Below are 135428 nucleotides of genomic sequence, written 5' to 3' on the forward strand. Positions count from 1 at the left end.
TTGGCGAGGGGCGTTCAAGTGGAATGCGCCAAACCAGACTCACTCGCCGGACACATTGTGCAAAAGAAGCGGTCAGCTTTACTGTCAGAGAATTTGAACAAGTTAGTTTGCCTCACCAACTGGCTAAAGACCGAGTAGCTAAGAGGGCCTTTAGAGGCATTAGATTGTATCATGGTGTGGTTAATGGTTGTGTGACAAAAAATATAAAAAATGTCAACCATCCTATGGCTAAGAAGCTCAAATAATTTCTGTTTAATTAAAAAAAAAAAAGTTTTATTCAACCACACAATGGCTAAGGAACCCGAATTCTGTTTAGGATGAAGATTATATGAATGCTCCATATGGAAAAGCAATGATAACTGCTGAAGAACTGCTGAGTTGCAGCACAAAAGAAAAGTTAAATGTCATAAATCTTGTTTTCACAAAAATATTCCGAAAAAATCGGTAATGTGATTAATCATGATTAATCCATAGAAACCTGTGATTAATTTGATTACAAATTTTAATCATTTCACAGCCCTAATTATTACCTATGATTCTTGTTTTTCCATCTCACGTGGGCTTTAGCAGGTTTTCATGACAAATTGTACAGTTCAGAATCTTTAAAACTAAAATTTAACCCCCTTATCAATTTTCAAGTCAAACGAGGAGAAATATAATCACATTGAGTTACTAGCTTAAATTTTCTCTTACAACCAAAAGCAAAACCTTGGAATGACAAAGAAATTCAGAGGATTCCCAAAGAAAAAACAATATTTGGTAATAGTGTCTTATAATTGTTACTTGACAATGTAAGCTGTATCTGAGATGTGATCAATGACCTTCAGACCTTGAGTCTCAACAAATAAACACAAACACAAATATATTAATATCGACTCGTTGTGATTCAAAGTGTTTTATTAGACACAAGCATTGTAGCTGTAAACAAATCTTTTCCAAATTTATAAAAAGTTAATTGGTCACAAATTACTGGCTCTTCAGCTGAATCATCTATTGTATATTTATGTACTTAATGTATTTATATATATATATATATATATATATATATATATATATATATATATTTCACTGTTGAAGAAATAGTTTCACATGTTGGGAACTCAAACAGAGGATTTTGATACCAACACTTTATCAACGTTCATCTGTGAGCTCAAAGATTTCACATTTATGTGAGTAAATAATCATTTTAAACTCGGGAGGTCTGAATCAAGCTTCACGTCTTTGTTCCATCGTTTATCCCAAAAAGTGTTTTCACGTTGCAAAAGAACTGAACCCTGACTCAGTTTGATCCGGACTGAGACCACAAAGGTCCGGGCCCGACGATGCAGGTGTCAAATCTCCCTCTGATGTGCTGGTGGGTGGAGTTTAGCTTCTTTGGACAGACCCAGGCCAACTGTCTTTGTGCTAAGCTAAGCTAACAAGCTGCTAGTTGTAGCTTCATACAGTATAAAGCAAGTTAGGAGAGGAATCAATCTTTTAATCCAACCTTGGTTAAGATCAGACAACAAGTGTTTCCCACATTGTAAAACTATTCCTTTAAACACTTCCCCCCCCGCCAGCAATCAAAGAACATCCTCCTTCATCTCTTGTCAGTCAGTCCCAGTCTGATCCCAGTCTGATCCCAGTCTCCAACCCACCACACGACCTGTACTTCTCAGCCAATCACAAGTGCTTCCCTCGTCCTTCGGATATGACGTGCTCGGGCGCAGCGCGGGTGTACCACTCCGACCAGCCGCCGTCGTACACCGACGCCTCCGGGTTCCCACACTCGTGGGCCGCAAGCGCCACGTGACACGCGGTCACCCCCGAGCCGCACAGGATGCAAAGAGGGCGAGCGAGGTCGATTCCCGCCCGGCCGAACACAGTCTGGAGCTGCTCCTTGGGCAGGAAGTGACCCGACGTGGACAGGAAGGAGTTGAAAGGCACGCAGATAGAGCCGGGGATGTGGCCGGGCTCCGTGTCTGTCAATCAACGAGAGAGAGAGAGAGAAGAGTTAGAGATTCTGAATCTGAAGTGTGTACTTATACCTTGTTTTAGGATTTATACCGTGATAATAATGTATTTGGTACCAAAACATATTGAGGTTTGATGCAAGGGCGTAATTGTGAGGATCATACTTTGGAAAAAGCCCACAGGGATATGAGCAGTAGATATATATACGCTCTGGAATTATTACTTTGATTTGACCAAACAACATGGCAGCAGTAGCCTCACAAGCACTGCATTGAAAACAGCTGCATTCAAAGTTCACTGCTGATACTGATTTGTGGAGTTTCACCTGCAGACAGGCACTGAACCAACACATCACTGCACTGGGTATTATTGTGTGTGTATCTATAGTGTGAGTGGCAGTACATTTACGTGTGTGTGTGTGTGCGAAGATGTAGATAAGGCACGTCCTGCTTATCACTGCACACAGACTGTCCTCATCTGTCTGTGTAGACAACCACTCATTCCCTGCTACTGTCCTCCAGTGAGCCTGGACCCGGTGTGCCAGTGTGTGTGTGTGTTATATGTAGTTCATGGGTCAGTGACTGTAGATCAGTAGATAAACTGTGTGGGTCCTGTTTGCTCACTGTGTATTTGTGTTGTTGAGTGATTCAGTGTTTGCCCTGAATAAACTCTGCAGGACGGCCACATACAAGGAAGTCATCGAGTAGAGGCTGTCAGAGGATTTCACTGTAGAAGCTTTGAGATGCTTAAAGGCAAAGTTGGCTATTTTTTCATTATGGAACTCGTAATTTGCTCTTATTAATCTTTTTAGAAGTAATACATATATTTCACCTCACTCTTTAGAGTTTCACTTCTGAAGCCAATCACTGTCATTGATTTCTCAGGTATACTGTTGTGCTGAATAAAGTTAATGATCGTCTAATAGGTCGTGAAGTCAAATGTTGATAACTTGAATCTGTGTGGTGGTGGCAAACGTCATTAAAAGTATTAGAGAAAAAAAATATTATTATATAAAGAAATCAAAATATTGTTTTTCCCTTTTCTGAATGAAAGCCTCCAGTGAGTTATAATAGATTATCATTTAATAACCAAGTGTTCTGAAAGAGAAGCTGCTGTTTGAATAGCGTCACTGGTCCAATGAGTGATTTGATTCTCTGGTGTGATTTATAGTTTATTATTAATATGTTGTTTATTCATCATTTAGGTCATTTTAAAGCCCAAATATCCAACAATCCCTACTTCTACCCAGTCAGTTGAGATAATGTGATTGTCTTTGTGTTATGGTGATATCCTATCCTATCTGCTCCTGTACAGTATCACTTCTACTTATCTGACCAATGAATGAACAGTGTCTTAATCAATTAACATGTGTAACTTGATCAGTGCAATCTATAGACCTGGATTCATTCAAGTCTGGTTCATATAACTTGGTGTAGGAAACTTTTGTGAGAGCATGTTTTTATATACTATCATCACACAAGGGACTCATTAGAGGGAGAATTAATTGTATGAATCAAATCGGGACAGGATCCAGAAATAGACCTGAATTGTCAAATGATCTTTATCCCCAATGAAATACCCTTAACATGCAGGGCCCCACACCAAGGGCCTCATCTGGGAAGAAATGAAGTTTAAGATTGACCGGGTGCAGTACCGCCATCTATTAACAATCTTAATATCACACTGTTATTGTGCCAGGGGCCTACTTTAAGTTTCTATTAGACCTCCTTGTGAAGAAATAAAGTTGTTGTGATATATTATTAAAATGTCAAATGAGCAAAGACAAGTCAGGAAACTTAAGTTATAAGATCAAAGGAGGTTTTCAGGATGCAGCTCCTGATCAAACAGGACTGAAGTTGTGTTATTTCTCACTATGATTTGTTTGATTACATATTGGTTTAATTAACTGGAGATGGTTCAGATTACACAGACTCCCTGGTGGACCACTCACTGTCTCTCGGTTCAGGGTCCAGTCCTCGGAACCGGCCCAGGGGCCTGGCATCTACCACCTGGAACTCCTTGGTGTCAAGGTTCTCCAGCATGTCCTCGTAGGTCTTGACCCAGGTCCGGGTCAGAGAGGCCTTGAACTCGCTGGGTTCCGGTCTCCGGTACTTGCCACTGACGGGTCGGCCGTCCAGCTCCCAGTTCCTGAGGCCCCCGTTGAGAAGCGACACCGCGCGGTGCCCGAACACCCGGAACATCCACCACACTCGGGGCGCAGAGAACGCACCGAACTCGCTGGCGTCGTACACCACGACGTGCGTGTCGTTCTCTATCCCCAGGTTCCCCACGTAGTCTGCGAAGAGCTTCTCTGGCGGCAGCATGTGGTCCAGAGGAGAGGTTCTGTCGCAGCACTGGTCGATGTCAAAGAAAGAAGCGCCCGCGATGTGCCTCCTCTCGAACTCGCTGCGGGCGCTGCGCCGCACTTTCGGCAAATACCAGGACGCGTCCAAGATGCGCACTTTCCCCTGAGCGCCCACAGCCTCCGCCAGCCACTTACTGGTGACCAGTGCCTGACGCGCCATGGCGATAGAGCAGAGGCAGACACTGACAGGTCTCCCAGTTTATACAGGTTCTACAGAGAACCCTGGGCCAAAGGTCAGAGAGAGAGAGAGAGAGGGAGGTGGGGAGAAGGAGAGAGAGAGAGAGAGAGAGAGAGAGCAACAAGTACACGCCCCTGCAGCAGCTGGAAGTGAGTGATGAGTCGTTACAGTAATGTGATTACTTGGTAACGATCACATTGATTGTGTATTATTATTGTTGTTGTTGTTGTTGTTGTTGTTGTTGTTGTTGTTCCTCTTCTTCTTCTTCTTCTTCTTCTTCTTCTTATTCGTCTTATTACTATTATTTATAGTAGTAGTAGTAGTAGTAATAGTAGTAGTAGTAGTAATAGTACCTAGTGTTGGGCTATAGTAATAAGGATTCAAAATTATTGAAGAGCAGCTATAATAACCAGGATTAGCACCTTGTACTTTGTGTTGAAAAGTGCTCTATAAATAATTTCATCATTCTTATTTATTTATTTGTATTAGTTGTAGTAGTAGAAGTATAGTAGAAGTATAGTAGAAGTAGTGTTGTTGTTATTAGGTAGGAACATACGGTTCGGCTGTTTCCTACCCGGCAGGTTTTGACCGGTGCACACAGAAGTGTCTCTGCGGATGTTGACGGACTCACGTGTCGCTGCTCGGCTGTCTCAAGTTGTCTCTTGTGTTGTGTTGACTCGTTGTGTTGACTCGGTTTCCTCAGGATGTCCGCGTCTCTGCTGCGGAGAGGACTGGAGCTGCTCAGCCACGATATCAAAGGTCAGCGCGGCCTGTTAGCTCGGTAGCTAATGAGGGCTAGCATCGTGTGGGAGTTTGCTCTCATTCATGATGCTGATGCTAATGTAGCTTCATCGGGTCAAACCTCTCTCTCGAATATCATTAACATTCATCCACAGGAACAATTAATCAAGTGTTTAATGCAGACGATGAAAAACAGAACTAAAAATCTAACATTTTGAAGTTTAAATGAGAAATTAATATCAAAACTTAATTTCAAGTGGTTCGAATCATTGGCCAGTGACCTCACGTCATAGAGAACAGAACAGAGAGCATTTATTGTCCTTGTTTTGTTCAAATACAACTATGTGTGATGCATATATTTAACGAAGGATTAAAGGACAGATTGCACTCAGTTTATCACAGTTAAAACATATATCTATAATGCTGTAGTCATCAGTACTTATTGCATTTTAGAGTCAAACGCAGTGTTTTTGCAGGACTATTTGACCTGGTTTCACTTCTCTGTCTCTCTCTCTCTGTCCTGTGCTCATTGCCAGACGTCAATAAAGGGAAGAAGAAGAAGAGGAAGCAGCAGCCGACCCCCAGCTCAGCCACCGTGATGGACCTGGTGAGCACCAAGCGGCAGGGAGTCACCAAGCAGGTCAAGCTGCTGCAGGGCCGCCAGGGCCACGGCAAGAGCAAAGCCACGGTCAAAAACAAGAGGATCAAGTCTGCCGTGGGTGCGTCTGCTCGTAGTCCTGCACCAGCACCAGCACCTTTTCAGTATCTTTTAATCACACTATTCATCGTTAATGTGCTTTAACAGTTGTTGCACCATCTTTCTAATTATGTTTGCCTCGTCCCCTCCATTGTTTGTTACAGAGGAGTTCAGGAAGAAGCAAGGGAAGAGCCACATGCAGGCAAACCTCAAGTACTTTTTGGGAACAGTCAGCAAAACCACAGATTCAGACACTTTGAAGGTAAGAGCGGCCTCGGTCCTGCTCCACTGGCATCAACACTCAGTCTAGATCACTATTATATATGTTGTGTAAAATGATATCATACATTAGGCACTTTACAGAGTAAGGTTGAGATGTTGCTATACCGTGGAGGGAAATCCTGCAGTCTCCACCTTTTAGCAAACACTTGTCCACCGATAACTTAACAGACAACTACAATTCTTTGCTTTTAAGTATAAATGTAAGAGAGACATTCTTCACTTTACTTCACAAATCTGTAAGGCTCATTTGGAACACGATTTTTCTATATTATTTGATGATGTTTCCTTTACGTTATATTTGCGTCTGCTTCTCTTCACTTGTCCAATCAAATGAGTTTGACAATTGTTCCTCTTCCCACTTAGATCCTGAATCACAACACAGGGAGACAGTCTAGAGATCACCCGGAGCGACCGGCCAAGAAGCCCAAGCCAGTCGAGTCGGTGTTCACGGAGAAGGAGTTCCAGCAGTTCCAGAAGGAATACTTTGGTGCGCCTGTCAAGCAGAAGAAATGAAACAAACACAGAGACACTGCAGCATGAGAAGAGACGTCTGGGCTGCATTTTGTGGATCAGAGTAGATTCCCTGGACCAGGCTATGATCTGGAAGTTGGATCGACTTCCCGTCTCATAAAGAAAGAAGGAAACCATGAGGAGAAAGGCTTTTATTCCCTGTTGGTGTTTGGACTTCACACACGGGGAACATTTGATTTACCAGCATTGAATATAATGTGCTCTAATTCATAACCCATGAAAAAAAGAAAGGTAATTGTGGCTTAATATTTTAATGTCAACCATTAACTTTAGTATAAATAAAAAGACAAACACATTTACGGTAGAAATTGAACGGGATTTAAGAAAATAAACTGTAAACATGATTACACATAATTTCTGCATTATTTATTCTATAGAATGCAGTTTTCATATCGGTGCATACTGGCCAATGGATGGTTTTGGACAGGCTCTAGTTATCGTTGTTGGTTAGTCAAAAGGATCTATTGTGACCATTTTTCAAGAGTTTATGCCTAATAAACATAATGATGAAATATCTCATAATGGGTCAAAATGAAAAAGTAGATTTCTGTAGAAAGAGACCGATACATTAGAAGTTCACAGAATTATTTCAACACCTTCTCCATAATTCAAGAGACAGATATTCTGATTATTCTCCATGTCTGTTGTTATGGTTTCCCCTCCAGTCCTGATTCATTTGATTCTGTCTGAACTGAAATCTAAAGTTTTCTCTTTCATTCAGGCTGTAGTCGAAATAAATTTACTTGCAACAAGGTTTTTCAAAAAGGGCGACTTTACAAGAGTTAAACCACGACTCACAAGACTCTTTCTAGAGAGCTCTTAATAATTTAATTGACTAATTTGAATATTTGCTTCTGTACTTGACGTCACAATGAGGATTAGATACTTTTTGCTGTTGCCATAAAGAAAAGTTGTGTAGGGCAGAACGAAAAAAGGAAACGATCGAATCTTTGTTTTTTTTGTCCAAATTCCAATTAATCTGACCCGTGTCACATTGTCTCATTGTACATCATAAGTAGAGATTTGAAGTCGTACATTCACACTTAATAGGCAGGACATTGAGTTGACTTTTGAGAACATTCTAAAGAGCAGTTGAGTCTAAGGATGTTCCTGCCACACGAGGAGCCAGCATCGAGGCCTCAGAGACGTATACTCACGTGCATCTAGACGCTACTTCACCCAAAGAAGAGATGAACAGGGTGAAGAATGACTGAGTCAAATTTGCAAATAAAATTCACCGACTGGCAGACGTGCTCGATGATGAACTGGGAGAGCTCATGCAAATCAAGGACTTGTTCAGTAAGTATATTGTCTGTTTGTTTTAAGACATTCTCTAAACTTCATAACCCACCTTTTTACAGTTTTATTCCTTGTAGTTAACTTTGATTCCAGAGTAAACCCTCTGAACTGAGCGCCTATTGTTTTCTTTATTAGCTCTTCATGATGCTCAGATATTCATAGAAGATGCTTGAGTGATTGCACCCATTAGAGGGCGTCCAAGCAGTGAGCTCTGTGAACTCCAGCAGGGTTCATTCGGTTTATCCAGCAGCTGCAGTGAATTCACAGGAGAGCTTTTTATTAGGTCTGAGCAAGAGGTGGACTGCTGCTGATGTGATGACACAACAACTAATATAGAAAAACAACTTATAGTGAAGGGACCAACGACAGGAAGCAAAAGGCCTGTCGACATATGCGATGGTAGAATGAACAGGCCTGAGCTTCACAGATCTCTGAGGAGAGAACCCATTGACCAACACCTTGGCCGTCAACCTCTGGGTCAGCATGCTAGTGGGAGGATTTTAGGACTAGTTAGGGAGGTGGGGTGGTTTGATGGTCTTACCTTGGCGGTCCCGGGCCTGTGTGGACCAAGAGAAGGAGTCCATGTTGTTGTAAAGTTCCTGTGTCCAAACCACCGTCATCCACTCCCCTGAAGAAAGGATTCTGAGCACACTCTCCAGTCGACTGCAGCCATCAACACTGAGAAGATAAAAATAGGAGAATTTGCATTTCTCTAAAGGTGGACGCCAGTGAACCATCGTCACACAGAGGGTCAGGATTGAGCTAATTTGTCACAGCCGGTGAAAGATCCATGAAAGAGACTCACGATGCGATGAGGCGAGTATCGGTGGGGGTGAGGGAATCGAACACCGACAGCCGGTCCCGGCACTGTGGCAGCAGTCTTACCATGCGGAGCTCCAGCTGGGAGCCAGGTTCCGCCTGGAGGTGCCACCGGCAGGAGGAACGCTGTGTGTCGGGGCCACTGAGAGCCACAAGGCCACCGGACAACACCTTCTGGTGGTAGGAACAGTCTTAGGGAAAGCATACGGATGATAATGATAAATCGTGTGCTTAAACTATGGATTTTAGCATAGCTGGCAACTATTAAACCTAAGATTCCGTGGGGGCCAGGAACAATCATTAGCTCGTGTAAGAGAATGAGCTAAAAGTCACTGAGTCATAGATGGTTCTGAAAACAAGGAATTAATTCAGCCCGAGAAAGAGGAAACTCAATTTCCCACAAACAAGGGTTAGGGTTAGGGTTAGAGGTAAAAGGAACTGATATAAATATGAACAAACCAACTAACTAACTAACAAACTCACTAAAGGGATCATATACTGGGGGATCAGCCCAATTTCACACTTATTGGCACTTCCTGTATTTAAATCCATTGTTTCCTGGGTCAAACCATTTTGCCAGATGAGCCCAGCATTGGACGTTAGGAGACCTCCCCAGAACTGGTGAAACAGAAAATGAGATTAATCTAAAACTCAATGATTAACAAAAGTTAACTACGCTACATGTAGAGAACAAAAGAAGCCCTGTGTTGTTGTGTGTCTGTGGTTAACTAAGAGAAATGAAAGTGTCGCAGCTTGCGGGTCACACTGTGGCTGCAGATGAGGCCGTCACAGGCTCTAACCCTTGTGGCTTGTCTCAGTTTCTCTTACTGAATACAATAGAAATCTAGCATTAGCTTACCTCCAAGGCCAAGAGCACAGCGTTGGCTAACCACGTATGACTATGAGTGTCCCAGCCAAGACGCTAACATCGCACGCTATCTTCTGTCATGTGCTCGTTTCTGGAAACGTAACTTAAACAAATACTGAGGTTTCAAAACTGAAATTACATCTCATTGTGACAACGTCCTTCAGAAAAAAGAAACATACTTTTAAAGGTCTCTAAAGTTCTGTAATCTTTAAGTTCAAGACAAAAGAAGCTGATGCCAAAGTGACGATTGTTCATATCTAACATGCACGTTCCCCCTCTCCTCCATTGCTCTCACCGCTGACCGACAGTGAAGGGAGGTGGAGGAGGTATCCATCGACGCTGACCTCCTGTCCCTCCTCCCCCGACCCTCCAGCCTCCCTCAGGCCCTTCACCAGGCTCGTAGCGACCTTCGTCTGCGTTAGCCACCCAACTTGGCTGCTTGGCGCCGACATCACTATCCAGACGTGAGCCACAACACTCCCATTTCTGAAACAAACAAAAATGAGTACAACCCCCACGATCATTAGCATTAATCGGAAAGTTCAAGGGTGTAGCACATGTGGACGGATACTAATTTATTTCCCGCTGGTGAGCCAGATGATCTGTTTTAAGTTTTGAAAACTTAATGATTGTGACTAGTGAGGGTGATGCCAATTCTGCTCAATGGGTTCTTCTCTGACCAATATTGCATCCTTCTTTTGTGGTATCTGTCCAGTAGTTTTTGCCAAATCCGTTAAACAAACAAACAAAAGCAGATAAAAACACGGTGAGCTATGTTAGGTCAAACCCGGCTGTTCTGGCTCTGGGGAGGAACATCCACTTTCAGCTAAGATGGTACCAGACTCGAGCCAGTCCCGTCACACTGGTTTCCCCTTTTTGCAGTTATTATTGATCTGTACATGAAAAAGTTTGATCCACGTACGCAAAGGCAAAGACACTGGTGTCGATGAAGTATCGAGAAAGACTTGAGCCTGTCATTATCTTTGCTACCTGAAAGAAGAAACAGAAAAACACCATCAACATCCCTAATCTGCAATCTTAACTAAATTACCAAAGTTAATCCAGTTTACATCAGCATCACATGAATCCACAGTCCCTACTCACCATGGTCTTTACTCCCACGGCCTCGTTCCAGAACGCAGGGCTGCTGGGAGAGGATAGATCAGCAGAGAAGTTCCTGTTGAGGATGGACATGTAGGCTGCGTACTGCTGCTGGACACGAGGCTCCTCAAACCAAACCCGGTACTCTGTTGGAGAGGAATGTGAGTAAATCATGGATTAAAACTAGATAAGTACTGAATAGAGAAGACAGGAAATAGGTACTCACCCAGGAGGTACCAGGCCAGCATGGCCCCTCCGACAATGAGGATGATGAGAAGGTTGAGGGCGGCGGCCAGGAGACACTTGAAGGATCGAGTCTTCCTGACGGGCGGAGCCACAGCTTGTTTGCCAGCTTCAACCTGTGGAGGAGAACAGATACAAATTACAATATAAAATCCGATCACAAGTGTTTTGTCTCACGCAGTTTCTGAGTGGGATAGTTTCCCAGTGGGTTATATTCAGGCACTGGGTTGGGAGGCTCTGCTGCTTTATCTCCCACATTGACATTTATGTTTATTGAGGATCCAGACTTGTATTTGTTGGAAAATAACTTTTTCATTGACTTTTCGTGAAATGTCACAGTTGCCCCATAAGATTACATTGTAGCTACTGGCTTTCCCCTTTAAAGCCCCCACCTGACAAACTATGAAAGACATTCGCAGAAGAACACGTGAGAAGGACGGGTCAGGTTCTCGTCCCTCTAGCTCAGTGGTTCTCAACCTTTTTTCAGTGACGTACCCCCGTTGAAAAAAAAAATTCTGCAGAGTACCACCTAACCAGCGCAAAGCATTTTTGGTTGAAAGAAAGATGTAATGTGATTTATTAATCCTTGTAACTAGACACATTCAAATGTCCAATGTTAAAACTCCATCAATGTCCATAACATTGCTCATTTGTAGTGGTCTCTCTTGAACTATTTGGAAATAAAAAGATATAAAAATAACTAAAGACTTTTATTATTATCTCTATATAAATAAAGATTTGTGCACATCAAAATAATTATCAACTTAAAGTGACCTCTTTTGGGATCATAATAAAGATATTTTCTCAAGTTGAACTCATGAACTTAATTATAGCTAAACACTTAGTTTTAAATAAAAGATTAGCTCAAAACATATTTTTTTAATATTTATCATCTTAAAATATCTTCTTTAAGGATCGAAAAGAATACTGACAGGTAGCTTGTTCCCGTTTGCTTATGGGAGGCTTTTCGCATCGTGTCTTGAGATGACCTTAATTCAGAAAGTTTCCTCTTAAAAAATTCAGGTGGCTTACCAACATGACTTTCATGTTTTGTCTGGAGATACCGCTGAAGATGTGGTGGCTTAATGCCACTGTTGGCTAATCTCTCCCCACAGAAAAAACAGTGTAAATAACAAGTGTAAACTAGGGCTACGTTGTAGCACTAACGGGCCCGAGCACAGGCAATTTCAAGTCTGTTGCGGTCGGGGAAGAGAGAGCGATCGATGACCAAGCGCACGTCTCTGCCTTGCGTGCGTTTTAAGCTCTGCAGCAAGAATAAACGCTTCACTTCCTGTAGCCAGCAGGTGGCGCTAGGATTTTAAGTCATGGTGTCCTTGTAGATGTCATCAGATCGCGACTCTTGTCTTACATGTCTAGTTTGGAGTTGATTGGACCAAATATGTCCAAGATACAGACGCTCGTGTTTTGATGGCATGTGATCAGACTTTGACTCCACGCCATGGTCAGAGTATGGTGTTTTCCTATTTTGTAGCAGGTAAAAATACCAGTTAAATGTCAACAGTTGTCTTTATTGTCGTTCTGTTATTTAATAAATGCAACAAACTATAGTTTTTATATATATTGTATAACTATATATATATATATGTATATATATAACTTTATAACCTGTGTTATCAAATATGTTGTGCGGCTCCAGACAGATTTAAATTGGGGGAAGAGGGGACGAAATGGCTTTTTCAATAGTTACATTTTGTGTCTTGATCAAACCATGGTGTTACACTGACCTCTGGTGCCTTAATATTGGCACTACAGGTGTAATTCAATATTAAGTCACTAGAGAGCAGTGTTGGACCATTAACTACAGACATGGTGTTTTCATTTTGTTTATCAAATTTATAAGCCTCACCACGGTCACACAGATTGATGAAAAGTTTAAATTTTGATAACTTTAGATCTTCATCTTGTTTTGTACACATGCATCAAATTTTTACGTTGATTTGATGAAGGCCCTACGAGAAGTGAGTCAAACTGTAAGACATAGAAAAACAAGACATTTGCTGTTGCCACCAGGGGACGCTGTGATTTTAAGTCACGATTTCTGTACCGATGTCTTCAGGTCGCGACTCTTGTCTTATGTGTATAGTTTGGACTCGATTGGACAAAATATGTCCAAGATACAGGAGCCTGTGTTTTGATGGCGTTTAATCAAACTTTGAGGCCACACCACGGTCAGACGGTTTTGCTAAAACTTAATCCTTCAATAACTTTAGATCTCCATTTTGTTGTGATGACGATCGTCTAAATTGTAAGTTGATTTGATGAAAGCTGTAGGAGGAGTACTTAAAAGAAAAAATATCGAATATGACCAAAATGGCCACTAAAGTCAAACTGGCGGGCTTCCTGTTGCGTTATTCATAATGCACTGATGGACTTTTTTGTGCATCTAGTCATGATACACAATAGTCTTTGTTTTTTTTGATGATCGGTGAATGCTAAATGAGGGGCTTTTCCGTAGGTGGCGCTATTGAGCGGTTTTGACACACCCGTTCCCAAATACTTCAGAATACGTAAACTTGCGCACATTTCTAATTTACTGTACACTTTAGAAACTTTTTAAGCACGTTAAAGCCCTCAAAAAGCCAATTCACTGAGCGAAGAAAAATAATAATAATAATAATCTTTTCATTCAATTTCAATAGGTCCTCTCACCGATTTCGGTGCTCGGGCCCTAATAAAAATCCTTACAGATTCAATAGGGCCTCTCACCATTCGGTGCTCGGGCCCTAATAACCCAATCTATGTTATTGTTAATATTGTTGAAGTGTCTTTCTGTTATTTTATTGTGAAATATTTGCTCGCTTTAAGGTCATACAATTTCATTTCCGTTTTTGTATTACATGCTTTTATTTTGAAAGGGTACCGGTAGAGACGCGGACTTCTTGTTATGAATCATTAACTTCACAACGGAAAACTTTTACGTTTTAGCGACCCTCCGAAGAGGCACAAGCTCTCACGGTGTTGTTTAGGGAAGGCTCTCTGCTCTGGTTTCGCCTTCTCTGGTACTTGTCCCTAGCCCGACGTTGTCATACTCACAATTCTAGTCAGAATGTGAGTCTGAGACCGCTCCATTGGGCTGTGATTATGGGGCGTGTTTCAACTGAACCAGAAAAAAAAATGCCTCTTGTCTCAATTGGATAGACCTACAACCAATCAGAGCAACGTAGTATGTGACGTATGTTAAGCGACGCATTGTGAGTTATTTACTAATAACGCCGGGTTCACACCGGACGCTTCAGCGCAGCACCAAGCCTTAAATAACAGTTGGCTCCCATCCACTCCAATGTTAAAACTTTGTGCCGGTCACAGCGGAGGCTGAAGCGCCGCGCTGCACCAAGGCTGCCTCGTGCCATGCAGCAATCGTTTCGACTTCGAGTCTATTTTTTGCGCTTGACGCGAGCGTATCGCGCCAGGAAACACACTGAAAAACGATTTTAAACGATATTGATGACATATTTTATATGATATAAATGATCAAATATGCATCCCATACTTTGAAGTCCCCTTCTGTTGTCCTGGAGTTTTAATTTGACCAATGACATTATGAAATGTCCCCCTCTGCCCATCCACTACAGCCACACAAGCAGTGATAAAGATAAAAAGAGAGAGAGGGGGGCTACGTATTCTCCACATAGGCTTGAGAGGAGAATACGTAATTTACCCTCGACACCCGACATTTACCGGAGCTAACAGCGGAGAAGTTCTTCAACATGGATGACATTAAATTAATAATTGAAGTGGAGAAGTGCAGTGAGTTGTATGATCCTCGGAACATACTGTATAAAGACAACACCAAGGAGGACAAATGTTGGGACGCTGTTGCTTAATGTTGGAGCAACAAGTAAGTGTATGCTTTTATACTACTGGATCAACGGGTGATATTATTAGCGCTGCCCGGCGGTTCAGCGTCGCTTCAGTGTCCGGTGTGACGGCCAAGCGCCGGCGTGATAGGGATTAGCGCGGTGCTTTGGCGTCGCCTCCACGTTCTGTGTTCCTCTTTCAAAATGAATGCGCTGTCGATGTCTTCTAAAACAGACTCAATGGCAACATCTACACATCTCAGCTCTCCAACGGCAGGCAAGTTTGTTGAAAACGAATTCAACCCGAGGGCACTGTGATGACGTGGTTGATAACGTTATCGTTGATCATCTGTCCATCATCGTATAAAGCCCGCCCTGACAATCTGATTGGTCCGGTCACTTTCGAACCGGGCATAATTTCTCCCCAACAGAGCGACTCCAGACCGAACTTCCCGACCTCAAATGTTGTGGGCGGGGCTAAGTTCGTCTGGCATCCAGGCTAACTTGTCCCTCCGTGTTTCAGCAGCATTGCTGCTGCACTTCAACTCGACTCCATTGTTGAAGTTTTCAAGGCGGCAGTGATGACAGGTGATGAAGTGTGCCAGGTTGGATCAAACCATCGGTATGGGGGAGACTTTTTAGGATAATGAAATTGAAAAGCCTATTGAATATAAAATTTTGTTCATGAACTTACACTTATATTTTATTGAATATTTGTTAAATAACAATTTTTCAAGGACTTTTGAATGGATGCTAATTTTAAATATATAAAAAAAAAATCTCAAGTACCCCCTGGAGTACCTTCAAGTACCCCCAGGGGTACGCGTACCCCCATTTGAGAACCACTGCTCTAGCTAACACGTCTTAGCTTAAACTCCCTCTACCTAGAACACTTTTTGGTTTGTGTTCATTATTTCATTCTGTCTGTTGTTCAGAGATTCCTGTCTGTCTATAATTAATATACAGCAAAATCAAGCACAGCCATCTTTCTAACACCAAGTTCGCCACACAGAAGTCTGAAAATGGCGACTGATAAAACTCCTACTGCAAATGTATTTCTGTTTTGAGCATCACTCACCCCATCCTTCACAGAAGCAGGTGTGATGTTGAACCCCATTACGTCACTCCACGTCCTTTGTTCCATGACAAACCATCTCACCGTCCATACGAGTCTCCAAGTTTAACAGCTGTTATTTAGCATCTCTGGAAAGTCACGTTAGCACAGACTTCTCTCCGACAGAGAACGAGGCCGATGTCTGTTAGTCAGCCCGAAAGTATTTTTCAAAAAGTCGTTATTTCCCTTGTCCCTGGATGATTAATATGAGGAATAAATCTCCATCGTATGAGTCAGGTAGGCAGCAGCTGCACTGATATCCTCAGCCTTCACCTGGCAACAGTCAACTCCCCTGCACAGGTAGGTCTGATGGGAATGAAGTTGTGTTCGCCCAGTAAGATACCCAACCCGTTACCCAGAGTTCATTTCACCTTCCATGTAAACAAGAAATCCCAACGGGGCCATGACGTGAGTCAGCTGCACCGAGAGAAAAACCCTCTGAGGCCGAGAGGCTCTGCAGGTCTTAAATTCTTAAAAAGCAGTGAATGCACTGACTTCATGGCCTTGATCCAGCCATATAATTAATTTGGTATGTTTTCTAGAGCTACCTAAAATTGTATATATAATGTGCAGCGCCCAACCTATGGATTTTACTCAGTCTGTGTGTGTGTGTGTCTTTAAATGTATTGGCAATGATTCCTAGGATGTTGTTTTCTGACCCCTATGGTAAATAAATCCAATTGAGGCTTGATGCTTTACTTTTTAATCATATCCTTTATTATAAATATATATATATAAAAATAAAACACAAATACAACCATTTTAAATAACATACACAGCTTTAATGCATATGAGGTAAATCAGTCACTGATATATATATATCCATGAAAGATATCGGCTGTTTAAATTATCATTCAGACTCTCATGATATCATAAAAACCCATTCACATAAAGTTATACTACAATAAAATAGACATTTTTCAGAAGCTTATACAAACACATTAAAAGAGTATCAAATAAACTGGAAATAAGCTTGTTTCATTTTTCAAAAAGAGCGTCATCCCTACATTGAAGGATATCGCTCACTTCATAAATCTATGATATTTTGTGAGAGGTGTTGCTTTCACACCTGCACTGAACTCTGGGTAATCTAATCTGAAATTAGCTGAAGAGCACAAACATCCGAATCAGTTGTTAGAAGAACACAGAGTAGAAAGTGTGACTGGAAAGTTTCCTGCTACGTTCTTCATCTGTGACAGTCAAACGTTTGATTTCTGCAATCGGCCGAACTATCGAGCACTTGCACGAGCTAAACGTCTCCAGCTGTCATCGAGTGCTTCACGTTTCATGTTGATGGATGAAAAGTTTTCAGTTTATTTTCAACACGGTTCCTGTTTCGCTGGCATGTATCCGTCACCGGAGGGTCTGAGACTTGGACTTGGACTCAAACCAGAGAACTGTTGTGGGAAAGAAATCCCTGAACGTGGCAGAGCACTTGAGGCGAGAGGTGGAGGAAACAGGAAGTGTGTGGATTCGCTGGACTTGTCTTCGTCTTCTAGGCTCTCATCGTGGCTCGCCCGCTCCTCGCCCCCGCTGCTAACCCCTGAATCCTGGCTGGGGAGCTCCGGGCTCTCCGGCTGCAGCCTCTGCACTTGCTCGTAGTCGGAACAAACCTGAATTGACCCTTTGCCAAAAGCGCTTCCACTGACTCCAAACAGTTTCTGAAAATCGACTGGTCCGATTCCTCCCTTATTCTCCTCCGGTGCTTTGTCATGACTCTTATTGGCATTGATGTTATCGGCCTCCAGACTCTCTTGACTGACCTCTTCACCACTGCACATCCCTGAGTCTAGTCTCTGGAGCCTCAAGCCTTCCACCTGGAGCTTCTCAACCTTCTCATAGTCAGAAACGACTGGCAGTGGCTCACTGCTGCTGTTGCCTTTGGAAAGCAGCAGCAGCATCTCCAGTTCTTTCATTCTTTCCTCCTCTCTAACCTGTTCTGCATTTTTGCCGTCACCCAGACTGTGAGGTGCATCACAGGCAGAGGGCAGGGGGAAAGGTGGAGGTGGACAGAGGTGGGAGTAACTGGGGTTCAGAAATATGGAGCTGGTCAACTGGCAGAGGCTCTCACTTCTCATCTTCGCCAGCAGGGCCACCTCTTTGCTGCAGAGTGTGGCAGCAGCCACGGAGGAGACCACCTCCACAGAGGAGATATCCTCCACTTTCCTGGAGGAGAGAAAGGACTCGTTTGCCAGGTGAGGGCTCAACCAGTTCTGGAAGAGAGAAGGTGGGAGGAGTCATCCAGGTGATTAACAATATGCATAACAAAAACAATTTAGAAGGTTATAAACATGCAAAAATCAACTGTAAAAGGAGAACTATAGGTGGCTCATGAGGTTTTCTATCTTCTTCCTGTTTTTCTTGATTCTGTAAATGCCACGTATGTTTTGTCTGATGATTATTTTTTTCTGTCTGGTTTCACATCCCACATAAGCACATCTGTTAGTTTGGTTCTCTGCCTTCTTTAATATGTGTTGAGATTTTTCCATCATTAAAACGATACTGTGGATTTGTCAGAAAGCGTTTGCTGGTGGTGACCAACCTGCAGAGAGCTGTGCAGCTGGTTCACACCTTTCACTGTTTAACATTTTTTACATTTTCCAGCAGGCGGTTATCAGCCAGTTATCTGTGGAAACCACCGAACGCTAACTGCCCCAACAGCCAATGACAGACAGAGCTATTACTGACTTGCTGAAGAGGTGACATTGGACTAACATGTGTATGGTAGTTGGACGCAACTCCCTATGAACACAACTCATTTCCTGCATTTGATAAATGGGTAAATAAGCTATTTTAATAACACGTTAGAGTCACGCTGGTTGTTCTGTTGCCCAAATATGTGAAAAGGAATACTTTAATGTTCCTTTTCACACCAGAATCTAGTGTTTCTTTATTTAGAATACACTGGAACAAACTAAATCAAGCGATGAGCACTAAGATTGAAAGAATTGAATATGCTCACCTGGAAATTGACATCTTTAAGGAAGGACTTTCCAGGGTCTGGACCTCTCATCTTCTCGTAAACCCTGAAGTACAGGATGACAAGGTAGCTGTCAGAAAACACAGAATTCAATGCACGTATAGGACATAAGTCTTCTCTGTGTGGTGGTGTCTGCTCACCAAGAGGCTTTTTCAGTCCTAAAGAGGATGACGGCCAGAATCGAGGCCAGCGCTGCACCCCCGATGATCACGGCCAATATGCCTCCAGTTAAACCTGACGAACACAGGGATTCTCATTAGCTCAGAGGTCGGCACACTGTGTGACAAAGCTGGGTTGTGTGCATACAAAAAGAGAATAAGCTTATTTGACATGTCGTATAAGAGAATCTACGGTTTTTCTTTATTCATGTAAAGTTCGTCCAGCTGGTTTCCTTCCCTGGAATTCTTGACATGAAACAAATCTCCAAATGCTAAATTTATCTCGGAAATTAGGTTGAATTAACCAATTTATTTTGGTTATACTTGACATTGAACATTTACTTGATATTAGTTGTGATGGTGGTCTTGTGATTCCCACAGGGGACACCCATGATGCAGTAGGGCTCCATTCACTCCACAGTGACATGGTTTTATCAGGCTTCACTCGAACACGTGCCTCGTGCTTCTCTCCGAGTGTGAGCAACTCATCGTCCAGCTGTGCCGTGCAGTTCAACCCACAGCTTTTGCTTTTTGTCTGCTTAGTCTGCACAGAGGGATCCTGGTGAAGAAGAAAAACAAACAGGGGGAAGTTCAACACGTCTGTCCGTCCACTGATGTTTGGGTTTTCTACAGATCATGTGTAAGTATTAGAGAGGCCCTGAGGGTCAAAAGTCCACAACAGTTCACACAACACAACACTTTAGAAAATAACATTTTGGAAAACACAAGAAAACATCCCAAAACATTATACAACATTTTAGGACAAGATTAAGATTAAGATGCATTTATTTGTCCCAAACACATGCACAGACATGCAGAGGCACACTCATGCAATTTTAGGGAAATTTAACCTCTGCTTTTTAACCCATCTGGTACAGGAAACACAGAGCAGTGAGCAGCCATGTGCGGCGCCTGGGGAACAGATGTTAGGGGAGTAAGGTGCCTTGCTCAGGGGCACTAGAGAGGGCTAGGGAGAATCCTCTTGGATTTTTGGACAGATCAATCCAGGTTCGTCTTTTTGTTGTTTCTCCGTGGAGTCGAACCAGAGATGAACCAGAGACCTTTTCTGCCCATAGTCCAAGTTTCTGCCACTAGTCTACCGCCTCTCCCTTTTAATTTTAATTTAATTTAATTTATTTTTTTTCATTTAATTTTGTAACATCGTTAAATGTGGTTTGGTTTTGACCTTCAGAGCCACTGTAATAAATCATCCAAGATCACTCTCAAGATCTCCAAAAACTTAGTTTTACCACACACACACACACACGCACACTGTATTAAAACAAGCACAATGTATACACACACTCCATGACTGATCCCATCTTTTCCACTGCAGCTGGCCAGTGTAAACTTGGATTCTTTTGTGCTTCTCCACTTCAGAGATCCAGGAAGCGGTGGTGCCGTTGATTCCCGGTTCACCTGGAGGATGCAGCTTGACTGCGGAATCACACAAATGATTTGTTGGTCACCATGGATCACAAGGTAAGGCACAGACACTCACTCATCACACTCACTGTGGCAGCTTGGCTTGAAGGAGATGGTCAAAATCTGCTTTGCAGGGGCACACTCCAGGTTTATGGACAGGATGTGAAAGGCCTGGAACTGAGAAACATTAAAAAAATTAATGTTAATACAATATGAAAAACATGTAAATGAATCTGAGCTGCTGGACAGTTTCTCTCCTGAATAAGAGCTTTGAAGGAGACACGTTCCGCTCTGATCGGGGTTTGTGTTATCACTTGAAACATGCTCCAATTTAGAAAACACATCACTTTCCCTGACTTTGTTCTGTGTCATAACAAACTTGACATGATTATGCAAATGTGAGGCATTGGCAGTATGGACTGGACTAGGGGGGGAGTCGGCTTTTAACTTGGCTGAACTTTGACACTCACAAAATCACCTCTCGAACACAGTAGAGGTGTTTAAATGTATAGATGCTGTGTCCCTGCACGTTAGACAGGTTTGAAGCAAATGAAAAATACAGGAACATTTGTCTCATATTTGAGTTGCACAGATATTTAACAGGATCTAGAATTTCAAACTTACCGTGTAGTTTGTTTTAAAGTCCAAGGTGCTCTTCCTCAGTGCCGGTCCGGACACATGAGCGGGCTCCAGGTTACAGGAAGCGTTGTATGCACCACTAATAAAAAAGAGAAAAAACTCTCAGGTCACTTCACTGCATGCTGTATTACTTGAGAACATATATGATATCTTTGTGGTTTCGGTCCTTACCTTGCATTATCAGTTAACCTTTTGGCGTGAAGTGTGCACAGAGCCTCCCTGTGCTCATACGCACTGTTCCACACACAAGTGATGGAATGGTTGTAGTCAGTGTGGCAGGTGAGATCTGTGGGGAAATAGTGAAATGCCAAATCTGTCATGTGAGATTTTTTACAGAAAGATATTTTCATAAAATCATTAAATCACTTACTTTGATCCGGCTGTTTGGGACAATCCTCCGTCCTGACGCTGAGGACTTGAAGCACAGCGAGAAGAACCAGCAGAGCTATTTTCTTATTTCTCTCCATTTGTTGTGTCATCAATCATGAGGGGTGTTTTTTCTGGGAGATCTAAAACCTCCGGGGATTGTTGTGTGGGATTGCTCCGGCCTGCAGCTCACTGGTTCCTCCTTCTCATTCTGTGCAGATGAAGCAGATGCAACCGAGGACGAGTGAGAGAGGGATTACATGTCATATTTTATACCTGTAACCTGCTGATAACGTTCTGAAATAACCCCCGACCACAAAGACGTCAAGATATAGATACCCGTGACGCCCACGGTAAGAAAGCAGAAATAGACATGTTTAACATCTGCCCTCAGTCTGGCTCCATGGCTGACAAACACCTGTTTGAATGTTCCACATTTCTTATGAATTATAAATATAATTCTATATTTAGTCAAACTTCAAGTTTCAGGATCAACACTTTGGATTTTTTTTTTATCTTTTAAGTTTGATTTAATTCATTTCCAGCCCCCCCCCCCCCCCCCCCCCCCCCCCCCCTATAGCTGGGATCCAGAGTCCTGTACAGCAGCACTTAGATCCCCTTTGATTTGTATTTTAAAAGTAGATTTCAGATTTTAGTATTGAAAAAGCTTCAGTAGTTAGTTTCACCCCTGTCACCACATCAAGCACCACTCGCTGAGAGGTGAGATGTTTGTTATTCTTCACACATGGAGGTTTACTCTTGTATTGTGAAAGATGTGAAAGTACAAAACTAATCCAAGCTCTACATCTGTAGTCCGTCGTTTGCACTAAAAGACTTTAACTGCCTCACCTGTCGATGACGCTGCTTCACGGTGCTGGCTTCATTCCACCTGACTCCCTGGAAGAGAACGTCAGGCAAGTGTCAAAGAGGATGTGGAAATAATGGTCACACTCGCTGCAGGTCACTTCTGAGAAACAATAATCACGATGACTCTATATGTGAATCTAGCTCTTTCGCCCCCCCCCCCCCCCAAACTCAGAGGTGAGTTTGTCGCACTGTGGTCACGTATGTTCCCATTTCAGAGCAGTTTCTTCTTTTACCCTCCATTAACCTGTGAGTAAAGGTGTATTTACATTTTGTGTCGTGCATATTTGTCTATTAATACTTTTTAAAGTCCTACATACAAACTAAAATGGTTATTCTTTGTTTTTAGGGTATTTAAAGGATAAGTTAGGGTTAGTATAGTCACAGTGCGTTCATAATAGTGTGTATGTCTGTGTGTGTGTGTGTGTGTGTGTGTGTGTGTGTGTGTGCGTGTGTGTCTGTGTGTAACATATTAGTAAGAATACATTTCTATAAAACCTAACTTTTTGTGCAAACAACATTTAAACATATTTTTGTGTTTTTCCGTTTTCATGCACAGGGGAAGCCACAGGTTTTCTCCCCTGTTATTGTGGGTTTAACAAAGGATGAAGGTCAACGTTTTTTTCTGAGAACCCAAATGTTTCATGATGCACTTCCTGCGTACTAGACTTACTATTCTTAAAACGACAGGTCTCAGATTACAGATTAATTTACCTTATCTTTGAGGGGATGTCACACACCATCAAGTGAACATTTCCATTAGCGTGTTTTATTGGAAACGAGCGAACGTGTCAGTTACCAGGAAGACAACCAAGTTCCCTTTTCAAGTTCTCAACTGAATAGATCCTCTGAAGAGCTCAATATATATATATATAATGATTTATAATACTCTTTATATATATATATATATATATATATATATATATATATATATATATCCACTTCCTCCCACTATCCAGACATGAAGCTGCAGTATCCTGGATATGAGCACAGCCAGCAGATCACTGGGGGGGTTTCAACTCTTTCTAATCTCAATTCAAGAAGTGCTGTGCTCGATAGACGACTTTTTTCAAAACCATAACAAGTTTCATTTACCTTTTTATCTTCTTCTGACATTTGGACTTCCCCCAACCTGCTCTCTACTCACTTTCTCTCTCTTTTCGCTCCATTTCATAGAGACAAGCAAGGAAATCGAACCACAAAAACTACACACGCACCAAAAAGCACACACACACACACACACACACACACACACACACAAACCACTTCCTCATCCTTTTCTCTTCCCAGTAAGCTAATGTTGTAACAAGAAAAAAAAACTCTCCTCATGCTTCACGTTCTCGATGAAACTGGTGCAAAGGTTTCTAAAGTCCCAGCCTCTAATGGACTGTATACATAAAGATGGACGACATGACAGCACCCCAAAACTGAAGCCAAATATCTGGATCACCCCCTGGTGGTTGGATGCAGTATAGGTCACAAGTCCCACCTCCTCAAAGTTGGTTGTCGGGACATGGACCAAACTAAAAAGTCAAAGTACATGTCAAGCTACTTTCTCATAGTTGCCTTCTGTCATTTTAGGTCTGTTCATTCAGAATGCCACAGTGACAGCTGAGATGCTAGTTTCAATATATAGATATAAACATGGATTCCTCCTGTTTCAGAAAATGAAGCCAAAATATTGCGGATACAGATTTCTATGAGACAAGAAAAAGAAGCCATTACATTTCCAGTCAGATCCAGTAAACTCTTCTTTTTGGGGGGGTTTCTTTGAAAATGCAAGATCTAGAGAAAAACATTTTCATTTGTGGATCTTATCACAGAAAGATTCAATGTTTTAAAGGTCACTATCGCTGACAGACAACCACACACACGCACACGCACACGTACACGTACACACACACACACACACACACAGTATATACACATTTCGATCCGTTCTAATCTTTCTTCATCACATAAACCAACCACACTCGATTCTATCGTCCTGTAAAAACTTCACAATCACTTCTGCTAAAGCCTCACTTCCTCCCACAGACTGGCTCAATTACAGTTCACTCATAGAAGAACCTACCCGTCCTGCGAGAACTCGGCCGGTTCTGTCAGACTAACACACACACAGCGGTCGAGAAGTCCTGTCCATGGCGGGTGTGCTGAAAAAGCTACGTTCTTCTCTGAGGATCTGAGCTGATATGAAATGACTTACAGGAAAAGAGTGGTTGAGTGTGGTTTCTGTGAACGAGGTGTGATGCCGCATCTGGGTGACACGTTATCCATGTTTCAATAGATGTGAATCAAGGACCTGGAAACCCCGTTCGACATGTGATACTTTCCAAGAGGCCGTGTCACAATCACATGTTTTTAGAAGTGACAGAAGTGTGTGTTCTCCTAATTTAGGTGCCGAGGAAATTCCCCTAAATGTAGAAAAACAAAACCCAAAACTGTCAACTCGAAAATCCCTTCGATCTGAAACTTAAAGGATTCCTATTGGAGTTATGATTTTGTCTGTGTTCGTTAACAAACTAATTTCCATCATATTTTCAGAAGTGCTGGGGCCGGATCCAAGGAAGAACCCTTTCAGTTGTGGGGCGGATTTTGGATCAAGGGGCTGGATCCAGGAATCTGTTTCACTTTCTTCAACATTGTGAGATGGTGAAAAGAACCTAAAACTCCCAACGAGGGATTTTCTCTTTAATCGCACAAGATGATTTGTTCCCACACAATCAACAAACTTTAACACACAATAACCTCGAGAAGACGAGTTTGTCCAACAAATAATTCCCGCTGATGACAAACCTGTGTTTTCATATAAGAGCAGAACAAATTTTATCATGTGACTCTTCAAGGTGAAAATAGAACATTCTGTGCATCAAGTTGACTGCGTGCATCTGAAGTCATTAGAGACGCACATGAATTCTTATTAGATTAAGTAATGCACACAAGATAACAAATAAAAGTAAGGGCACGTGTTGAACTAGATGAGTTCAGGCTGTAGCTGTAACATGAACTGTAGTGAAAAACTGTTCTAGTGCTCTGCTGCCCTCAAGTGGAGAATGTGTGAACTCATCATGAAAAGCGTTCTGTTGAGAATCAGACATTTATTCACATTGTAACAATAAAATAGAAAAATATATTAATACAGTGTTTAAGTACATGTCACAATTGTCCAATATTTGACTTTTAACTTTTTTGCTAGTACGACTATATCAGATTCCGTGTTTTATTTTTACAGATGATTTAAGAAGTAAGAATTTAGGACTTTTTGGACGAGGTTGCTCACAGGGACAGAACTCTGCCTTTAGACTCCATGTTCTTAGCAAGATAAGAGAAATCATTTCTTTGTCGGATCGACACACTCACCAGTAACGACCAGGATAAGACGGCGACTCCCTCTGACTGGAAGAGTCGAGATAAAGGACCAGGTCGCCTCTTCCTCGTGCTGCTTGTCCGGCTTCCATGAAAGGAAATGGAAGGTTGTAACCTTTACAAAAGGCCCTTAGCAAAGTTCTCCTATTAAAGAGGAACCGGATATTCTCACTTCTCCTAATTTCAACTGGTCTTAGTTGATGTTTTGTATCATGGTCAATGCCGGGGGAGATGTTTGAGTAGTTGTGTCACAGGACAATTACTTTTGGAGCTAAAAGTGTGTGGTGCGTATTTCTATTATTCTATTATTACCTATGATTCTTGTTTTTCCATCTCACGTGGGCTTTAGCAGGTTTTCATGACAAATTGTACAGTTCAGAATCTTTAAAACTAAAATTTAACCCCCTTTTCAATTTTGAAGTCAACCGAGGACAATTATAATCACAATGAGTTACCAGCTTTAATTTTCTCTTATAACCACAAGTGAAACCTTGGAATGACAAAGAAATTCAGAGAATTCCCAAAGAAAAAACAATATTTGGTAATAGTGTCTTATAATTGTTACTTGACAATCTATCTGTATGTTAGATGTGATGAATAACCTTCAAACCTTGAGTCTAAACAAATAAACACATACACAAATATATTAATATGGACTCGTTGTGATTCAAAGTGTTTTATTAGACACAAGCATTGTAGCTGTAAACAAATCTTTTCAAAATTTATAAAAAGTTCATTGGTCACAAATTACTGTCTCTTCAGCTGAATCATCTATTGTATATTTATGTACTTAATGTATTTATATATATATATATGTTTCACTGTTGAAGAAATTGTTTCACATGTTGGGAACTCAAACAGAGGATTTTGATACCAACACTTTATCAACGTTCATCTGTGAGCTCAAGGATTTCACATTTATGTGAGTAAATTATAATTTTAAACTCGGGAGGTCTGAATCAAGCTTCACGTCTTTGTTCCATCGTTTATCCCAAAAAGTGTTTTCACGCTGCAAAAGAACTGAACCCTGACTCAGTTTGATCCGGACTGAGACCACAAAGGTCCAGGCCCGACGATGCAGGTGTCAAATCTCCCTCTGATGTGCTGGTGGGTGGAGTTTAGCTTCTTTGGACAGACCCAGGCCAACTGTCTTTGTGCTAAGCTAAGCTAACAAGCTGCTAGTTGTAGCTTCATACAGTATAAAGCAAGTTAGGAGAGGAATCAATCTTTTAATCCAACCTTGGTTAAGATCAGACAACAAGTGTTTCCCACATTGTAAAACTATTCCTTTAAACACTTCCCCCCCCCGCCAGCAATCAAAGAACATCCTCCTTCATCTCTTGTCAGTCAGTCCCAGTCTGATCCCAGTCTCCAACCCACCACACGACCTGTACTTCTCAGCCAATCACAAGTGCTTCCCTCGTCCTTCGGATATGACGTGCTCGGGCGCAGCGCGGGTGTACCACTCCGACCAGCCGCCGTCGTACACCGACGCCTCCGGGTTCCCACACTCGTGGGCCGCAAGCGCCACGTGACACGCGGTCACGCCCGAGCCGCACAGGATGCAAAGAGGGCGAGCGAGGTCGATTCCCGCCCGGCCGAACACAGTCTGGAGCTGCTCCTTGGGCAGGAAGTGACCCGACGTGGACAGGAAGGAGTTGAAAGGCACGCAGATAGAGCCGGGGATGTGGCCGGGCTCCGTGTCTGTCAATCAACGAGAGAGAGAGAGAGAAGAGTTAGAGATTCTGAATCTGAAGTGTGTACTTATACCTTGTTTTAGGATTTATACCGTGATAATAATGTATTTGGTACCAAAACATATTGAGGTTTGATGCAAGGGCGTAATTGTGAGGATCATACTTTGGAAAAAGCCCACAGGGATATGAGCAGTAGATATATATACGCTCTGGAATTATTACTTTGATTTGACCAAACAACATGGCAGCAGTAGCCTCACAAGCACTGCATTGAAAACAGCTGCATTCAAAGTTCACTGCTGATACTGATTTGTGGAGTTTCACCTGCAGACAGGCACTGAACCAACACATCACTGCACTGGGTATTATTGTGTGTGTATCTATAGTGTGAGTGGCAGTACATTTACGTGTGTGTGTGTGTGCGAAGATGTAGATAAGGCACGTCCTGCTTATCACTGCACACAGACTGTCCTCATCTGTCTGTGTAGACAACCACTCATTCCCTGCTACTGTCCTCCAGTGAGCCTGGACCCGGTGTGCCAGTGTGTGTTATATGTAGTTCATGGGTCAGTGACTGTAGATCAGTAGATAAACTGTGTGGGTCCTGTTTGCTCACTGTGTATTTGTGTTGTTGAGTGATTCAGTGTTTGCCCTGAATAAACTCTGCAGGACGGCCACATACAAGGAAGTCATCGAGTAGAGGCTTCCAGAGGATTTCACTGTAGAAGCTTTGAGATGCTTAAAGGCAAAGTTGGCTATTTTTTCATTATGGAACTCGTAATTTGCTCTTATTAATCTTTTTAGAAGTAATACATATATTTCACCTCACTCTTTAGAGTTTTACTTCTGAAGCCAATCGCTGTCATTGATTTCTCAGGTATACTGTTGTGCTGAATAAAGTTAATGATCGTCTAATAGGTCGTGAAGTCAAATGTTGATAACTTGAATCTGAGTGGTGGTGGCAAACGTCGTTAAAAGTATTAGAGAAAAAAAAATATTATCATAGAAAGAAACGGCAGAGTTAAAATCAAAATATTGTTTTTCCCTTTTCAGAATGAAAGCCTCCAGTGAGTTATAATAGATTATCATTTAATAACCAAGTGTTCTGAAAGAGAAGCTGCTGTTTGAATAGCGTCACTGGTCCAATGAGTGATTTGATTCTCTGGTGTGATTTATAGTTTATTATTAATATGTTGTTTATTCATCATTTAGGTCATTTTAAAGCCCAAATATCCAACAATCCCTACTTCTACCCAGTAAATTGAGATAATGTGATTGTCTTTGTGTTATGGTGATATCCTGCTCCTGTACAGTATCACTTCTACTTATCTGACCAATGAATGAACAGTGTCTTAATCAGTCAACATGTGTAACTTGATCAGTGCAATCAATAGACCTGGATTCAATCAAGTCTGGTTCATATAACTTGTTGTAGAAAACTTTTGGGAGAGCATGTTGTTGTATACTGTCATCACACAAGGGACTCATTTGAGGGATAATTAATTGTATTAATCAAATCATGACAGGATCCAGAAATAGACCTGAATTGTCCAATGTTGTTTAAAAATGTCCATTGAGCAGAGACAAGTCAGGAAACTCGTTCTGATCTGATTCAGCTTTTGATGGTTTTACTTATAAGATCAAAGGATGTTTTCAGGATGCAGCTCCTGATCAAACAGGACTGAAGTTGTGTTATTTCTCACTGTGATTAGTTTGATTACATACTGGTTTAATTAACTGGAGATGGTTCAGGTTACACAGACTCCCTGGCGGACCACTCACTGTCTCTGGGCTCAGGGTCCAGTCCTCGGAACCGGCCCAGTGGCCTGGCATCTACCACCTGGAACTCCTTGGTGTCCAGGTTCTCCAGCATGTCCTCGTAGGTCTTGACCCAGGTCCGGTTCAGAGAGGCCTTGAACTCGCTGGGTTCCGGTCTCCGGTACTTGCCACTGACGGGTCGGCCGTCCAGCTCCCAGTTCCTGAGGCCCCCGTTGAGAAGCGACACCGCGCGGTGCCCGAACACCCGGAACATCCACCACACGCGGGGCGCAGAGAACGCGCCGAACTCGCTGGCGTCGTACACCACGACGTGCGTGTCGTTCTCTATCCCCAGGTTCCCCACGTAGTCTGCGAAGAGCTTCTCTGGCGGCAGCATGTGGTCCAGAGGAGAGGTTCTGTCGCAGCACTGGTCGATGTCAAAGAAAGAAGCGCCCGCGATGTGCCTCCTCTCGAACTCGCTGCGGGCGCTGCGCCGCAGCTTCGGCAAATACCAGGACGCGTCCAAGATGCGCACTTTCCCCTGAGCGCCCACAGCCTCCGCCAGCCACTTACTGGTGACCAGTGCCTGACGCGCCATGGCGATAGAGCAGAGGCAGACACTGACAGGTCTCCCAGTTTATACAGGTTCTACAGAGAACCCTGGGCCAAAGGTCAGAGAGAGAGAGGGAGGTGGGGAGAGGGAGAGAGAGAGAGAGAGAGAGAGAGAGAGAGGGAGAGCAACAAGTACACGCCCCTGCAGCAGCTGGAAGTGAGTGATGAGTCGTTACAGTAATGTGATTACTTGGTAACGATTCACTTAGGCGTAACGAAGGTGCAAATGTAACATTAATGAAATATTAGTGATAATAATAATAATGATAACTATAGTAGTAGAGGTAGTATAGTAATCACAATAAAATAACATTATAATGTGACTATAATGTTTAGAAGTATATTGACACTCACTATCAGCCTAATGTAAAGTTGTAATTGCGCTTGATTGTGTATTATTACTATTATTATTATTGTTGTTGTTGTTGTTCTTCTTCTTCTTCTTCTTCTTCTTCTTCTTCGTCTTCTTCGTCTTATTACTATTATTTATAGTAGTAGTAGTAGTAGTAATAGTAGTAGTAGTAATAGTACCTAGTGTTGGGCTATAGTAATAAGGATTCAAAAGTATTGAAGAGCAGCTATAATAACCAGGATTAGCACCTTGTACTTTGTGTTGAAAAGTGCTCTATAAATAATTTCATCTTTCTTATTTATTTAGTTGTATTAGTTGTAGTAGTAGAAGTATAGTAGAAGTAGTGTTGTTGTTATTAGGTAGGAACATACGGTTCGGCTGTTTCCTACCCGGCAGGTTTTGACCGGTGCACACCGAAGTGTCTCTGCGGATGTTGACGGACTCACGTGTCGCTGCTCGGCTGTCTCAAGTTGTCTCTTGTGTTGTGTTGACTCGTTGTGTTGACTCGGTTTCCTCAGGATGTCCGCGTCTCTGCTGCGGAGAGGACTGGAGCTGCTCAGCCACGATATCAAAGGTCAGCGCGGCCTGTTAGCTCGGTAGCTAATGAGGGCTAGCATCGTGTGGGAGTTTGCTCTCATTCATGATGCTGATGCTAATGTAGCTTCATCGGGTCAAACCTCTCTCTCGAATATCATTGACATTCATCCACAGGAACAATTAATCAAGTGTTTAATGCAGACGATGAAAAACAGAACTTAAAATCTAACATTTTGAAGTTTAAACGAGAAATGAATATCAAAACTTAATTTCAAGTGGTTCGAATCATTGGCCAGTGACCTCACGTCATAGAGAACAGAACAGAGAGCATTTATTGTCCTTGTTTTGTATAAATACAACGATGTGTGGTGCATAGATTTAAGAAAGGAATAAAGAACAGATTGCACACAGTTTATCACAGCTAAAACGTATATCTATAATGCTGTAGTCATCAGTACTTATTGCATTTTAGAGTCAAACGCAGTGTTTTTGCAGGACTATTTGACCTGGTTTCACTTCTCTGTCTCTCTCTCTCTGTGTCCTGTGCTCATTGCCAGACGTCAATAAAGGGAAGAAGAAGAAGAGGAAGCAGCAGCCGACCCCCAGCTCAGCCACCGTGATGGACCTGGTGAGCACCAAGCGGCAGGGAGTCACCAAGCAGGTCAAGCTGCTGCAGGGCCGCCAGGGCCACGGCAAGAGCAAAGCCACGGTCAAAAACAAGAGGATCAAGTCCGCAGTGGGTGCGTCTGCTCGTAGTCCTGCACCAGCACCAGCACCTTTTCAGTATCTTTAGTGTGTAGACGAGTTTCAGTTAAATCACAATATTCATAGTTAATGTGCTTTAACAGTTGTTGCACCATCTTTCTAATTATGTTTGCCTCGTCCCCTCCATTGTTTGTTACAGAGGAGTTCAGGAAGAAGCAAGGGAAGAGCCACATGCAGGCAAACCTCAAGTACTTTTTGGGAACAGTCAGCAAAACCACAGATTCAGACACTTTGAAGGTAAGAGCGGCCTCGGTCCTGCTCCACTGGCATCAACACTCAGTCTAGATCACTATTATATATGTTGTGTAAAATGATATCATACATTAGGCACTTTACAGAGTAAGGTTGAGATGTTGCTATACCGTGGAGGGAAATCCTGCAGTCTCCACCTTTTAGCAAACACTTGTCCACCGATAACTTAATAGACAACTACAATTCTTTGCTTTTAAGTATAAATGTAAGAGAGACATTCTTCACTTTACTTCACAAATCTGTAGGGCTTGTTTGGAACACGATTTTTCTATATTATTTGATGATGTTTCCTTTACGTTATATTTGCGTCTGCTTCTCTTCACTTGTCCAATCAAATGAGTTTGACAATTGTTCCTCTTCCCACTTAGATCCTGAATCACAACACAGGGAGACAGTCTAGAGATCACCCGGAGCGACCGGCCAAGAAGCCCAAGCCAGTCGAGTCGGTGTTCACGGAGAAGGAGTTCCAGCAGTTCCAGAAGGAATACTTTGGTGCGCCTGTCAAGCAGAAGAAATGAAACAAACACAGAGACACTGCAGCATGAGAAGAGACGTCTGGGCTGCATTTTGTGGATCAGAGTAGATTCCCTGGACCAGGCTATGATCTGGAAGTTGGATCGACTTCCCGTCTCATAAAGAAAGAAGGAAACCATGAGGAGAAAGGCTTTTATTCCCTGTTGGTGTTTGGACTTCACACACGGGGAACATTTGATTTACCAGCATTGAATATAATGTGCTCTAATTCATAACCCATGAAAAAAAGAAAGGTAATTGTGGCTTAATATTTTAATGTCAACCATTAACTTTAGTATAAATAAAAAGACAAACACATTTACGATAGAAATTGAACGGGATTTAAGAAAATAAACTGTAAACATGATTACACATAATTTCTGCATTATTTATTCTATAGAATGCAGTTTTCATATCGGTGCATACTGGCCAATGGATGGTTTTGGACAGGCTCTAGTTATCGTTGTTGGTTAGTCAAAAGGATCTATTGTGACCATTTTTCAAGAGTTTATGCCTAATAAACATAATGATGAAATATCTCATAATGGGTCATTCATCATCTCATTTCGTCACCTTTTGTTTTCACATGTCTAAAATGAAAAAGTAGATTTCTGTAGAAAGAGACCGATACATTAGAAGTTCACAGAATTATTTCAACACCTTCTCCATAATTCAAGAGACAGATATTCTGATTATTCTCCATGTCTGTTGTTATGGTTTCCCCTCCAGTCCTGATTCATTTGATTCTGTCTGAACTGAAATCTAAAGTTTTCTCTTTCATTCAGGCTGTAGTCGAAATAAATTTACTTGCAACAAGGTTTTTCAAAAAGGGCGACTTTACAAGAGTTAAACCACGACTCACAAGACTCTTTCTAGAGAGCTCTTAATAATTTAATTGACTAATTTGAATATTTGCTTCTGTACTTGACGTCACAATGAGGATTAGATACTTTTTGCTGTTGCCATAATGAAAAGTTGTGTAGGGCAGAACGAAAAAAGGAAATGATCAAATCTTTGTTTTTTTTGTCCAAATTCCAATTAATCTGACCCGTGTCACATTGTCTCATTGTACATCATAAGTAGAGATTTGAAGTCGGACATTCACACTTAATAGGCAGGACATTGAGTTGACTTTAGAGAACATTCTAAAGAGCAGTTGAGTCTAAGGATGTTCCTGCCACACGAGGAGCCAGCATCGAGGCCTCAGAGACGTATACTCACGTGCATCTAGACGCTACTTCACCCAAAGAAGAGATGAACAGGGTGAAGAATGACTGAGTCAAATTTGCAAATAAAATTCACCGACTGGCAGACGTGCTCGATGATGAACTGGGAGAGCTCATGCAAATCAAGGACTTGTTCAGTAAGTATATTGTCTGTTTGTTTTAATACATTCTCTAAACTTCATAACCCACCTTTTTACAGTTTTCTTCCTTGTAGTTAACTTTGATTCCAGAGTAAACCCTCTGAACTGAGCGCCTCTTGTTTTCTTTATTTGCTCTTCATGATGCTCAGATATTCATAAAAGAATCTTGAGTGATTGCACCCACTAGAGGGCGCCAAGCACTGAGCTCTGAACTCCAGCAGGGTTCATTCGGTTTATCCAGCAGCTGCAGTGAATTCAGAGGAGAGCTTTTTATTAGGTCTGAGCAAGAGGTGGACTGCTGCTGATGTGATGACACAACAACTAATATAGAAAAACAACTTATAGTGAAGGAACCAACCAAAGGAAGGAAAAAGCCCGTCGACATATGTGATGGTAGAATGAACAGATATGATTATATGTTCCTACTGAAGTTTGTTCATAAATAACTTCATACAATGGAGGAAGTTATTACAACAACATGTGATGTAATAAACCAACTTAAAAACACACAGGGGCCTAATGAAAGATGATGTGTCTGAAACTTCCTCTCTGTTTAAACAACGTCTTAAAAATTAGAATATTGAGAGTTTATAAAATGTAAGTTTAAGAGTTACATTCCAATGTTTGTACTCTATATTGAGACATATACACATACTAAATGTTATAATATATACATTTAATCTAGTATAATAGGGACTGAATGAAAGATGATGTGTCTAAACATATGATATTTTGATATTTAATAATTTCGTCTGTGATGTAAAAACCCATCACCAGCTTTGTGTTTACATTTTGTCCGTGACCTATATTCGACGTGTACAAAGAGGAACTATATTATCAAGTACGTTAGCCGCACGAGTCCAGCCAATCACAACCCAGCATCCTGCGGAGTGATCGCACCTTTGCGGAGGAACACTGTTAGCGGTGCGTCGCTCTATATAGTTCCGGGTGACCTCCTCCCCGCGCTGACAGTGTCCTGGTTGTCCACGCTGGTTGTTTATGTCCTGACCTGCACCTCCTCCTCGTCTCCTCCCCCGGTGCCTGACTCCTGTTCTCCCCGCTTTCTCACTCCTCTCCACGGACTCTCTCTCCCCTCGCTGCTATGGCTCATTGACGGCGTGCAGCGGCTACTTGTGCAGCGGCATCAACCCGGCAGTGCAGCGGCGAATTGCATTGGCCTTTTCTGGCAAAATGGCGTAAGTACTTTTTAACTGTTTTAAAGTCTTTAATCTCCCGGGAAGCGGGGGTGAAGTTGTCCAGTATGTGGAGACCCGCACGGACTCATGGGAGGGGGCGGTTTCCTGGGAGTTCCAGCGGGGGGACCGACAGCTGATCCGGGGGGGGAATGTGGATCTTTGTGTTGGTGTCTGGTTTCAGTGTCACCTGAGGATAGACCCGAGCCGCTCCTCCGCCTCCTCTTCTCTAAGTGTTTGATCTCCGCTGCTTCCGGTCACATTCAAACACGTCAACGCAAGATTATTTAAAATTCACGCAGGCTTCGGTAGCCAATTATCAGTTCACGCGTTTTTTCCCACGTTAAATTGTGTTTGGTGTGTTTGAGAACTCCTGACAACGTGGCGCGGCCAAAATGGCGCGCGCTGTGTTGTGAAAATGGCGGATGTCCTCACCCGGAGGGGGCGGGGCTTCTGACCGAAACATGCCCAAATTAGGCAATGTTGTGCCCCGGTGGCGGGCGGGGCGTTTCCTGTGAAGCGGAAAGGCTCAAATTAACCACTCCCCTTTCCAGAGACTTGTCAGCTGCCGTGACGTCAGCGGACACGTACGAGGAAGTGTCATTGTTTGCACGACGGTTGACGTCATGGGGGAGATTTTTAGTAGTAGCAGGAAGAACAGCCGTGGTTGACCCACATCCCCTCGTGCTGATTGTTATTAATCATTATATGTAATATTAAACTGCACCTTTACTTATTAAAACTTGTAAAATAAAGGCATCTGGTCTGTCACATGACAAAAACATTGAATAAAACTTTATAAAACAGCTGTTACGGTTACCATTTGGTTTAAAGTAAAGAAATGTACAAAAAGTATTTAGGCCCCTAGTCAGGAGAACACACATTTATAAAAGGAGTGTGTTCAGATTAAAAAAAACGGGGAAAGAGTTTTACTGGAAAGAAAAGACCCATCACAGTTTTTAGCCCAGAACTACGACTAGAGCCAAAAGATGTGAAATGCAAAAAAGGAGTGTAAATCCAGAAGGAGCCGTAATTGTCTGCGATAAAATAAAGACTAAAGCTGGTTTGTGCCCATTCAGCTCAAAGTGCCTCCACACACCTTTAACCTCTTAAATCCCACTGAGTGTTTTTCTTTTGTGTTCTCCTCCTAACGTCATGTGCATCTCTGTGTCCTCTACCCAGGTCTCTTTCGGAAACCACCCTCAGCTTTGCTGCCGTCGACAGCAGTACCGAACCACCGGACTCTCCTTTGTTTTTAATCACCCATTCACGTTTAACACTGACCAGCAGCAGCCATGACACTCTCGCAGTTGGCCTTGGAGGACGTGGGGGCCCTGTACTTAGGTTGGTGTCACGCACACGTGTTAAACCGACCTTTTTTAAATTAACTTTGGGGTAATGGATATTCTCTGAGGCGGGGTTTTGATGGTGAAGTTTAATAATTGCGTACTTTTTAGAGTCTGATACTTAACGAAGGATTTCCTTGTGCACAGAACCCTCGTTTCTGGCGGCTGACCACATGGGGCCTCTTCTGGACCAGGATGAAGAAGAAGCTCTTTCTCCCTCCTCTTCTCTAGAGGGGAAGGCTCCAGCCTCGCCCCCCCTCTCTTTCTCCTCCTACGCATCCTCCCTGTCTCCCTATCAGACATTGTCGTCCTCTCCACCCCCCTCCCCTCCTCCCTCCTCATTCCTGGGAACCAAGGCCGGAGTAGACTCCCTCCCCTGGCTGAGTGCCGGCGGCCTGCTCGACACCCACATCAGCGCAGACTGTGGCAAAGGTGAGAGTGACTCACTGATCATTGGTGATATTTGAAGGACGAGAGGTTCTGCTTATGAACTGCCTCCAGACCATAAGTACATATTAAAAACCTTCTTTGTTCGGTTTATAAGCAGCAGGTGGCATTAATTGAGTTACATTCCTTAAAGACCTGTTTGTGAGGCGTGTGTCTTGGTAAACACTGTTGTCATCTAGAAACATGAGACAGGTGTTGGTAGAAACTGATTTTAGCTTGAGGTCTCTGATTAAATGGAAATGTATCTTTGTCCACAGATGACTCCTTTGAAGGCATGGAATGGATGACCGAGAAAATCGACCTGAGTGATTTTGACCTGGATTCCCTCATTGGCGCCTGCTCACCTGATGATTCTCCCAGTTCTCCTGAGGATCTTCTGGCCTCTCTTGACTCCCAGATGGATCTGGAGCTCCAGTCCTTCGACTCAGCCGTCCCTACCTCTCCTGAGAGCCTGGTGCTTGGTCTGTCGTTGCCCGATATCCCTGCCCTCCCTCTGGAGCTCCCGTCTCCTGTGGAAGCTGAGGCTGAGAAGATAGAGGTGGCTCAGGTTGTTGTTTTGAAGTCTGAGCCTCCCTCTCCAGCTCCCTCGCCGCCTCCGGCCTCTCCAGCATTCACATTCGAGCTAAGTGAAGTTGACATGCTGGACGAAGTAGCCACAACTGTCACCGCCGCCATCTTCCAGGATCCTAGTGGAAGCATTGGGGCCACCAGCCCCATTGTGATCTCCCTCCCAATCCCTGGTCCCTTATTGTTGATTGTTGCCAACAAAGAAGAGCCGGCCCTCGTCTCTATCCCTGAGCCGTCCAACGACTGTGACGTTGACTCTGGAATCGACTCCCTTGCCGGCTCACCGCCTCGTCTCCCCTCTCCTTCTCCCACCCTCTCTTCTACAGCTGGTTCCTCCAGGACAAAGCCCTACACCAAACCAGAGCCTATCGCCGCCTCCTCCCCTTCGGCCAAGGCCGCCAAGGTCAAGTCAGTGTCCGGCGCTCCCAAGGTGGTTGAGAAGAAACTGAAGAAGATGGAGCAGAACAAGACGGCAGCCACTCGCTACCGGCAGAAGAAGCGGGTCGAGAATGACCTGTTGTCCAACGAGTGTGATGAGCTGGAGAAGAGGAACCAAGAGTTGGAGGAGAAGGCGGAATCCATAAGCCGTGAGATTCAGTATCTCAAGGATCTGATGGAGGAAGTTCGCAAGCGCCGCAACAAGAGCCTCTCGGCTGCTAAATGAGAGGCTGTGGTCCAGCCTCTCTGTGGCGGAGTCCTGTTTCTGCTCCAGTGCCCACGTGCTGTAACAAGCAGTATTGTACATCAATATATTATCTTAAGAGATTAAAGAAAAACGGCACTTGAGAGAGGAAGTATGAAACATGCGGCTGAATGAGACGTATAGAGCCTGTGGAAGTTGAGATGAGACTAGAGCAGGGGGCTGGGGGGGGTCGTCTGGTGAAGCATCTGTACATGCTCGTCTCTCAGTCCCCTGTTCGATCCCCACACGTACTCCTGTGCCACCACCCGGCGGAGTACGTGTCTGTCTTTGTAGACTTGATGCAAAGGCGTGAGTCCGAGCTCACAGTAGTGTTGTAGACTTGACAGATTCCTTCACACTCCTCACACCAGTTGCCAGACCTCCAAATTCTTACCTTCAATAAAATGACTCCATGTTACCCACTCCTTTTAAAACCCAGCCTCACCCTGTTTACTGACCTTCTTCTTAACAGCTTCAAGTCCAGAAAGGGGCCTCGAGCCAAACTCTTGATGTCAAACTATCGACGCGTTTCTTTTTTTTTTCTTTGTGTACATAGGTTTATCTTCCGCTCGCTGATCGTGGCTTTTGTTATTTAAAGCTGGATAAGACCTGATCATATCTCAAGTAGCTCAGTCTGTTATTGCAGGTGTTTGGTTTTGTAAAATGCTTTGCTTATTTTTTTTTTCTAATAAATATCTCCGTACACAAGTGACCTGTGTGATGTGCTTTTTCTATCTTCTCATGCCTCAAAAGGCGACTTTCTTAGACTGTTAATGTTTGTATCTAAATTCAGGAAGTGGATTTCATTTAGCTGCTTTTAAGTGTCTGAAAACAGTTTTGCTAAACTTCAACATGTAATTGTCGAGTGTTTTTCTTACTGGACTCAGAGGAAAAGACAAATGTAAACTAATCAGGTTTAATCAACACCACCAACAACATTCAATATGCAGCCTTAGGTGTTTAGTTAACAACTTTGTGAGCAGGCCTATAATTACAAATAAAGTTGAAATTTGGCCTGAATTTCTGATAGTTGACATTTAATATTTACCAGAGAAATTAGGCCTGAATTTATTAATGAAATGTTAATGAAGTCTTGTAGTGGTCACAGAGCTCAGCAGAGATACACCAGTATTCTACTTCTCCTAGTTGTAGGATTTACATGTGAGTCACAGAGCTCTCATCTCTAAACTCAGTTGGCTGAGTCATGGAAAATTAACACCCCTGATAAGCTGGTGGCAGGAGGAGGGTGTGAACACATGAGGATCAGTTTAAGAATAAAAACCTCTGATCTGCCAGAGTTCCATCTGTCGAGTTGTTTCGGTTCCTCCTGAACTGACATGAAACTCATTATCACACAAAAAAAGAGAGAAGGTCCTTGTTACTAAAACAGATTCTGAAGAACAATCAAGTTCATATACATATTCCTCGACAGACACTCCAACTTAATTCTCGAAATGCAGAATATTGATAAAATAACTTTAAACAACAGTTCAAAGTGCAAATGTCGTAACCATGTGTTTATGTGATAAAAGATAGAACTTCCTTGTACGTTTGATAGATAAGATCGACTTCTCTCTAGTTCTTGATTAGTTTTACTTTTATTTTTCATTTTCCCATCCCTGTGGACTTTTTATTTGCATAATGCAAAACTAAGTAGGGTTGAAAATACAGTTCCTCGTAGTTTGCATGTGCAAATAAATTCCTGAGGTTTAACCTGAAAGACAAGTTCAGACCAGTCGACTGAACCGTCCGTCTCTACCTGGAGCTTTCAGTCAGGAAGCGAGAGACCGGGGGGGGGGGGGTAACAGCTGGGCCAGTGTTTTACGGGAAGGTCCTTCCTTGTAATCGTGAAAACAGAAAACACTCACCAGGGTCTCACAGGGAGGGTTTCACAGCCGGGTGATAGAGGAGGGAGGGTGGAGCACAGATGTCTCAGTTTGAGTGTGTGTCTGTGTGAAGATATCTATGTGTGGGTTTATCTTCAGGAGTCAGGACATCTTGGGGAATCGTGGGCCGGTCCCTTAACTTTCTGACCCACTTCTCAAGCTCTGTTTCAGGGTTAAGAATTAGGTTTCGGTCGGGGTTAGACTTTAGTTGTGAAAGTTTACTTAAGGTTTGGGTAAGTTATGAATTGCTCCTGTTTAGGGTCAGAGGTCAGGTTCTGGTTGGGCTGTTAGTAATGAATGGACGTCTCTGTGGTGCCTGTGGAGGGTTAGGGTTAGATGCGTGAACGTGTGTGAGACATTTTGTATTTTTCAGAGCAGTTGCCTGTTTGGTCACTGCCTCAAAATACACACGACTTTAAACACATCCTTCGTTTAATAGCTTTAACACCAAAAACATAAAAATGAGGTTTGGTTCTAATTAAAGTTTTGCCTCTTGGGACTGAATGAAGTGGACGTAGTATCTGACAGGGACCCGAACGTGTGTGTGTGAGCTCAATGTGCTGACTGGTGTCGAGCAGCTGTGTAAATTTAGTCGTGGCAGTGAAGCCACACACACTCCCACACACACTTAACCACACACACACACACACACACACACCCACACTCCTCCCTGACAGATTCCCCAGTAGAAAGGCCTTGCCCTCCTGGGAACACTCAGATAAGAAGCCCCGACTGAGCCGTGGACCTGAAACAGAAGTGATAACTCAGGACTCTCTATTGTGACTTGGATATTTAGGTCACAGCTGAGTTACCTGGGAGCTCAGCACATGTAAATCCACATGATTAATCCAAGTGTCCACATGCTTCAGACTCCACTAGTTCTGCTGATTCCTGTTGCTTGTGGCTGTTAAAAGAAGAGTAGGGCGTGGACACATTTCTTTTGAATGAATGTTTATACTTAAGTATAAAGCAATTATTACAAATGGAAAATTATTTCATAACAAAGAAGGAATTCACGTGAAATGACCCAGTGCCCCAGTTTCCCAGTTAGCGAGCAACCAATAAATAATAAATAATATAAAGTAAATAATTTCATTCATGTGAATCATGTTGTTTTATATCATGTTTATCAGAAACTTGTCTGGAGAACAGAAACACTTCTCCATGTTTCAAAGCTCACAGAAACCATGTTGTTATTTCATTGAAATGACTCAGCAAGTCTCTGTGTGAGTCTATAGTGTGCGCGGCATACAAACACACAACTTATCTCATGTCTTTCTTTCTCTTTACTTTAAGTTTCTTTCCGGGGCTTCTCAGTATTCAGATTTTATTTCCTCCAGATGTGAACCGATCTGTTTTCCTTGTCCTGTGGGTTGTGATCCTCAGACATCAGTATTCAAACTGACTTTGTGATATGATCCGACCTAGAATGGCCCTCAGGACAAATTATGAAACCACATTTATATTCTATATAATATGTCCCGTCACGATTCCCACATAATTCTTTGAGAAATCAACAAATATGTTTGATCTCGCAACATTAAAGAAGAAATCCCTGATCAGGATCTGGAGGCCGATAGATTTACACCACTTGTTTTAAGTTGCTGTGCAAAATTTCAGGTTTTGTAAGAAGGGAAAATCCTTTAATTATTAGTCTGTGGAGATGCGTTTCTTTTATTGATGGAAAAAAAACAAACATTTCAGAACTTTCCTCTACTGTTTGTGGATCTCTCAAACTTCATATCATCTGTGGTCAGACCTGTAATTGCTGTATCGTGCTCCTTCTCTATGGATAATGACATCTGAAATATGATTACTGACTGCGGTGAGTGTGATGAGCAGTGTGTGGGTAGAGGGAGAACCGGCTTCTCATGTGGTTCATCCCCAAGTGAGACGAGTGACCTTAAGAATCCAGAGTGGGTTCATGTGCATGTGGAATCCGGTTTCTGCTGGAGACACTTTTTAAAGTTGAAACACTCGGTGGCTCCGGGCAGAGCAACGTTTATTCTTGTCTCGTCACGTTACTCTGTTGTCGCCTCACACAATTACACAAAGACAGTTGCAGGAACAGAACTTGTGTGTGTTTGTGTGCAGTCATGTGTCTCAGGTCATGAGGTATTTCACGAATGAGTTGCTCTGAACCGGGACACAACAGAATGCTTTGTAGGGAGGAAAGTTAAAAGAGGAAACGAATCCAGAGGGATACACAAAGAACTGAATTAACATCCCTGGCTCTCTCTGGGATGGTTGTGTGTTGTGTTACATTCATACAAAGATCATCAAAACTGATGAAGTCTTTGTCTTTTCTCTTATTGGTATAAATCATAGTTTGTTTATGAAGATGGACGACAGACTTTCCACTTTCTCTCACTTATCCAGAAATAAAAAAAAGAAAAAAAGAAGTGAAGACGTAATTTGGAGCCAGAGTCTGCAGAGTAGCGATCGGGGGGTGGAGCCGCGAAATCAAAGTCCTGAATTGTTCGACCAATCACGAGTCAGTCTCAGCTGTCAATCATCACGTTTTAACCCGTTTATGTCATTTGAAAAAAATATTAAAACCAAACATGGCCGACAATCATATAACTGGCTTAAAAGACACAGAAACTATTATTTTATGTGTATTTTGAGCTTTAAATTTGGCCCATGTCTCACCTGCTAACATGGAGAAGGCATGTTAGCGGGTGACCTTTACTGCAGCCAGCCAGCAGGGGGCAATCAAGCTCCTTTGGCTTCACTTTAGGGAAGTGTCCATCTTTGTATACAATGAATTAAATAGGCTCAGTATATTGAACATTGCTTTAAAGCATTTCATTATATGTATATGTACGCTAATTATGAAGCTAAAATGAACCAGTTAGCTTAACTAGCAAGAATGAAACATGGGGAACTAGCATAGCTCTGTCCAAAGGTAAGATTACCTGAATTTCCCCAAAATTTAAACTATATTCTTTCAAATACACATAACTTAGTTTCTCGAGCTCCACACAGAAAACGCCTTCTCCCCTCCCTGGAGCCTTGTTGCCCCGGAGAAGAAGAAGGCTGTAGTTTGTTGTGTGGACAAAAACAAACTTCATGAAGGTGCAGTCGCCTGCATCTGCTTTTAGCTGCGTCTACACCATTGGCTAAACCCAAATGAGCCAACAGCTGAGTGTCCAGCCTCAAGCTTTCCTCTCATTTCTTTACGCTCTTTGAAAACTGCACATTTGTTTTGTCTGTTTCCTGGAGCCGAGCCGGTTCAACTGGTCTGACGGGGGCCCAATCTGACTCGTACCCAGCCCCTGGAGTACTGGGAGTATTTGAGCGCAGGCGGCTGAGACAGTCCTCGGCTATATCTCACATTATGTCACAAGACTTAATGGCATCTGCCTCACAAAGGTGCTGAAACCTAGTAAGGCCATGAGGCTAAAGTTAGTCTACCGTAAGTCAGTGAGAGCCAAGCAATCTGACGCATTCAGATATTGTGAGCTCAGGCCGTTAGCATGTCTATTCCTGCCTGATATCAACTACGTGACAGGTGGATCTACTACTACCTACTCTATGACCAGTGCAAGGTGGTGTCTTATATGAATGGTGTAGGAGCCATGAATGTAGTTTAGGAATATTTTTCACTTTCAGACAACTTTGTCCCACCTATTCATGTGCATAAATAAGGATAAATACATTAACAGCCATGAGCAACAACAGATATCAGCAACTTAAAGCCTTTTGTAGCCTGAGAGCAGAAAGACTGTAGTAGAATGAAAGTAGTAACATTATTAGATTTGTTCTGGTCTGTTCTTAGTGGTGAATATGTTTTTTGTAAATGAAATGTATTAGTAGGATAAGAATTTGTTTCGTTGATGGCTGTGATTACTTTGTTCACAATGTGTGTACGTTTAAATCATCGTTTGGACTCATGTTCGATGAATCTCTAAAATCGAAAGTCAAAGTGTGGAACTCAGGCCTCAAGGACTTTTTCAGATTAATCCCTGTGAAAGGAAAGATCAGCCATAACAAACTGGACTGAGAACAAATGGTTAAAGCGTTTGTTGACTCAACCTTTCTATGAAACAGAAGCTCCGCTGATTCCAAGCTTGGTCTCCACTGTGTTTGCTTTTTTAAAGTTTACTTTTAGTGATAGCATTGACATCAACAAACATGGGTCAGTGAACAAAATCACACATTACATTAACATACGTGTACTTGAATGTTTTAATCTTCCTGCACATCCACACCTTGTTTTGAGGAAACACTTTCACAGTTTACAGTAAATATATTTGTACTTGCTGGTGAAGATATTTCAAAAAATGATCGCCCAAACCAGGTGAAGAGGAAAATGACCTCTGTCCTTGATGATAATTCTCAAGTGTATAATAATATAATATTATTATTTAACAGAAATAGATACAGTAAAAGAAAATCTAAGTAAAATCAACTAAAAGACAAATTTCGCCAATAAAATATCAAAGGTTATTTAAAGATGTTGCTCACTGAATACTGAATGAAACTCTAACATTAATATCAGAGTCACTTTGGTCATTAACCTCAAACAACCTGCACCAGAGACCTCACTGGTCCCTCAACCGGTTTTAAGATGATCAGAGTTTTGTTTCCTCTTTGGGAAACGTAGGTGAGAACAAAAGAAAAAGGACGGGACGGAGAAAATGTGTGTTGCTGTGTTTTATTGTGTGAAGACCTGAAAACAGGAAACCTTTATGACACAGTTCCTGCCATTTGTGACCATTAAAGCTTGACACGCCCATAAACTCCATGTGGTTTAAACATTTATGAGTCAACTTCAGAGAAAGGAAGAGCCCAGTTCCGTCTTTTACCTCTGGGTTAATAAAAATGACCTAGGAAGTTTGTTACATCACATCCTGTGTCAGTAAATGTTCTGATCACCTCACTTCTTCTTGTTCTTTGCCAGTAAATGGCAGCAAACATGTATTTGGAAATGTACTTTTCTTGCTTCTAACATCAGATTGAATGTACAGCAGCAAAACTAACAGATAAACTTTGCGGGTACATGAGGACTTCTTATAAAAATTGACATTTGTGATCCATTAAATGTTTTCTATATAAACCCCTTTGCTAAATAATTCCTTGATGTGTCTAAATACATATATATATTTCTTGCTTAAATTCCTCTCTGTGTTTTTACTGTTTCCTGTTTTGGCTCGTATATTTAAAAAAAACCAACAAATAAAGAGTTAATTATATCATAGAAAACTTTGTTGGATCCCACCTATGACATCTGAAGAAGGACATGTCTGTATATTTAGTGTCCTCTCCTGAGTTTCTCCGTGTGTCTGCCCCTCATGTCTGAGTGAATCATCTCCCTGAAGCTCAGCTGATGCTGCTGCTCTCAGATCAGAGGATCTCTGAGCAGCTGAGCTCATTACCCGGGTCACAGGCTGCAGATTAGCGCGACAGATTTACTGCCACAAAGTGGAGCGACACATTTTTTACCTCCACACCTCAACTGTCTCCTCACGTGAGACCTCATGCAAACCACAGAGTGTCTTTACTATTTCCTCCTGTTGTCATGTGTAGTAGATTATTTAACTCAGGAAGGAAACAGAATTCCAGTCAACATTAAATTTGTGTTACGACATAAGAGGGAAATATTCCTTCTCTATTTCTTTCCTGTCCTTCTCTATTTATTTTATTGTGAGGACCAAGATCTTTTGTGTGTTTGTGTGTGTGTGTGTGTGTGTGTGTATGTGTGTGTGTGTGTGTGTGTGTGTGTGTGTGTGTGTGTGTGTGTGTGTGTGTGTGTGCTAAGTCATTTCAAGGCATAGTAACTGGAAACAAGGGCGGGAGAAAGAGGAAGAGTGGGCTCACAAATGTGAAATTCTGCAGAAAGAGGAAGTGACAACACAAACCAAACGTAGTTCACACCTCTGCTGAAAACCTGATGAGTTGGTTTAGATGGAATTTGAGTGATAAGATTTTGCTGCACCTTTGTGTTGTAGCGGTTGTTGAACATGTTGTCTCCTGTAGTGAGTCACTGTCTTTTAATCTTCAGCTCAGGAGCTTCCTCTGGTGTCACTTCTTCAAACTGCAGCCAGACAGTTTCTGTGAGCATGTGACTGAAGTACTGTAAATAATAATATATAAAGTACAGTATATACAATAAATACAGAACTGGGATAAGTATGTTAAAAAAAGTGTAAATTGTTAAATGAATGCAGATTTAAACAATTTAATGCATAAATGAAAAAGTAACAATTTTCATCTGTTTTTAAACATATTTCCACATTTGTTTCTAAATTCTACTATTGAATTATACATTTCTAATATGAAAAGTTTATTTATTTCTACTATATTTATTAATAAATGTATGTATTTCTGTTTCTATGTAGTTTCATCCTCTGGGCCACTGTGCTACACTTCCGGTCCAGTAGATGGGGGTAAAGAGCTCTTTATAACAGTTTTACCAAACGCTAGAAGAAGAATCTGTAAAGAGGAAGTGTGAGTTTTAATGTTTCTGTTTTTAAACTTGTCTGTTTTCTATAAAGAGGAAGAGGAGAAGAAGAAATCAGTTTATTGTCACTTGGTAACTTGATGCTGTTTTCAAGCTTCATCCTCAGAAGGTCGGTTCAGTTCTTTTTTAATTAAAAACGTTAATTTAAGAATAAAACAACCCGGAACTCCACTGTATCTCACGAGCTCACGTGCCAGACTCCTTTGAAATAACAGCCAATTTAACACACAAGCTTCATTTTCACGTTTAAAAGAATTGAGTTTCACTTTTATTCTAACTTTGACTGAGTCCTGTCAGTCAATTCTGGAATACGGCTCACATGTCATTTATTTAGTTGCTATTTTGTATCTTCAAACAAGGATTTCAGCTTTGATCAGTGTCAGTGAGCTCAAGAAACCAGTGTCTAATATCTGCAATATTGAGTAGGAAACTTGAAACAAAAAAAGATTTGAAAACTACAAATACAACAAAACATATAGAACTGGAATACAGAAAATATCCATAAAATGTTATTGTTATGTAAATATAAACCCTCTGGTCTGCATGGAATTAAATCAATACAAATATTTGTTTTAAAAACTATGAAATAACGATAAAAGATAAACTGCAGCTTTAATTATATCAGACAATATCAGAACATTTTAGAAAATACAGCTATGTCACTACATAGCCTAATGAAAATAAAAATACATTGTTTTGTACTATTACTTTATTATCATCACTTCAATCTTCCACTATGATCTTCTCCCCTCGCTCCACAGAATGTCCTCCGCTCCCTCCCTTCATGTCCTCTGGGAGTCTGAGGGGCTGGTGGCCTACCTCCACCCACGGCCCTGGACCCCGGGCTCCGTTATCCTGGAGAGCCTGACTCCCGGCAGCCCTGGAGGAAGCATCTTCCACCTGCAGGAGCCGGAGTACCTGTCCTGGCTGCTGGGAGTGAGAGCCGTGTCCCAGCTGCTGTGTGAGAGGTTGGGGGTTCGTAGGTGTGCGCTGGTCAGCAGACCCCACAGAGACAGGCCTGCCCAGGTGAGAGCTGTACAGTGCAGCCAGAGACCTGTAGAAGGGTTATCATATTCTAAAGCTACTTTACTGCCAATATTGATTTGCCAGCACCAATGTGTTGAAAAGTTATACTTCTGCCATGATGGGAAAAAAAAAACTGGAATCCTTTAGTCCCTGAAACGTTCTAAAAGGGAACTAAAAGGTTCTTGCAGACCAGCGGTAATAAGGAAATTTAGCCTCTAAATGGCTACAACAAGCTGTTCCACTCCTGTCCACCGGGTGGTGATATTGCTGACCACTATACAACACATGACAACATCCTCCAGAACTTCAACCACAGTAGACATGAAGATTCAAATCCTGGAGCTGTGGATGTGACAGTTTGTTCCTGTTTTCATTTTTCATGTTATTTTAATTTCCACAGATTTGTGTCCTCCCCTTACATGGTCTGGATGACGAGTGGCGCCCTCACCTGGCCGGAGAGGAGGAGCACAACGCCCAGGACCCGGGCTACTGCACGTCTAAGACAGCCCCCAGGTGGACCGACTCCAGCCTTACTGAAATCCAAACCAAGATTCGAGCCAAACTCCCGTCTCCGGACGCCCCCCCCAATCTGACCTTCCTCGGGGCCGACCCGGCTCACCCCGGGCTGTTCTCGCGCATCGTGCGTGGGGAGGAGCAGCAGTGGCGCGTGTGGGAGGACGAGGGTCATGTGGCCTTCCTCACGCCTTTCCCCAACTCCCCTGGACTCACTGTGCTGGTCCCACGCCGACCTTTGACCTCTGATATATTCAGATTAGAAAAAACGGATTATGAAGGATTGGTGCTGGCGACTCAGAAGGTGTCCCGACTTCTGGAGGAGGGGCTGGGTGCCTCTGGGGTGGGGCTTATTTTCGAGGGTTTTGAGATTGACTATGCACATGCCAAGTTGATGCCACTGTTTTCCCCTCCATCATCAATGGCAGCAGGTGACCTCACTGAACCTAGAACGCCCCAGTTCTACCCCACATACCCTGGGTACGTGAGCTCAGAGGACGGACCTGAAGCCAGCCTGGAAGGTCTGAAGGAGATGCACAGCAAAATGACTCGGGATTAAAACGATTCCTACTCATGTACCCCCGTGAAACAGTCTGTTCAGTTGTTTTTGTGTTATTTTTATTAAAAAGAAACAAACAAAGGGTGAAAACTTAACCTTCTTGGTGGAGGCCAAGTCACAAAGTTAATTCTTAACTTCAAATCTTTTCAACAACGTGTGCAGCAAGTTTCTTATCAGAATAAATATGCTGTTTATCTGTGTTCTTTACCTATTAAAGTGTGTTGTGTATTTATGATGTGGACAATGAAAAAATGTGGCCGCTCATTACATTCATGCTAATTGGTCCCACAGTGTGTTTCCCATGATGAGGCTTATTAAAGGACTAATTGATTAATCAGTGCTCTGTGCACCAGCCACCGCTCCGGGCCGTCATTAACGTGGACTCAAGATGTGAACGAGTTAATGAGTCTCTCTTGGAATATCCACTTAAACCAGAGTCCTCATCTACTTTCATTATTCTCAATGATCTTTGAAAACCATTTTCTTAAACTTCTCCTAGGATGTTCTGGGAACCAGCTGCTGGTTTCAGGTGGAGACAACGTTAAACACCAGTCAAGAAAGAATCTTTAAATCGTATACGTTTACACGTTAATAACCACGTAAGTTTAAATAAGTGCATTTAAAGCTTTTAAGGCAGGGAGACACAATTTCACAGACAAAAGATTACAAACCATAAAAGGATTTATTTTCAAATGGTTATTTTACTGGAAACATTATTCTCACAGTTTCTACTTTATAGGAAACACATTTGGATTCTGCAAAATCTGCAAAGAGGTGAGGAAACGCAGCAAACAAATATGAGTTAGAGCTTTTTTTCAATCCATCTTTAACTAGTTTTACAATGTTTACTTTAACATATTTAATAGATTTACAACTTATGTGTTTAAATATATTCCACGACAATTTACTCCCACTGCAAATGATAAATTAATGATGTAATGTTCAAGAAACTGACAAGAAAGAGTCAGTTTGAACCAGATGTCGTAGAGACTGCGTTCTGGTTTTGTCCAGCTCAGTATTCATTTATTCGTGATTGGTGGTTTGACTCCTACACCCTGACCTCCTCGGGCTTTTCGGACAGACTCCGCCCGCAACACTTGATCTCCTTGAGCTCCATCTTGGTGATGTAGAGGAGAGGCTCCAGGCTGCAGCTCAGGTCCATGAGGGCGAACACGCTGGTGCTGACGTGGCAGCGGTACTGCACCAGCGTGTAGTACGCCACGAAGGGCATGAGCGCCACAGGAGGCAGGTAGTTGACCACGATGATGACCAGGATGTTCAGCACGGTCTTGAAGGCCCTCTTCTTCACCGGGTGCATCACCTCCTTGCCGGCCACGGAGCGCCGCAGCACCCAGATGATGGAGATGTTGCAGAAGACCATGACTGCGAAGGCGAAGAGGATGACTCCGCTGAAGATGCCGCTGGCCTTCACGACGTCCAGGAGGCTTTTGGCGACGCCGTACGCCAGCGTGAAGCCCCACACGGCCACGGAGACGCCGATGCGGATCTTGTTGTCCCGGACGCTGGTGAACAGCACCGGGTGGACCACAGCAATGTAGCGGTCGAGGCAGATACACACCTGGGGAGGCAGAGCAGTGAAGGAGTGGGACCTTACTGTTTGATCTATTTCTACCTATTTCAGATTCAGTGACTTTAATCTAAACGAGTGGAGAAGAATTTAAAATTAACACTGAACTACAGAAAGTGCACTAAAAATAAGAATAATCTATTTGAGGCATTTGTGGTATTTTTCAATCTGGGCAGAAAAAACTGTAATTCTGCTTTAATTTATTTGTAAATATCCATTCGTGATCTTCTTTACTTTTTCTTTTATTAAAATGTTGAATGGAAGGGAATCCCCGGAACAATAACGGTGTCAGTGACTCTTTCTTTAAATCCCACAGGGAGATAAACAGACGAAATTACTTAATTACTCATTAAATTATTAAGATTATTATTATTTATTTACGTTTAAGTTCCTGAAATACCTTGATGAGATTTCTATTTAACAAAAGAATAAATTAATCTCAAAAGATGAGATTCATATTCAATTCAGACACACTCATATGAGTTTTGAGTTTTATGAGCTCTATTAAATCTAAAATAGCAATAGAAATGGATGTTGTACAGAAATACAATATATACCCTTATGGCTTCTCTATAAACTCTGAAGTATTGGGAACAATTACTCACCAGAAAGAGCGGCGCTATATCTTTGACCCCGTAAGTGAATCTCAGATAGAACCAGAAGTTGCTGTCCCCCAGCAGCAGGCGGTTGATCATATCTAAGGGGGTCATCAGGCAGAAGAAGGCGTCCAGGATGGCCAGGTTTAAGATGAAGGTGTCCGAGGTGGAGGCGTCGCTCTTCTTCGAGTGGATCTGCCAGATGACCAGGATGTTACAGGGCGTCCCCACGAACAGGTTCAAAATCTTGACCATGAAGTAGAACACGTAGCCGTAAGGGGCCACTGAACACATGTGGTACTGGTACCATGGCGGAGGTCCACCGGGGGCGCCGGGGGTGGTGGAGAAGTTGCCGCTGGGACTCCAGGTGGAGTTGAACATTGTCGGCGGATGCAGGGAGAAGAGGCTGGAAGGAAAAGACAGAAGATGGAATACTAGTTCTGAACCGTGCTGTCAGAAAGGGGATTTCATCTTCTCACCTCAACAGGGTTTACGGGGTCCTGCAGTCTGACTGAGCAGCACCATGTGGGGACCTTCTGCATGTGGCCCCACATCGTCAGGACCAGTGGCTTTTAAAGGACCACCCACTGGGACTGAGGCCCCTTTCGGATCGGACCAGTCTGAGCGATAATGGGTATCAATATTGTGTCTGACCTGAACTGCGATTGGACAGTTGTGTTAAACAGAGCCGCTCAGATGTCTTCAGTGATTGGACAGTTCGGTTGGCATCGCTCCTGTGTAGAAGTAGAAGTTAAAGATGCCACATGGGTAAACGTTACTGATTTAATTGCCTCAGTTTTTGAGTAAATGAAAGAAGGTCTTTGCCTGCAGGACGTCAGTAATTGCTTTTGTGCAAAGACGTGTCTCTTGTGCACAAAGTCGTTTTCTGAGTTGCTGAGTTACAAAAATACATTTATCGTATATCTTCCCCAGAACACCTGCTGAAGTTACTTTTTCTTATTTATGCTTAATGCCAGGGTGTAAAAAGAGTAAGCTGATCCCAGGTCTGATCCTATGGAGGCTTTATCTGCAGCCGCCCTGCAGCCGAGAACTGATGCAACTGTTCAGTAAACAGCTGATGCAAGGTAAGACCGATTGAACATGAGAAATCGAATGCAAGGTGTTACTAACGGGCCCCGGCTGTGTTCAGGGTGGAGAGAGAAAAACCCTGAGGGGCAAAGTCAAGACAAACACCCGCGTTCATACAAGGTGTTGTCGGTTTGGCACTTTTCAGCCGACACATTTCACACACATCAGCATGTTCCCGGTCCTGTGGTCCCACTCGGACTGTTAGAGCGGTTGAGGAAAAGAAAATCTATGTATAAGTAACCTTGTTATGAGGAAATCTGCACTACAAACATCCGACAAGGGCATTTACCATAAAGACCCTCCAGTTGCATTATGGGAAACGCAGGATTCTGTGTTCTCAGAGCCTAACCATTACTTTAATTAAGTAAAACATACAATTACTGCATTTCAGACATTGACACAAATTATATAACAAAAGTCCAATAAAATCCCAAGTGCTTTTAATACAATAAAAAGATGAATAGAAATTGATATAGAGAGATTTCAGGTCATGTTATATTAGTAAAAAAAGGGAATATCCAGTTTTAAGAAGAATGTAGCAGGCAAATGAATTGAACCAAATCAATGACAAGATTCAATAGATTATTGTGGTTAAATCAGTGGTTCTGGATTTCTATCTCCCGGCTCTTTGGTGTTTGTTCATTTAAAACCAAAGCGACAGTCAGCGATGATGTAAAGATCACTTTGTTACAGGATGTGAGGATGCGCCTCATGTCCAGGGATTAGTTAAATTGGGTGGTGTCACAAAATGCAGATGATGCTGTCCTTATGCACCGGGTCTAAAAACACACACAACTTTGAATTTACATGGATCAATCCACATATAGACGAGTAGTTGAGGAAAAGTTTCAGGTGTTTGTCTGCGTCTGAACCGATCTCATCTCTGCCCGGTGACCAACGCCACGGTGTGTAACAGGTACAGTGATTGTAAATGTTGCTCTGAAGGAATGTGTTTTTATTGACTTGAACGTTAAATGTTTCTTTTGAGTTAAATGCACGGGTTCATGAAACTAAATCTTAAGATAAGAGAAAGAAAATCCTTCAAAAGGGAAATTTGCTGTGTTGCAGCTGCAAAGAGGAGAAATCTAAGAGAAATGGACTTCAATAAAAAGTAATTATACAATATGAATGTGGATCTGGATGATAACTATAATACAAAGGGCAGAACATCGATGCTGCTGCTTAAGTGACTTCTGCAAAAGAAATTCTGTCACTTTAATAATAGAAGAAAATAATTTAAGTATTTAAAAAATAGCCTCTTATTATTAATTTTCGTCTGGCTTTTTTTCTTTCAGTTGTTTTATTTTCTAAATAAATGCAAAAAATACATTAGTTACAATGATTGAGTCTAAAAGATAAAAGATGTGAACATGTGAATATTAAGTGCAGCTAAAATGTTTTAGAGGAAAGAAGCTTAGATCATCTTTCTGTTCAAAGGAAGTGGTTCTTTCACAAATGTTTATACGCCCTAAGCGATTGTTAGTAATAATCTGATATACTTCAGACTCACAGTAGTTTTTATTTCCCGTGGAAGATCCCACAGTTTCTTAGACTACGACTTAATGTCGTGATGATGCACCAGATGTTTAATGATCTCCACCTGCTGCCGAGTCGTGGGTTTGAACATGTTGAGTCTTAAACTCTGAAGATCTGGAAAAACTCCTGATCCGGAATATACGTCTGTTTCTGACATGACGATGTAAATTTACCTGATTTTACCGACAGGCTTCTGAAAGACGCGTCAGGGAAAACAACTGGAAAGGTTGGTGTTAAAGAAGTTGGACGCTAGACTGAATTCCCAGAATCCTCAGCTGCAGAGTCAGAGTCAACACAGACTGTGGTTCGACCGAACAGATCACACGCCACCGTGTCATTTGATCAAGAGAGCGGCCGAGCTTCTCTCCGAAAAACATCATGAATACTCAAAGATAAAAGAAAAACTCTGTAAAACTCAACCGCACAGAATAAACTCTGAGCTAAAGTAACTCATGATTTGAATGTGAGGCATCAAAGTGAATTTGCATCGAGTTAAACACCTGGTACAAGACAAATAATCTGATGTTATGTCTGGAGGTTATGTTTTCACCCGTCTGTTTGCTTGTTTAGATAATAACCACGAAACCTGGACGGATGGAGGTCGAGTGGATCAGGTAACATCACATAATCCAATATTTCTTCACTTTCTTGAACTTTGTGAGCAGTTTTCAACATTTTCCTCTTCTGGATCAAGTCTAAGCATTTATTTGTTGATACATGGAGCAGAACAAGGTTGTGTGGTTTTAATTTTGGTTTCTACATCGACAACATTCTATCTTTAGCAAATACGTTCCAACAAAAAACAAAACAAGGAGTGAAAAGAGGCTGAAAAGTTGAGTGTATTTGGCTTCACACCACGATCACATCTGCAGTCAACACAAGATGGCAGCTCCTGTATCCAAGACATTTTGCCTTCATTTTTGCAAACTCGACCTTAAAGGGGACATATTATGCCCATTTTACCACAAGTTGATATGGTTCCTTGGGGTCTTAATGAAATGTCTGTAACATATTTTGGTCAAAATGCCACAAGGATCATTTTAAACAGCACCTTTTTACCCTGTCTAAAACAGCCCTCCTCAGATTGAGCTGTTTTGAGTGCCCCGCCCCCCCTCACCCCCCCTCCCTCCTTCCCGAGATACAAGCACCCAGATTTTTAGCTATCCATTACCTCTATAGAAATATGGCTACTGGAGACGAAGATACAATCTTGCAACCATATCGTTTTGAAACAGAGTCAGGTGGGCCGAAGCCTGGCTGCGAGAGCCCCAGCTCCCCAGCACAGCCCCGCAGTGGGGGCAGTGGGAGCAGTGGGAGCAATGGGAGCTTGAGCTGGCGCAGCAGCAGCATCCTTCCACACTGTTGAGTCAACGTTTAGAGGTGTCCCGTTGGTCCCTTGTTTATGCGGCCACTTAAATGTCTGGCGGGTAGCAGCAGCGAGCTAACGCTAGCCAGGCTCCACCGGCCCGGTTAGCTCGCGAGCTTACGCAAGCTTGGGAGCCGGGCTCCCTTAGCCGGGGGAGCCCTTAGGGTGCTGGCTTGCGAGCCCGGCTCCCCGGCTAGCGTTAGCTCGCGAGCTAACCGGGCCATGTAGCGAGACTCCCTACATGGGCATGGTGTGACTATGACGTTTATTTTGGTCGTAATCCCATTCAACGTACTCTAGTGTATCGTTTCTGACATTTAGGAACCACAACAAATCGGAGTTGTTTTTTTCCAGAGTTTTTGGGACAGTAGACATGCCAGATACCCAAATTAACATGTAGAAGCACTACAAAAGTGGAATTTTCATAATATGTCCCCTTTAAAACAGGATCAGATGCTGTACGTTACCTGAACGTGGAGCATTTAGAACGAAACACCCGGTGATCACCTTCATCAAACGATAAAGTTCTGCCTGTTGTTTTATTTTACAGATATTCAACAGAGGAATTCAACTCAACCTCAAATATGACACACGTCTCCGGTAACGTAACCGTGAACATGAAGATCCTGTTCCTGGAGATCTTGTACTGCTACCTGCCCACGATCATCATCGTGCCTCCACTTGCAATTCCTGCCAACGCTCTGGTCATCAGCCTCCTGCTGTTCAAACCTGGCATCTGCTGCACCTCCGAGATCTTCACCCTCCAGCTGGCCATATTCGACTTGTTCTTCTGCTTTATAATCCTCTCTGAGTACATCCGGTTCTTGTGGCTTCCATCAGTGGAGTCGGCCAACTTCGTGGCTTGGAGTTTGAGTCAAGCCGGAGGGCCGCTCCTGCTCTGCCTCCTGAGTCTGGACAGCTACATCGCGGTCTGCCACCCGCTGGTCTTCCTCCGGCTCAAGGTTCCCAGGCTGAGGCTGTCTATGTGCTTCGTGGTGAACGTGGTCACAGCTCTCTCTTGCCTGCTGATGAAATACTCCAGACCCCTGCGGTGGAAGGTGATCATGGTGCTCCTGTGTTGTGTCATCGCGATCATCTCCACCTGCAGCGTGCTGATTCTCAGGTCCCTCCGCCAGACAGGGCCCGGCGGGAAGGAGCTCCACCCTATGAAGAGACGCGCGTTCAAGATAGTGCTCACCTCCTTTGTGCTGGTCATCGTCCACTACTCCCCCTCGTTCTGTGAATACCTGCTGAGGGCGTCACTTCCCAGTCTGCTGGGTCCCTACTCAGCCCTCACCAGTGTGACCTACACAGTTCTGTCTCTGAGCAGCGTGGCTCAGCCGCTGTATTATATGAAGCGAACCAAGAAGCTGCCGTGTCGCCGCGGCTCTGCTGCCGAGACGAAGACTGTCACCACGGCTTAGAGACGCTCGTGAACCACAGAGATATATTAAATATTTACTTTATTTCTTTGCAGCGTTTAGATCATATGCTACCTGCAAACGATGCGGTCTGACTGAGGTCATCAAGTTAGAGTTGTCTTACGTTATTTTGAGAGGTATAAAAAATATTTGGGTTCTTTATGAAAGTGTCGCAGGACAAATTAGAAAAACATTTTCCCGCCAGTTTCGAGATAAATAATGGAAGATGCAGCTTTGTCATGGAGCATTGTCATCAGCGTTTGTTTGTTTGTTAGTTAGTTGGCAGGATCAACTGCCTGAATTTGTGTAGATGGGTGGGGCTTTACTTTCCTTTTCATTTATAATTTTTACTAAAGAACTTGACATGTTTCTGATTGTTCGGCCTTGGTGGAGGTATGAGATCTTCTAGTTACTTTTGAGAATATTCAAAAGTTGAAATTAGTACAGTTAGTTTCTGCATGTGTGTGTAAATGCTTGTTTGCAAACCAGAAATTTGAAAATTTGTATCCTTGATCTTTAAATTTGTGCAACTGATGTTATATGTGTGATAAGGAGTCGATATAAAAAAGGAAGCTACTCAACATTGATTGTACGTCCACAACAACATTCATTATTTAGAAAATATGCAACAGTAATAGGCTACAACATTGTGTTTGTGTCGCTGTTTCTGTAATGAGCATGTGCAGGATTGGAAAATATAACTTTTAAAACAATTAATGCAATAACAAACTTTACATATGTTTCAATTTTTTTATTTAATAATTCATACAAACATCCCAGTTTGTCGTACAAATTGGATTTGTAGTCAAATAGAGAACAAGTCAGGCAGTAGCAATTTAAAGAGAGAAAACTATTGTTAGAAAAGTAAAAGAATCATTCCAGTGACTTTTTGGATTTCTATGAACATCAGATGTGTAAATATAAAAAAAGATGAAGGTAATTGACTCTGATAAACACTTTGTTCTCTGTGTTGTTCATATGGCTTTAAACACAAAGGTCCCACAGTTCTCATTCTGTGTTCGGGGACCAGACACAGCATCATGACTGAAGAGGCTGTTCAACAGCTGAAAACACATGAAAATACATGAAATCATGTGTTGAACAAAACACATTCAATATGATTTTCATCTCAACAGCCAACTAACTCAATTCAGTGTCAAATAAAAGTGTCTCTGAATCATAATTCATGGTTACACATAATCAAAACATCTAGAAACTGTTTGGAAATACAAACACCAGTTTAGACACGAAATGCAATGTATGATAATTATGAATTCATGTTACCAGCACATATTATATCAATGTTTTGTCCAGTAAAGTTTCATCCTCGCCGAAGTATTCTCAGTTGGCAGTTTATTATGAACACCTCGTACTCTACTGAGGGTCGTGATGTCTGTGTTCAGACAGTTTCTGAGGTGTGGAAAAGAGAGTACAGTGTTATTACACTGCATTAAAATAAGTGTACCTAATAAACTTCCAATTAAGTGTTTATAAAATACCATAACTAACACACAACTCCTGATACTGGGGTGTAGCTCTGCTTTGTCTTGATCCAAATCATCACTCTCTCTCTCTCGACTGTTTCTGTTTTTCTACATCGACTCATTTAAATTTGAATTATGGAAATCAGAGAGACAGAGAGATCCTGGATTTGACCTGGAATAACAACAACTGTCAAATACACCAAACAAAACATACATGAACATGAAATGGTTGTGATCCTGACATACGCGCTGCTAAGTGCAGTTTTGTCATTGTAGTCATTGAGCGAAGGAGATTTTCAACGTGTAAACTTTAACGATTATACACTCAAATAATAATCAAACTGAATTCTTGATCCGAACACATGAATTCAGATTTTAATATATTTAATTTTACAAATAAATAACACCTTTCTCTCCTGGCTGCGTCGCTCACTCGAAACTAAAAGTTTCACGTACAAGGAAGAAGAAACGCTGACGTCACAGAGTCAACGTGACTCCGCTCGAAGATGTTTAGAGGTTTTCAAGTATTCAAGTACCAGCAGTAAATCACTGAGCTGAAACTCACATGGAAAACAGAGAAGTTAAATGTTTTAGGCTGCATATTTGACCTTTCAAAGGAATATTAGATTAAATTTAACTTACAAGTAACATTCTGCGCTGCCTCGTGTTTACAGGACGTTTAGTCACAACATCAGCGACACTCAGCAGAACGTGAGGTCAAAAAGAATCAGACAACATGGGATTTACACACATGACTGATAACTATTGACCTTTGACCTGCACTGATTCATTATATAGGTGATAAACAAAAGCACATTAATCAACTCAAAAAGTGAGATTTAATACTTTCTTTACGTACACAACAGTGAAATGAATAACTTTGCATTTCTGACTGTTGGTCCAACATAATAAATAAATCTGAAGGTGTCACTGAGGGATGTGGGGAAATTTAAATTGTATTTCTACTATTTCTGACAGTTAATAGATTGAAGATCCATTCATTAATCAAAACAGAAAACAATTGTTATTATTTTGTTATTCAAGTCACTTCCTCATGAATGTGGGAGAAGCTCTGACTGAATAACTCTTCTGTTAACGTACCACTGAGGACTGTGTAACATCCAGCTGCTCCACTGCACTTTGTAAAGAAACGTGTTTTTCTCCGGTGCGATTGTGAAGCAGGAAATATCTGATAGCATCTAATAATTAATAACACATAAGAGTTAAAAACATTATTTTGTGGCACGTTCATAAGTCCGACAGCATAAGCTCCCGAAGGGTTTTAATAGGTAGATATTTGTTTTTTAGAAATAAAATCAACACGTCATTATGTACATCTGTGTGCGCTTCAACTTTTGCATACCCACTTGTGATATGATCCAACGTATGATCCACTTGTTTTAAGCTGCTCTGCAAAATGTCAGGTTTTGTAAGAAGGGAAAATCCTTTAATTATTAGTCTGTGGAGATGCGTTTCTTTTATTGGTGGAAAAAAAAAACATTTCAGAACTTTCCTCTACTGTTTGTGGATCTCTCAAACTTCATATCATCTGTGGTCAGACCTGTAATTGCTGTATCGTGCTCCTTCTGCATGGATAATGACATCTGACATATGATGACTGACTATGGTGAGAGGTATGAGCAGTGTGTTGGGAGAGGGAGAACCGGCTTCTCATGTGGTTCATCCCCATGTGAGACAAGTGACCTTAAGAATCCAGAGTGGGTTCATGTGCAAGTGGAATCCGGTTTCTGTTGGAGACACTTTTGAAAGATGAAACACTCGGTGGCTCCGGGCAGGGCAACGTTGATTCTTGTCTCGTCACGTTACTCTGTTTTCGCCTCACACAATTACACAAAGACAGTTGAGGGGACAGAATCGGTGTGTGTGTTTGTGTGCAGTCATGTGTCTCAGGTCATGAGGTATTTCACTACTGAGTTGTTCTGAACCGGGACACAACAGAATGCTTTGTAGGGAGGAGAGTTAAAAGAGGAAACGTCCGTCCTGAGGGAAGCCAGAGGGATACACATAGAACTGAATTAACATCCCTGGCTCTCTCTGGGATGGTTGTGTGTTGTGTTACATTCACACAAAAGTCATAAAACTGATGAAGTCTTTGTGTTTTCTCTTATTGGTATGAATCATAGTTTGTTTATGAAGATGGACGACAGACTTCCACTTTCTCCCACCATCCAGAAATGAAGCAAAACTATGATATGATATCTAAATCCTGAATTGTTCGACCAATTGCGAGTCAGTCTCAGCTGTCATTCATGATGTTTTACCCCATTTTTGTAGTATGAAAATTATATTAAAACCAACTTGGCGGACACACATCGAACGGCTTAAATGACTATCAGAGAAACTATTATTTTATGTTTTGGCTTTAAATTTGGCCCATGTCCCACCCGCTAACATGGAGAAGGCAGGGTTTTGCTCTGACCAAAGATAACATTACTTGTGACACCTCTAATGCACAAATGAGCATTTCCCCCAAAGTTTAAACTATATTCTTTCAAAATACACATAACTTTGTTTCTCGAGCCCCACATAGATCTCCCATTCCTGGAGCCTTGTTCCCCCGGAGAAGAAGAAGGCTGTAGTTTGTTGTGTGGACTAAAAAAAACCTCCATGAAGGTGCAGTTGCCTCCATTAGCTTTTAGCTGCATCTATACCATTGTGTGAACGAACCCAAATGAGCCAACAGCTGAGTGTCCAGCCTCAAGCTTTCCTCTCATTTCTTTACGCTCTTTGAAAAACTGCACATCTGTTTTGTCTGTTTCCTGGAGCCGAGCTGGTTCAACTGGTCTGACAGGGGCCCGATCTGACTCGTACCCAGCCCCTGGAGTACTGGGAGTGTTTGAGCGCCGAGACAGTCCTCAGCTATATCTCACATTATGTCACAAGACTTGATGGCATCTGCCTCACAAAGGTGCTGAAACCTAGTAAGGCCATGAGGCTAAAGTTAGTCTACTGTAAGTCAGTGAGAGCCAAGCAATCTGACACATTCAGATATTGTTAGCTCAGGCCGTTAGCAGGTCTATTCCTGCCTGATATCAACTACAACACATGTATACATGTATACCTGGATCTACTACTACCTACTCTACGACCAGTGCAAGGTTGTGTCTTATATGAATGGTGTAGGAGCCATGAATGTAGTCGAGGGATATTTCATTTTTCACCTTCAGACAACTTTGTCCCACCCATTCATATGAATAAATAAGGATAAATACATTAATATCCATGAACAACAACAGCAATCAATAACCTAAAGACTTCAGTAGCCTGAAAGCAGAATTACTGAAGTAGAATGAAAGTAGCAACATTATTAGATTTGTTATGGTCTGTTATTATTGGTTAATATCGTTTTCTTAAATTAAATGTATTATTGTGAAAACAGTGATTGGTAACGATTGGTCACGTGATTTTATTGTTGGATGATTTGTTTCGTTGATGGCTGTGATTACTTTGTTTACAATTTGTGTACGTTAAAATCATAATTTGGACTTATGTTCGTTGAATCTCTCAAATCGAAAGTCAAACCGTGGAATTCAGGCCTCAAGGACTTTTTCAGATGAATCCCTGTGAAAGGAAAGATCAGCCATAACAAACTGGACTGAGAACAAATGGTTAAAGCGTTTGTTGGCTCCGCTGATTCCAAGCTTGGTTTCCACTGCCTTTGCATTTTTAAAGTTTACTTTTAGTGATAGCATTGACATCAACAGATATGGGCTAGTGAACAAAATCACACATTACATTAACATACATGTACTTGAATGTTTTAAAGTTTTAATCTTCCTGCACATCCGGAAGCACCGCATAGCAGTGGTAAATTTCCACTGCTATGCGGATGACACCCAGTTATATTTGTCAATAAAACCTGAACAAAGTAATCAATTAACTAAACTTCGAGCATGTCTCAAGGACATAAAAACCTGGATGACCCGCAATTTTCTCTTATTAAACTCAGACAAAACAGAGGTTATAATACTTGGCCCCAAACACCTTAGAGACGCATTATCTAATGATATAGCTGCGCTAGACGACATTGCCCTTGCTTCCAATGAAACAGTCAGGAACTTAGGAGTGATCTTCGATTCTGATTTATCCTTTAATAGTCACTTAAAACAAATTTCTAGGACCGCTTTTTTCCACTTGCGTAATATTTCAAAAATTAGACATGTCCTTTCACAAAAAGATGCAGAAAAACTAGTCCACGCCTTTGTTACATCGAGACTGGACTATTGTAATTCATTATTATCAGGCTCCAGCAGTAAGTCGTTAAAGACTCTACAGCTTGTCCAAAATGCCGCAGCACGTGTCCTGACGAGAACAAAGAGAAGAGAGCACATTTCTCCAGTATTAGCATCGCTACACTGGCTTCCAGTTAAATCTAGAATAGAATTTAAAATTCTCCTCCTCACCTTCAAGGCCCTTAATAATATAGCGCCTTTTTACCTTAAAGAGCTGTTAGTACCTTATAAACCCGCTAGAGCACTCCGCTCCCAGAATTCAAGCCTACTTGTCGTCCCTAAATTCTCTAAAAGTAGAGTAGGAGCCAGAGCTTTTAGCCATCAAGCCCCTCGGCTGTGGAATAATCTACCACTTTCAGTTCGGGAGGCAGTCACCATCTTTTCGTTTAAAAGTAGGCTCAAAACCTTCCTTTTTGATAAAGCTTATAGTTAGAGCTAATTAGTGCGCCAGAACGTTACTTGTTCTATTTTAAGACACATGACACACGGAGCTTCTCTTTCCAGCTTCTCCTTCCTCTTCTCCATCCCTATCCCCCTTCCCCGGAATCCCTTTGCTTTATCACCCGCAGATCCAGGGCCTCTGTGGCCGCATCATGGATTGCGGTTTGTGGATCGTGCACCGGGGGTCGCGGTGTTGGATCCAGTGTGGCGGATTCTGAATCATGTGGGCTGATCATGGTGCTGGTGGCGGACCCTGTGTCGCGTTGGCATTGGGCACGGGCGGTGGATCAGGTTCGCGGTGGTGGCTCGTGATGGGTCCTGGTGGGCGGCGGTGGACGGTGACTGAGGACTGGAGTGGCGTCTGGTCTGGATGGTGGATCTTGGTCTAGATGGTTGCTGAGCATGGACTGTGCTTGCAGCGGGACTGCTTGGCATGTCATGTTGGGGTCGTCCTTCGGGATGTCTACCCTCATCAAATGCTGCTAGAGACTTTGATTATTGATGATGTTTTCCTGCACGTGGCATCTATTGCACTTCTGTCCGTCCTGGGAGAGGGATCCCTCACATGTGGCTCTCTCTGAGGTTTCTACATATTTTTACCCTGTTAAAAGGGTTTTTAGTAGTTTTTCCTTACTCTTGCTGAGGGTTAAGGACAGAGGATGTCACACCCTGTTAAAGCCCTATGAGATGAATTGTAATTTGTGAATATGGGCTATACAAATAAAATTTGATTTGATTTGACATCCACACCTTGTTTTGAGGAAACATCTTCACAGTTTACAGTAAATATATTTGTATTTGGTGGTGAAGATATTTCAAACAATGATGGATCAAACAAGGTGAAGAGGAAAATGACTTCTGTTCTTGACGACAATTCTCAAGTGTATAATAATGTATTATTATTATTTAATAGAAACAGATACAGTAAAAGAAAATCTAAGTAAAATCAACTAAAAGACTAATTTCACCAATAAAATATCAAAGGTTATTTAAAGTTGTTGCTCACTGAATACTGAATAGTTAGTTAGTTAGTGCCTGTAGCACCCCTGCTGGGGTATAGGCCGTCGACAAGGGACCTCCAGAGTTCACGGTCGCTGGCGTTCTTTTCTATCTGCGACCAGGTGCCTCCCAGTCTCTTTGTGTCTGCCTGAAGGTCCCGGCGCCAGGTGTTTTTAGGACGTCCTCTGCTTCTCTTTCCTTGAGGGTTCCAGGTCAGAGCCTGTCTGGTGGTGTTTGACTCTGGTTTGCGTAATGTGTGCCCGATCCATCTCCATCTTCTTCGTCCAATTTCGTCTGCTGCTGGGGGTTGTTTTGTTCTTGTCCACAGATCGTTGTTGCTGACCTTGTTTGGCCAGTAGATTTTCAGGATTCTTCTGAGACATTTGTTTATGAAGGTTTGCACTTTATTTATTGTGATCTTATTGATTCTCCATGTCTCTACCCCATAGAGCAGGACGGATTTTACGTTGGAGTTAAAGATTCTGATTTTAGTCGTTTCCCGTATCTCTCTAGAGTTCCAGATGTTCTTGAGAAGTAGAAATGATGTCCTTGCCTTACCTATCCTAGCTTTTACATCTGCATCTGTACCACCCTGACTGCTGATGATACTCCCCAAGTAGGTGAAGGACTCTACCTCTTCTAACATGGTGTCACCAAGGGTGATCGGTTCCGTACTAGTTGTATTTATCCTTATGTTTTTAGTTTTTCCCTCATGGATGTTAAGTCCTACTTGTGAGGAAGTCTCTACGAGTGTATTGATCTTGTCTTGCATCTGGTGGTAGCTATGTGACAGTAGTGCCAGGTCATCTGCGAAATCTAAGTCATCCAGTTGGGTCCATAATGTCCATCGGATTCCGTTCTTCCTTTGTTCTGTTGTTGTTCTCATGATCCAGTCAATGGCTAGTAAAAACAGGAATGGGGATAGAAGACAACCCTGTCTGACCCCAGTCTTGATCTGGAACTGTTCCGTGAGCTGTCCATCATGTATCACTCTACAGGTCATTCCAGAATAGCTGTTTTCAATGATGTTCACTAGCTTAGTGGGCACTCCATGGTGTCTCAATAACTTCCATACGGTCTCTCTATGTACACTGTCGAATGCCTTCTCGTAGTCGACAAAGTTGACATAGAGTGGGGAGTTCCACTCTAGTGACTGCTCTATGATAATGCGAAGAGTGGCAATCTGGTCGACACAGGACCTATTCTTTCTAAATCCTGCTTGCTCGTCTCTCAGTTGGTGGTCAACTGCATCCTTCATTCTGTCCAGGATGACTCTATTTAGCACTTTGCCTGGCACAGAGAGTAGGGTGATCCCTCTATAGTTGTTGCAGTTTCCCAGGTCTCCTTTCTTTGGGAGCTTGTTAATAAGGCCCTCTTTCCAGTCAGATGGTATCTCTTCTTCTTCCCAGATCCTTTTGAAGAGTGGATGCAGCAGGCTCACCGTGATACCAACGTCTGCCTTTAGGGCTTCTGCCGGGATGTTATCTGGCCCAGTTGCTTTCCCACTCTTCAGCTGCTGTATCGCTTTCCTGATCTCCTCTCTGCTGGGTATGTCACAGCTGATGGGGAGGTCGGTCTGTGCTGGTGGGATATCTGGTGGGTTTACTGGTGGGGGTCTATTTAGCAGTTCCTCAAAGTGTTCTGCCCATCTGTGTAGTTGTCCGTCCTTTGTTTTAATGCTGTTTCCCTCTTTATCCCTGACCGGTCTTTGTGGCCTGCTGTATTTGCCCGACAGCTTTCTGGTGGTGTCATACAACTGTTTCATGTTTCCATTTCTTGCTGCTTCCTCTGCTTCTTCGGCTAGGTTGTCGATGTATTTCCGCTTGTCCGCCTTAATGCTCCTCTTAACCATTCTATTGATATTAGTATACTCTTCTTGTGCCTTTGCCTTGGATGCTCTTGTACGACTGTTTGTCACTAGTGCTTTCTTCTCTTTTCTTGTTTGGATTCTTTTTTGGGTTTCTGTAGATATCCACTCCTTTTGCTGGAATTTCCTGTAGCCAACCACTTCTTGGCATGTGGATATTAGTGCGTCTTTAATATGTTGCCACTGACTGTCGATGCTGTTTTCGTCTTCAAGTAGGTCCTGGAGAACGTCAAATTTGTTTGATAGTTTCAGTCTGAATTCCCCTTGTTTTTCTGCGTCCCTCAATAGGCTCACGTTGTATTTCTGTCTGTTAGCTGTTGTCTCCGTCTTGTTCTTCTTGAGCTTGAGTTTCAGTCTAGCAGTTAACAAATGATGGTCAGATGCTACATCTGCCCCCCTTTTAACTCTCACATCCTGTAGTGATCTTCTGAACTTCTTGCTTATGCAGATGTGATCTATTTGGTTCTCTGTTGTGTGGTCTGGTGATACCCATGTTGCTTTGTGTATCCTCTTATGTGGGAAGATGCTGCCTCCGATAACAAGCTTGTTCAGTGCGCAGATATCCATGAACTTCTCTCCGTTTTCGCTTGCTTCTCCAAGTCCATGTGTTCCCATCACCTCCTCATATCCGATGTTTACTTTTCCTACCTTTGCATTAAAGTCACCCATGAGGACGGTGGTATCTTTCTCTGGATATTTGTCCAGGATGTTCTGAAGCCTGTCGTAGAACTCCTCTTTTTCTTCTTCTTCACTGGGGTTCGTTGGTGCGTAGCATTGGATGACATTCATCTTTATCTTCTCCTTTGTTGTTCTGAACGATGCTGTGATGATCCTTGGTCCATGGGCCTCCCATTCTATCAGTGCTCTCTGTGCGGCTCTTGATAGCATGAGGGCTACCCCTTCTGTGTGTGGGGCACTGAATACTGAATGAAACTCTGATATTAATATCAGAGTCACTTTGGGCATTAACCTCAAACAACCTGCACCAGGACCTCACTGGTTCCTCAACCGGTTTTAAGATGATCAGAGTTTTGTTTCCTCTTTGGGAAACGTAGGTGAGATTAAAAGAAAAAGGACGGGACGGAGAAAATGTGTGTTGCTGTGTTTTATTGTGTCAAGCCCTGAAAACAGGAAACCTTTATGACACAGTTCCTGCCATTTGTGACCAGTAAAGCTGGACACGCCCATAAACTACATGTGGTTTAAACATTTATGAGTCAACTTCAGAGAAAGGAAGAGCCCAGTTCCGTCTTTTACATCTGGGTTAATTAAAATTACCTAGGAAGTTTGTGACATCACATCCTGTGTCAGTAAATGTTGTGATCACCTCACTAATTCTCGTTCTCTGCCAGTAAATAGCAGCAAACATGTATTTGGAAATGTACTTTTCCTGCTTCTAACATCAGATTGAATGTACAGCAGCAAAACTAAATAAACTTTACGGGTACATGAGGACTTCTTATAAAAATTCATAACTTGTAAACCATTAAATGTTTTCTATATGAACCCCATTGCTAAATAATTCCTTGATGTGTGTAAATACATATATTTCTTGCTCAAGTTCCTCTCTATGTTTTTCCTGTTTCCTGTTTGGGCTGGTGTTGTGCAATCGTGCTTAAAAAGTGTTACCATAGAATGGTGTGCCTTAAGCACTCAATATATTTGGTTATCAAAATAAAATATAAAACATTAATATTTAAAATATTAATATTAAATCATAACTTTAACTGGTTAAAGTTCTCGCGGGGCACCACCCTTCATAGAAGAGAAAAGATAGCCAATTTATTGATTAAGATCAGTCTCATTTAGATCTAGTTCAATTAGAAATCTCAATATTTTACCATTAAAGATTATATAATGAACAATGAAGGTTATGGAGTTCTTAACAGTGTTACGGTTGGCAAAACTCACTTATGCAATATTAATGACATTTGTCAAAGAAGAACATTTATTATGAACATAATAAAGTATAAAAACACAAATTACTAAACAATCAAATTAACTAACTAGGAGGTGTGTGTGTGTGTGTGTGAATGTAAATTAGCATGCTTTAAAGAATGGTCCCTAAGATAAGAGCCCCCCCCCTTCTTCTGAGGTTGCTTTATGGCCGTCGCTTTACGGCTGAGGGGGAAGGTTTAACTTGGTGAGATGCTATGCGTGTCTGTGTGTATGTTAATCAGATAATGATAGTCAGGGACAAAGCCTGTGGCGAGCCTCACTGCCATTAACCTTCATTTAACTTATACCTACAACATCACAGCATATATCAAGCTTGTAAACACACAGAATTGAGTAAACAGTCTTGCTTAGCATGTATAATTATTAAGCCCAGATTATGTTACCAGTCCGAGGGAAAGAGGAAAAGAAGTTGCTGTTCAGTTTGAAGTTCTGTGACCTCTCCTGGCTTTGTGGTCGTAGAGTTCTGCATTCGCGATTCTGTCGAGCCGTGTGCTCAGATGCTGGTTGAAGTTTTCCTGCAGGACATCGCGTCGCTACGAGGAGTTTGGTAGAGCTTGAAGGGCGAGGAGATTTCCTTGAAGAGTGTGGGCAGGGGAGCTGCACCTCTGACCTCCGGTTGTGGGTTGGATAGAGAAGGAAGCTGGATCAGAGCTTGAGCAGCCTTCCGCCCTCGGAGAGATGGAAGAAGAGAGGCTGTAGCAGCCTTCCGCCCTCGGGAGGATTGTAGAAAGAGAGAGAGTTTGGGGAGACCTCTCCTTATATTGGCCCCGGTGACCTCACAGGTCTTGGACCAGAGTGACCAATAGGAGTTGACCCTGGTGGCTCTTGACACCTTTGTGTGACATTGCCCAGACCCCAGGACATGCAGCATCCTGTTACATCCTCTGGGAGACTGAGTTCCTTGACTTTCAAAGATCAATAGAACCTGTTGCATCTTGGGGGATTGAGTCCACTCAAGCACATGCGGCATGTTTGTAACAAGTTTGACTGAAAGGAGGCCTGTGGTTTTCACAAAAACCATGTCCCAACACTGGTATAATTTAAAAACCAAATAAAGAGTTATTTATATAATGGAAAGCTGTGTTGGATCCCATATATGACACTTGAAGAAGGACATGTCTGTATATTCAGTGTCCTCTCCTGAGTTTCTCCATGTGTCTGCCCCTCATGTCTGAGTGAATCATCTCCCTGAAGCTCAGCTGATGCTGCTGCTCTCAGATCAGAGGATCTCTGAGCAGCTGAGCTCATTACCCGGGTCACAGGCTGAAGATTAGCATGACAGATTTACTGCCACAAAGTGGAGTGACACATTTTTCTCTCCGCACCTCAATTGTGTCTTCACGTGAGACCTCATGCAAACCACAGGATGTCTTAACTATGTCCTCCTGTTGTCATGTGTAGTAGATTATTTAATTTAGGAAGGATCCTTCTCTCTTTCTTTCCTTTCCTTCTCTATTTCTTTTATTGTGAGGACTAATATCTTTTGGGTAAGTGCGTTTCTGTGTGTGTGTGTGTGTGTGTGTGTGTGTGTGTGTGTGTGTGTGTGTGTGTGTGTGTGTGTTTGTGTGTGTGTGTGAAGTAATTTCATGGAATAGTAACTGGAAACAAGGGCGGGAGAAAGAGGAAGAGTGAGCTCACGAATGTGATCTTCTGCAGAAAGAGGAAGTGACAACACAAACCAAACGTAAGACGAGTTCACACGTCTGCTGAAAACCTGATAAGTTGGTGCAGATGGAATTTGAGTGATTAGGTTTATTGCACCTTTGTGTTCCAGCTGTTGTTGAACATGTTGTCTCCTGTAGTGAGTCACTGTCCTTTAATCTGCAGCTCAGGAGCTTCCTCTGGTGTCACTTCTTCAAACTGCAGCCAGACAGTTTCTGTGAGCTTGTTACTGTAGTACTGTAAATAATAATATATAAAGTACAGTATATACAATAAATACAGAACTGGGATAAGTAGGTTAAAACAAGTTTAAATAGTTAAATGAATGCAGATTTAAACAGTTTAATGAAAAATAAACAATTTCTATCTGTTTTTAAACTTATTTCCACATTAGTTTCTAAATTGTATTATTGAAATATACATTTATAATATGACATGTTTATTTATTTCTACTATATTTATTTATAAATGTATGTATTTCTGTTTCTATGTAGATTCATCCTCTGGGCCACTGTACTACACCTCCTGTCCAGTAGATGGGGGTAGAGCTCTTTATAACAGTTTTTCCAAACGCTAGAAGAAGAATCTGAAAAGAGGAAGTGTGAGTTTTAATGTTTCTGTTTTTAAACTTGTCTGTTTTATATAAAGAGGAAGAGGAGAAGAAGAAATCAGTTTATTGTCACATGGTAACTTGATGCTGTTTTCAAGCTTCATCCTCAGAAGGTCGGTTCAGTTCATTTTTAATTAAAAACGTTAATTTAAGAATAAAACAGCCCGGAACTTGACTGTAGCTCACGAGCTCACTTGCCAGACTCCTTTGACATAACAGCTAATTTAACACACAAGCGTAATTTTCACGTTAAAAACAATCGAGTTTTACTTTGATTCTGACTTTGACTGAGTCCTGTCAGTCAATTCTAAAATACGGCTCGCATGTCATTTATTTAGTTGCTCGTATTTTAACGCAAAGTAAAAATACAACAAAACATATAGAACTGGAATACAGAGAATATTCATTAAATGTTATTGTTATTTAAATATAAAACCATCTGGTCTGCATTTAATTAAATCAATACAAATATTTGTTTTAAAAACTCTGAAATAACAATAAAAGATAAACTGCAGCTTTAATTAAATCAGACAATATTAGAACATTTTAGAAAATACAGCTTCATCACTACATAGCTTAATGCAAATCAAATACACGGTCCCATCAAATCAAAAAAAATAATCTTGCTTTCCTTTTCATTATTTTTTTTATTTTATCGTCATGTCATTTTCATATATGAATGTTTTTTATTATTTTGAAAATAAAAATCTATGTGTCTCACTTCAATCTTCCACTATGATCTTCTCCTCTCGCTCCACAGAATGTCCTCCACTCTCTCCCGTCATGTCCTCTGGGAGTCTGAGGGGCTGGTGGCCTACCTCCACCCAAGGCCCTGGACCCCGGGCTCCGTTATCCTGGAGAGCCTGACCCCTGGCAGCCCGGGAGGAAGCATCTTCCACCTGCAGGAGCCGGAGTACCTGTCCTGGCTGCTGGGAGTGAGAGCCGTGTCCCAGCTGCTGTGTGAGAGGTTGGGGGTTCGTAGGTGTGCGCTGGTCAGCAGACCCCACAGAGACAGGCCTGCCCAGGTGAGAGCTGTACAGTGCAGCCAGTGAGACCTGTAGAATCAATCAATCAATCAAATTTTATTTGTATAGCCCATATTCACAAATTACAATTCATCTCATAGGGCTTTAACAGGGTGTGACATCCTCTGTCCTTAACCCTCAGCAAGAGTAAGGAAAAACTACTAAAAACCCTTTTAACAGGGTAAAAATATGTAGAAACCTCAGAGAGAGCCACATGTGAGGGATCCCTCTCCCAGGACGGACAGAAGTGCAATAGATGCCACGTGCAGGAAAACATCATCAATAATCAAAGTCTCTAGCAGCATTTGATGAGGGTAGACATCCCGAAGGACAACCCCAACATGACATGCCAAGCAGTCCCGCTACAAGCACAATCCATGCTCAGCAACCATCTAGACCACGATCCACCATCCAGACCAGACGCCACTCCAGTCCTCAGTCACCGTCCACCGCCGCCCACCAGGACCCATCACGAGCCACCACCGCGGTCCTGGTCCACCGCCCGTGCCCAATGCCAACGCGACACAGGGTCCGCCACCAGCACCACTATCAGCCCACATGACTCAGAATCCGCCACACTGGATCCAACACCGCGACCCCCGGTGCGCGATCCACCATCTGCAATCCATGGTGCGGCCACAGAGGCCCTGGATCTGCGGGTGATAAAGCAAAGGGATTCCGGGGAAGGGGGATAGGGATGGAGAAGAGGAAGGAGAAGCTGGAAAGAGAAGCTCCGTGTGTCATGTGTCATAAAATAGAACAAGTAACGTACTGGCGCACTAATTAGCTCTAACTATAAGCTTTATCAAAAAGGAAGGTTTTGAGTCTACTCTTAAACGAAAAGATGGTGACTGCACTCAAACTGAAAGTGGTAGATTATTCCACAGCCGAGGGGCTTGATGGCTAAAAGCTCTGGCTCCTACTCTACTTTTAGAGAATTTAGGGACGACAAGTAGGCTTGAATTCTGGGAGCGGAGTGCTCTAGCGGGTTTATAAGGTACTAACAGCTCTTTAAGGTAAAAAGGCGCTATATTATTAAGGGCCTTGAAGGTGAGGAGGAGAATTTTAAATTCTATTCTAGATTTAACTGGAAGCCAGTGTAGCGATGCTAATACTGGAGAAATGTGCTCTCTTCTCTTTGTTCTCGTCAGGACACGTGCTGCGGCATTTTGGACAAGCTGTAGAGTCTTTAACGACTTACTGCTGGAGCCAGATAATAATGAATTACAATAGTCCAGTCTCGAGGTAACAAAGGTGTGGACTAGTTTTTCTGCATCTTTTTGGGAAAGGACATGTCTAATTTTTGAAATATTACGCAAGTGGAAAAAAGCGGTCCTAGAAATTTGTTTTAAGTGACTATTAAAGGATAAATCAGGATCGAAGATCACTCCCAAGTTCCTGACTGTTTCATTGGAAGCAAGGGCAATGTCGTCTAGCGCAGCTATATCATTAGATAATGCGTCTCTAAGGTGTTTGGGGGTTATCATATTTTAAAGCTACTTTACTGCCAATATTGATTTGCCAGCACCAATGTGTTGAAAAGTTATACTTCTGCCATGATGGGAAAAAAAAAAACTGGAATCTTTTAGTCCCTGAAACGTTCTAAAAGGGAACTAAAAGGTTCTTGCAGACCAGCGGTAATAAGGAAATTTAGCCTCTAAATGGCTACAACAAGCTGTTCCACTCTACAACACATGACAACATCCTCCAGCACCTCAGCAACAGTAGACATGCAGAATCAAATCGTGGAGCTGTGGATGTGACAGTTTGTTCCTGTTTTCATTTTTCATGTTATTTTCATTTCCACAGATTTGTGTCCTCCCCTTGCATTGTCTGGATGACGAGTGGCGCCCTCACCTGGCCAGAGAGGAGGAGCACAACGCCCAGGACCCGGGCTACTGCACGTCTAAGACAGCCCCCAGGTGGAACGACTCCAGCCTTACTGAAATCCAAACCAAGATTCGAGCCAAACTCCCGTCTCCGGACGCCCCCCCCAATCTGACCTTCCTCGGGGCCGACCCGGCTCACCCCGGGCTGTTCTCGCGCATCGTGCGTGGGGAGGAGCAGCAGTGGCGCGTGTGGGAGGACGAGGGTCATGTGGCCTTCCTCACGCCTTTCCCCAACTCCCCTGGACTCACTGTGCTGGTCCCACGCCGACCTTTGACCTCTGATATATTCAGATTAGAAAAAACGGATTATGAAGGATTGGTGCTGGCGACTCAGAAGGTGTCCCGACTTCTGGAGGAGGGGCTGGGGGCCTCTGGGGTGGGGCTTATTTTCGAGGGATTTGAGATAGATTATGCACATGCCAAGTTGATTCCACTGTTTTCACCGACGTCATCAATGGCGGGAGCTGAACTCACTGAACCTAGAACGCCCCGGTTCTACCCCACATACCCTGGGTACGTGAGCTCAGAGGACGGACCTGAAGCCAGCCTGGAAGGTCTGAAGGAGATGCACAACAAAATGACTCGGGTTTAAAACGATTCCCACACACAAAAAGATTACAAATCCATGAAATTATTTATTTTCCAATGGTTATTTTACTGCAAACATTATTCTCACAGTTTCTACTTTGTAGTAAAAACACTTGGATTCTGGAAAATCTGCAGAGATGTGAGGAGGAAACACAGCAAACAAATATGAGTTAGAGCTTCTTTTGAATCCATCTTTAACTAGTTATACAATGTTACATTAACAGATTTAATACATTTACAACTTATGCGTTTAAATATATTCTACGACCATTTACTGCCACTGCAAATGATAAATGAATGATGTAATGTTCAGGGAACTGACAATAAAGAGTCAGTTTGAACCAGATGTCGTAGAGACTGCGTTCTGGTTTTGTCCAGCTCAGTATTAATTTATTCGTGATTGGTGGTTTGATTCCTACACCCTGACCTCCTCGGGCTTCTCGGACCGACTCCGCCCGCAGCACTTGATCTCCATGAGCTCCATCTTGGTGATGTAGAGGAGAGGCTCCAGGCTGCAGCTCAGATCCATGAGGGCGAACACGCTGGTGGTGACCTGGCAGTGGTACTGCACCAGCGTGTAGTACGGCACAAAGGGCATGAGCGCACAAGCAGGCAGGTAGTTGACCACGATGATGACCAGGATGTTCAGCACGGTCTTGAAGGCCCTCTTCTTCACCGGGTGCATCACCTCCTTGCCCGCCACGGAGCGCCTCAGCACCCAGATGATGGAGATGTTGCAGAAGACCATGACCACGAAGGCCAAGAGGATGACCCCGCTGAAGATGGCGCTGGCCGTCACCTCGTCCAGGAGGCTTTTGCCGACGCCGTACGCCAGCACGAAGCCCCACACGGGCACGGAGACGCCGATGCGGATCTTGTTGTCTCGGACGCTGGTGAACAGCACCGGGTGGACCACAGCGATGTAGCGGTCGAGGCAGATACACACCTGGGGAAGCAGAGCAGTGAAGGAGTGGGACCTTACTTTTTGATCTATTTCTACCTATTTCAGATTCAGTGACTTTAATCTAAACGAGTGGAGAAGAATTTAAAATGAACACTGAACTACAAAAAGTGCACTTAAACTAAGAATAATCGTTCAGAGGCAATTGTGGTATTTTTCAATCTGGGCAGAAAATACTGTAATTCCACTCTCATTTTTTTTAAAATAGCCATACATGAACTTCTTTACTTTTTCTTTTATTATAAAATATTGAATGGAATTGAATACCCCGAACAATAACAGTATCTGTGACTCTGTGTTTAAATCTCACAGGTAGATAAACAGATGGATTACTTAATTTCTCATTAAATTATTAATATTATTATTATTAATTTATACTTATTTTCTCTGGAAACAAGATACTAAAATACCTTGATGAGATTTCTACTTAACAAAAGAATAAATACATCTCAAAAGATGAGATTCATATTCAATTCAGAGACACTTATATGAGTTATGAGTTTTATGAGCTTCATTAAATCTAAAATAGCAATAGAAATGGATGTTGTACAGAAATATAATATATACACTTATGACTTCTCTATAAACTCTGAAGTATTGGGAACAATAACTCACCAAAAAGAGCGGCGCAAAATCTTTGACCCCGTAAGTGAATTTCAGAAAGAACCAGAAGTTGCTGTCCCCCAGCAGCAGGCGGTTGATCATATCTAAGGGGGTCATCAGGCAGAAGAAGGCGTCCAGGATGGCCAGGTTTAAGATGAAGGTGTCCGAGGTGGAGGCGTCGCTCTTCTTCGAGATGATCTGCCAGATGACCAGGATGTTACAGGGCGTCCCCACGAACAGGTTCAAAATCTTGAGCACGAAGTAGAACACGTAGCCGTAAGGGGCCACTGAACACATGTGGTACTGGTACCATGGCGGAGGTCCACCGGGGGCGCCGGGGGTGGTGGAGTTGATTGAGAAGTTGCCAGTGGGACTCCAGGTGGAGTTGAACATTGTCGGCGGATGCAGGGAGAAGAGGCTGGAAGGAAAAGACAGAAGATGGAATACTAGTTCTGAACCGTGCTGTCAGAAAGGTGATTTCATCTTCTCACCTCAACAGGGTTTACGGGGTCCTGCAGTCTGACTGAGCAGCACCATGTGGGGACCTTCTGCATGTGGCACCACATCGTCAGGACCAGTGGCTTTTAAAGGACCACCCACTGGGACCGATGCCCCTTTCGGATCGGACCAGTCTGAGCGATAACGGGTATCAATATTGTGTCTTACCTGAACTGCGATTGGACAGTTGTGTTAAATAGAGCCGCTCAGACGTCTTCAGGGATTGGACGGTTCGGTTGGCATCGCTCCTGTGTAGAAGTAGAAGTTAAAGATGCCACATGGGTAAATGTTAGTGAGTTAATTGCCTCAGTCTTTGAGTAAATGAAAGAAGGTCTTTGCCTGCAGGATGTCAGTAATTGCTTTTGTGTAAAGACTAAAACGTGTCTCTTGAGCACAAAGTGGTTTCTGAGTTGCTGAGTTACAAAAAGACATTTATCGCATATTTTCCCCAGGACACCTGCTGAAGTTACTTATTTATGCTAAATGCCAAGGTGTAAAAAGAGTAAGCTGATCCCAGGTCTGATCCTATGGAGGCTTTATCTGCCCTGCAGCCGAGCACTGATGCAACTGTTCAGTAAACAGCTGATGCAAGGTAAGACCGAGTGAACATGAGAAATCGAATGCAAGGTGTTACTAACGGGCCCCGGCTGTGTTCAGGGTGGAGAGAGAAAAACCCTGAGGGGCAAAGTCAAGACAAACACTCGCGTTCATACAAGGTGTTGTCGGTTTGGCACTTTTCAGCCGACACATTTCACACACATCAGCATGTTCCCGGTCCTGTGGTCCCACTCGGACTGTTAGAGCGGTTGAGGAAAAGAAAATCTATGTATAAGTAACCTTGTTATGAGGAAATCTGCACTACAAACATCTGACAAGGGCATTTACCATAAAGACCCTCCAGTTGCTTTATAGGAAACGAAGGATTCTGTGTTCTCAGAGCCTAACCATTACTTTAATTAAGTAAAACATACAATTACCGCATTTCAGACATTGACACATATTATATAACAAAAGTCCACTAAAATCCCAAGTGCTTTTAATACAATAAAAAGATGAATAGAAATTGATATAGAGAGATTTCAGGTCATGTTATATTAGTAAAAAAAGGGAATATCCAGTTTTAAGAAGAATGTAGCAGGCAAATGAATTGAACCAAATCAATAACAAGATTCAATAGATTATTGTGGTTAAATCAGTGGTTCTGGATTTCTATCTCCCGGCTCTTTGGTGTTTGTTCATTTAAAACCAAAGTGACAGTCAGCGATGATGTAAAGATCACTTTGTTACAGGATGTGAGGATGCGCCTCATGTCCAGGGATTAGTTAAATTGGGTGGTGTCACAAAATGCAGATGATGCTGTCCTTATGCACCGGGTCTAAAAACACACACAACTTTGAATTTACATGGATCAATCCACATATAGACGAGTAGTTGAGGAAAAGTTTCAGGTGTTTGTCTGCGTCTGAACCGATCTCATCTCTGCCCGGTGACCAACGCCACGGTGTGTAACAGGTACAGTGATTGTAAATGTTGCTCTGACGGAATGTGTTTTTATTGACTTGAACGTTAAATGTTTCTTTTGAGTTAAATGCACGGGTTCATGAAACTAAATCTTAAGATAAGAAAGAAAATCCTTCAAAAGGGAAATTTGCCGTGTTGCAGCTGCAAAGAGGAGAAATCTAAGAGACATGGACGTCAATAAAAAGTAATTAATAAGTAAAAATGCAATATGAATTTGGATCTGGATAATAACTATAATGCAATTCCTGCCAACGCTCTGGTCATCAGCCTCCTGCTGTTCAAACCTGGCATCTGCTGCACCTCCGAGATCTTCACCCTCCAGCTGGCCATATTCGACTTGTTCTTCTGCTTTATAATCCTCTCTGAGTACATCCGGTTCTTGTGGCTTCCATCAGTGGAGTCGGCCAACTTCGTGGCTTGGAGTTTGAGTCAAGCCGGAGGGCCGCTCCTGCTCTGCCTCCTGAGTCTGGACAGCTACATCGCGGTCTGCCACCCGCTGGTCTTCCTCCGGCTCAAGGTTCCCAGGCTGAGGCTGTCCATGTGCTTCGTGGTGAACGTGATCACAGCTCTCTCTTGCCTGCTGATGAAATACTCCAGACCCCTGCGGTGGAAGGTGATCATGGTGCTCCTGTGTTGTGTCATCACGATCATCTCCACCTGCAGCGTGCTGATTCTCAGGTCCCTCCGCCAGACGGGGCCCGGTGGGAAGGAGCTCCACCCTATGAAGAGACGCGCGTTCAAGATAGTGCTCACCTCCTTTGTGCTGGTCATCGTCCACTACTCCCCCTCGTTCTGTATCTATAGCTGCGGTGCACACACGGTCATAAAGGTCGTATGCCACTTGCAAACGATGAGTTCTGACTGAGGTCATCAAGTCAGAGACGTCTTACGTTATTTTGAGAGGTGTGAAAAAAGTCGCAGGACAAATTAGAAAAACTGTTTCCCGCCATATTCGAGATAATTAATGGGAGACGCAGCTTTGTCATGGAACAAGGGGGCGTTAGCGTAAGCAGAGGTTTGTAGCATTTTCCTCAGTGTTTGTTTGTTTGTTAGCTAGTTAGTTAGTTAGCAAGATTACGTAATATCTATGTAACCGATTTGCTTGAATTTGTGTAGATGGGTGGGGCTTTACTTTCCTTTTCATTTATAATTTCTACTAAAAGAACTTGACATGTTTCTGATTGTGCGGCCCTGGTGGAGGTATGAGATCTTCTAGTTACTTCTGAGAATATTCAAAAGTTGAAATTAGCACAGTTGGTTTCTGCGTGTGTGTAAATGCTTGTTTGCAAACCAGAAATGGCAAAATTTGTATCCTTGATCTTTAAATTTGTGAAACTGATGTATTATCTGTGATAAGGAGTCGATATAACAAAAGGAAGCTACTCAACATTGATTGTACGTCCACAACAACATTCATTATTTAGAAATATGCAACAGTAATAGGCTACAACATTGCGTTTGTGTTTGTGAATCTGTTTCTGTAATGAGCATGTGCAGGATTGGCAAACATAACTTTTGAAACAATAAATGCAATAACAAACTTTACATATGTTTCAATGTTTTTATTTAATAAATCATACAAACATCCCAGTTTGTCGTACAAATAGGATTTGTATTAAAATAGAGAACACGTCAGGCAGTAGCTGAAAAACGATAAAGTTCAATTTAAAGAGAGAAAAACTGTTGTTAGAAAAGTAAAAGAATCATTCCAGTGACTTTTTGGATTTCTATGAATATCAGATGTGTAAATATAAAAAAAGATGAAGTTAATTGACTCTGATAAACACTTTGTTCTCTGTGTTGTTCATATGGCTATAAACACAAAGGTCCCACAGTTCTCATTCTGTGTTCAGGGAACCGACACAGCATCATGATTGAAGAGGCTGTTCAACAGCTGAAAACACATGAAAATACATGAAATCATGTGTTGAACAAAACACATTCAATATGATTTTCATCTCAACAGCCAATCAACTCAATTCAGTGTCAAATAAAATTGCCTCTGAATCATAATTCATGGTTACACATAATCAAAACATCTAGAAACGGTTTGGAAATACAAACACCAGTTTAGACACGAAATGCAATGTATGATAATTATGAATTCATGTTACCAGCACATATTATATCAATGTTTTGTCCAGTAAAGTTTCATCCTCGCCGAAGTATTTTCAGTTTATTAGGAACACCTCGTTCTCTACTGAGGGTTATGATGCCTGTGTTGAGACAGTTTCTGAGGTGTGGAACAGAGAGTACAGTGTTATTACACTGCATTAAAATAAGTGTACCTAATAAACTGCCAATTAAGTGTTTATAAAATACCGTAACTAACACACAACTCCTGATACTTGGGTGTAACTCTGCCTTGTCTTGATCCAAATCATCACTCTCTCTCTCTCAACGGTTTCAGTTTTTCTACATCTCATTTACAACTCATCTAAATTTGAATTATGGAAATCAGAGAGACAGAGAGATCCTGGATTTGACCTGGAATAACAACAACTGTCAAATATTTTCTACACCAAAAAAAACATACATGAACATGAAATGGTTATGATCCTGAAGTACGCGCTGCTAAGTGCAGTTTTGTCATTTTAGTCATTGAGCGGCGGAGATTTTCAACGTGTAAACTTTAACGATTATACACTCAAATAATAATTAAACTGAATTCTTGAGCCGAACGCATGAATTCAGCATGAATACATTTTAATTTACAAATAAATAACACTTTTCTCTCCTGGTTGCGTCACTCATTCAAAACTAAAAGTTTCACGTACAAGGAAGAAGAAACGCTGACGTCACAGAGTCAACGTGACTCCACTCGAAGACGTTTAGAAAAAAGAGGTTTTCAAGTATTCAAGTACCAGCAGTAAATCACTGAGCTGAAACTAACACGGAAAACAGAGAAGGTAAATGTTTAAGCTGCATATTTGACCTTTCGTAGAAATGTTATAATACATTTAAAATACAGCGCTGCCTCATGTTTACAGGACGTTTAGTCACAACATCAGCGACACTCAGAAGAACGTGAGGTCAAAAAGAATCAGACAACAGGGGATTTTCACGCATGACTGAGAACTTCACAATAAAATATGAATTATAGACCTTTGACCTGCACTGATTCATTATATAGTTGATAAACAAAAGCACATTAATCAACTCAAAACGTGAGATTTAATACTTTTCTTTACGTACACGACAGTAAACTGAATAGCTTTGCATTTCAGACTGTTGGTCCAACATAATAAATAAATCTGAAGACGTCACCGAGGGATGTGGGGAAATTTAAATTGCATTTCCACTATTTTGGGACATTTAATAGACTGAAGATTCATTCATTAATCAGCACAGAAAATAATTGTTATTATTTTGTTATTCAAGTCACTTCCTCACGAATGTGGGAGAAGCTCTGAGGTGCAAACATTAGTTCACAACGTGTAAAAGTCAGTGACTGAATAACTCTTCTGTTAACGTACCACTGAGGACTGTGTAACATCCAGCTGCGCCACTGCACTTTGTAAAGAAACGTGTTTTTCTCCGCAGCGATTGTGAAGCAGGAAATATCTGATCAATAGTAAATAATAATTAAGAACACATAAGAGTTAAAAACATTATTTTGTGGCACGTTCATAAGTCTGACAGCATAAAGCTCCCGAAAGGTTTTACTAGGTAGATATTTGTTGTTTAGAAATATAATCAACACGTCATTATGTACATTTGTGTGCGCTTCAACTTTTGCATAAAAAAACAACCCCTCCTGTGATTTGTCACTTCAACATTAAGCAGCTTCAAACCACAACAAACCTGCCGACACACAGAAGCTCCATTCATCAGCATCAGACACGTTTCAGTAGCATAAGCATGGATTTGACTTTCTGTTCTAAAAACGACATTTCAAAAGTCCTTCCTGATTTGTTTTGACGAATCACGGTGCTGCAGCCAGCGGGTCTCACGTGGTGGACGCCATCTTCCCGTGGACGCGGAACCGGTACAGACACGTGTACTCAACGTGTCCCCAGTTACTGAGCACACGAAGCTCCACAAACCTGTAGACCTCCTCACTGGGCTTCTGGTGCCGGAGCCCAGGAGAGAAGAGGAGGAGAAGGGGGAGGGGAGAGAGAGAGAGAGAGAGAGAGAGAGAGAGAGAGAGAGAGAGAGAGAGGAAAGATGTTTAATTTAAGGGTGAAAGAGACATCATAGTACATTCTGACATTAAAACAGTTTTCATCTATGTCATTAGTTTCTGGTCTAATCTTGCTACATAGAACAGGAAGTAGTTAGGTCATGTTTTGACTTTATGTAAATATTGTGTCTTTGTCTATTTACGGTTCTTTCACATCTTCCTTGTTTGGTCCGAACTTTTCACTGAAGCTTTAGGCTAAATTCAATTTTGTGAAAAGTTCCATCAGACCAGCGGAGCCAAATGTGGTCCGACCAGAAGAGGAGGTTTGGGTCCAAACTAAAGACGAGGACGTTAATTTAGCTGGTGGTAATAATATCATGATTTTACAGTGGCAACAAAAATTAATAAAGGACACAGGTTCATTTATTTTTAAAGACATAATCCTTGGCTCAGACTTCCAGGTGTGAAAGCTTCTTTAGATGTGATAGTGTGAACTCACCAGCAGCTGAAACGTCTGTGTCGACTCTCCTTCCTCATCGTAGGTGAAAGTCCCCAACAGGGTTCCTTCCTCTGTGTCGTCTGTCGCTCCCTGGGAGACAAAGTACAGACTCACTTTAGGAGAATCTCTCAGTTTTCCACTTGAGGTTAAATCACAGACAACAGGCCACTCACGTAGACTTCAAAGTCTTTGGGGGCGGAGTCGATGCGGCCGGTGGGGGAGTTACAGCGTGGGAGGTGGTCCAGTGTCACATGGGTGATCCTCACAGGGTGAGACAGAGAGATGACAAGAATCCCTTGGACGCCGTGAAACGCCCAACACCTCCCCGGGAGCAGCACCGGGTTACCCTGTAGAGGGAGGGAGGTAAAAGTAAGTTCCAGGTGACAGCATCAGTAGAATAGAAGTTGAAATGGGAACAGAGAAGATTCAAAGGAAACAAAGAGGTGAGGTTTGATTGGACCTGAATAACAGTGCGTGGGCTTTCGGACGGATACCACAGGGGAAAACCGAACAGGGTCACACACGCTGAGCGGATTCGATAGGTCTCCGAACACCTGGTGCTGATCACGCTGGCACCTACACACAGACACACAAAGCAGAGACAGGTCGTTAGTATGAGTTATCTGTAAAGAAGTATCGTGACCGAGACGTGGAGATGTTCCCGACCTTGAGTTTCCAGGGCGAAGTCGGCCATTTTGTCGGCCATGGGACGTCCCAGGTCAGCGTTGATCCCTTTGTCCCCAAGTCTGAGGACGTCCTGCTCCTGAGACACAGTCACACACAGAGCATCAGAAACATCTAGAGCCCATTAGCAGTCCCAGAGCCTTAGATCTAGAGTCTCTCCCCACCCACCTTGATGCGGTCGGTGAGCCACCTCTCCATGGCCTGCTGCAGCTCTGGGGTCAGATGGTCCTGGACGGGGGCAGCGGTGGTTTCAGGACAAGGGGCTGGAGGAGGCGTGAGCTGGATGGAGGACAACTCCTGGGAGAGCTACAAGGAAGAGGCCGTCACATCTTAGTGTCACAACCTCAAGGAAACATGGCAGCAGGTTGGATTTCTGCGGATCTCTCTATTAGCATTGTTACCTTGGAATTCTCCGCCTCCACAGCTTGGATCCTGAGGCTGAGGCCGACAGCAGCAGACCGACTGTCCGTCTGATACTCCACCATCTTCCTGCCCAGGCCGGCGACTTCCTGCTTCAGACGCAGCCGAGTGTCCGAGTCCCCAGCGTCTAGACTGGATTTGATACCCTGCAAGTCCAGGTTCAACCGCTCCTTCATCTGAGAGAGGAAGACGTCGCACCAAACTTGAATTGTTTTTTTTTTGACTGATACCAAGTCCTTCCAGTAATTTCATGGTTCATGGTCCAGTAGTTTTTGTGTAATGCAGCAAACACAGATAAAGACACAACCTCCTTGGCAGACGTAGAAACATCATGCAAAAATCTGTGTGTTCTCCCTCATCACCACTGGATGTCGCTGTGGTCCATCTTAATTCTAATCTTGTCCACTTTGACCTCACCAGGTGAAGACGTCCCACCGCCCACACAGCAAAGAATAAATGAACTAGACACAGACAGATGGTCTCACCTGGGAGAAGAGCTGCTCCTGCTTCAGCAGCAGCTCTGCCTGCAAACAGACACACAAAATGAAGTTAAGTCCCAGAGTTGACCCTTTTTCTTTTCCTAGAAATCCACAGAGAATCGATTGAGTCTCTGTCTATCTATGTGTTCATTGGTAAAGTTGGAAAAGTGAAAACAAATTAACTGATGATCTGCTTCTTACCAAAAGATTCTGCGTCTTGGCTTCAACAGCAGCAGAAACAACAGCTGGATCCTGGAGGAACAAGAAGACACTGAACTTTCATCCCAAATTAACAGTTTGTCATAAGGAACTCGATGTTCTTTACCGTTTTTCTCCAGAATTTTGTGAAGCGTTATGGTTTTACAGACAGACACACAAAATGAGTGAGATGCAGGTGAGTCCTACCACCACAGGTGCAGGAGGCATGGTGCTGGGTTGAGGAGCAGCAGGAGCAGGAGCAGGAGCAGGAGCAGGAGGAGGAAGAGGAGGAGCAGTGGCAGTGATAACAGGTCGACTCTCTGGTTTAGTCGGTGACGGGGCCTTTGTGACACTCATGCGGGAGATGAAAGAGGTCAACAAGGGGAAGAGGAACCAAAGACCTGGAGAGAACAGGAGGCACCGGGCTTTAAGAACAGTCCTGAGGAACATCAGCCATCTCATTCAATCACACTGGGGTGGGGGTGCAGAGGAGGTCAAAACACATAATGCCACCTGTGCAAAACAACTTCCTGGAGAACTTCTACTACTCTAAGTTGTCTTCGCCCTACAAAATCCTTTTTAGAACGATACACGTCCGAGGGGATGACGAGTCGTCTCCTACATGTAAAACTTGAATCTTGTAAAAATGCACATGTCACTTACACAGAAGCAGGAGGAGGAGGAGGAGGAGGAGGAGGAGGAACAGAACACAAGCCTTCCTCACGCGAGGGGTGAACAAGGTGTTTGCTGTGGGGACGAGAAGAAAATGTTGAATTACAGGGATTTTAATAATCTGGAGCTGAGACTTGTGCAACGGCTGTGAACACACAATGAGACAGCTGTACGTATGCAGCCACGTGGCAGCGTGACCACATGCAGCACCAGTCGACTTATGGAAACCAGTAGAACAATGTGTACATTAACGTGCACATGGAGGAAACACTGAGACAAACCTCCAGCGGTCAGATCCTTGACTTTGGACTGAGCTGCGACGGCCGTCAATGAGGCCGAGTCTGCAAAGAAAGAAACGAGTCAATGAGGTTACTATCTATCGTCAGGTCAGACACATTGAAAACACATCATCACAAGTTCGTACTCACCCATCAGACTAGAGAAGGCACTGCTGATCCTGGTCCTGTATCCAGGAGGGGGAGCCCCACTCGTTCTAACGGAGCTGCTGGGGGCCACGAGGGGCCTCTTGTAAATACCCTCGGAGGACGAGTAGCCCGAGCTGTCCACTGCGCTCTGACCCAGCTCCTTGTGGTGGGGCCTGAGGTGTAATCCTGGCCTGGTGGAGCTATAATGTCCCGCGTACAGGCTCTTCTCTGGAGGCACGGAGGGGCAGCATGTGGGGGTCTGACTCCGGGATGATGACGGGGTCAGGGCAGGACGAGGGGTCGCTGCCGGGAAGACGTAGGTCTCTGTCTTCATGACCGCCGGGGGCTGGCTGCTCGAGGGAGAAGGACTCGGGCCTGAGAGACGAGGACAAGGAGAAAGAAAAGCTTTGACTAACTGTGTTTTTATTCGATTGTGCACCTATCTCATAATTCTGAGGGTCTCATCTCGAGAATTATTATTGGATTCATAATTGTCACGTGTAATGTAAAGGGCCCAGAGAAGTGCCGGGTCAAATCTGGTGCTATTTAGAAATGCAATTAATTAAATATTACAATGACAGGTTTCTTTCAGACTTTGAATTGAGGCTGCGACAAAAGATTATTTTAATAATTTCTCAGTAATGTTTTATTTGATTATTTGTCACTTAATAACAAACAAAAACAAAGTTGAGTGCTAGCAACACCAGGGGGTCGTTAGTTAATTGCGATGCCAGATATTTAACTGGATCGACAGAAAGAAATATAAAATATATGTTATAAAACTTATGTTCACTTTATCTTCGAGTCTTCAAGCCTCTTAACATTAGTCTCATTTTAAAAATTATTCTCATTCATGTTGAACTGGTCACAACCAGTAAATGTACGTTATACAGCCAGAGATCAAGGGAACAAGTGGACACATGAGTTTTCTGGACAGGCTTTTTTTTAACTGTCCCTGAAAGACCCCATCCAAGTTTCATTCGAGCTATTATTACTATAGTTTCTTTGGTTCTGACAGGAAATTATCTCATCATTACTCTGAAGCAAAGGGGAAGTTGTAATTTGTTTTTTACCATCACACTGGTCTGCAGTGGTGGGCGACTCGAGGCTGGGTGAACTGGCATTGCTATTGGCTCTGCTGGAGGTACGAGGGCTGGCCTTGCGGGTGCCTGCCTTCTTCTTGAAAACCCTTGGACAAGAAAACACACAAAAAATTATGATCCAGATGAACCTTAACATTACAGCTGGTAAACAAGAGCTTCTGAATCCAAGCTTGAGACACACAGACACACAAACACACAACGAGTTACATACTTGACAGGGTTTTCCCGGTACGAGATGTTTGTCACGCTGCTTGAGTCCGACTCCTCGTCTGAGTTGTAGTAGCCGCCGGACAACAGGCGAGAACTCCTCCGAGACATGACTGAGAGACACAGAGAGAAACAAGAAGATAAATAATAAATGCACGTTCAACACATTTTTACCAAAGATGGTTTCTGTCATTTCAGATTGTTGTTATCACACTGATGTTTGTAGCTACGTGTTCTTGTGTCTTCTTGTTTTGGTTTGAATTAAATGTCTAATGTTATAAAGCAGTGTCAGTATTAGCAGCAGTGCAAAGTGGTACCAGATAAAAGGAGCAGTAGCAGAGGAGGCAGTGATATTAGTGATACTAACAGTTTAAGTTTCTGACAGATGCTCTCTCGGTTAATCTGTAATCCAGACTAATCTACAGGAGGCGTCCTGCCGCTCCAGCACTCACTGACACCCACAGAGCAGAAATTAAAGAAACAACTAGAAGCATCTGAAGCTTACAGAATGAAGAGAGAGACATTCAGGGAACAGACGTATCATAAACACTACAGACAGATTGAAAACACAGATTAATGCAGCGGACCGTAACTGAGCCAACATGCTTTAAAGAGAAGAATAATCTGGAGGTGATATCACCGTTAAACAGACGAGAGCAGAGACAACCCCGTTCTCTAACTTCCTGCTGGCGTCTGTTAGAAAAGAACCAGTTTAGCTTTTCAGACACGCTGCCATCACAAAGGTTACATAACTTAATCTGAGCGATCCGATTGGTCACTGGTTCGTTCTTATGGGGCGCAGGTCATTAGCATAAACCACAGCTCAGGAGTTTAACTACTTGTGTTGAGGTTTCATGTGCATCTCTGTTTGTTTTATGTTTTAACTAGAAAGGAAATGTGTGAAGGCATCATTTTTTTTTTCTTTTTAGATTTTTTTTAGATTCAACTTTATTGTCATTGCACAGTACAAGTACATATACAACGACATGCGGTTTAGCATCCAACCAGAAGTGCAAAAAAAATGGCAGTTAAAGTGCAGAGATGGAATATGTAAATAAATATGACGTACAGTTAGAAATATACATGGAATATAAATGGAAATATAAATGGAAAATGAACAGTATTAAGAGGTAAGGTATGATATAAGAATGATGAATACACTAAGAGCAAGATAAATATATAAAAATATGAATACACTATAGGTGGGATAATACAGTAGGAATAAGTTAAGTGCAAATGTACAAATGTTCAAATGTGCAAATGTACAAATGTAACAGGGATAAGTAAGTAAGTAACAGGGAGATTTATCACAGTGTCGGTGTTTCCAAAATAACTGTTGTACAAATACTAAAGTTTATAAACCCTCCAAGATCTGCTTTACCCAAAATTACAGTAAACAGGTGCTTGTATCAAATCCATGTTCATATAACTACTTCACTGCTGTAAACAAGTTGTACAAGTATCCACTCATTTTAATCCAAGCTCTTGTCTACACAACACACACAACCTTGGTTTTACAAATGATCTCAATCAGGCAAGAAAAAAAACAGAAAACAAACTACAAACGCTCAAACAAGAATGCCGGGCCAGTAGGGGGCGATAAAGACAATCTTGTTGATCCATCAAATACCAACGTATAGTGGTCCAATCAATAATGTGTGGTGATGCAAAATTTTGCTGCAAATTTGTAATCAAGATTTGTCCATTTTGGGATAAATAAAGTTTTCTAATCTAATCTAATCTAAACCGATACAACGCCGTCATTGTTGTTGTTGCTTCTCGTGCATTTGGAGTTTTTGAGAATCTACACTTTGGAAAGTGCTTATTAATAAAAAAAGCTGTTATAGTGTCGACAACGAGGCTCAACCGCAGAGGAGGTGAAGATGAAGACGCAGCAAACTGAAGAACAGCCACATGTGTTGGCTGACATGACAGCTTGACATATTCATCATCAGGAAGTTGTTTTTACATCATAACAAAGAGTTACGGCACAAATCGACTATTTAATTAACACCAAGATGACAAAATCTATTCTATAAGAGGACTCTGTAAAATTACCCTCTCTGGGATCCCGTCTCGTAACTTTACAGTTAATCCTGTGCCGGATGAACAAGTTAAATCTTAGAGGAACTAACCTGGTGAAGTTTGAGTTATAGTCTCACGATAGATCAGCGGAGAACAGGACTAACAGGAGTGCAGCGACTAACTCATGCTGCTGAAAAGAGCGGCAGCAGAAGACAGAAAGGGGAAGCTGTGGTCGAGTGGCCTCGGCAGATAGAGACAGGAAGTCACTGTGACATCAGATATACACATTCTCTGAAGAGGCAGTAGAGGTGTGTTCTCATCATGCTTAACGTCGCTATGTTAAACGTCAGAATCTTAATCTTTATTTTTATATTCTAACCAATTAATTTTTATATATTACTGTTTCAATTTTTTTAGTCACAAGGCTGATTACGTAAATACAATTTGGCACTTTTGCCATTTGCATATTCACACTTGCATCCTGGGAGATTTTCAATACGGGTCCTGGTAGAATTTGCTTAAATCCCTCGAGTGATATTATACGGAGCCGATGATAAGATGCTCGTTGAGAACAGATTCAGCTGCTTGAGTTTCATCAGCTAATTTAAATAGCAGGGATTAGAAAATATGATGTTAATACTGAAACTGAGAATAGCGAGATATTGAACCTCCTGCTTGGGCCAACGCTCTCCCTCTGAAACCACATTTACATCCGCTAGATCCAAAAAAAGATTCTACACTGACTCATAATTTTCAGTCCCTAAATATCACAAATTCTTGACGTCAAGATTCATATTTCCCCCCAAAAATGTCTTTATCTTGACTAACACAAAACAAGCAGCAGCAGGGGTCACAGATATTTCTCCTCTGTCACTGAGCACAGACTTTCTTCCCTTTCACACAGTTACAGTCACATTTCTTCAACAGGCTTTAGCTCAGAGTCTAGAGAACTGAGCAGTTTGTACTTTAATTCCCTCAAATCCTCCCGGCCACGATAAATGGCATCTGAGAGCCGCCTGCTGGCTCAGCACCTTTACCCTCCTGAACATACCAACCCCCCCCACCTCAGTCGAGCAGAGGACACACATGCACAGAGCTGTTTCTCCTGCTTTGCCTTCATTCATCCCAATGCTGTAGAAATACACCACACATTCTTCTATAACCAGGCCCTGTTCGTTTCTAATCCTGCTATCCACTTAATCTACGATTCAAATTACATGATAGAATTTAAATTCTTGAGAGATCATCATAATTCTTTCGGTTTCAGTTGTAGGAGCCTTTGTATTTCCGCTGAAGGCTCAGAAAACCATGTTTTGCTTTGGTTAATGTGCGACTGCACGACTCCCCCTTATCCCGGGGGGGAGGGGGGAGGGGGTGTGACCGAGCCATGAATAGGCAAATCTCACCAAGAAGGGAATACTGCCAAACAGATAGGAACAGAGAACCTGTGGGAATCACGCGCACGACGAGACAACAGCTGTTTATTCAGCGCAGGAAGCTCGGAGCCTATGAAAACTCATCTGGGCCGTGTGGCGTTACAGCTTCACTTCAATGATTCCAGTGGATAAATGAGCCAAACTTCACCGTAAAGAGCCGCAGCAGAGGAGCACCAGTATGCTGCCCCTGTAATCCTCATCAACTACAATGGCACAAAGTAGAGTCCCTTGTACCAAAGCCCAACAGTCCCATTATAGATCCAGATTTTAAATTAGATCTGCAACAACTCAAAAGCTTTTTAAAGCAAGATTTGCCCCAAAGTTTCATGGGTTTCCTTCTTGGCCCGCGTTCCATCATTCAAACAAGTTTTGTGGAAATCCCACAGAGTGATTTTTTTGTGTAATCCTGCTGACAAACAAACAAACAGACCAACAAACAAACAAAGAAACAAATGTACAGGGGTGAAAACATAACCTCCTCCGTAAAGGTAACAATACAAGGGAAATTCGTTTGGGCATAAGACAGTAAAACAGGATGGACTCACTCTGGGGACTTAAAAATCAATTCAGAACAGCAGACACACACAACCACACACACACACACACACACACAGACACACACACACACAAGAGCATATGTGTACAAGCCAATGTGAGCTATAAATTATGATTATTTCCATTCCGACTTACTCTTTCAGTTATGCTACATTGATATTTTGTTCTGTAATTCATCAGAAAATATGTTTAAGTCCAAGTTGTTGTCTTATTTTTATCCAACAAACATCAAAAACCCACAACAAGGAGAAGAAGAGAATCCTTATGTTAGAAAAGATGGGTCGATCACATTTGAGGTATTTTGGCTTCGTAAAAATTACTCAAACAATTCATCAAATCAAAACAGTAGCTGAGCATCTTTCTGTCGATCAATTAATCAATCAGCTGATTGGATATTGAGCCCAACAGTGAACGAGCAGTGATCTTAACTGGATCAGAATCTGAGGATGGCAGAGTTCTGGGTGTGGTGGTGATGTTTGCTCAGGGCTGGGCCGGGCGGGGCGCTCTGACTTATTCAGTGGCATGACCACAGACAGTGGCAGGGCACATGATGACAGACAGTGGCAGGGCACAGACAAAGAGAGAACATGACACGGGAGGATCAGAGAAGTAATGAGAGAAAAGAGCTGGAGCAGACAGATTCTGACAAAGACAAAGGAAAGGTGGAGAGAAAGGTGGAGAGAAATCCCACAACAAAGATGGTGGACACAAAGGGATGAAACGACAAAGAGGAGATGAACATGTGTGTGTGACAAAGAGAAGATGAACATGTGTGTGTGTGAAACCGCAGGAGGGAAAAATGTGTAACACACTGTTATGGGTTGAAGAGCCAGCGATGGAGTTTGTGGAAAAAGTGCAGGAATGAGAAGCTGGGGTGAAAAGAAGAAGGAAGGAGAGAGGGTAAAAGAAAGGAATGCAGAGAATTGGTGTTCATCAAACCACAGCGCACTGGCAACCAGTTTGATTCCGTGGCTAACTTTAGGCCGGAGCCAGTGAAACGTGACGCAGACATACAGAGCAGATGAGTCATCCGGCTTCACCCAAATTACCCCATCGCCTTGAGAGTAGAAGGAAAGACAACAAGTCTGGCTGCAGATATTTAAACTGAGCAGCTACTTACTAGCTCACGTGAACCAGATGTTTGCATTTCTTCTTTCTATTCCTCTTTATTTCTTTACCACCATTTACAGTAGTGAGCAGCTGTGAGCCTGAGTTCAGTAGAGTTCCTCAAAACTAATTTTACAACCTTCCCCTTATTTGCTTGTAGCTGCATCTCAGTTTATTTATTCCACTTATTATGTGTATTTATTTTAAACCACACATTACTGTAATATTCAAGACTTAGACTTATGAAGTAGCTAATCTCTGAGCTAATTTCTGTTCACATTCTTATACCAGCTATGATATTTAGTAATTTATGTAATATGTCTTTCAAATCTTTACAAGACTGCACATCAAAGTAACTCTAGAATAACTTTTACTTCACTTTTAGTTGATTCACATCATTTTGCCAAAAGTCTCAGCCTTGTATTGCAGCAGCTCCAAATTCTATATGTTTGGTTATACTTGTGATACTGTATATATTATTCATAATACATTTTATGTTTAATGTAAAATATACATTTATTTGCAAGTGCTTGACTATTTTATTAGTCCCTAATATTGGTGTAGTCCTCCCCCCCCCAAAAATTCATATTGATCTTACTCTAAAAAGAAATTATAGTCAGTTAACTTAACTGACTACAACTGTTACACATCTATTCCTCAGCTCTTCACTACACATATCCTCACACTGTGCATGTTCTTCTTGTTTTTACACTGTTTATATTAGTTTTTACTCAATTCATAAGTTTCTATATCCCTTACACATAAGTATTGTTACTTATTACTTACTGATGCCTATTTTTTTTTTACTTTTGCTGCTTAAATATTGCAAATTTCCGCATTGTGGGACTTATAAGGGATTTTTATGAACTTATCTTATCTTAAATCTTAATCACTCCCAAGTTGTGTCCAGAGTTACTTTTCATTCCAGGAGAGTAAAATATGATTTAATAGATGTTTGGTACATTGTAGTAAAAAAATAAACGTGTATAATATGAACAATGTTTTCAAGACAGAATAAATATAAACTATGAAAAGTTCTTAGAGAGGATTTGACGCAATACAACATTGAACGATGCTGATTGGTCCGTGAACGCAGCAGCAGCAGCAGCAGCATCATCCCGAAGTGACCGAGAAGAAACAGCAACTGGACCAGAACTCTACTTCTCAGATGTATCCAGATGTTTTCAGATGTTTCCAGATGTTTAAAGAAGATAACAAACAGCCCAGAGTCCATTTTGAACCGGGACCTGATCTCAGAGTGTGGAACTCACCTCGTCCTGTCGCTGTGAGTTCACAAACTGTCCCGAATCCTCGACTGCTCCACCGGGAGTCCTTCACTCGAACATGTCCGACCACGTCCCGGAACGGAACCAGCTGGGTCAGGGGTCAGAACCGGTCACAGCGGGGAGCCGCGGGACGTGACAGCGGGTCCGGGGGACTCGAACACACAGACGGTTGTTGTGACAGCGTCAACGGTTCAACCGCTACTGATGCTGGCAGCAGGAAGACAGACAGTTTCCGGTTCTGGTTTACAAAATAAAAGGCTTACATCCTAGTTCTCGAGATAAAAAAACACACACAACGGTATTGTTTAAAGTGGATTTCCGGGTATTGTTGTTCAAGAAGGTTTTTTAAACCTTATTTCTATGTTAGGGATTCATATTTTTATTTATATATGTTCCTCTTTGGGCTTTTGTGTGTATTTGAATCTTTGTTGTATTTGAATCTGAAAAATATTGAGTGTCATCATTGAGTGTACTACATTTTTGTCCTACTGTTGCTCCATAAATGAATATTATTAATATTATCAAGTCTAATGATTGTTTTTTATATATATGTTTTACTCTCAATTGAAATTACATTTGCAGGCTTTAAGGCAAATATGTAAATTGCCATGTTCTATATAATCAGGTTGTATTTGTGTTAATTTTGTATCCATGGTTATTAATAACAAAGTTTTTAATCAAACTGTAAAATATTGATAACATTTATTTGTCTTCAGACGTTAAAGGATTTTTTCTAAATATATAAAAACTATATAAATATTTTTCTAATTATTCTTAATTTTTTTTATCACATTTACATGCAGTCAGTTTATAAAGTTTATTTATCAAGAATAAAAAATAGTTTTATATCTTAATTTCCTTTATCTTTAATTGATGTATTTTGTTTTTGGTCCACGTCCATAGAAATGATGTTGCACACTCACACTGAAACAGCTTCCGGTCTGTTCCTAAAGGTGCCAGACACATGATCTGACAGGAATGAAAGATACGCGCGCCCCCTGGTGGTGGTATGCAGTGTGTGGCCTCTGTTTGGCTGCATTTAGAGCTTCTGACACACAGTGGAGCCAAATAACTGTTCATGTTCCTCACTGCATCCATGCAATACTATTCACCTGCAATAAGACAACGCCTGTGGCTTCTCTCATAGCTTTATATCATTATATATGTTTTTATTTTACCATGAATTCTACCTGATGTGTCTTTTATTGTGTGTTAACCTTTGCATCATTGAGGCTAAACAATAGGAGGACCTCTGTGTGTATTGTGGGATACAAAGCAGATTAAAAGCGTCACATTTAGTGCAGCTGTATTACTCTTCATTAGCTTTACAGAGACATTAAAGAAATGTGCTGATTAACTGTTTCTCCCCAAAAATCCACTGTTCATAAAACCTTTTAATGTATTTTGATCCTCTGAGTTTAAATATGCGACAACACCAGTAGCAGGTGATGCAACCAGTCAAGGTGAAAACCTCACAGACAGGTTTTTTTGGAAATCGTTCCTTCCGTTGTATTCGTCACACACCAGAGACCGAACCCGCCCAAACGCAGAACAAAATGCTTTTAAGGGAAACCCTGGGGGCTTGGGTTCTCTTCGCCGTGTCTCAAAGTAGCTCAAAATAAACCCAATCTGACCTTATCACTGGGCAGACGAGGTCCAAGCCGAGGGAGGGCGGAGGAGGAGGGAGAGCTATTTACTCCACAGGTCATTTTCAGGGGGGGAGCAGCTCAGAAATGCGGCTGGTATGTCCGGATTGTTCTGTATTTGATAAATAATTTCAGAAGAAGACTATCGGCAGCACAGGCAGGGCCCCTGACCCCCGAGCTGCACCGACACAATGTGTGTGTGTGTGTGTGTGTGTGTGTGTGTGTATTGTGCATGAGCATGCGGTTTTGTGCGTGTGTATTTACGCCTGTTGAACCCATTGTCTCAGGGTCTGTTATCATTATGCAGCAGTTTCCTCCGGCTGGGGAGAGAGAGAGACAGAGAGAGAGACGGGAATACACTCAATTATCAGTTTCTCAACAATGAAGAGTCGACAAGCTCATCGCTCCCGAGGACGACTTTCATCACAACACTTTTTATGAGCTTCCATGTCGGGCATGTCCCTCCTCTCCTCAACACAACACACACACACACAGACACACACACGCACACACACACACAGGCAGACTCCCACCCTGCTTATCTACCAAGCTGGTGCCCCAGACACAACCGCATTACATAAACAAACAGCTGACATCATGGTCGCACACACACACACACACAGACACACACACATAGATGACTTCAGAGGACATAACAGTGACTTACATTCATTTCATGGAGACTAACATTAACCACAGTTCCCACTTGCCCAACACTAACCATTAAACCTAACCCCAACGATAACCTAAACCTTGACCTCACCTTAAAACATGTTATCCCCTTAACATTTAATGACACACACACACACACACATACACACACACACACACACACACACACACACACACACACATACACACACACACACACTCAACTACTCTAAGCTTTTCCCGTTTCTGGTCTGAAGTCACTGGGTTGGAATGTGATCAAAACAGTTAGAGTGTTTGTATGTGATGGAGAGTGTGATGTCGGGGGGGGGGGGGGGGGGGGGGGGGGGGGCAGAGGAACTATGGGCGAACACACACAGTGAGAGATGTGGAGGATGAGAGATAGTAAAATATCTAATCACACGTACACACACACACTTACAGAAGACACACAGACACACACATTGACTGAATGAGTCATCACCAGCGATCTCTTATCGAGTTGTAGGAGGCAGCACATAGTGAATCCACCAGTCACACACTGAATGTACACACTGTACACTGAATGTACACACTGTGCTGCAGTTGTGTGGATTGTATTTACACATGATACACTTTTATTTACATTGCAAATCTGACAAGAGCCGGACGTGTTTGTTTTGTTTCTGGATGAACGTGACGGGTCACTGAGCCGATAGGCTGCGTGAACACAGCGTGTTTAAAAAGAGATACTGCAATATCTTGTTTGAGCTGGAAGATTAATTATATAAGAGATTAATATGAGTAAAATCCCATTTATTACCAAAATGTATCAACAATCCACATTAATGGGTTTTGATAGGGCTCATTCCCACCGCCACCAGTGTACAATCAGGTGAGGGGGGGAGTTTGTACGAGGCTGGACATCAAGAATAAGCTCTGCTGCTGAAAGCAACAAGGTTTTTGTTTTACGACACATAGACACAACTTTGAAGCTCTTGAATCTCTTTGTTTTTCCAAGTTGACATCATCTACTTGTCTGGTTCCCACTGAGATATTTGTTTTCTTCCAGTTTCACGTCCATCACACATTAGAAACATCGCAGTAGATTTTCCCAACATTCTCCTGCTTTATTCTCACACGGGCAGGAAAGGTTTCAGAAAAAATGTCGGGAGCAACTGACAAAAGAATTGCACATTGAATTAAAACACACGTATTGTTGGTGTCTAAAAGATGTGTTGTGGCCAGATGTGATAAAACCCCTCCCCTGTGCAGAGACAGGTGAACCCTTCCACCTGACCTCAGCCCCGGTGCGAGCGTGTCGTGTGCTGCACTGTTTCCCTCCGCTCCATTTATTCTGGGTCACATTCACTAAATCTTTCATGGCCCGAGTCTGGTGAAGAGCTCAAATTTAGATGGTTAAATCTGGGACGGGATCCAGAGGCATCTATCAGCCGACCTGTGACCACCTTGAGTGAGGTCACAGGGACCTAGGGTCACAGGGTGAGCTGTTATTATCCATCACAGCCCAACCTTCTCTTTATTTAATTGTTTAATTGGCTTATTTATTTATTCCTTATTTTAACCGAGTATTACTCAGAGTGCAGCGTTTTACAAGTGAGGACACACAGATCCAACAAGATGCAAACACATGAAGTTGTTTGTGAGGAGTCCACCAGACACAGAACAGCGTTTCCATTCATTCAAGTTCGATATTCAACATCAGTCTCCATCGAGTCCTGAGGGAGATATCTAATAAATGCTCCCCTATGTTCACCAGCTGGTTTTGGACTCTGTGTTCCCCAGGGTGCTGAATAAGGAGCATCTTATTTTGACCTTTGAAATGGCTAAACACGGTGTGGACGTTAAAGACTAAAAGACACTAGAATCTAAAGATATGTATTGTTGCTTTAATCATTAGTTCAGAAAGGCACCAGCTTCTTTTCCCCTATGATAACAATCATCATAAAACTTATCTGAACATGGTTGCAAAGTGCTTTACAACACACATGGGAACAAAAGAAACACAGAACCAAACAAAAATAATAAAGATAACAAAAGATAAAAGAAAATATTACTCTTTGTCGTCCCTCAGATGTTTGTTATTCTTCAAGTCTCCCGTCCATCACGTATTAGAAACGTCATCGACACGTCCACTCGCTTGCTGTGAATTTTTTGCTGTATTCTCACAAATTAAGTTTTTATAGCTTCAAACATCTATTAACTACATAAAATGGCAATATTTATATGTATTTTGACTTTTCCTTCGCTAATATTCAAGGAAACACAGTTTATAGTTTATACTGGGTCCCAGTACTCACTCTGTGGCGTTGCGACATGCCCCAGGTGACGTCTCTTACCGTAACACCTCTCACATCAGTCTGTGACTCACCTTGATGACATCACCTTGATGACATCACTGCAGTGAGGTCAGCGTCCTGCCCGGTGGACAGGGGGCCGAGCGGATTAGAGCCGCGGTACGCTGCTGTCACACCGGTCTCAGGGCGGCTTAGGCTCGACCACGCGGGTCCGCTCCGTGTGGCTCAGCAGATTAGAACGTGTGCCACGCCGCCGGTGATGTCATGAAGTTCAGCCCTGCACATGACCTATATGAGGTGTCCTCAGTGTGTCCTCGCTGCACAGCCGTCCTCTGCAGGATGCACGGCTTCAGTTCACAACTAATGGGAAACTGTGTGTGTGTCGTTACTCCAGATTTCAACGTTACTACGATGAACACAGATTAAATGATTGGAACATTGTTGGTGGTTTCTGAGGATCTAAGAATTGAGGGTTTTGAATGAAATCCTGTTTCAATGTGTTTGCTGCAAAACACAGATTTTTGTGACGTATTTTGTTTACAGGTCAAATAATCATCATCACACATGTCTAGTTAACATTAGACTCAACTCTGGTGACAACAGTCTCTCTCTACATGGCTCTGGCCACACCTTGCATTAGCCTGCAGTTCGCTAGTAGCTACTTCAAACTCCAGGGGAGACAATTGATGATGAGTTTGGAGTTGGAGTAATTTTACTGTTTTAATCCCTCTAATTGTTGCAGTGGGTTTATGGACAGACTTTTGCACACAATCACATTTATATATTTAAGTTCAGTAACTGTAAACGGTTAAATTTCAACATCAAATTTGCCTTAGCAATAAAAAAAGCTGATTTTTTTTTTTTTTAAATCACCTCCGGCATTGTTTAGGCACCGGTCTATTTAGAAAAAGTATTAATTTAATTCCTCTGTTATCTTGAAAAACACAAACGATACCCGTCCCTAGTAATAATAACAATTATACAGCAATAAAATAACAGAGACTAATATACTGTGATATTTATAGTTATAGTTACATAAAATCTGAGTCTCCATAGACAGTATGTGATGTTTATATCCGTGTGTCACATTTTGAGATTATGTTTACTTTCTGACTAATGTTAATTTGCAGTTTGCTTACATATTTCTGTTGTTCAACTTTTAAACACACTCTGTCCAGTCTGTTTCATAACAACACAACACACACAACTATAGACTCCAGCTGCTACACACAAGTACACAATGTCAAGCCCCCTGGTGGAACTTAATAGTACTGATTTGATTTGCCTGAGTGAGTTTGCTGTGCACGAGGAAGTTAAAGAAAAGAAATAATAGCACACACTTTCCAGAGTCACTTTTCCAATGAGTCAACGCCTTTAATGACTGTTCCTCAGAAGAATAATGAAGGTGATTAAATAAAACGCTGCGTTCTTCCCTTCGAGAACAACATGATGCGGAAAGTGCTTGTTATGGACGGAATCTCCATCCTGTTGATTCCATCAGGCACATTCCCAAAACGACACAGGTCGCACTCTGTCATCTTTCCTGCAGGAAAACAGATCTGAAGGTGGAAATGCCCCTCGGCTTTCTCATGAAACTCATTCAGGGGCGTTCCTTGGAAAAATAATAAAAAAACAGAAGAAAGCAGCTGCTCCTATGGAACTTATCAGCAAGTCTCTGTATTTGGCCAATCAGGGATCCCCAGCGGCTCTGTGTGATAACCATCAGGCAGATGAAGGGTCGCAGCACACGGGGTCAGAGGTCGTCTTTGAAGAAATACATAACACACTTATCCTTGAGTCTGTTTCTGATTGTTTCCCTGGATTTGAATGTCTTTGCGAAAGAGCAAGTTTTCACTCTCTCTTGACTTAACTGGTCTGTGCACCAGTTTGCAGATGGAGTCTGAGATAGGGCTGTGGGCCTCTTTTCCTTTTCAAAAGGTCAAGTGCTTCTGAAGGATGTGAACACAACGGCCACACGGCTGGATGATGCTTGTTTGTGCTAAAAATATAGAATATAGATAGAGATAAACACATGCTCCTTTTGGGGAAGTGATGTGTTGTCTTATCTTTAAAGTTTCCTCCCGTGCTTTGTGTGTGTGTGTGTGTGTGTGTGTGTGTGTGTGTCTTGAGTTTTAGACCTTTAGAGCATTTTGGTCAGCCCTCACTTTCTCCCAGACCTTCAAAGATCTTAAACTAAGTTTTTAAAGTTGGTGGTCAGTGGTTAGTTTGTGGTTGAGGGGAGAGGTTCAGATCAGAGAGTTAGCTGTGGTGGACGAGGTTGAGGTTTTGGCACCGCATTATGACAGTGTTTAAAAATGTGTCAGCATATAAATTAGTTTTTGTGTGAGTCTGTGTGTGTGTGTGTGTGTGTGTGTGTGTATGGCACAGGGGTAAGTCCCTGTCAGATTTGGTCACTTATTAACCGAAGCCTTCCTGCAGTCTCACTGGCGGGGAATTCTTTATCAGTGACATCACAGGTAGTGGACAGAGAGAGAGAGAGACGGAGAGACAGAGGGACGGAGGGATGGAGGAAAGGTTCCTTAAAAGGACAAACTGAGTTGTTTTGTTGGTTTCAGTCGTTAAACATCATCTCATCACTTCCTCAGATTGTCCCGTGGATGAGTCGACCGGCTCCGGACAGTCGGTCGCCTCAGGGAGAAGAAGGAACCTCCTCAGAGTTCTATCTTTACCGAGTGAGTGGGAGAAAAGGATGTTTTTCAAGTTTCTTTCACAATCCACTGAAAGTTCAGATCAATCTTAAATCATAAATAAACACAGCAGCATTGTCACAGGAAAATCTCTTTGCAGCTGATGTTGGTAAAATCGAATATAGAAAGAGTAACTGCTTTCTGGGCAACTCGGGTCAAATGATGCTGCAGAAGAAGAGTTTCTATCGACTCCAGCTCTGATCAGTGGTGATGGAATCATGACACTCGGGTATATTTGCTAATATCTTCTTCTTCTTCATTCTGACTGTCTAGACGCTGACGCTGCACTTTTCCGGGTGCGATGCTGTGACGCTCATCGAACTTCTTCTTCAGCTTCACGTATGAAAAAGCGACTGAAGTAGAAGGATGCAGCACTGTCACTGGTCTGTGTCGTGCTGTCTTCTGCTGCGTGTTGTGTTTCTTATGTGTTCGTGACATCGAACAATTACTCAACAGTGGAAATAACCAGAATGGCAAACATGGGACAAAGCTCTGCACATCACTTCGGTGGAGAGGAGGTTTAATGAGTCAGTTTGGTTTGACAAGATGAACGTTTTTTTTATTTCTAAGAGACAATCTTTTAATTTTTCTGGTTTTAAATTGAGGTGTGAACGCAAAGGCTGTAAATAAAGATGGATGACATGTCTCCACTTCCTCGTGTTGTGTAAAAAATGGCAAAATATCCCACACATGGATTCTGCCAAATTATGCTTTTGATGTAATTAGGAAAAATGAAAGTTAACGTGCATTTTGGCTTTTTGGTTTAGTCCATGTCCAAACTGCTAACATGGAGGAGGCCAGGCTTTATGTTTATTGTGCAAGTTTGACTTAGTTTTAGTGGTTGTTGTGTATAATTTGGTTCAAATACACATTTATATAACAAACCGTATTAGTGAGAACTGTTTCTGTGCTGTTAGACAGTTCTTCTGATAGTCGTAATAAATCTTATCATTTCTCTGAGGGTAAAAACCGTGAATCACCGCAGACGCACCACAACAAGATTGTTGAGTCTATAAATAGCACGAGGGCTGTGTAGTGTGTAACGATGGATACGACCACATCAAGAGACGTACACACAGACACATGACAGAGAACAGTGGGTCGTAAATGTTTCGACAACACAAAGGGATAATGGGACGTGTGTCTTCTGTGTATTTCATTCAATCAGACAATCTGACTAAGAGACAAATTATCCTTTCACAGTAATTACCAATTCCTCAGCCTTGTCTGATGAAACCACAGCTTCTGCCGCCGGCCGACTGGGAAGCACTGGAGCTGCTGCAGGATTCGGTGCCTTGCTTAACGGCAGCTCCTCTAAGGAAAGGAGTCTGGCTTCCTCTTCTGAGCCTTACATGAGATGTGAACCATCAACCTTCCCGTGACGTGTTCCTCCCTCAAACTTTCCAATTCCATTCCTTATGCATGTGTTGGTTTCTCGAGTGTGTGCATGTAAAACCGTGGGTGTGAGTCTGAGCATCTCTCACCTGGCGGGAGCTGCAGACACCACACACCTCCTCACCTCCTCACCTCCTCACCTCCTCGGGGGAGTCTCCCTCTGAGCTCACGTCTGGAGCTCTGCCCGTAGCCTGTCTGAACCCGACCAGCCCATGAACACTCTTAGTTTTCTCTTACTCGACTGTACACGACAGCAGCATCTCACATTTAATATTCATTAACTTTTTAGTTTGTAAGCGTTTAGCCCGGAGGGAGAACTTTCCTTTCACCCTGGCTCCAAGTTTATTTAAGAATAACTGGGCGAAGAGTTTGTAAGTAAAGAAGAACGATAAGACAACTTGCTCAATGCTCACTTGCAATAGTTTATGGGATGTCTAGGTCCTTCACTATTAAAAACACCCTTAATGCCTTTTAAAGTTTGTGTATGCTTTGAATGAAATGTTTTATGGTCACAATTCAACTCACAACTGGTCAGACTGGTTTCACCTTTAAAACTCTTTTTATAAGGATTTTCTGAAACGTCAGCGGAGACGATGAATGACGCTCTATTGTCACATATCTGAAGAGCAGGTCCTGTTGAGCAGAATAAACCAGTTAAGAAAATTTAAAAAATCTATATAACATTAAATCAAAAATCTCTTCACTTAATAGAATCTCTGCATCATTTGCTACGTCCCGATAAAGTGACTTTACTACAACTTGTGAAACAGCTAATGGGCTAATGAGATTTGTTGTTGACTTATTGTTTGAACACATTGAGCTTGTGTGAGTGTGTGGAATCTCTGGGTCAGAATGTCTGATGTCGGGCTGAGGCCTGAAACCAGGATCCACCCAGAGAGCCTCACGCAGGTCTTATCAATGGAGCCATTGATACATGAAAGGCCAGGACGGGTGGAGCGAGTGTGTGAGAGAGCACGAGTGTCTGAGTGCGTCGGAGTGAGTGTGTGTCTGGGCGTTCGAGGGGGGGGAAGAGATTTACGAGAACAAATCCACCAGACGTAGAGTGTGAAGCCGACTTCAGACAATCCATGTTTGCCCAGATCACGACCTGCAGACAGTCGACTTCAACTTCCCTCTGCACGACCTGTCTTTACTCAATGCAACTGAATGTTCATGTTCTAACCCTAACCCTAACCATGTATGGGTTTGCATTGACCCACTGAAACAGTGTGTAGATGCAGCGTCACACACGTGGCTGGAGGACGAACACATCACAGGATGAGAAGAAGTTCCAAAAACTGTTGATTGAGCTTTAATTGGAGAATCAAATCTGCAATTAATGAGGAAAAATTACAAAATACACCAATTTATGTGCAATTTCAAGAACTGGTGAACCAAACAAAACTCTGTCTCCTATCAGTAAAGTTTCTGTACAACACATTTATTTTGTAGGAAACGTAAAAAATGGCTGGAACATGTATTTACTGAATGAGGGAAGAGATTCATTAATTAAAGCTGGTCTAGTCTGTAGGCAAGTAACTGTCACTTCCCTTAACGTGAAGAGAAAAGGAGAAGTTTTTCAACGATGTCATCAATATGTAATGATACTGAAATAAGGAAATGATTAAATTATTTAGGAAATATTGAATTCCCACTCGGTCAGTCCAGAGATGTGTAGTTTAGGTTAATCGGTGACCGAATTACTGAGTCCTGGCCGTGTCCTCCTGTGACCCCTAAGGGAGACAGAAGTTTTACAATGTCCTTACATTTCATAGTCATATTTCAAAGTAAATATGACAAAAGTAAGTGAATATTATCACACAACTTGATTAAAAAGGTTGTTCCACCATCTACTGATCCTTAAATTACTGACAGAAACATGAACGACAAGACAGATCCACTACTCTGGATACTACAAATCAGATTTGGAAGTTTTAGGAGTCAGATCAAATTAACCCAATATTAAGATATTAGATATTATATTATATTAGATATTTTCTGTGAATAGAAATTAAACATGTTGGTGTTTATCTCACTAATGCTCATTAAAACCTGTTCATTTACTCTTTCTTTACCTCAACCACTGTGATCGGTGGAAAAACTTGAGTAAAAAATGGCCTGAATGGTTTTCCTCCTCCTCTCCTCCTCCTCTCCTCTTCCTCTCCTCCCTCCTGGCCCGTCCGTCACCTCCTCATATCTGCCTCATCTGGTTTCCCCTTCATTCAGTGTTTGTCTGCGCTCAGTCGTCCACAGTGAGCTGGTGTTGGAGCAGCTGCCTCTGTTTTGATTTTCACTTGTTGCTCTGTGTTTTCAGCGCTACCTGAACTGTGGCTCACACTCAGTGTTCATCCGGCGAGACACACACACACGCACACAGACACACACACACACACACACACACGTTAAAAGAGTCTGCATCAAACAGCAGAGACTTTGTCCACCACAGTAAATGACATCAACTTCTATTAAAGCCTTTATTCACAACATGAGAGGTAAGATGACACTTTAATGACATAATGAAAATTACACTGAACATTAGGCTGCAGCCACAGAAACATGTGACATCAAAGTCACTCACATATTTACATAAAATAATCTTTCTTTTATTCTTTCTTTCTTTCTTCTACCGCCCTTTCTATAACAATATGCACCTTCTTCTAGTCTGATGGTTGTGCATTAGTATGGCTTATAAAACCATGATTAAACTGGGTGGTAGTGGTTTAAATTATGAAATTATTCATGATAATAGTAGATAGAAGAATTATTGAAAGAGTTAATGTAGTTAAAATAAAAATTAGAGCAGGAACAGTATCCAAAATCAGTAAATTAAACAATATAAGAAAATGAAAATGTAAATACTTTATACAATAACAATGAACACAATATTATACACAAACTAAAAAGTCAAACCACTTCATAGAGTAATAGATAGAGCTCATTTACAGCAGAATGAGTGTTTGGTGATTTGATTGTGTGGGAACACAGTTTGACTGTTTACATCTTCGAGCTTCAGATTAAAATCTATGAAAAATGACGACATCCTTTTCTAAAAACGGTTTTCACTCTAATTTAAAACGGATTATTTATTACTGTGGTGAAGGATCATGGGAATGCGTGGATGGAGTGATGCAGGCAGAAGTCAGGGATTAGGCAAAGTGAAGGATTTCCAGACGTGTCGATATTCATCCCCTGGAGGGAAGAAAAAAAAGAGAAGGAGATTATCCTGATAGTTGCGTAATCTCGGTGTTAGTGTGTGTGTGTGTGTGTGTCTGTGTGTGTCTGTGTGCGTGTGCATGTTGAGCAGACAGCACAATTAGTCACTCACTGAGTCGTGCCCTCGGGCTGCGAGCAGACACACACACGTCACATCAGGTATGCAGCTGCACAACGTTTCACTGAGGAACACGACCGGTGATGAAAGAGCCCGGTGTCACTTTTTCAACTGTGGTTTAATGGGTTTAATGGGATTCTTGGATTTTCCCTTTTTCTCTCCCTCCCTCTCTCCTTGTCTCCTTTTTCCTTGTCTCTCATTTCCTTCGTTGTGCCCCTGTCTCCTTCCCTCACCTTTCTCTTTTCACCTTCATTCGTTCTTTTACCTGATCCCTCTTTCTTTTGTCCTCCTTCAATATAAACCTTGGGTTCTGTTCCAGCACTCAATCTCTGTATCTACACCTCCCTCGTTCCTGAATCTTCCTCTTTCCTCCTTTCCTTCCCTTATCTCCTTCTGTCTTTATCATGCAATCCTTCCTCTCACCTTCTCTGATCTTCTCCTCCGTTCTTCCATCTCCCCAAACCAGCCATGGTTCCCAACCTCTATAATCTAATTGAAGCAGCTAGACCCATGATGTCATTCTTTTCCTCCATCTGTTTTTTCCAGCGTCTCTCTATCCCTCTCTTTTTCACTCATTAACTTCTCCGGGGATTAGGTGGTGATGTCATTGCACTTGATTCTCTTTGTTTCTTCCATTGTCTCAGAGCAGTAAATCCCCTCGATCTGTATCTGTGAGGCTGGAATTGTCTTTTCCATAATGTGAACTACAATAGAAGTGTGTGTGTGTGTGTGTGTGTGTGTGTGTGTGTGTGTGTTCAACAGTAGTCATTAAACACTCAACAAAAAGGGACCAGTGAGTCAACAAGGGAGATTTTTTAGGTCGACTGTTGGTCATGTGCTAAATGAATAACGGCAAATTCATCTTTAGCAAAAGTCAAAAAGTCAGATTTTCTATTTCTCTGCAGATCAGAGCTCTTTCTTTCTCTCTCTCTCTCTCTCTCTCTCTCTCTCTCTCTCTCTCTCTCACACACACACACACACACACACACAAAGTTCAAGTAGAGCATCAACTTCTTAGCATTAGTTTTAGCCAACAAATGGATTTTACAGACTCATATGAGGTCACCGTGACCTTGAACTTTGACCTTTTTACCACCAAAATGGAATCAATTCATCTTTGAGTCCAGCTGAACATCTTGACCAGATTTAGAGAAATTCCCTTTTGGCGTTCTTGAGATATCGTGTTCAGAAGAAAGGGATGGACTGATGGATGACCAACCTGAAAATATAACGAACAGCCCAAAACTTCGACTGGATTTAAAAACAGTAAATGTATTATTTTAAATGTGTGTGTTTGTGTATGTTTGTGTGTACCAATCTGATAATGACACACTCACACACACCCACACATCCTATACAGCTTCTTGATCTACGTGGGCTTGTATGAAGATCAGAATTGCCATTATTATCGGATTCAGAAGATTAGCACACACCTGCATGGCAGCACATTAGAGAGCTCTCAGATTGGTGTGTGTGTGTGTGTGTGTGTGCGTTTGTGTTTAAATGTGTGTACTAATGCGCATCACACACTAAACCATCTTGAAAGGCAGCGGGATGAAAGGAACTTTGGCCATTTGAACCTCTTTAACTTCCAGCTTCCTGTTGCTACTCTGCTCCCACTGATCACTTCCTTCATGAAGGACAAAGCAGCAGAAGACACTGATACTCTATTCCTTTGAATGGTTCATCTGCTGGTGTGAAGTCTCTCCGACGTACAGACCAATGTAAACAGGAAACAGTGGAAGTGACAGAAATGTGGACGATGAGAGAGAATCAATTGTTGAGCGCCGTCAGAAAACATCATATAAATAGTTCTCTTATCTTTTACTCTAAAGAAATTAAAGTAAGATAAAAACTCAGGAGGTAATCTTTAACTTTGAATCTTTTTTTATAAACTGTGTTAGCTGGAAACTGTGGTTGGTTGTCAGCACCAAGCTGCCATAATTACTTAATTCCTTGGTAGATGTCTAAAGTTGGATGACATGACAGGTCCCCCGGTGGCTGGCTGCGGTACAGGTCATAAACCCCAAATCCTCCATGTTAGTGGATGTGCCAAACTAAATGTACATTTTTCCATAGAAATATTTGACTCTGTAAAAACTGGATAAAATAAATTACAGCTGAGACTGACTCGTGATTGGTCGAGAATGTGTGGCTCAATCCAGAGCACAGTGTTTGTGTCCCGAATATTTTTTGGCTTAATTTCTGGACAGGACGAGGAAGTAGAGACGCTTCATTGATCTTTATACACAGTTGATGGTCCTGCCAGTTATTTGTCCCACACCATGTAGGCACAGTATATACACACGTCTGCAAAATATACCAAACACCAAAATTACAACCAGAAATCCTCCAGTGTACTGTATATATGTGTGGTATGACAGAGATATTCTATTAAATGAATTTATGGGAAATCGTTTGACTCGTTTTTCCGTAATTCTGCAAACTAACAAACCAACAACCTCCTCGGTAACAAACATGTGCACAAACAGATTATGTAGAAGTGCAAACACACACACACACACACTGACAAGCCCCTCCTCTTCTTCAGGATTGACATTTATAAGTTTGTATATGGTTTCTGGCAGGTGTACACACACACACACACTGACAAGCCCCTCCTCTTCTTCAGGATTGACATTTATAAGTTTGTATATGGTTTCTGGCAGTTGTACACACACACAAGATGCAGCACCCACACGGGAGTATTAATTTCAAAGAAAGTATTGAGCGCGCAGGAAGTCCTGTAAATCAGATAGTGTTTGTGGAGGCAGAGTGGAAACCCGATGCCCTTATTACCTTATCACAAGCTGCAGGAACAGGTTGGCTTGTCGCTGTGTGTGCGTGTTGCCTGGTTAGACTTTAAGAGAGAAGGTGCATTCCAGAAATAGTTTGAGCTCACAGTCATTTTCTCCTTCAGTCTCTCTCCCTCTCTCTCTCTCTTTCCTCTTACATCTTTCATTAACCCCCTCACCTGCCTTCCAGTTCTGACCCATTTTTTCTATCCTCCCCTCTTTTTCTGGGAGTAGTGAGACATCTGACACTGTCACGCTGCCCAAAGCGTCAGAACATTTCCGATCTCCTGCATTTAGTTTTGTAAAAGTCTTCCTAAACCCGTGAGATTCCTCTTCATGACATAAGGGGGAAGTTTTCTTGATATTAATAGACAGTAATCTCACAATAATCCCAAAATGAAAAAAGGTGTTTGAAGCTGTGATCCACGGTTGTGTTGCATGAGACCGAAGTGACTCACCTCAGACTGGGGTCGAACATCAAGTCATTCCAGACACACCCAGAGTCTGTGAGTCAAGAGCTGTAGGTTGAATCCAGATCAGGTTACTGCTCTTTATCAGCAAACCACTGTGCAGGTCCACGGAGGCGTATTGCTTTCACTTGAGTGAAGACCAGACGGAATTATTTAAAACATTTAGTTTTTTGCTGTTTTATTATGTTTTATTCATGAGCAGTTTTACAATGGGCCACCAGAGCAAAGAAGAAACGAGTGCAGGCTTCATGGTTTTGATTTAATATCAGTGCTCGAGATTTATTTCATCAAGATCCATAAATGATTCTCTGAGAAATCAACTGATATATTGAGAAAACGTCAGATCTCTCACGATGATAAAGAAAATTAAAAAAGAAAAATCCCGGATTCCACATCAGAATGTGATGGTTTCTTCCTCGGGTCATTTGCAGTAAAAACAAACATAAAAAAATAAGATTTTTACTTTTTACTTGAAGCAAATCTCCAAACCCTTTTTGTTCTGGATAATGAAAACACACAGAAATGATTTCCAGTGTAAAATGACGTAGACAACCTCCGTCAGCCACTTTTCAAAATGCCAGTGTTTACCCAGTCTGAGCTACATCCAGGACAAGGACCCTGACTATGTGGGGGTCATACACAGCCAGTGTGGAGCCGACTGTGTGTGAATGGACGAATTTGTCCTGAAGTTCATATTCCTCCTGGGCTGACGCATTTCCTCTTCTCCACGTCTCCGTACGGACTTTTCTTAGCTGCTCGGTGAAAACCACAACTGTGCAAATTTACACAGAAAAACCACCAGAACTTCCCCAGATGGTAAATTTAGGGAAGTGGCTCTCCGTCGAGCGTGTGTGATGTGTGCGTTAGCGTCTGGCGTACGTGCCGTCTGAGCCTCGGCTGTGTGCACACGCACCCTCACACCAGCTTGTGCTTTTTCTGTGACATTGATGAAGCTTTGTTCCCAAATTAAGAGCTCGGGCCCTCGTGGGTTTTTGGTCTGTTTGCCCCCGTGCTGGGGAAATAACCTCGACTGGAAAGAGCCGCGGTCGAGCTTCACTGGAAGTCGTTCATCTCGGAATAGGAAAATGGGAAACACAGGTGCATGGAGGTGTCTCAGTAAATTCAGATTTCTCACTCTGCAGCCGTGAAGCTGCAGGAGAATAAGAATCAGAATCAGAGGCAGAAGCCGGATCGCTGCAGGACTCCTCGGGTCGGTCGTCTCTTCACTGCTGCAGCAGAGATCTTACTTACACCGCACTCTCTTTCACCACATCCCTAAAACAACATTGACTCTTGCTTTTTGGTTGAGATGTTCTACAGCACACCGATATAATCTAAATATGAATAACTGCAATGCACGTTTGCACAAGTGCTGTCTTTGTTCCATGAGTTTAGCACCAGATTTAATTTGAGGTTATACATCAAATGTGTGGTTTCAAAACTGGTTTTCTAATGTATAATTATTACCTCCGCGTATTTGCATCAGTTTTCTGGGTTTGTTTGCAGGAGTGTGTAATAACTACCAGGGAAGAAGCCATCAGGAAGCTTTTTTTTTTTTTTGCATTTCAAGATAGAAAATCCAATGATTCATGGATCTAGAAGAAAAGTCATATTTAGGGAACTGATTTCTATGACTGGTTGAATTTAAGGGGAACTTCTGGGTCTTGGCCGACGTTTGCTCTCTACTTAGCGTCACTATGAGGCTTGAAAAGGAGGAACTGCCGCAGCTGAAATCTGTAAATTTACTCAATATAATATCTTGTTGTATGGTGCATCATCCTCGCCATATTCTGGTTCAAGGGAAGTTTCAAACCCGAGCAGGGAATTTGCCCCCGAGGGCGGCAGAGCGGTGGAGGGACACGGTGAAGGAGGTGCTTCCCCGTCTCAAGGCCCTCATTTGTTTTTACAACGGAAAATCCTGTCAAAGTTTCACAGCTCGAATTTTTCAAACAACTTAGATCAACGCTGCTCCGCACAGAAAAGAAAAGTCTCATTCATTCCTGTATGTTTCTCGTCTTTTTAATTCTTAATTGGTCACTTGAACATCCTCTGCAGGCCAAGTTAAATTATAATACATTTATACTCTTATGCCTTGTTTCCAACCAGGAGTGAATTAATTCTCCATAATCTCTATTTCATTTAATTCAGTCACTTGACGTGGAATTGTATAATCAAATATAAAACTTGTTCAATCAATTTAGCACATTGCGAATTCAATAATAAATAAATGTGTGAGAGTATATTGATCAACATTCGTTCACCACCAAACTTAAAGAAACGATTTGAACCTGATATTCTACCAAACCTTGTGGTTAAAAAAAACAACAACACGTATGAAAGGGAAAGAAAACAAAACGTGAACATGAGGCGTACGGTGAGGTGGCTGACGTCAGATGGTGGTGATGATGATGCTAATCAGAATCTGGGTTTAAGCCAAAACAACTTGTTCAAAGAAGACAAATCCGTCCTTCAGCGGTTTCATGCAGGGCTGAGACACAGCATGAGCCCCCCCCCCACCTTCCCCAAGTAGCCACAGGAAACTATTTCCCACTTAGTAACTAATATATTTATTGACAAACTGCTCAGTATTAACTAAAAAACAAATAAGCAAATGGATTTAGAATATTACGACTTTATTCTTGTAATATTTAAACATTCTTTTCAAATCGCAGGATTCTTTTAATCCTCAATCTGCAGGAATACAGGAAGTCTTTGTTAGTCTGTTTTTAAGTATTTCTGAGTTGCTTTTTGTATTCATGAATCAAACTGTGCTCCAGCCCCCCCCCCCCCCCCCCCCCGCTATAGGCTCATGTCAGCAACACAGTGAACATGTTAGGAAAGTGCACGAAGGGGCTTTTTGATGTGTGACACCGAGACCTTATAGAAGACCTATGGAAAAGACTCGGTGGCCTGGATGTGAAAGGATCACAGGGCGATGAACAATGTGAGGATTGAGCGTGGCTGAGAGGGAGGGGGAGGAAGAGGAAGAAAAAAGGGAGTGAGGAAGAGGAGCAGTGTGCAAGGCTTCCAACCCCAGAGGGCAAACCTCACCAAGCTTCAGAGGACTTTTTCTTTCTTGGAAGGTGGAGGAAGGCAAACCTCCAACAGCGATACAAGTGGAAATTCCCACTAATTTGACAAACCACTGCTCAGATCAAAGTGTGTGTGTGTGTGTGTGTGTGTGTGTGTGTGTGTGTGTGTGTGTCAGGACAGTGCTACACCTGTGAACACCTCAAGTGCGTTTGGAGGAAATGAAAATATGACACTGTGAACTCAAACACTGTTTATGTTCATGTTAATATTAAAACATGTTGCAACCGGCTCTAGTTATGAATTCATAGTCGACCAGTTTCATAGTTTTGTGTTTAGTAAATTGAGCTTGACTGTAAATTCATAGTATATTTCATATTGTTTTCATTTTTATATAAAACATCTTATTGGATGTGTGTTGTACTATATCATGTCATATTTGACCAAAACACATTCTAGTCGTATGTGACCTATTCTCTGTGTTCTACTTTTACAGATTCTTATTTGGCTCATTTTTATTTATTGCATTACAATGCACATATTTTTTTTACAGACTTTTAATTATATACCTTTGCCTATACTATTTCTATGTATTGTTATTATGTTTATTTTGTATCATGGCTGGAGTGACCATGAGGAAAACTTGAATAATCAGAAATCCCGATTATTAGCATAAGGAATATTGATCCACTAATATCTCTCTCAGCCTTGATGACATTTTTGTCAAATTCAAATGGTCGAAAAAAAAAACATTTAACACTTTAGACTGTGATGTTACACACAAAAATAATTTACAGTTGTGTTATAGCATGTCCCATCTGCTAACACGGAGGAAGCGAGCCAGCCACCAGGGGGCAATGAAAATATTTTGGCTTCTTTCCGTGGAGCTGTCTGTCTAAATAGTTTGTTATTCTTTATTCGTTATAAAATGATGTTTCTCTGATTCTGTTTGTCTCATTAACCAGACTCATGGTCGTTAACACCACACTGTGACTCCCCCATGCAAACACAGCGACAGGAGGAGCTGCACATTTCCCCTGCAGCTCCTCCTGCTGCTCTGTTTGTCTCAGTGTGTTTAGAGCTGTGACATGATGACTGGCCCCGGATCTGTTTCGGTAAACTCAGTCGTTATTGATTCGTGACACACGAACACCAACAACCACAGAGTGATGATAGTGGTGTTCTGGTTTGTGAGTCGTAGTTACTCAGCCACTAATGTGTGACAGCTCCTTTAACTCTTTCACGACACATTTTAATAGAGAAACTTAATGTGGTGAAAAGTCAACCACACACAGTTACACACACAGACACACACACACTACACACACACAGTATTGGTACTGAGACATAAATAAACAACCATTTCATTCTTATTATCATTTTTTTTTTTTTTTTACATCGTGAATTTAAATTGTTTTCTTTTATTCCCAATACTTGTTTCAATGCCAGAGTTGTTATAGCTCATAAAAATGAGCGGGCATATTTAAAGTGAATGATAATTTTGCTGTTATAAGGGGGTATAGCTCAGTGGTAGAGCATTTGACTGCAGATCAAGAGGTCCCCAGTTCAAATCTGGGTGCCCCCTACAACTAAGATGTCCTCAATTCAAATGATAGTAACGTTCCCCTCCATGTGGGCTGTTTCCTTCTGAAGGACCTTTTTTCAATGTGAGGTTTGGTTTGTCTGCAGGTACAGAGCTGAGTTTCTCTTTATAAAGAGAGTTAATAGGATGTTTTTATGAAAATAGTACAACAACTAAAATTGACTGATCACTTTATCATGCCATAAGATGTCATGTATTAGAGACTGAGCTACAGACAGAGGGGGTATAGCTCAGTGGTAGAGCATTTGACTGCAGATCAAGAGGTCCCCAGTTCAAATCTGGGTGCCCCCTATAAAGGACCAAGGACTCTAAGAAGATGAACAGATTCAGTTTAATTTATGAAAAACTCAGATAGCAAAAGAAGTGAAACAGAGAAGAATCTGGTTCGTCATCAACACACTCAGCCTTTTATCCATCGAACCAGGTAGGATGAACCCAAGGTTTTCTAGCTCGACTCTACACACAGCGTCCGACACTCAAACAATAGGTTTTACAGTATTTATTAGACCTTATGTGACAAGTTGTAACAAATGCCAAGGAATTATTCTAAAGTAGTTCATGTGAAATAATGATCAGAATAAATTATGCTTCATAATCTTAGAACCGGATGTCAGTACAGACAAGAGAATTCAACATAAGGGGGTATAGCTCAGTGGTAGAGCATTTGACTGCAGATCAAGAGGTCCTCAGTTCAAATCTGGGTGCCCCCTGTATAATGTTTGCTTTTCATCTCTATTACAACTACATTTGCAAATAGACATGAGCATTAAAAAAGCTGTTAAACCGACAAAAATGAGGTAAATTACTATTTTCCCGTTTGCCACTCCTGTTGGGTCAGGACTGTGCAGGAAATCAACTTGTCAGAAGCACACAGCAGTATAAAGTGTCATTGGGACCAGAAACAATGCTACTGTGGTTATCTACCTCAGTTCAAACTCAACAATTATGTGCACATTACAAAGAAAAGAATCATTGTTGCCTGTTGTTACCAAGATGTAGGAAATAATGAGCTATGCTAATCTGTTACAGAAAGATGGTGTGTAGAAAGGGGGTATAGCTCAGTGGTAGAGCATTTGACTGCATGATCAAGAGGTCCTCAGTACAAATCTGGGTGCCCCCTTCAAATTAGAGGTCCTCAATTCAAGTCATAGTACTGTTCAACCCAGCGTGGGCCGTTACCATCTAAAGGACATTTTGTTTTCAATCCTGATGGTTGGTTTGTTTGTCTGCAGGTACAGAGATGAGTTTGTCTTTATAAAGAGAGTTAATAGGATGTTTTTATGAAAATAGTACAGCTAGTTAAATTGACTGATCACTTTATCATGCCATAATATGTGATGTATTAGAGACTGAGCTAGATACATAGGGGGTATAGCTCAGTGGTAGAGCATTTGACTGCAGATCAAGAGGTCCCCAGCTCAAATCTGGGTGCCCCCTTCACCTTAGAGGTCCTCAATTCAAACAATAGTGATGTTCACCTCCACGAGGACCGTTGCCTTCTAAAGAACATTTCGTTTTCAATCCCGATGGTTGTTTTTTTTGTCTGCAGGTACAGAGCTGAGTTTGTCTTTATAAAGAGGGTTAATAGGATGTTTTTATGAAAAAAGTACAGCTACTTAAATTGACTGATCACTTTATCATACCATAAGAGGTGATCCATTAGAGACTGGGCGACAGACACAGGGGGTATAGCTCAGTGGTAGAGCATTTGACTGCAGATCAAGAGGTCCCCAGTTCAAATCTGGGTGCTCCCTATAAAGGACCAAGGACTTTAAGAAGATGAACAGATTCAGTTTAAGTTATGAAAAACTCAGATAACAAAAGGAGTGAAACAGAGAAGAATCTGGTTCGTCATCAACACACTCAGCCTTTTATCCATTGAACCAGGTAGGATGAACCCAAGGTTTTCTAGCTCGACTCTACACACAGCGTCCGACACTCAAACAATAGGTTTTACAGTATTTATTAGACCTTATGTGACAAGTTGTAACAAATGCCAAGGAATTATTCTAAAGTAGTTCATGTGAAATAATGATCAGAATAAATTATGCTTCAGAAGCACACAGCAGTATAAAGTGTCATTGGGACCAGAAACAATGCTACTGTGGTTATCTACCTCAGTTCAAACTCAACAATTATGTGCACATTACAAAGAAAAGAATCATTGTTGCCTGTTGTTACCAAGATGTAGGAAATAATGAGCTATGCTAATCTGTTACAGAAAGATGGTGTGTAGAAAGGGGGTATAGCTCAGTGGTAGAGCATTTGACTGCAGATCAAGAGGTCCTCAGTTCAAATCTGGGTGCCCCCTTCAAATTAGAGGTCCTCAATTCAAGTCATAGTACTGTTCAACCCAGCGTGGGCCGTTACCATCTAAAGGACATTTTGTTTTCAATCCTGATGGTTGGTTTGTTTGTCTGCAGGTACAGAGATGAGTTTGTCTTTATAAAGAGAGTTAATAGGATGTTTTTATGAAAATAGTACAGCTAGTTAAATTGACTGATCACTTTATCATGCCATAATATGTGATGTATTAGAGACTGAGCTAGATACATAGGGGGTATAGCTCAGTGGTAGAGCATTTGACTGCAGATCAAGAGGTCCCCAGCTCAAATCTGGGTGCCCCCTTCACCTTAGAGGTCCTCAATTCAAACAATAGTGATGTTCACCTCCACGAGGACCGTTGCCTTCTAAAGAACATTTCGTTTTCAATCCCGATGGTTGTTTTTTTTGTCTGCAGGTACAGAGCTGAGTTTGTCTTTATAAAGAGGGTTAATAGGATGTTTTTATGAAAAAAGTACAGCTACTTAAATTGACTGATCACTTTATCATACCATAAGAGGTGATCCATTAGAGACTGGGCGACAGACACAGGGGGTATAGCTCAGTGGTAGAGCATTTGACTGCAGATCAAGAGGTCCCCAGTTCAAATCTGGGTGCTCCCTATAAAGGACCAAGGACTTTAAGAAGATGAACAGATTCAGTTTAAGTTATGAAAAACTCAGATAACAAAAGGAGTGAAACAGAGAAGAATCTGGTTCGTCATCAACACACTCAGCCTTTTATCCATCGAACCAGGTAGGATGAACCCAAGGTTTTCTAGCTCGACTCTACACACAGCGTCCGACACTCAAACAATAGGTTTTACAGTATTTATTAGACCTTATGTGACAAGTTGTAACAAATGCCAAGGAATTATTCTAAAGTAGTTCATGTGAAATAATGATCAGAATAAATTATGCTTCAGAAGCACACAGCAGTATAAAGTGTCATTGGGACCAGAAACAATGCTACTGTGGTTATCTACCTCAGTTCAAACTCAACAATTATGTGCACATTACAAAGAAAAGAATCATTGTTGCCTGTTGTTACCAAGATGTAGGAAATAATGAGCTATGCTAATCTGTTACAGAAAGATGGTGTGTAGAAAGGGGGTATAGCTCAGTGGTAGAGCATTTGACTGCAGATCAAGAGGTCCTCAGTTCAAATCTGGGTGCCCCCTTCAAATTAGAGGTCCTCAATTCAAGTCATAGTACTGTTCAACCCAGCGTGGGCCGTTACCATTTAAAGGACATTTTGTTTTCAATCCTGATGGTTGTTTTGTTTGTCTGCAGGTACAGAGCTGAGCTTGTCTTTATAAAGAGGGTTAATAGGATGTTTTTATGAAAAAAGTACAGCTACTTAAATTGACTGATCACTTTATCATACCATAAGAGGTGATCCATTAGAGACTGGGCGACAGACACAGGGGGTATAGCTCAGTGGTAGAGCATTTGACTGCAGATCAAGAGGTCCCCAGTTCAAATCTGGGTGCTCCCTATAAAGGACCAAGGACTTTAAGAAGATGAACAGATTCAGTTTAAGTTATGAAAAACTCAGATAGCAAAAGGAGTGAAACAGAGAAGAATCTGGTTCGTCATCAACACACTCAGCCTTTTATCCATCGAACCAGGTAGGATGAACCCAAGGTTTTCTAGCTCGACTCTACACACAGCGTCCGACACTCAAACAATAGGTTTTACAGTATTTATTAGACCTTATGTGACAAGTTGTAACAAATGCCAAGGAATTATTCTAAAGTAGTTCATGTGAAATAATGATCAGAATAAATTATGCTTCAGAAGCACACAGCAGTATAAAGTGTCATTGGGACCAGAAACAATGCTACTGTGGTTATCTACCTCAGTTCAAACTCAACAATTATGTGCACATTACAAAGAAAAGAATCATTGTTGCCTGTTGTTACCAAGATGTAGGAAATAATGAGCTATGCTAATGTGTTACAGAAAGATGGTGTATAGTAAGGGGGTATAGCTCAGTGGTAGAGCATTTGACTGCAGATCAAGAGGTCCCCAATTCAAATCTCGGTGCCCCCTTCAAATTAGAGGTCCTCAATTCAAGTCATAGTAATGTTCAACCCAGGGTGGACAGTTACCATCAAAAGGACATTTTGTTTTCAATCCCGATGGATGGTTTGTTTGTCTGCAGGTACAGACCTGAGTTTGTCTTAATAAAGAGAGTTACAGTTTTTCTCAGTTGTTAACGCACAAAAAGCGAAAATTCGGCACAAATTGCACAACCTTCACTTCATGTACCAATCGCTCGCCCCAGTTTGTCACTACTTCACACTCCCTTATCTGCATTAAACTCTGACTTTTCTTGTTTACACTCTGATGTCAATTACACATAACCTTGTTGTCAAAACACTACACACAATGTTCAGTTGTTGCTTACACTTCTCAAGTAAAATCTCAAAGCATCGACCTACAACACACAAATACTCAAATCTCTACACATTCAGGTCTGTTGAGCAATTTCACAGCATTTACACAGTCGAACAGGAAACTGAAACTGTAGATATGGTTCGTGAGAAGAACTGTATCACACTCAGACAAATAAAAACTAGGATCCTGGCTGACCATGCTACATTTAGAAACGTCCAGACCGTCAGCCTCTCTACATTGGAGCGTATTCTTCATAGGAATGCCATGTGATGAAACAAGTGTTCAGGGTCCCATTCGAACGGAACACAGGCATCAAGGAGTAAGTACCAACATTCAGCACTGACACATGCATGTATTGTACCTGTAATCCAATATCGTTCCTTTTCTACAGTGTCTCACTGTAGCCCACTGTGTTGACCTCTCTGTGTCCATACTGTAACTTGCATTCTCATGCTGTCTGTGTCAGCGGATCCAGGAGCATGACACAGCTCATGTGTTGTACCAGTACATCTTTATTGATGAGGTAGGATTCAACCTGGTGAAGAGGAGGTGACGGGGCAGAAACCTCATTGGCCAGCGGGCCATTGTTGAGGTCCCCGGCCAGCGTGGTGGGAACATCACAATGTGTGCTGCAATGAATCACCATGGGATCTTGCACCGTCATGCCCACCTAGGGGCCTATAACGCTACCCGTCTCCTCGTCTTCCTGGATGGCCTGCATGACCTGCTGGTACTACCTGACCAGATAGATGACCCACAGCGGATCGATCACGTTGTCATCCGGGACAATGTGAGCTTCCACCGGGATGCTCAAGTGCGTGAGTCGTTCCAGGACCACCCACATTTCTCCGTTCTATACCTTCCACCTTATTCTCCTTTCCTGAATCCTATTGAGGAATTATTTTCAGCTTGGAGGTGGAAGGTATATGAACGGAACCCACAGGACCGGGTCCCACTGCTCCAGGCCATAGAGGAGGCCTGTGGCGACATGAGTGTCGAGGCCTGTCAGCATTTTGTGTGTGAGGTTTTTAGTTTTCTGTGTGCAGTTTTGAGAAAGCCGTTTTTGTTTTGAAAAACGTGTGTTAACGATTGTGAAAAACTGTAAATTTTGTGTAGGGTGGGGGCGGGGGTTGAGCAGGCCGGTTTACAGTACTGTACTGTTCTCTGTGTGTACCGAAATAAACCTTTTTATTGTGCATATTTGTGTGCTGTTTTATGTTTGACTATGAAAAAAGTAGGCCTACACTGAGACATTTTACAAAAGGAGAAATGGCTCATTCATTCATATGGTGTGTTCCATTTTGATGATTGTGTTTTCAATTTTGCACTTCAGTGTGCTGTAAATGCTTGGTAGTGTGCAAGGAAACGCTTAGTTGTGTGTTCCCAATGAATGGTATGCGTGTGTCATTTAAAAATATGGCTGTGTGTACCAAATGAAAACACGAGTTCCATTTTGTGAACAGGTAAGAGATTTGATGGCAAAGAGTCATTTTGCAAAGGGAGTGTCAGGTTTAGCATTTTGTGTGTGAGGTTTTCAGTTGTCTGTGTGCAGTTTTGAGAAAGCCGTTATTGTTTTGAAAAACACGTGTTAGAGACTGGGCTACAGACATAGGGGGTATAGCTCAGTGGTAGAGCATTTGACTGCAGATCAAGAGGTCCCCAGTTCAAATCTGGGTGCCCCCTACAGCTAAGAGTTCCAAACTTAAAATGATTGTACTGTTGCATTCCATGTGTTAAATAAGTACTGAATGTCTACAGGGAGTAATCCCACTATGAAAGTCAAGTGACATTATGCCATTAGAGGACCTTTTCTTTTTGTTTTCTGTCCTGTTTGTCCTCATTTCAAACTCAACGGCAACTGAACGGTTTTCACTTTCTTGCCTGTGCTGCATGTTTCATGGTAAAGAGAAAGAAAAGGCTGTTGCACCATGTTCCCCAGGTGTGAAAAACAATAAGATGTGATCTATTAGTGACAGTGTTAATGTATAGGGGGTATAGCTCAGTGGTAGAGCATTTGACTGCAGATCAAGAGGTCCTCAGTTCAAATCTGGGTGCCCCCTCTATATTATTTGCTTTATATAAAAATTTGCAGATATTCTTGATCATTTCAAATACTGCTATTCCTAAACAATGTGGTAACTGACTGTTTCCCTGTTGCCACTCCTGTTGTGTTATGAACGTGCCGGAAACCAACTTGTCAGAGGCACACGACAGAAGACAGTGTGCTAAGATGCTACTGTGGTTATCCACCTCAGTTCAAAGTCAACAATTATATGCACATTACAAAAAGAAAAGAATCATTGTTGCCTGTTGTTACCAAGATGTAAGAAATACTGAGCTATGCTAATTTGTTGCAGAAAGATGGTGTGTAGAAAGGGGGTATAGCTCAGTGGTAGAGCATTTGACTGCAGATCCAGAGGTCCTCAGTTCAAATCTGGGTGCCCCCTTCACATTAGAGGTCCTCAATTCAAATCATAGTACTGTTCAACTCAGCGTGGGCCGCTACCATCTAAAGGACATTTTGTTTTCAATCCTGATGGTTGGTTTGTTTGTCTGCAGGTACAGAGATGAGTTTGTCTTTATAAAGAGAGTTAATAGGATGTTTTTATGAAAATAGTACAGCAAGTTAAATTGACTGATCACTTTATCATGCCATAATATGTAATGTATTAGAGACTGAGCTACAGACATAGTGGGTATAGCTCAGTGGTAGAGCATTTGACTGCAGTTCAAGAGGTCCCCAGTTCAAATCTGCGTGGCCCCTACAGCAGAGAGTTCCTAGCTTAAAATTATTGTACAGTTGCATTCCATGTGTTAAATAACTACTGAATGTCTACAGTGGGTAATCCCACTATGAAAGTCAAGTGACACTATGCCATTAGAGGACCTTTTGTTTCTGTCCTGTTTGTCCTCATTTCAAACTCAACAGCAACTGATAACATTTCACTTTCTTCCCTGTGCTGCATGGTTTAAGAGAAAGGCAAGGCTTTTGCACAATGTTCCCCAGGTGTGAAAAGCAATAAGATGTGATCTATTAGTGACACTGTTATGTTTATAGGGGGTATAGCTCAGTGGTAGAGCATTTGACTGCAGATCAAGAGGTCCTCAGTTCAAATCTGGGTGCCCCCTGCTATCTTTTTCATTTGTATGTCACCCAAATTCATAGTTGTCTACACGTTTTTTTTAAATGTGGATATACCTGCGAAACATGGCAGGTAAGTCCTTCCCCATGCTCCCTTGACTCAGTTGTCAGCACGTACCAAGATTTCAATCAGTTTTTGGCACTCAATCAAATTTTGATTATCTGTTGTTGAAATTCTGTCAGGAGGGGTTTAGCAAAGGGTTAGAGCAATTGACTGCAGATCAAGAGGTCCTCAGTTCAAATCTGGCTGCCCCCTAAAAATGAATAAGGATTGTAAGATCCTCAATCAATTTGATCAGATTCAGTTTAATTCATGAAAAACTCAGACAACAAAAGCAATGACACATAGAAGAATCTGGTTTATTATCAACACACTCGCTTTTTATCCATCAAACCATTTAGGATGAACACCAGGTTTTCTAGCTCGACTCTACACACAGCGTATGACCCTCAAACAATACGTTTTACAGTATTGGACCTTATGTGACAAGTTGTAACAAATGCCAAGGAATTATTCTGAAGTAGTTCATGTGAAATAATGATCAGAATAAATTATGCTTCATAATCTTAGAAGCAAATGTCAGTACACAAAGTAATTTAAACACAAGGGGGTATAGCTCAGTGGTAGAGCATTTGACTGCAGATCAAGAGGTCCTCAGTTCAAGTCTGGGTGCCCCCTCTCTATTGTTTGCTATATATCTCTATTACAACCATATTTGCAGATAGACATGTGATTTACAAAAGCTGTTAAACCGACAACAATGAGGTAAATTACTATTTTCCCGTTGCCACTCCTGTTGTGTCAAGACTGTGCAGGAAATCAACTTGTCAGAAGCACACAGCAGTCGAAAGTAACATTGGGACCAGAAATAATGTTACTGTGGTTATCTACCTCAGTTCAAACTCAACAATTACGTTCACATTACATTGAAAATAATCATTGTTGCCTGTTTTTACCAAGATGTAAGAAATACTGAGCTATCATGATGTGTTACAGGAAAGTTGTTCATGAACAGGGGGTATAACTCAGTGGTAGAGCATTTGACTGCAGATCAAGAGGTCCTCAGTTCAAATCTGGGTGCCCCCTCTATATTGTTTGCTTTACATCTCTGTTACATCAACATTTGCAGATAAACATGATAATGTCAATTGTGGTAAACCTGCAAACATGTCGCCATTAACTATTTGTTCCCATTTCCACTTCTGTTGTGTTATCACTGTGCTGGAAACCAACGTGTCAGAGGCACACAGCAGTGGAAAGTGTCATGGGGACCAGAGACAACGTTACTGTGGTTATCCACCTCCCTTCCAATTTAACAATGATGTGCTCATTACAAAGAAAACAAATAATTGTTGCCTCTTATAACGAACATGTAAGAATACTGAGCTATGCTCATGTGTTTCTGAAGAAAATTTGCATGAATAGGGGGTGTAGCTCAGTGGTAGAGCATTTGACTGCAGTTCAAGAGGTCCCTAGTTCAAATCTGGGTGCCCCCTGTGGTTATGATTAATTTGGCCCAAGACTTTGCCTACTTTAAAGTTATACCTGTGGTTTGATTGTTAGCAGGATTACACAAAAACAACTGAGTGGATTCCCACAAACCATTCTGGTGCAATGCTACATGCGTCAGTTAATAACTCCTTTATTTCTGTTTTGAATTAAAACAAATCAGACATACTTAGCGGGATTAGTGTATAAAATTCTTTGTGGAGGGTATGTTTTCATTGGGTTCACTAGTCTCAGTGCCCGGGGTTATAGCTCAGTGGTAGAGCATTTGACTGCAGATCAAGAGGTTGTCAGTTTAAACCTGGGTGCCCCCTGCAGTTGTAATGAACTGTGCTGTGGTTCTTGTGTAACTTAATGTCTTCCTGGCTGAGGTGTGATTTTGTGTCGTGTGCTGACAGGCTGGATTTGGAGGAGTATCAGAACACCAGCGTGTGCTCTCACTCATCTCTTCCTGTTTAAATGAGCGGCGGTGCTCAGTGCTTCACGCTGACGGAGCCTGGTGACAGCCGGGTTCCACAGCTGCTCCACGCTTGCCGCCTCATTGTGCTGTTTGTATATTTAGCTGCTCTCTTCCACTTCCTCCGCTGTTGACGCTGGGAAAGCACAAAACAGCACCGCCGCCATTCCGCCCTCTCAGCGTCCTCCCCCCCTCTCTTCCTCCCTCACGCCTCCCCTCGTTTGCTCGCCGTCTCTTCAAAGCGTTCGTTGAGAAAGAAACTCGGAGGTGATTCACAGAGCCACAAACAATACCGATGGGCGGCCGTGGTTTTCCGGGTCACTCTTACATTTTGGATTGACCCCAGTTACAGTACAATATGAGGCTGAAAATGGAATCTGAGCCTGTAACGTCTAAATCGAGACCTGGGAGGGAAACACCAGCAGATATTAGTCATACTCATGAGTTGGCAGCATATTTTTACTTGGACTTAAGTATTCATGGTTCCACTGTGATTATTCCATTGTGTTCTTCAGGGAGCTGTTAAACTCATTTTCCCAAGGATCACATTAACTGTTGGATTTCACAGCCTGTGCAACATACAGGTACACAAAGACTCAACCAAAGACTGTACAATATGTATTTACAGCTACTTTATGTTGATCTATTAGTGACAGTTTACATGTATAGGGGGTATAGCTCAGTGGTAGAGCATTTGACTGCAGATCAAGAGGTCCTCAGTTCAAATCTGGGTGCCCCCTCTCTATTGTTTGCTTTACATCTCAACATTTGCAGATAAACAAGAGAATGTCACTTGTGGTAAACCTGCAAACATGTGGCCATTAACAATTTTTTCCCATTTCCACTGCTGGTGTGTTATCACCGTGCTGGAAACCAACGTGTCAGAGGCACACAGCAGTAGAAAGTGTCATGGGGACTGGAAATAATGTTACTGTGGTAATCCACCTCCCTTCAAATTTAACAATGATGTGCTCATTACAAAGAAAACACATAATTGTTGCCTGTTATGACAAAGATGTAAGAATACTGAGCTATGGTCATGTGTTTCAGAAGGATTATGAATGAACGGGGGGTATAGCTCAGTGGTAGAGCATTTGACTGCAGATCAAGAGGTCCCCAGTTCAAATCTGGGTGCCCCCTCTCTATTGTTTGCTTTACATACTGGTAAACCTGCAAAAACGAGGTAATTCAGTCTTTTCCCGTTGCCACTCATGTTGTGTTACTGTTGGGACTGTGCCGGAAACCAACGTGTCAGAAGCAGGAATTGCTAACACACAACAGAAGAAAGTATCATGGGGACCAGAAATAATGTTACAGTGGTTATCCACCTCAGTTCAACGCAACAATGATGTGCTCATTACAAAGCAAAGAATCATTGTTGCCTGTTGTTACCAAGATTTAAGAAATACTGAACTATTCTTATTTGTTTCAGAAGCTTTCTTCATGAACAGGGGGTATAGCTCAGTGGTAGAGCATTTGACTGCAGATCAAGAGGTCCTCGGTTCAAATCTGGGTGCCCCCTTCAGCTGTGAGGTTCTCACAGTAAGTGACAGTAATGTTGCCCCCTCTATGTTGTTTGCTTTACATCAACATTTACAGATATACATGAGCATGTCAAACGCTGCTAAACATGCAAAAACGACGTAATTCACCCTTTTCCCGTTGCCACTCATGTTGTGTTACTGTTGGGACTTTGCCGGAAACCAACGTGACAGAAGCAAGAATTGCAAACACACAACAGAAGAAAGTATCATGGGGACCAGAAATAATGTTAATGTGGTTATCAACCTCAGTTCTAACGCAACAATCATGTGCTCATTACAATGCAAAGAATCATTCTTGCCGGTTCTTACCAAGATTTAAGAAATACTGACCTATTCTCATGTGTTTCAGAAGGATTGAGCATGAACAGGGGGTATAGCTCAGTGGTAGAGCATTTGACTGCAGATCAAGAGGTCCTCAGTTCAAATCTGGGTGCCCCCTACAACTAAGAGTTCCTGAATTCAAATTATAGTAACGTTCACCTCCATGTGGGCCGTTACCTTCTAAAGGACATTTTTTCAATGTAAGGGTTGGTTTGTCTGCAGGTACAGGGCTGAGTTTGTCTTTATAAAGAGGGTTAATAGGAGGTTTTTATGAAAAGAGTACAGCTACTGAAATTGACTCATCACTTTGTCATTCCATAAGATGTCATGTATTAGAGAAAGAGCTACAGAAATAGGGGGTATAGCTCAGTGGTAGAGCATTTGACTGCAGATCAAGAGGTCCTCACTTCAAATCTGGGTGCCCCCTATAAGTTTTTAAGGACATTAAAGGGGCTCAGGGTACATGAATTGCTTCTGTTTAACTTCCTGAAAAACCCAGAAAACAATGATTCAGGTTTAACATCAAAACACTCAGCTTTTTATCAATTAAACCAGGAAAGTAAACCCTGTACACAAGTAGTGTACGTCCACAGTGGTCAATCCCACTATGAAAGTCAATTGACCCTATGTCATTAGAGGATCTTTCTTTTTTGTTTCTGTCCTGTTTGTCCTCATTTCAAACTCAACAGTAACTGAACGGTTTTCACTTTCTCGCCTGTGCTGCATGTTGCATGGTACAGAGAAAGTAAATGCTGTCGCACAATGTTCCCCAGTTGTGAAAAACAATAATATGTGATCTATTAGTTAAAGTGCCAACAGATCAGGGGGTATAGCTCAGTGGTAGAGCATTTGACTGCAGATCAAGAGGTCCTCAGTTCAAATCTGGGTGCCCCCTGTGTTTGCTTTACAACAACAGTTGCAGATATACATGAGCAATTCAGATACTGGTAAAAATTTAATAATTCCCTGTTTTACTGTTGGGACTGTGCCGGAAACCAACGTGTCAGAAACAGGAATTGCAAACACACAACAGAAGAAAGTATCATGGGGACCAGAAATAATGTTACTGTGGTTATCCACCTCAATTCAAACTCAACAATTATCTGCGCAGTACAAAGAAAATAATCAATGTTGCTTCTTGTTACCAAGATGTAAGAAATACTGAGCTATTGTGATGTGTTACAGAAAGATTGTGCATGAATAGGGGGTATAGCTCAGTGGTAGAGCATTTGACTGCAGATCAAGAGGTCCTCAGTTCAAATCTGAGTGTTCCCTGCAGCTAAGAGCTCATCTGAGAGCCGGAAACTTCTGAATGGATTTCCATCAAAGTTTCTTAACATTGTAAGATATTTATTTTTTTTTGTTTTCTGTATTGTGAAAAAGGACATTTTCCTTTGACACTTTCCCATAATATTGAAATTCCATGCAGCTTGATTGAGACTGTTGGACCTTGGTGGAGATATGGGCTGTTCAGAGTATCATTCTAGTTTCATTTATTCTATAAATACGCATTTCATTCTATTCTTTATATTAATCTTATGTTTGTTTTTATTCTTCCGTCTGCTACTACCGTGTAGAAAGCTGAATGATAGTATTGATTACTATAATGGGGTATAGCTCAGTGGTAGAGCATTTGACTGCAGATCAAGAGGTCCTCAGTTCAAATCTGGGTGCCCCCTACAAAGAAGCTGAATGAATATGAGCAGACTTGTTTTATTTTTCTGAAAAAAACAGACGACAAAGATTCAGGTTCTTCATCAACACACTCAGTCTTTTATCCATCGAACCAGGTAGGATGAACCCAAAGTTTTCTAGCTTGGCTCTACACACAGAGTCACTCATACAATAGTATTGGAAGTATTTATTAGACCTTATGTGAGATGTGGTAGCCTATGCCAAGGAATTATTTCGAAGTACTTAATGTGAAATAATGATCAGAGTATATTTTGCTCAAGTAGAGTTTTTCCTTGTTTTTATTCCACCCTTCCATCATGATATAAGAAAATTGTCTCAGTAGAATTTGTGTAATCCTGCAAACACACAGACAAACAGATAAAACGTACTAAAGGCCGATATATGCTACTCCGTTTTGATGGAGACGGACACATGGGAAAGCCTTCTCCGACGTGGAACGCACCTCGGAGAGCTCTACGTACACCTTAGATTTTTTTAACTATACATCGGATTGTCGGAGAGCCTACTGATACCCCTTGGCTGTGATTGGTCCACTAACAACATCATTTCCGAACAACATAATTTCCGGAATCTCACATTTCCGGACCTCACACTTCCTGTTTCATCCAGAGACGCCAAAAGTCAGCTGCTATCGCTGTCCACTGGCTGGTTGAGGGACAGGGTAGGTAGTCTGGCTGTAGAGCTGTCCACAACGCCTTGCACACCTCGGACACCGTGCAGGATGCCAGTTTGTAGCTCGCTGCTACAGCCTGTTGTTTTCCACCAGAGGCTCAAAAACCATTGAGCCACCTTCTGTTCTGGGGCTGAATCGTTTTCGGCACCCACAGCCTTCAGAGAACAATAAATGAAAAAGAGTCCGTCGTATCGGTCCGTCTGTTACTGAGTCGGAGTAGCATATTTCAGCGTTAACAGCCATGAAAACAATGATAATCTTTGACATCAAATCTCAGCACAGACCGTCCACTCCAGCACAAGGGGGTATAGCTCAGTGGTAGAGCATTTGACTGCAGATCAAGAGGTCCTCAGTTCAAATCTGGGTGCCCCCTGTATATTGTTTACTTCAACAATCAATCAACATTTGCAGATATACATGATAATTTCAAATACTTGTAAACCTGCAAAAATTTGGTAATTCATTATTTTCCCTTTGCCACTCATGTTGTGTCAGGACTGTGCAGGAAATCAACTTGTCAGAAGCACACAGCAGTATAAAGTGTCATTGGGACCAGAAACAATGCTACTGTGGTTATCTACCTCAGTTCAAACTCAACAATTATGTGCACATTACAAAGAAAAGAATCATTGTTGCCTGTTGTTACCAAGATGTAGGAAATACTGATCTATGCTAATCTGCTACAGAAAGATGGTGTGAAGTAAGGGGGTATAGCTCAGTGGTAGAGCATTTGACTGCAGATCAAGAGGTCCTCAGTTCAAATCTGGGTGCCCCCTTCAAATTAGAGACTCTCTATTCAAATCATAGTACTCTTCACCTCCACTTGGGCCGTTACCATCTAAAGGACATTTTCTTTTCAATCCCGATGGTTGGTTTGTTTGTCTGCAGGTACAGCGCTGAGCTTGTCTTTATAAAGAGAGTTAATAGGATGTTTTTATGAAAATAGTACAGCAACTAAAATTGACATATCACTTTATCATGCCATAAGATGTGATGTATTAGAGACAGGGTCAAGACATAGGGGGTATAGCTCAGTGGTGGAGCATTTGACTGCAGATCAAGAGGTCCTCAGTTCAAATCTGGGTGCCCCCTGCTATCGTTTTCATTTGTATGTCACCCAAATTCATAGGTGTGTACACGTTTTTTTAAAATGTGGATATACCTGCGAAACATGGCAGGTGAGTCCCTCCCCATGCTCCCTTTAGTCAATTGTTAGCACGTACCAAGATTTCAATCAGTCTTTGGCACTCAATCAAATTTTGATTATCTATTATTGATAAATCTTCTGTCAGAAGGGGGTATAGCTCAGTGGTAGAGCATTTCACTGCAGATCAAGAGTACCTCAGTTCAAATCTGGGTATCACCTAAAAATGATCAAGGACTGTGAGATGCTCAATCAATTTGAACAGATTCAGTGCAATTTATGAAAAACTCAGACAACAAAAGCAATGAAACAGAGAATCATTTAGTTCATCAACACACTGAGCTTTTTATCCATCGAACCAGGTAGGATGAACCCAAGGTTTTCTAGCTTGACTCTACACACAGCGCCCGACACTCAAACAATAGCATTTACAGTATTTATTAGACCTTAAGTGACTAGTTGTAACAAATGCCAAGGAATTATTCTGAAGTAGTAAATGTGAAATAATGACCAGAATAAAATATGCTCCATAATGTTAGAACCAGATGTCAGCACAGACAAGAGATTTTCAACACAATCAGAATCAGAATCAGAATGTATTTATTGCCAAACAGGTTTACACCTATGAGGAATTTGCTCTGGTTATTGGTGCATGCAATGAACATAGAACATACAAACAAGGGGGTATATCTCAGTGGTAGAGCATTTGACTGCAGATCAAGAGGTCCTCAGTTCAAATCTGGGTGCCCCCTCTATATTGTTTACTTCAACAATCAATCAACATTTGCAGATATACATGATAATTTCAAATACTTGTAAACCTGCAAAAATTTGGTATTTCATTATTTTCCCTTTGCCACTCATGTTGTGTTACTGTTGGGACTGTGCCGATAACCAACATGTCAGAAGCAGGAATTGTAAACACACAACAGAAGAAAGTGTCATGGGGACCAGAAATATTGTTAATGTGGTTATCCACCTCAAATCGAAAACAAAGTTGTTGCCTGTTGTTACAAAGATGTAAGAAATACTGAGCTACGCTAATGTGTTACAGAAAGATTGTGCATGAATAGGGGGTATAGCTCAGTGGTAGAGCATTTGACTGCAGATCAAGAGGTCCTCAGTTCAAATCTGAGTGCCCCCTGCAGCTAAGAGCTCATCTGAGAGCCAGAAACTTCTGAATGGATTTCCATCAAAATTTCTTAACATTGTAAGATATTTATTTTTTTTTGTTTTCTGTATTGTGAAAAAGGACATTTTCCTTTGACACTTTCCCATAATATTGAAAGTCCATGCAGCTTGATTGAGACTGTTGGACCTTGGTGGAGATATGGGCTGTTCAGAGGATCATTCTAGTTTCATTTATTCTATAAATACACGTTTCATTCTATTCTGTATATTAATCTTATGTTTGTTTTTATTCTTCCGTCTGCTACTACTGTGTAGAAAGCTGAATGATAGTATTGATTACTATAAGGGGGTATAGCTCAGTGGTAGAGCATTTGACTGCAGATCAAGAGGTCCTCAGTTCAAACCTGGGTGCCCCCTACAAAGACGCTGAATGAACATGAGCAGACTTGTTTTATTTTTCTGAAAAAAACAGACGACAAAGATTCAGGTTCGTCATCAACACACTCAGCTTTTTATCCATCGAACCAGGTAGGATGAACCCAAAGTTTTCTAGCTTGGCTCTACACACAGAGTCACTCATACAATAGTATTGGAAGTATTTATTAGACCTTATGTGAGATGTGGTAGCCTATGCCAAGGAATTATTCCGAAGTACTTAATGTGAAATAATGATCAGAGTATATTTTGCTCAAGTAGAGTTTTTCCTTGTTTTTATTCCACCCTTCCATCATGATATAAGAAAATTGTCTCAGTAGAATTTGTGTAATCCTGCAAACACACAGACAAACAGATAAAACAAACTAAAGGCCGATATATGCTACTCCGTTTTGATGGAGACGGACACATGGGAAAGCCTTCTCCGACGTGGAACGCACCTCGGAGAGCTCGACGTACACCTTAGATTTTTCTAACTATACATCGGATTGTCGGAGAGCCTACGGATACCCCTTGGCTGTGATTGGTCCACTAACAACATCATTTCCGAACAACATAATTTCTGGAATCTCACATTTCCGGACCTCACACTTCCTGTTTTATCCAGAGAAGCCAAAAGTCCGCTGCTATCGCTGACCACTGGATGGTTGAGGGACAGGGTAGGTAGTCTGGCTGTAGAGCTGTCTACAACGCCTTGCACACCTCGGACACCGTGCAGGATGCCAGTTTGTAGCTCGCTGCTACAGCCTGTTGTTTTCCACCAGAGGCTAAAAAACTGTTGTGCCACCTACTGTTCTGGGGCTGAATCGTTTTCGGCACCCACAGCCTTCAGAGAACAATAAATGAAAAAGAGTCCGTCGTATCGGTCCGTCTGTTACTGAGTCGGAGTAGCTTATTTCAGCCTTAACAGCCATGAAAACAATGATAATCTTTGACGTTATATCTGAGCACAGACCGTCCACTCCAACACAAGGGGGTATAGCTCAGTGGTAGAGCATTTGACTGCAGATCAAGAGGTCCTCAGTTCAAATCTGAGTGCCCCCTGCAACTAGGAGCTCATCTGAGAGCCAGAAACTTCTGAATGGATTTCCATCAAAGTTTCTTTAACATTGTACGATATGTATTTTGTTTTGTTTTCTATATTGTGAAAAAGGACACTTTCACATAATATTGAAATTCCATGCAGCTTGATTGAGACTGTTGGACCTTTGTGGACATATGGTCTGTTCTGAGTACCTTTCTAGTTTTATTTATTATAGAAATACATGTTTCATTCTATTCAGTATATAAATCTTATGTTTGTTTTTATTCTTCCGTCTGCTACTACCGTGTAGAAAGCTGAATGATAGCATTGATTAATCTAATGGGGTATAGCTCAGTGGTAGAGCATTTGACTGCAGATCAAGAGGTCCTCAGTTCAAATCTGGGTGCCCCCTACAAAGACACTGAATCAATGTGATCAGCTTCTGTTTAACTTTCTGAAAAATTCAGACGACAAAGATTCAGGTTCTTCATCAACACACTCAGTCTTTTATCCATCGAACCAGGTAGGTTGAATCCCAAGTTTTCTAGCTTGGCTTTACACACAGAGTCACTCATACAATAGTATTGGAAGTATTTATTAGACCTTATGTGAGATGTGGTAGACAATGCCAAGGAATTATTTCGAAGTACTTCATGTGAAATAATGATCAGAGTATATTTTGCTCCGGTAGAGGTTTTCCTTTTTATTTCACCCTTCCATCATGTTTTAATTAAAAAAGGCAGATATATGCTACTCCGTTTTGATGAAGACGGACACATGGGAAAGCCTTCTCCGAGCACCTCGGAGAGCTCTACGTACACCTCGGATTTTTTTAAATATACGTAGGATTGTCGGAGAGCCTACGGATACCCCTTGGCTGTGATTGGTCCGCTAACAACATCATTTCCGGAATCTCACATTTCCGGACCTCACACTTCCTGTTTTATCCAGAGACTTCAAAAGTCCGCTACTCTCGCTGTCCACTGGCTGGTTGAGGGACAGGGTAGGTAGTCTGGCTGTAGAGCTGTCCACAACGCCTTGCACACCTCGGACACCGTGCAGGATGCCAGTTTGTAGCTCGCTGCTACAGCCTGTTGTTTTCCACCAGAGGCTCAAAAACCATTGAGCCACCTTCTGTTCTGGCGGTGAACTGTTTTCAGCACCCACAGCTTTCGGAGAACCATAAATGAAAAAGAGTCCGTCGTATCCGTCTGTCCGTCCATAACGGAGGTGGAGTAGCATATTTCAGCCTTAACAGCCATGAAAACAATGATAATCTTTGACGTCATATTTCAGCACAGACCGCCCACTCCAACACAAGGGGATATAGCTCAGTGGTAGAGCATTTGACTGCAGATCAAGAGGTCCTCAGTTCAAATCTGGGTGCCCCCTGTGGCTGTGTGTCTACTGGGCCAAAAATCGGCATTATTTAAAGTCGTAGATGTGGCCCTTTACTTCCAGTGAGTGCATAAAACAATGAAGTTATCTTGGAATCCATTGAAATGAGTGGAAACTATGACCAGGTTAAATTTTCACCCTGTTTTTCATGTTCTCATAACTGGTTTGACAATAAACAACTTTAATTTTAAATCTTACAGTGACTTGGTTGAGGAAAAACCTTTTCATAACTTTGTTCCATTAATTTTTGGAGGACATTATGAATAGATTCATATGTAATTGTTGATGAAAGAATTCAGTATGTGTCATATGATGATGATGATGATGATGATGACATTATTCTTCCTTGAAACAGCTGCAGAATGAAATCTTCTTCTTCCGGCGACCACACAATTCTTCTTGATGAATTGATGACCCTTCCACTGTAAAGGTCAACTGTCTCCCAGACACTGCTCAGTGTGTGTCTGCATGTTGCAGCTGTAATCGTCAAAGAATTTCATTAGTCTGGGTTTCCATTAAAAAAAATGTGTAGTGGCTTGTGTTCGTCTGAATTCTGTTTCAGATTCCAGACACGAATGAGACAACTACAAAAAAAGTTCAATCCATCACTTGTGACTGTGACGGCATCAGAGACTTCAAATGTCTTATTGGTCGATAGAAACTACATCACATGAAGTGTTTTAAACTCAAACAATGCTAATTTAAAATGTGAGTAGATTTTTATGTTCAAGTGTATTTTAAACAAATAGTCAGAATAAACATGTCCCTGCAAACCATAAAAAAAAAGGTGCATGTAAAGACAATTAAGTTTTATCTCATCATTGAGGTGAATTTTGAATATTTTATCATCCTGCACTCTTTACTTTCCTTTTTGTAAACGTTCCTTAATGAACTGTGGAATTTCTTTTATAGAAATTATAGATTGGTTTAAGATTCAATTTGATCATAGAGATTCTGAGCAAGGGTTCCTCATGTTCTGCTTTGTTAAAATCAATTGGAAAAACAACTTTTTGGCATTTTTAAAGATTGCTTGTGTCATAAGTCAAATGCAGTATGACACAAGTCCCCCATATTCTTATTTATTTATTATATTTTGACATCACTACATCCCACAGCTCCACATAACTTCAAGGAAATCGGTCCTGTAGTTTTTAAACTAACAGACAAACAGCAATGAAGAGATAACCTCTGTTCACTCATTGATCCTGAGGGATTTGTCTCACTGAGAAGATGCAGCTAGGACTCAGACCAACAGTTGTGTGGAGGTTGTGCGTCGCCGGGTGTGTGACCCGTGTTTGAACTCTGCCGGCCGAGCGGCGGCTGCTCGCCTCATCCTGCAACAGGCTGCGGTGACACAGGAAGTTGGCACCAGGACAGGAGAGGGGGGGGCGGGAGGAAAGTCATTAATTAGGTCGGGATATTTGACAGGAAGTTAATTAACACTCTCACACGGAAGCACACGCTCGGTGAGGTTTGTGAAAGGGAAGCAGGGATGAGGGAGGAGAGGAGACATCAGATATCAAACACGTTGGATTAATACGAGTGGAAAGACGCGGCCTTCAGAGGAACTGACAGACAGATGGTCCGACATTAACTCACTCAACTCGTCTGTTAACCAACTCTCACCGTCTGATGATTGAGTTACTTCAGTCTAGTCAGAGGGAAACGGTTTGTCTGAACTCAGAGTCTGGATCCCAGTAGAATCCTTATCTTTGCTCCATCTTAACGAGTCATTAAATGTGTCTGGACGCACACACACACACACACACACACACACACACACACACACACACACACACACACGTTAGACAGACCTGCTGGTTTATTCATTCGCCCTTTTCCATTCAGGAGAAATGTTTCGGTCACAGATGAATGAAGAGTTTTCGTTTCCCACCAGCGAGACTTCAGAGTTCAGTCACGTTTCATGAATCCGTCCTTTGATTGAGTGTCACAGCAGAAGTTTTCAAGAGGCAAACCGATGTCGACAAATCAATCAATGTCAAGTTCGTGTAGACGACAGGACGGACGTGAGTCACACAAGATTCTTTTGTATGCTCCCTAAATCATAATGTGAAACCAAACTAACAAATCAACAAAAGAACAAACACATGAAGTTTGCTGTAAAAACACCTTCAATAATTCATTATAGCTTCTTTTGATTCACTCTGTCTCTGGTGAGTTTCTCATGTCTGATGTTTGATGATGTGAAACTGAAGACTCACATGTTTTCTCAGGCTTTTGAGTCATTAATTGTCTTTTTCTATTTACTTTTTAGCCTTTTATTGTATTATTTTTTATAGGGTTTATTTGATTCTTGTACTTATCTTTTTTTCCATTTATTTTTCAGTACTTTGGTCAATGCCGGTTGTTTTAAATATGCTTTATAAATATAAACTTGAATTACAATAATGATCTACTGAAGCAAAACTTCAGTAGATCAGTAAATAACATTTTCTCATGAGTAAAATATTAAAATCTAAAAAATATAGTCTGCAGAACATCTAAACATTTTAAGGCAAATTAAACATCTGTGCAAGCTGCGTACATGTTCTGCATTATCCCACCTGCTCAAACACACACACACACACACACACACACACACACACACACAGAGTATAGGACTAGCTCTCCTTCCTCTCTGACATACTGGGAATTCCATCAACACTGTGAACTGAGAGCATGCACCACTGTAAACCTGATACACATCCAAATTGTCACACACACACAAACACACACACACACACACACACACGCACATACTGTACATTTACACTGCGGTCATAATTGAGATGAGTCGTCAGTGTGCAGGAGCAGCATGTCCCCACAGTCTGTCAATCACATATACATTTATGTGTGTGTGTGTGTGTGTGTGTGTGTGTGTGTGTGTGTGTGTGTGTGCGTGTGTATGTGTGTGTTGGTCCAGGAATAGCTGCCCTGGGACGCCTGTTTCCTCTGTCTTCCCTCTGCAGGGAGGGAGAATCCAGCCGTGACCCCAAAATGAAACTCACAGCTTCCTGGAAAACAGAACCCATCTCCCCTGGAGCTGTGCACAGATCTGTCTCCTGGTCAACGATCTCCTCAGCGCAACACGGACAAAACACACTCAGGACAAACCGGTACGCAGCAGAAGAGATAAAAAAAAGATATATAAAACGTTTCTCCATAGATCCAGTGTTAATCAGGGAGCTGGTTCCACTCTTCTTTGCTAATTTATGAGAAATAATTAACATGTCCTCCAGGTATTATGAATAAAATGTTGTAGCAAAGAATTATCTGAGCTCCACATCTTCTGTTAAGTCTAAGATCATTAACTTTTATGGTTCTAGCTGTGGAGCATACCACAACTCCACAGCCAGCCCCCCCCCCCCCCCCCCCCCCCCCAACGTGCTGTTCCTCTTTGTTTTGTTTGACCTCCTTCAATCCACACAATAATCCCAGAGGATTACAACAAATGCAAGGAGAGTTTTTCTGATCAAAAAAAGAACATTGACAAACATTTGCCCCAGATCTCACTCACGACAACATGAACCAAGCAGAAATTGCAGATGACGTAATGCTGAGTTGGTGTTTTCACGTTTAGAGGAAGAGAAACAGACCAGATATATTACAGAAGTTCTAAATGTTCCTGTTAATTTTATGATGTAATCAGGATTGAAATGTAAACAAAAATGTGGCTTCTGCTATTTGGTTTCAATCCCTTCACACATGCAGAGCAACGTTAACTCTCTACTGGCATGTTTGGGAAAATTTGAATCAGTTTTCATGGAGCAACACCATCAGATTATGTTTTCGGGTTTTCATTCACAATATATCAAGAAAGCCTGCAGAGAATTTGTTCAAATTTGCTCTCAAAGATGAACTGGCTATAATTTGGGGATCAAAGCTCAAAGGTCAAAGGTTGCTGTGTTTTTAGTCTGTTTGTTTTTTTATTTCACTGCCACCCAACTTGACCTGGACTCTCTGGCAGAAGAGACACTCAGTGGGAGCTTCCTGGTTCAATAAATGATTCATAAATTATAAATAATTAATATTTCACTATCATGTAAAGAAGTTGTTTATTTCACCACTTCTTGTCTTTTATTTTATTCTATTCACTTGACATACGAACACTTTAAATAAACATTTAATAGAATAAAAGAAGCCTCTCAACATCACAGTTATCATATTGCAGATATTGCAAATTGCTGATATCAAGTTTCCTATAACTTCCCCTTTAAGAGCACCCATGGGCCCCCGGGTCTCCCTGCTCCTAATAAGGAGGTGGTAAGTCCTTCCTTCCAGAGGAGAGGAGCGAGGCCCCTGGGGCAGAGGTGAGGACCACGGTCAAGTTCGGCACCGGAGGACTCCTACTTCCAGTGAAATACTTTCAAAATAAAACCTCATATCTACTGTCAGTCAGTACCTCGACTGAAAGACAAATACTACACAAACATCATTAATCATCGATAGATCCGAGGAGGAATTAATCTTAGTAGAAAAGTTACTTTAACATCTATACTTTTTACTTCTTGTAAATGCTTCTAATTAGAATATGTACATTTTATGTATTATCTTTGTGATATGAATTTACTTTGCAGTACTCGATCGTATGTAAGTATTTGTTATTTTCATGATTAGTTATCCTTTATTTTCCTTATTCATTATTTTTGCTGGATGTTTGGTTTGAAATCATTAAACTCCCACGCGATCCCAAGCAACCCTCTTATTTTGAAAGCCAAATCGTCTTGGTTTCCGGTGTGCACCCGAGTTCCGCTGTGTGACTTGATGGTGAAAAACTTGCTTCTCTTTGGA

The 135428-nt window shown here is 42.0% G+C and overlaps 12 protein-coding genes and 37 non-coding genes across 58 annotated transcripts; 43 read left to right on the top strand and 6 right to left on the bottom strand.

The window, feature by feature from the left end:
• Window positions 1–865: 865 nt before the first annotated feature.
• LOC128436871 (3-mercaptopyruvate sulfurtransferase) lies at window positions 866–4626 on the bottom strand. The gene is made up of 2 exons (XM_053418776.1): window positions 3905–4626; window positions 866–1961 (listed from the first exon to the last, which is right to left on the bottom strand). The coding sequence occupies exons 1-2, from the start codon at window positions 4476–4478 to the stop codon at window positions 1663–1665; spliced, it is 873 nt and encodes a 290-aa protein (XP_053274751.1). The 5' UTR covers window positions 4479–4626; the 3' UTR covers window positions 866–1662.
• A 452-nt stretch (window positions 4627–5078) lies between these two features.
• LOC128436723 (active regulator of SIRT1) lies at window positions 5079–7269 on the top strand. The gene is made up of 4 exons (XM_053418561.1): window positions 5079–5255; window positions 5774–5956; window positions 6099–6196; window positions 6580–7269. The coding sequence occupies exons 1-4, from the start codon at window positions 5201–5203 to the stop codon at window positions 6727–6729; spliced, it is 486 nt and encodes a 161-aa protein (XP_053274536.1). The 5' UTR covers window positions 5079–5200; the 3' UTR covers window positions 6730–7269.
• Window positions 7270–16703: 9434 nt separating this feature from the next.
• Window positions 16704–25956, bottom strand: LOC128431601 (interleukin-2 receptor subunit beta). Of its 6 annotated transcripts, none has more exons than XM_053417646.1 (11): window positions 25802–25956; window positions 22427–22474; window positions 21582–21788; window positions 21383–21497; window positions 21197–21290; window positions 20662–20749; window positions 20451–20584; window positions 19490–19706; window positions 19130–19223; window positions 18972–19035; window positions 16704–18222 (listed from the first exon to the last, which is right to left on the bottom strand). In XM_053417646.1, the coding sequence occupies exons 3-11, from the start codon at window positions 21688–21690 to the stop codon at window positions 17329–17331; spliced, it is 1809 nt and encodes a 602-aa protein (XP_053273621.1). In that variant the 5' UTR covers window positions 21691–21788; window positions 22427–22474; window positions 25802–25956; the 3' UTR covers window positions 16704–17328. The 6 variants fall into 6 exon arrangements, with proteins under 6 accessions (XP_053273621.1, XP_053273616.1, XP_053273619.1 ...); XM_053417641.1 differs by having other exon boundaries at window positions 18972–19059; XM_053417644.1 differs by lacking the exon at window positions 25802–25956 and adding an exon at window positions 24648–24922 and having other exon boundaries at window positions 18972–19059.
• A 511-nt stretch (window positions 25957–26467) lies between these two features.
• LOC128431667 (3-mercaptopyruvate sulfurtransferase-like) lies at window positions 26468–29959 on the bottom strand. The gene is made up of 2 exons (XM_053417647.1): window positions 29287–29959; window positions 26468–27511 (listed from the first exon to the last, which is right to left on the bottom strand). Exons 1-2 carry the CDS (start codon window positions 29858–29860, stop codon window positions 27213–27215), a joined length of 873 nt encoding a protein of 290 aa, XP_053273622.1. The 5' UTR covers window positions 29861–29959; the 3' UTR covers window positions 26468–27212.
• Window positions 29960–30628: 669 nt separating this feature from the next.
• rps19bp1 (ribosomal protein S19 binding protein 1) lies at window positions 30629–32838 on the top strand. The gene is made up of 4 exons (XM_053417649.1): window positions 30629–30800; window positions 31321–31503; window positions 31668–31765; window positions 32149–32838. The coding sequence occupies exons 1-4, from the start codon at window positions 30746–30748 to the stop codon at window positions 32296–32298; spliced, it is 486 nt and encodes a 161-aa protein (XP_053273624.1). The 5' UTR covers window positions 30629–30745; the 3' UTR covers window positions 32299–32838.
• Window positions 32839–34599: 1761 nt separating this feature from the next.
• atf4a (activating transcription factor 4a) lies at window positions 34600–38604 on the top strand. The gene is made up of 4 exons (XM_053417648.1): window positions 34600–34855; window positions 36035–36196; window positions 36346–36630; window positions 36903–38604. The coding sequence occupies exons 2-4, from the start codon at window positions 36148–36150 to the stop codon at window positions 37874–37876; spliced, it is 1308 nt and encodes a 435-aa protein (XP_053273623.1). The 5' UTR covers window positions 34600–34855; window positions 36035–36147; the 3' UTR covers window positions 37877–38604.
• A 7099-nt stretch (window positions 38605–45703) lies between these two features.
• On the top strand, window positions 45704–48576 carry LOC128436846 (uncharacterized). Its single transcript, XM_053418736.1, has 4 exons — window positions 45704–45839; window positions 46125–46355; window positions 47008–47272; window positions 47673–48576. The coding sequence occupies exons 2-4, from the start codon at window positions 46327–46329 to the stop codon at window positions 48342–48344; spliced, it is 966 nt and encodes a 321-aa protein (XP_053274711.1). The 5' UTR covers window positions 45704–45839; window positions 46125–46326; the 3' UTR covers window positions 48345–48576.
• An 816-nt stretch (window positions 48577–49392) lies between these two features.
• LOC128437558 (G-protein coupled receptor 4-like) lies at window positions 49393–51082 on the bottom strand. The gene is made up of 3 exons (XM_053419767.1): window positions 51051–51082; window positions 50538–50934; window positions 49393–49923 (listed from the first exon to the last, which is right to left on the bottom strand). The coding sequence occupies exons 1-3, from the start codon at window positions 51080–51082 to the stop codon at window positions 49393–49395; spliced, it is 960 nt and encodes a 319-aa protein (XP_053275742.1).
• Window positions 51083–55136: 4054 nt separating this feature from the next.
• Window positions 55137–55943, top strand: LOC128437559 (olfactory receptor 10P1-like). Its single transcript, XM_053419769.1, has one exon. It carries the CDS (start codon window positions 55137–55139, stop codon window positions 55941–55943), a length of 807 nt encoding a protein of 268 aa, XP_053275744.1.
• Window positions 55944–69155: 13212 nt separating this feature from the next.
• Window positions 69156–73063, top strand: LOC128436615 (uncharacterized). 2 transcript variants are annotated; one of them, XM_053418397.1, is made up of 3 exons: window positions 69156–69206; window positions 69976–70240; window positions 72050–73063. In XM_053418397.1, exons 2-3 carry the CDS (start codon window positions 69977–69979, stop codon window positions 72719–72721), a joined length of 936 nt encoding a protein of 311 aa, XP_053274372.1. In that variant the 5' UTR covers window positions 69156–69206; window position 69976; the 3' UTR covers window positions 72722–73063. The 2 variants fall into 2 exon arrangements, with proteins under 2 accessions (XP_053274372.1, XP_053274370.1); XM_053418395.1 differs by having other exon boundaries at window positions 69184–69328.
• A 69-nt stretch (window positions 73064–73132) lies between these two features.
• Window positions 73133–74847, bottom strand: LOC128437565 (proteinase-activated receptor 3-like). Its single transcript, XM_053419789.1, has 3 exons — window positions 74816–74847; window positions 74294–74699; window positions 73133–73663 (listed from the first exon to the last, which is right to left on the bottom strand). The coding sequence occupies exons 1-3, from the start codon at window positions 74845–74847 to the stop codon at window positions 73133–73135; spliced, it is 969 nt and encodes a 322-aa protein (XP_053275764.1).
• Window positions 74848–77847: 3000 nt separating this feature from the next.
• On the bottom strand, window positions 77848–91731 carry sun2 (Sad1 and UNC84 domain containing 2). Of its 4 annotated transcripts, XM_053418400.1 has the most exons (17): window positions 87246–87602; window positions 85751–85803; window positions 85115–85223; window positions 84874–84989; window positions 83804–84175; window positions 83657–83716; window positions 83367–83450; window positions 82911–83104; window positions 82707–82757; window positions 82512–82550; window positions 82008–82202; window positions 81775–81912; window positions 81589–81685; window positions 81383–81498; window positions 81096–81269; window positions 80923–81012; window positions 77848–80369 (listed from the first exon to the last, which is right to left on the bottom strand). In XM_053418400.1, exons 3-17 carry the CDS (start codon window positions 85219–85221, stop codon window positions 80250–80252), a joined length of 1953 nt encoding a protein of 650 aa, XP_053274375.1. In that variant the 5' UTR covers window positions 85222–85223; window positions 85751–85803; window positions 87246–87602; the 3' UTR covers window positions 77848–80249. The 4 variants fall into 4 exon arrangements, with proteins under 4 accessions (XP_053274375.1, XP_053274374.1, XP_053274376.1 ...); XM_053418399.1 differs by lacking the exons at window positions 85751–85803; window positions 87246–87602 and adding an exon at window positions 91505–91731; XM_053418401.1 differs by lacking the exon at window positions 85751–85803 and having other exon boundaries at window positions 77848–80366; window positions 87246–87603.
• A 19621-nt stretch (window positions 91732–111352) lies between these two features.
• On the top strand, window positions 111353–111424 carry trnac-gca (transfer RNA cysteine (anticodon GCA)). Its single transcript has one exon. It is a non-coding gene; the product is annotated as a tRNA-Cys (tRNA).
• Window positions 111425–111661: 237 nt separating this feature from the next.
• On the top strand, window positions 111662–111733 carry trnac-gca (transfer RNA cysteine (anticodon GCA)). Its single transcript has one exon. It is a non-coding gene; the product is annotated as a tRNA-Cys (tRNA).
• A 347-nt stretch (window positions 111734–112080) lies between these two features.
• On the top strand, window positions 112081–112152 carry trnac-gca (transfer RNA cysteine (anticodon GCA)). Its single transcript has one exon. It is a non-coding gene; the product is annotated as a tRNA-Cys (tRNA).
• A 655-nt stretch (window positions 112153–112807) lies between these two features.
• Window positions 112808–112879, top strand: trnac-gca (transfer RNA cysteine (anticodon GCA)). The gene has a single exon. It is a non-coding gene; the product is annotated as a tRNA-Cys (tRNA).
• A 245-nt stretch (window positions 112880–113124) lies between these two features.
• Window positions 113125–113196, top strand: trnac-gca (transfer RNA cysteine (anticodon GCA)). The gene has a single exon. It is a non-coding gene; the product is annotated as a tRNA-Cys (tRNA).
• Window positions 113197–113681: 485 nt separating this feature from the next.
• Window positions 113682–113753, top strand: trnac-gca (transfer RNA cysteine (anticodon GCA)). Its single transcript has one exon. It is a non-coding gene; the product is annotated as a tRNA-Cys (tRNA).
• A 245-nt stretch (window positions 113754–113998) lies between these two features.
• trnac-gca (transfer RNA cysteine (anticodon GCA)) lies at window positions 113999–114070 on the top strand. The gene has a single exon. It is a non-coding gene; the product is annotated as a tRNA-Cys (tRNA).
• A 245-nt stretch (window positions 114071–114315) lies between these two features.
• On the top strand, window positions 114316–114387 carry trnac-gca (transfer RNA cysteine (anticodon GCA)). Its single transcript has one exon. It is a non-coding gene; the product is annotated as a tRNA-Cys (tRNA).
• Window positions 114388–114872: 485 nt separating this feature from the next.
• Window positions 114873–114944, top strand: trnac-gca (transfer RNA cysteine (anticodon GCA)). The gene has a single exon. It is a non-coding gene; the product is annotated as a tRNA-Cys (tRNA).
• A 245-nt stretch (window positions 114945–115189) lies between these two features.
• On the top strand, window positions 115190–115261 carry trnac-gca (transfer RNA cysteine (anticodon GCA)). The gene has a single exon. It is a non-coding gene; the product is annotated as a tRNA-Cys (tRNA).
• Window positions 115262–115746: 485 nt separating this feature from the next.
• trnac-gca (transfer RNA cysteine (anticodon GCA)) lies at window positions 115747–115818 on the top strand. The gene has a single exon. It is a non-coding gene; the product is annotated as a tRNA-Cys (tRNA).
• Window positions 115819–117777: 1959 nt separating this feature from the next.
• Window positions 117778–117849, top strand: trnac-gca (transfer RNA cysteine (anticodon GCA)). Its single transcript has one exon. It is a non-coding gene; the product is annotated as a tRNA-Cys (tRNA).
• A 305-nt stretch (window positions 117850–118154) lies between these two features.
• On the top strand, window positions 118155–118226 carry trnac-gca (transfer RNA cysteine (anticodon GCA)). Its single transcript has one exon. It is a non-coding gene; the product is annotated as a tRNA-Cys (tRNA).
• A 315-nt stretch (window positions 118227–118541) lies between these two features.
• On the top strand, window positions 118542–118613 carry trnac-gca (transfer RNA cysteine (anticodon GCA)). The gene has a single exon. It is a non-coding gene; the product is annotated as a tRNA-Cys (tRNA).
• Window positions 118614–118860: 247 nt separating this feature from the next.
• On the top strand, window positions 118861–118930 carry trnac-gca (transfer RNA cysteine (anticodon GCA)). Its single transcript has one exon. It is a non-coding gene; the product is annotated as a tRNA-Cys (tRNA).
• Window positions 118931–119223: 293 nt separating this feature from the next.
• On the top strand, window positions 119224–119295 carry trnac-gca (transfer RNA cysteine (anticodon GCA)). The gene has a single exon. It is a non-coding gene; the product is annotated as a tRNA-Cys (tRNA).
• Window positions 119296–119915: 620 nt separating this feature from the next.
• trnac-gca (transfer RNA cysteine (anticodon GCA)) lies at window positions 119916–119987 on the top strand. Its single transcript has one exon. It is a non-coding gene; the product is annotated as a tRNA-Cys (tRNA).
• Window positions 119988–120323: 336 nt separating this feature from the next.
• trnac-gca (transfer RNA cysteine (anticodon GCA)) lies at window positions 120324–120395 on the top strand. The gene has a single exon. It is a non-coding gene; the product is annotated as a tRNA-Cys (tRNA).
• Window positions 120396–120733: 338 nt separating this feature from the next.
• On the top strand, window positions 120734–120805 carry trnac-gca (transfer RNA cysteine (anticodon GCA)). The gene has a single exon. It is a non-coding gene; the product is annotated as a tRNA-Cys (tRNA).
• Window positions 120806–121940: 1135 nt separating this feature from the next.
• Window positions 121941–122012, top strand: trnac-gca (transfer RNA cysteine (anticodon GCA)). Its single transcript has one exon. It is a non-coding gene; the product is annotated as a tRNA-Cys (tRNA).
• A 328-nt stretch (window positions 122013–122340) lies between these two features.
• trnac-gca (transfer RNA cysteine (anticodon GCA)) lies at window positions 122341–122412 on the top strand. The gene has a single exon. It is a non-coding gene; the product is annotated as a tRNA-Cys (tRNA).
• Window positions 122413–122722: 310 nt separating this feature from the next.
• trnac-gca (transfer RNA cysteine (anticodon GCA)) lies at window positions 122723–122794 on the top strand. The gene has a single exon. It is a non-coding gene; the product is annotated as a tRNA-Cys (tRNA).
• Window positions 122795–123183: 389 nt separating this feature from the next.
• Window positions 123184–123255, top strand: trnac-gca (transfer RNA cysteine (anticodon GCA)). Its single transcript has one exon. It is a non-coding gene; the product is annotated as a tRNA-Cys (tRNA).
• A 237-nt stretch (window positions 123256–123492) lies between these two features.
• On the top strand, window positions 123493–123564 carry trnac-gca (transfer RNA cysteine (anticodon GCA)). The gene has a single exon. It is a non-coding gene; the product is annotated as a tRNA-Cys (tRNA).
• Window positions 123565–123960: 396 nt separating this feature from the next.
• On the top strand, window positions 123961–124032 carry trnac-gca (transfer RNA cysteine (anticodon GCA)). Its single transcript has one exon. It is a non-coding gene; the product is annotated as a tRNA-Cys (tRNA).
• Window positions 124033–124340: 308 nt separating this feature from the next.
• trnac-gca (transfer RNA cysteine (anticodon GCA)) lies at window positions 124341–124412 on the top strand. Its single transcript has one exon. It is a non-coding gene; the product is annotated as a tRNA-Cys (tRNA).
• A 332-nt stretch (window positions 124413–124744) lies between these two features.
• On the top strand, window positions 124745–124816 carry trnac-gca (transfer RNA cysteine (anticodon GCA)). Its single transcript has one exon. It is a non-coding gene; the product is annotated as a tRNA-Cys (tRNA).
• Window positions 124817–125806: 990 nt separating this feature from the next.
• On the top strand, window positions 125807–125878 carry trnac-gca (transfer RNA cysteine (anticodon GCA)). Its single transcript has one exon. It is a non-coding gene; the product is annotated as a tRNA-Cys (tRNA).
• Window positions 125879–126209: 331 nt separating this feature from the next.
• Window positions 126210–126281, top strand: trnac-gca (transfer RNA cysteine (anticodon GCA)). Its single transcript has one exon. It is a non-coding gene; the product is annotated as a tRNA-Cys (tRNA).
• Window positions 126282–126525: 244 nt separating this feature from the next.
• trnac-gca (transfer RNA cysteine (anticodon GCA)) lies at window positions 126526–126597 on the top strand. The gene has a single exon. It is a non-coding gene; the product is annotated as a tRNA-Cys (tRNA).
• A 202-nt stretch (window positions 126598–126799) lies between these two features.
• trnac-gca (transfer RNA cysteine (anticodon GCA)) lies at window positions 126800–126871 on the top strand. Its single transcript has one exon. It is a non-coding gene; the product is annotated as a tRNA-Cys (tRNA).
• A 458-nt stretch (window positions 126872–127329) lies between these two features.
• On the top strand, window positions 127330–127401 carry trnac-gca (transfer RNA cysteine (anticodon GCA)). The gene has a single exon. It is a non-coding gene; the product is annotated as a tRNA-Cys (tRNA).
• Window positions 127402–127721: 320 nt separating this feature from the next.
• On the top strand, window positions 127722–127793 carry trnac-gca (transfer RNA cysteine (anticodon GCA)). Its single transcript has one exon. It is a non-coding gene; the product is annotated as a tRNA-Cys (tRNA).
• A 332-nt stretch (window positions 127794–128125) lies between these two features.
• trnac-gca (transfer RNA cysteine (anticodon GCA)) lies at window positions 128126–128197 on the top strand. Its single transcript has one exon. It is a non-coding gene; the product is annotated as a tRNA-Cys (tRNA).
• Window positions 128198–129187: 990 nt separating this feature from the next.
• Window positions 129188–129259, top strand: trnac-gca (transfer RNA cysteine (anticodon GCA)). The gene has a single exon. It is a non-coding gene; the product is annotated as a tRNA-Cys (tRNA).
• A 320-nt stretch (window positions 129260–129579) lies between these two features.
• trnac-gca (transfer RNA cysteine (anticodon GCA)) lies at window positions 129580–129651 on the top strand. Its single transcript has one exon. It is a non-coding gene; the product is annotated as a tRNA-Cys (tRNA).
• Window positions 129652–130559: 908 nt separating this feature from the next.
• trnac-gca (transfer RNA cysteine (anticodon GCA)) lies at window positions 130560–130631 on the top strand. Its single transcript has one exon. It is a non-coding gene; the product is annotated as a tRNA-Cys (tRNA).
• Window positions 130632–135428: the final 4797 nt, after the last annotated feature.

The sequence above is a fragment of the Pleuronectes platessa genome, chromosome 3 (assembly GCF_947347685.1).
Source record: "Pleuronectes platessa chromosome 3, fPlePla1.1, whole genome shotgun sequence".
In the NCBI taxonomy this organism is placed as follows: Eukaryota; Metazoa; Chordata; class Actinopteri; order Pleuronectiformes; family Pleuronectidae; genus Pleuronectes; species Pleuronectes platessa.

Excerpts from the sequence above, each read along its gene's own strand:
- LOC128436871 (XM_053418776.1), bottom strand. The coding sequence starts at position 4,478 with ATGGCGCGTCAGGCACTGGTCACCAGTAAGTGGCTGGCGGAGGCTGTG. Across the intron at positions 1,962-3,904 it reads GGACCCTGAACCGAGAGACA|ACACGGAGCCCGGCCACATC; the intron begins GTGAGTGGTCCA and ends GTTGATTGACAG.
- LOC128436723 (XM_053418561.1), top strand. The coding sequence starts at position 5,201 with ATGTCCGCGTCTCTGCTGCGGAGAGGACTGGAGCTGCTCAGCCACGAT. Across the intron at positions 5,256-5,773 it reads GCTCAGCCACGATATCAAAG|ACGTCAATAAAGGGAAGAAG; the intron begins GTCAGCGCGGCC and ends GCTCATTGCCAG. Across the intron at positions 5,957-6,098 it reads GAGGATCAAGTCTGCCGTGG|AGGAGTTCAGGAAGAAGCAA; the intron begins GTGCGTCTGCTC and ends TGTTTGTTACAG.
- LOC128431601 (XM_053417641.1), bottom strand. The coding sequence starts at position 21,690 with ATGACACAACAAATGGAGAGAAATAAGAAAATAGCTCTGCTGGTTCTT. Across the intron at positions 19,707-20,450 it reads GATGGGATCAGTCATGGAGT|GATCCCTCTGTGCAGACTAA; the intron begins GTGTGTATACAT and ends CTTCTTCACCAG. Across the intron at positions 18,223-18,971 it reads TTAAAGATGTCAATTTCCAG|AACTGGTTGAGCCCTCACCT; the intron begins GTGAGCATATTC and ends TCTCTCTTCCAG.
- LOC128431667 (XM_053417647.1), bottom strand. The coding sequence starts at position 29,860 with ATGGCGCGTCAGGCACTGGTCACCAGTAAGTGGCTGGCGGAGGCTGTG. Across the intron at positions 27,512-29,286 it reads GGACCCTGAGCCCAGAGACA|ACACGGAGCCCGGCCACATC; the intron begins GTGAGTGGTCCG and ends GTTGATTGACAG.
- rps19bp1 (XM_053417649.1), top strand. The coding sequence starts at position 30,746 with ATGTCCGCGTCTCTGCTGCGGAGAGGACTGGAGCTGCTCAGCCACGAT. Across the intron at positions 31,504-31,667 it reads GAGGATCAAGTCCGCAGTGG|AGGAGTTCAGGAAGAAGCAA; the intron begins GTGCGTCTGCTC and ends TGTTTGTTACAG. Across the intron at positions 31,766-32,148 it reads CAGATTCAGACACTTTGAAG|ATCCTGAATCACAACACAGG; the intron begins GTAAGAGCGGCC and ends CTTCCCACTTAG.
- atf4a (XM_053417648.1), top strand. The coding sequence starts at position 36,148 with ATGACACTCTCGCAGTTGGCCTTGGAGGACGTGGGGGCCCTGTACTTA. Across the intron at positions 36,197-36,345 it reads CGTGGGGGCCCTGTACTTAG|AACCCTCGTTTCTGGCGGCT; the intron begins GTTGGTGTCACG and ends CCTTGTGCACAG. Across the intron at positions 36,631-36,902 it reads CAGCGCAGACTGTGGCAAAG|ATGACTCCTTTGAAGGCATG; the intron begins GTGAGAGTGACT and ends CTTTGTCCACAG.
- LOC128436846 (XM_053418736.1), top strand. The coding sequence starts at position 46,327 with ATGCTGTTTTCAAGCTTCATCCTCAGAAG. Across the intron at positions 46,356-47,007 it reads TCAAGCTTCATCCTCAGAAG|AATGTCCTCCGCTCCCTCCC; the intron begins GTCGGTTCAGTT and ends CTCGCTCCACAG. Across the intron at positions 47,273-47,672 it reads ACAGAGACAGGCCTGCCCAG|ATTTGTGTCCTCCCCTTACA; the intron begins GTGAGAGCTGTA and ends TAATTTCCACAG.
- LOC128437558 (XM_053419767.1), bottom strand. The coding sequence starts at position 51,082 with ATGTGGGGCCACATGCAGAAGGTCCCCACATG. Across the intron at positions 50,935-51,050 it reads ATGCAGAAGGTCCCCACATG|CCTCTTCTCCCTGCATCCGC; the intron begins GTGCTGCTCAGT and ends TTTTCCTTCCAG. Across the intron at positions 49,924-50,537 it reads ATATAGCGCCGCTCTTTCTG|GTGTGTATCTGCCTCGACCG; the intron begins GTGAGTAATTGT and ends CTGCCTCCCCAG.
- LOC128437559 (XM_053419769.1), top strand. The coding sequence starts at position 55,137 with ATGAAGATCCTGTTCCTGGAGATCTTGTACTGCTACCTGCCCACGATC.
- LOC128436615 (XM_053418395.1), top strand. The coding sequence starts at position 69,300 with ATGCTGTTTTCAAGCTTCATCCTCAGAAG. Across the intron at positions 69,329-69,975 it reads TCAAGCTTCATCCTCAGAAG|AATGTCCTCCACTCTCTCCC; the intron begins GTCGGTTCAGTT and ends CTCGCTCCACAG. Across the intron at positions 70,241-72,049 it reads ACAGAGACAGGCCTGCCCAG|ATTTGTGTCCTCCCCTTGCA; the intron begins GTGAGAGCTGTA and ends TCATTTCCACAG.
- LOC128437565 (XM_053419789.1), bottom strand. The coding sequence starts at position 74,847 with ATGTGGTGCCACATGCAGAAGGTCCCCACATG. Across the intron at positions 74,700-74,815 it reads ATGCAGAAGGTCCCCACATG|CCTCTTCTCCCTGCATCCGC; the intron begins GTGCTGCTCAGT and ends TTTTCCTTCCAG. Across the intron at positions 73,664-74,293 it reads ATTTTGCGCCGCTCTTTTTG|GTGTGTATCTGCCTCGACCG; the intron begins GTGAGTTATTGT and ends CTGCTTCCCCAG.
- sun2 (XM_053418399.1), bottom strand. The coding sequence starts at position 85,221 with ATGTCTCGGAGGAGTTCTCGCCTGTTGTCCGGCGGCTACTACAACTCA. Across the intron at positions 83,451-83,656 it reads CAAGGATCTGACCGCTGGAG|CAAACACCTTGTTCACCCCT; the intron begins GTTTGTCTCAGT and ends TCGTCCCCACAG. Across the intron at positions 82,551-82,706 it reads CCAAGACGCAGAATCTTTTG|GCAGAGCTGCTGCTGAAGCA; the intron begins GTAAGAAGCAGA and ends GTCTGTTTGCAG.